The sequence below is a fragment of the Maylandia zebra genome, linkage group LG15, assembly GCF_041146795.1.
Source record: "Maylandia zebra isolate NMK-2024a linkage group LG15, Mzebra_GT3a, whole genome shotgun sequence".
Lineage (NCBI taxonomy): Eukaryota > Metazoa > Chordata > Actinopteri > Cichliformes > Cichlidae > Maylandia > Maylandia zebra.
The window spans coordinates 5,099,900-5,244,078 of NC_135181.1; the positions used below are offsets into that span (position 1 = coordinate 5,099,900).

The 144,179-nt window shown below is 41.3% G+C and overlaps 6 protein-coding genes and 2 long non-coding RNA genes across 10 annotated transcripts in view; 2 read left to right on the top strand and 6 right to left on the bottom strand.

Annotated features, from left to right (window-relative positions):
* Nucleotides 1–1,145: 1,145 nt before the first annotated feature.
* LOC143412580 (uncharacterized) lies at nt 1,146–3,452 on the bottom strand. The gene is made up of 3 exons (XR_013093095.1): nt 3,321–3,452; nt 1,373–1,423; nt 1,146–1,218 (listed from the first exon to the last, which is right to left on the bottom strand). It is a non-coding gene; the product is annotated as an uncharacterized LOC143412580 (long non-coding RNA).
* A 1,116-nt stretch (nt 3,453–4,568) lies between these two features.
* LOC101478731 (E3 ubiquitin-protein ligase pellino homolog 2) lies at nt 4,569–18,827 on the bottom strand. The gene is made up of 7 exons (XM_004542102.3): nt 18,471–18,827; nt 13,055–13,184; nt 10,384–10,485; nt 9,766–9,960; nt 8,978–9,163; nt 8,665–8,870; nt 4,569–8,495 (listed from the first exon to the last, which is right to left on the bottom strand). The coding sequence occupies exons 1-7, from the start codon at nt 18,548–18,550 to the stop codon at nt 8,111–8,113; spliced, it is 1,284 nt and encodes a 427-aa protein (XP_004542159.1). The 5' UTR covers nt 18,551–18,827; the 3' UTR covers nt 4,569–8,110.
* Nucleotides 18,828–28,445: 9,618 nt separating this feature from the next.
* arf6a (ADP-ribosylation factor 6a) lies at nt 28,446–31,284 on the bottom strand. The gene is made up of 2 exons (XM_004542101.5): nt 31,134–31,284; nt 28,446–30,998 (listed from the first exon to the last, which is right to left on the bottom strand). Exon 2 carries the CDS (start codon nt 30,307–30,309, stop codon nt 29,782–29,784), a length of 528 nt encoding a protein of 175 aa, XP_004542158.1. The 5' UTR covers nt 30,310–30,998; nt 31,134–31,284; the 3' UTR covers nt 28,446–29,781.
* Nucleotides 31,285–33,354: 2,070 nt separating this feature from the next.
* prpf39 (PRP39 pre-mRNA processing factor 39 homolog (yeast)) lies at nt 33,355–40,575 on the top strand. Of its 2 annotated transcripts, none has more exons than XM_012916639.2 (15): nt 33,355–33,477; nt 34,752–35,192; nt 35,492–35,685; nt 35,821–35,946; nt 36,148–36,266; nt 36,400–36,567; nt 36,951–37,131; nt 37,553–37,660; nt 37,751–37,915; nt 38,388–38,514; nt 38,654–38,922; nt 39,065–39,249; nt 39,352–39,435; nt 39,725–39,836; nt 39,948–40,575. In XM_012916639.2, the coding sequence occupies exons 2-15, from the start codon at nt 34,784–34,786 to the stop codon at nt 40,035–40,037; spliced, it is 2,337 nt and encodes a 778-aa protein (XP_012772093.1). In that variant the 5' UTR covers nt 33,355–33,477; nt 34,752–34,783; the 3' UTR covers nt 40,038–40,575. The 2 variants fall into 2 exon arrangements, with proteins under 2 accessions (XP_012772093.1, XP_012772094.1); XM_012916640.2 differs by having other exon boundaries at nt 39,352–39,426.
* A 1,434-nt stretch (nt 40,576–42,009) lies between these two features.
* faua (FAU ubiquitin like and ribosomal protein S30 fusion a) lies at nt 42,010–43,703 on the top strand. Its single transcript, XM_004542099.4, has 5 exons — nt 42,010–42,149; nt 42,826–42,907; nt 42,996–43,140; nt 43,295–43,350; nt 43,481–43,703. Exons 2-5 carry the CDS (start codon nt 42,833–42,835, stop codon nt 43,604–43,606), a joined length of 402 nt encoding a protein of 133 aa, XP_004542156.2. The 5' UTR covers nt 42,010–42,149; nt 42,826–42,832; the 3' UTR covers nt 43,607–43,703.
* A 452-nt stretch (nt 43,704–44,155) lies between these two features.
* Nucleotides 44,156–46,293, bottom strand: fkbp3 (FKBP prolyl isomerase 3). The gene is made up of 7 exons (XM_004542098.4): nt 46,153–46,293; nt 45,784–45,885; nt 45,606–45,707; nt 45,103–45,238; nt 44,879–44,946; nt 44,708–44,805; nt 44,156–44,479 (listed from the first exon to the last, which is right to left on the bottom strand). Exons 1-7 carry the CDS (start codon nt 46,255–46,257, stop codon nt 44,425–44,427), a joined length of 666 nt encoding a protein of 221 aa, XP_004542155.1. The 5' UTR covers nt 46,258–46,293; the 3' UTR covers nt 44,156–44,424.
* Nucleotides 46,294–54,217: 7,924 nt separating this feature from the next.
* Nucleotides 54,218–98,075, bottom strand: LOC143412765 (uncharacterized). 2 transcript variants are annotated; one of them, XR_013093303.1, is made up of 4 exons: nt 97,708–98,075; nt 97,455–97,623; nt 55,139–55,318; nt 54,218–54,958 (listed from the first exon to the last, which is right to left on the bottom strand). It is a non-coding gene; the product is annotated as an uncharacterized LOC143412765 (long non-coding RNA). The 2 variants fall into 2 exon arrangements; XR_013093304.1 differs by lacking the exons at nt 97,455–97,623; nt 97,708–98,075 and adding an exon at nt 70,482–70,621.
* Nucleotides 98,076–129,611: 31,536 nt separating this feature from the next.
* The window catches only part of LOC101476673 (MAM domain-containing glycosylphosphatidylinositol anchor protein 2), a 243,514-nt gene continuing 228,946 nt past the window's right edge, over nt 129,612–144,179 (bottom strand). The window contains exons 17-19 of the mRNA XM_004542097.4: nt 139,518–139,648; nt 138,922–139,018; nt 129,612–136,464 (exon numbers count right to left, since the gene is read on the bottom strand). Of these exons, the coding sequence (XP_004542154.1) occupies nt 136,376–136,464; nt 138,922–139,018; nt 139,518–139,648 (317 nt within the window). The 3' untranslated portion in view covers nt 129,612–136,375. The remainder of the gene's footprint in view (nt 136,465–138,921; nt 139,019–139,517; nt 139,649–144,179) is intronic.

The window sequence follows — 144,179 nt, forward strand, 5'->3', positions numbered from 1 at the left end:
CACTGTCCTGCCAAGCTGACAGCTCCAAGCTCCGTGGAAAATGAGTCTCACTCGCATTACAATCGCGCGGGACAGATTCCATTAGCACTATCTGAAATTGAGCACGGGGAGCAGGGAGCGGGCGGCAGCGGCGCACGCCCCTTATCAGAGGGAGAGGGTGAGCTCCTCTGACGTCACTAATCCACTGGGTGGGATTGAGCAGACACACACACACGCACATACACAGCGTGGGGAAGACAGGATTCTCACACACACATTTTTTTATATACTAAAAGACACCAGGCACAAACAGGTAGAGGAACAAATCCACACACATGCATGCACAAACACTAAAAAACCCACACACGTGCAGGCGTGTGGCAAACAAAAGGAAAAACAGACATTAAAACATTTGTGCTGCAAATGCAACACCAGAGGAGCTTCAGTGAGTCTCTGCACTCACTTTACACGTCCCTGGAACTTATATTTAACGGGGTAATGAAAAGCTGACGTACATGATGAAACTGGAAGAAAACAAGCAACACATCAGTTCTCCGCCTCTGCGTGTGTTTGTGTGTGTGTGTGTGTGTGTGTGTGTGTGTGTGTGTGTGTGTGTGTGTGTGTCAGTGGTTTCCTGAGGAGTGCTGGCAGGTCTGTTTGGTGGTGCTACTGGTGGGATTTGTAGCACGTCAGTCTCTTGGTCTAAGATGAAACTGAGCCTCTCTCGCACTCACTGTGCGATCCCCACCTCTGCTGCCCGCTTCTTGTCCCGTCTCCCCCGCTCCAATAATTCATACAAATGCAGATTCCACATATAAGTGAACACACACGTGCATCTGCAGGAACGCCCCACACATACCCCCCAGTGTCCTCATCCCCGTAGTTATTAACCCTTGACACATAAATCCAAGGGTATGTGGGTGTGAGATATTAGCCCCGTGTGTGTGTGTGTGGGAGGGAGGATGGGGTTAATCTTTATGTAGTGGGGATCTTTCACACAAGATCACTCAATTTAAATAGAGTGGGAACACTTTGATGTCTCCAGCCCTCCCTTCTTCCTTCGTTCTCCAACTCTCATTCACCCCTCTAATTTGCTTCATGTTGCCCCCCTCTGTGCCCCTGCGATAAGGTGTAATGAGAAATGTTTTCGAAATGGCTCTCACCTACCATGCGACGCTAATTGAGCATGTGCTTGATACAGCCAAAAAGGAGAGCGCTCGTCTCTGACCGCTGACGTCGCTGAGGAGAAGAAAATGAGAAAAGGAGCATTTAGTTTTCCCCATTTTCCCCAGCCATGAGGCGACTGAATAAAACAAAACTGATGCATATGTTTGCATTAACTGAACCGAACAACCCTTCCCCCTCAAAGACACAAAGCAATGAGAGTACGTACCATCTTCATTAGTTGTCATTTACAGGGAATTACGGAGATGCCTCCTCAGGGCTGTATCAGGGAGGAAGAGAAGGAACTTTGGGAATATTTGAAAACAGAAATGTTTGGCCTATATTCATTTAGCATCAGAGGGAAGGCGCTACACATAAAAAAAAACAACATAACATAAAATACAAAAAAGATTCAACAGCAAACTGAGCAGAACAGAAACTAAAAGATGAAAAAAGCTAGTGTCACGACACATTTCGTTTAGGTTCCTTTCTCTGTCATATGTCAACACGTTCATCCACCCACATCCAGTCTGGGCCTCCCTCTCTCAAACTGGGATGTGTGAGGATTGCGTCCGTGGTGGTAGAGCGGGAGACCGCTTGGTGAGACTAAAACTGTGTGGATTACCAATCCACTGCCACAGCGTCACCTCCCTAACAGGATAACACCGCATAATAAACTCCATAAAATAATCAAACTTATTACAACTCTTAACCCCTGTTTAATACAGTCAGCTCAGCTTACGTGTGTTGGTATTCACCACTAGTCGAGCCACAAAAGAGAATAGTCTTATAAGACCAGAGAACACAGGACAGCATATTGTGATGCCTTAATATTGGCTTTAATTGGATTTGTAAATTATGTGGCTAAATTAGCACTTTTTGCTGCTTGGGGATTTAGTGAAATGTGTAGCAGGAAAGGAAAAAAAAGGGGAAAGTCTTAAAGTTAATTAATCATCTGTGGCTCCAGATTAATTAAAGTTTCCCAGTGTTTGTAGTTAATGGGGAGATTGATGGAACAATGGCTTGAACGCCCCCTGCCTCCTCGAGAGCAGAGAGCTGAGTCCACAGAGACGTACTTCAGAGCCTTTGATTATCACACATCCTCCACACACACATATGTACACATGCATGAAAACACACACACACACACACACACACACACACACACACACACACACACACACACACACACACACACACATATATATATATAAATACACAGAGACCGGAGAGTCCCCTTCAAACTTCCTAGTCACAGATATCATTACTCCCATTGAGGGATTCACATTAATTAGCTGGGATCAAAACCTACAAATCCCCCCACTGAGAATTCCTCTGTTCGCCTAAACTATACCTCCATCATTTATGCCACATCCCCTGACACACAACCACATACAGAATACAGCCAGATATCCCTGTTAGTGGGCCAGGGGTAAAAACAAGCTGTTGGGCACCCTTTCGCTGTCCCTATCCTTCCTTGTTCAGCTGTTTTAAACTTATTCAAATCCATTACAAGTTTAACCTGTACCATACACATTACCAGCAAACAGCTTTCTCCACCTAATAGCCAGCTCAGTACGCATTTAATGTATTCAAAGGTTGTAGTTGAGCAAAAATAAGGGACAGTAGACTTAACTATGGAGAGAAAAGCATTATGGGAATTCTGCAGAGGCTTAGGAGGATGCATGTGAGTGCATTCTAGGAAGCCATCAGTGCACTGCCCAGTGATAACGATGCTATGTTTAGGATACTTGCTGGTTGAAAAGTTAGCTACATGAAAGGATCTGCAAGCTATATGTATGCATACTGACAGACTGTATGTTTGTGTATCTTTTATATAAAATCTGTAGCTGTTTCACATATTTTTGATAGTGCCCCCAAAGTGGTACTAGACAGCTAGATAACATATTAGCACCTACATGCAGAACATACATACTACCATGCAGTAGTATGCTGGGACCTTCACAGTGATCAGGTCACAAATTCAGGTCCCAACTTTCCAATATGAAATATTTTGCTTACTATTTGTTAAGCACTAAGTTATGGTTAATCAAAAAAAATTAAAAAAAATGAAAGGATAAATAAATCTTGGCTACATTTATAGGATCATGTTTGGTTTAAAAGGCGCCGTTTGACAACTTGAAGCACATGTTATGTAGCTCCTTTTTACAGCTTACCACATTTACCAGTCATAGTGCAAAAGATAGATGCAGCTCCTGTGATGTCACCCATTGGTTTGTGAAGTTCTGGTCTCAGACGAGAGTTGAGCATTTTCACCATCACCATCTTGATGTTTTTGAAGCCATATATGATAGTGGCGGGTCAGAGGGCAGTTTCTATATGCGTTACAGTCTTTTTGCAACCACGTGTATCGCCCCCTGGTGGTTGCAAAAAAGAATCCAGGTTACAGGTTCTTATGCACAGATCACTTTTCAGACCCAAAGGTAACGTCCATCGTTTAATGATTTTATATGCTTTTTGTCACATGACCACCAGAGGTCTTACACATAGTTTGGCTTGTTTTCTTTTCATCGGTGGTTACTGTTTGGATAAAAACTTCCAAATGAGGCTGTAGAGTGGATTACTTACTGGTTATACAGTAATAGCAGCAACCAGCCTGCTGAATGGGTCATCTGATGTGTCTTAGGCTGGGATATCATCTAGATGCCAGATCCCTCAAGCACATCTCTTACTTTGACTATTTTTTATGTCATTACAGTGCATCTGGTGCAAGCATCGAACATTAAATGCATCACATTGATGTTCTAAAGTGAACTGCACTCAAACCAATGGACAAAGAGAACTGGTAGTGAATTTTCTCTTTCTGCAAAGTTGGCGTTTTTGAGTGTACGGAAATTTTCTTCTAAAAAATGTGCCTATGATTAAAATTAAGAACATATTGCCGCTCATGAGATGAAAATTGTAGTGCATGCACCCAAATTAAAACTGTGCATACCGTCTCTCGAGTTTTAGCAGTCTTTGGGTTTTCTCTTTTCCTGCTTTGAAAGACTTTAAATGTAGCGTGTCGGCACGACACCCGTGAAAAACTTTTATTCAAAAGCAGAAAGCCTCCTCCTCATGGTTGAAGTGACATAATTTCTGTACAAACTCCTGAATAACACCACTCCACGCAGGGCTTCGGGAGCCTTTCACCAGGCACCCTGAATTCTTTGCAAAGTCTTTTATATTTCTGCTTGAAATCAAGCCGCCTGTAATTTTGCCGGCATTTGCAGCTCGTTATCACATTTGCGCGGTGATGTACCGTACTCGACTGCCAAAAGTGCTCATAAAACAGATGATTATTTAAAACAGGTGATGCAACTCAAAGCAACCCTGCTCATGGTGTGGAAACCTCGGAGCTGGTAGAGGGCGCCCTCTGCTGGAGCCTTCTTGTTTCCCTTGTTAAACAGAAAGGACAGCACGGCAAACTTTGAACTGGTTTATTGACATGTGTATAGCGATTGTCTGTGCACCGGACGATTACAGAAGAATATGTTATAAAATAATACAAAATAGCTGTACACAACACAGATTATAGTTAAAGGAATGCATTGTTAACTGTGAGGTTTTATGCTGTATTATACATATCAGCTACTCACTCGCCTATGATGAGACGAGCTCATAAGTTGAGGAAGTTGAGGTTTGGCCATCTGGTTATGAAGGTCAATTAATAGATATGATAACAAACGAAGTTAGGGAAGAGCTGATGATGTTACTGGTGGTATCAAACAACCTGATGCTGAGCTAAAATACTTAGTCTCTAATTTTTTAACTAATACTAAAATCTAAAACTCAAAAAAAGTTACATATGGATGTCCATAACCCAAAGTGAGTCATAGAATAAAACAAAAAGAAAACTCAAACAAATATTGTACGTTAGCTCATAAACTAGAACCCAGTGGGGGTGCTGCAACTGTTCTCCATCCACATGCCAATGGTGTTACATGTTGTACTGTATATATGCATATCTCTCTCTCTATATATATTTTGTCAAAAGCAAGATTCACTGGATTTGGTGTGATTTGCGAAGGCCAGCTAATACACATGATTTCATTGCCTGTTTCATGAGACCCGTAAGTGGTTGACCTGTGGTGATCTACCCGACTGTTTGCCCTCTAGAATTTGGACATAAGATGTGGCTGCTCTCACATCGAACGCCTTAATCTGGAACTTTTTTTCACTCAAAGTGCCTTTTATCAGGCATCTTTCAGCTGTGACTCTAAAATCCTTAATCCTGAGCAACAGTAACACAACCCTCATCCACCACACTACAAATCTTATATTTAGACTTTAAAGGAGACCTATTATGCCTTTCCTCTTGTTCTGTCATACACATGCTTATACAAAAGTGGATGTTGATATTAAAAATGGTCGACCTTTCAAATAACGAGGTAAAGCTTCAAACGACCCAAAAGGCTCTGTTTTCTTCTACATCTGCGCCCATATGATTACGGTCATCTCAGGAATTCAGCTCTAACAATGAGACCAGGAGCCCCACCCACCCTCTGTTTAAACAGTCTTTGAGTGAGGGGCAGCCAATCAGAATAAAGTTAAAAGCGTGGGCGGGGAGCCAAAATGGCTTTTATTCACACAATAAATGAACTGAGTGGGCTGTCAAGGTAAATAAGGATTATTCTGAACTGTGAACCATGCAAAGCTACTGAAGAAGCATAAGGGGTCCCCTTCAAATGGAAAACATGCTGTCTTTCATTAGCTTTAAATGCTCCATGACGGGTCCAAATACAAAATGTAAACAAGTATCGATGTGAATGTCTTTCTGTGATGAATTGGTTTGGTGGAAAATATTAGCATAGTAGTACAAAGTGGGATTCAAGAGGTCTCATTCACAAAGATCGTGGATCTATCAAGTATGAGGATCTATTTAGGCGCTCGTTCTTTTTTCCTCTTGCTTTAAAGCCCACCTCCCCCAAAAAACAACAAAAACAAAACAGAAATGCTGCAGTTTTTAACCAACGAAGGACTCGGAAGACAGCTCAAACGTTCTCAGCATGAATTGCAAGTTGGCGCTCCACCGTGCAAAGTTTTCGAGTACGTGTACGTGTAGTGTACATACTGTATGTGTACGTTCAGCACATGCAAGCTAGACACAATTTTTTCACGTGAGTGTATTTCTTTCTTTTTTTTCTGTTTTTTAAATCAGTTATGTCTTTCATACTTGAGGCTATTATTGAATTTACTTGTTGAGCTAGTTCACCAAGCTACACCTAATATTCAGTTACAAAAATAGTATCACAATATAGACCATTCAATATGAGCACCAGGGAAGGCTAAATATAGCCCAAAGTATTTTGGCTACATTCATTGTCTGGGCAATGTTTTACGGTAGCAGAGTGTGTGTGAAAGTGTGTGTGTTCGTTAGACACAGTGTTGGCAATGTTTTCTCACTCACAAGCTCCCCTACATCTACCGCACGATTATATCTCGTAACATACACAACTTGCGTACGTACACTGAGTAACAACAGTTAACTAAAACCAATTGTCAGATAGAAAAATAGTTGCTGTATAATTTTTTTAAACACTGAACATCTAAAAGAATTCCTCCCACTTCCCCAAATAAAACCCTCCCCGTTTCCTAACAAAATAGTTTTCTTTGAAACAATAACCCAAAAAAAATGTTTTGAGGTTACACAAGGTCAAGCCTACTGACACTCCATCACACTACCATACACCCTGTTTAACATAATTCAGAAACCAGAAGTGTGTTCAAATTAACAAAGAACAAGCTGGATAGTTTTGCAGCATTACCAGCACAGTAAAGAAATGATAGAATTAGTAATTAAATATGGATCAGGCATTAAGTCTTTCAAATCTGCAGCTTGTGGTATCACTCATATTCTCTGGTCTATGACCCCCAATTTGGAAATAAGTCACGGGATTGAACACGCCTCTGGTTGAGCCCTTTACCTGGAAACCATTTCAGCCACATTTGAATTGGACTGCTGACCTAACACTTGGCTAAACATAGCATAACATCTAGCTTATCTATGGGAGTGCTATTATTGCTTCAGAGTTGGGAAGTGGAGTTCATACCCGGTTTTCATTCCAAGCCTTTGTTTATCCTTACCCTGCTTCATAATTAGGAAAAGATCTGCTGTAAAAGTACTGCAGTGTTCCCTCTGGCCCTTCGGAGCTAATCAAACAATCTGCAGGTTACTGTCCAAAGAATTACAACACATAGGGGTCTGTCATTAATGGGCAGTCTGTGCATAGATCTTACTCTACAGTGATATGTAAAGGACTCCAACAACATATGCTTCTAATTCCTTAACTTCAGAAATAGTTGTGAAGTTTTCCTTCATGGATCAGGAAGAGTGTTAAATGCTGTATGGAAGCACGAGCCACTGATCCCACATTATAATCATCAACCATCCGCAGTTAACAAAGCCCACTGAGAACACAGCTAGAAATATAAAACGGTTGCTAGTTGGTTACGCTTCATGTGAAAGGGTAGAAGATGAATAAGTGCAAAAGTTACTTGCATTTTATACAATGCATGGTGTTGAAGACTGACGAAAGTCATGTGGCTATCATTTGATAATATAGTTAAAATGCAGCATCATAGTTTAAGCTGTGAACGTGCAGCATCACTTCTGAGAGCTGTGTCTCGCTGAAAGACGAGTAATGACTGAAATCAACTGCCACTGTGTTCAGCTGGAATTAAAACCCTCTGACTCCTGCACGAGGGGGGCGGGAAATGGTTTAAAATTTAGAAAACACTTTGAATTGACAGCACTGATAATTCTGTCCTATTTTCTTGATCTTACACTAATCAGCAAGCCCTAAAGGATAAACAAAGGGAAGGATTTGTCAGCACTGAGCTACATTCAGTAACAGAGAGTGTTATTGTACAGAACACACACGCTTATCATACTGATCAACATTTGAACGCATGAACGCAGCTCAGGTAGCTTCCTGCTATTGTGGTTGTTGCTGAGAAGTGGTGATTAGTCGATGGGGCCCTGGAAGATGAGCCGTGTCCAGCCGGGGGAGCTCAGGGCAGTGGAGCAGAAGGGGCAGACAGGTCTGAAGGCATGCGTCCCATGGGGCAGAGGAGTCTCAGCCCAATACTTGGCTGTCCTCTCTGAGCAGACGTGGCCACATGGCACAAAACCGTGAGTGGGGGCTCCGGCATCCACATACACCGCAGGCTCACAGCCCAGCCACAGCGGCACGTAGGGACCCACGCTCCTGCACAGGGGACATTCTCGCCGGGTGGTGGAGCCTTCACCCTCTCCTGGATCTTCCTCTCTCTCCGATCTCTGGCCCCAATCGTGGCGTCCGTGGACGTGGCCACAGGCGAGGTAGACCCAGGGTTGACGCTCTTCAAGGCTGAAGTTAAATAAAGTGTACCGATATTTTAAAGAAAATTTTTTAATGCATGCGTGTGTAACAAAATAGAAAAACCTGTGAAGAATTTTCTCCTAAAATTAGTAATTGGAAATAATCCGTTTTTAAATAAATAACAAGACCTTAATTTAACCATCAGTGTGGCCCTGACCTATGACTGCGTGGAAGGCTGGGGAACGCCAGTGTGCTGAGGCCGACGGGACACTGGGGCCGGGATGCGTTAAGCTCCTGACGAAGCGCCTCCAGGTGACGCAGAGTGGGAGAGCGCATGAGCCCCTCACCGGTGCGCCACAGCAGAGTAGCACCACAGAGATCGACGAGCGACCCGTCACGTAGTGCGCTGCTCTCCCCCTCCGCCTGAAGTGACGCACAAACAGATATTTGTGTACAATAAAAGGCAAACACAGACCCCGAAAGTTCACTGAAGAAATGTAGATATGGTAACCAAACCTGCGGCAACTCACCAGCGTCCCCCTGCTGGGTCCAGACCGTGTCTCCCGCAGCGCATAAACATCTCCACAGACGGAGATCTCCCTCCACAGGCCTTGCTTGGGATCCTCTGGGAAGCCCTGTGGGTGCATCACTAGCACCCCATTAGTGGTGAGGCCATCCATATGCCCATCAGGATTTTTCCATTTGGTTGCTTTCTCCTGTGGCAGCAAAGACATTAAAACATAATATTGATATGTTTCAGAAAGTATTTTTATTGTGTCAATCATACTGTTATTCCCAGCATGAAGAGTGCTGCTCTCGTCTTACTTTCAAATACAGGCAGTCCAAAAACACAGGGAAAAAAGACTTTGCAGTTAGATCTTCAGTGCATCACTTTCTACAACAGAAGTCCCACAGCACTGTGCAAAAGTCTTTGGCCACCGCATCATTTTGCAAGGAAAATGGGTACAGCAATTTATTGAGATGTGCAAATACACATGGAAACACATGGACAACGCACCCATCCCTTGCAGGCAGGTGCTTTTCTATGCTTGAATGATTCATAGGTCAGTGTTAAGTGGCGTAACATACAAAGCAACACTCTCAAAATGGTCAGGTACAAGGAATGGACTGAAAATGAGTGAAAGCTAGTCAAACACTGCAATTTTTATCAGATCGTTTCATGGAAAGTTAAGCTCTCTTAAATCATCAGGATGTGTACAGTAGACAAGAAACTGGGACTCAGTTAGATTTTTCAATAACTTAAAATCTAAAATATTCTGTTATTAGAAACCTGTTGCTGGAGTATGAGTCTACTCACCCCTAAGAAAATATTTTTGGAGGAGTCAAAGCCTGCAGCATAGATGCGTGCAGTGTAAGGCGGGTTGCGCTCGCACACTATTCTGCAGGCAAAACGGGAAATGGTGCTGGGAGCAATGGAAGGATCTTCGCCTTCCTTTCCTCCAGAGGTGTCTGTTACCACAAAGTCAATAGGACTCTCTGTGGAGCGTCCAATCTGCAGGGGACAGCACAGAAAAATACTATTTATTAACTGAAACAAATGTCTCATTAAAATGTTATTGGTAAGCAGAGCTATTTCTTTTAAAGCATCAGTGCTCATAATTTTATGGCTTTGAGCTATCTGGGCAAGATGGTTCATTTTTATGTTTAAAAAGATCTGTAAGAGCAATAGAAAAGCACAAGCGTGTGCATAAAAATAGACTTTCTTGGAGCTATGACGTAAATCTCTTTATTTTTAACACTTAATGGTCCCAGTTCTGAACCAAAATAATCTACCCTCCTGTAGAAATGACTTTGATGGGATTACATAACAGTTGGAAACTTGCACATGATCGCACTTCTTGGAGTACATTTTGCTGTGAATCCTCTCATCACTCAAAAGAAAATAAAAGTTGACTTTGTTTGCTTGCTGTGTTACCTGGAACATGTCTGTGTTGTTGTCATGGCAGTACTCCACCACCACGGTCTGGTTTCGGGACAGGGTGAAAGAGATGCTGTGCTGCCCCCTGCTGTGCACCGCCTGCAACAACAACAACAGCAACAACTTGTGGTACAGCAGTCATTTTCTGGAAGCTTCTTTCTTTTCATTTAACCACCCATATTCTTAAGTAAAACACACAGTTATAAGCAAATAAAGTATATCTACATTTTTGTTTTTAAAGGCGCCTTTAAATTCAAACAGTTTGTGCAAAGGGACTGGCATTTATACAACACTTTTCCAGTCTTACCACTCCAAGCATTTTAAACCAACAGTCCCCAACCCCCGGGCCACGGACCGGTACTGGCCGTGAGTCATTGGAACCGGGCCGTGAGAGTTGTGAAATTGATCGGTTTTAGGGTTTTTATCGTCAACTCGGTTTTCCTGGGTCTTTTCCCCATGTGTTATGAATAAATCTTCTTTTTTTGCTACCGGTACTGGTTTTATTTTGTTGCGGCACCTTAAAGGCCGGTCAGTGAAAATATTGTTGGACATAAACCGGTCGTGGCACAAAAAAGGTTGGGGACTGCATTTTAGACTACAAGCCACATTTACCCATATAATCATACAACCTAACTTATGTCTTTGGATTGTGGGTAAAAGTCAGAGAACTCTCGCAGACCCAGGAAGAACACGCAAACTCCACCTCACCATGATTCGGGAACCTTGTTGTGAAGCCAAAGTGCTAACCACGGTACCATCATCCAACATTAAGAGCAGCATTTAGCAATGACGTGCTGGTCTTCTACTAAGCGCCAGACAAACAGATCAGCCGGTGGATGTTGATCTAATATAGATACTGGATGACGTGTCTGCTGATATAAAAGCCTTTCTTTGTTGTGTTGGAAATTGCTGAATAAGATGCTTGGAAGAGTCTAGACATGGTGTCATCACACAGATTCTCTTACAGAGTCAGCTCTCAGCACAGCACATGTAACAACACAGCAGAACAGATGGTGGTGTGGTGTGGGTTTCATGGTAAGTTGTTAACCAGTTTGTGTAATACAATCCCACAAATCTGATCACTCTCATGTTCAGCTTCATTAAGTACACCACTGAAATCAAATATAATACGACAGCTCTGACACAAATTTGACACTGTCAAAAATTCCCAGGTTTTGAGATAGTTCTATGTTTTTTCAGATCACATTAGGTGGTGGTGATGAACATGACAGCATTACTTTTAGGTGGTCCTGAATGTTTGCCTCGCTCCATGGGGATATTATTTAGTGTGGCTCTGCGGCTTATAGCAGACTTCCAAAAAACAGCAAGGAATACTGCTTTCAGTGGCAGTCTAAGACTGCTGGGCCAGGAACTTTCTGGTGGACAGCTGAATGGTGTCAAGGAGAGCCAAAAAACCAACTCTGCCAGTGAGCCAGGTTGGCCCTGCCACATGGTTTTGGCCCCAGTATACTCGCCACATTGGTGCACTGTTGGTAACATTATCACACAGCCTCTTCCATTTATGGTCCCTGTTACAGTGCAGATACCTGCTGCAATATTCTCCTGAACAACAGGTGTCAGATGTCACAAAACCTCATATAGGAGGAGAAGAAGTCAAAACAAGAACCAAGAACCAAAGAACAGCCAAGTTTTTCTCCACAAGGTCTCATCTTTTCGTGGCTCAAGAGTTGGGAGTTCGCCTTGTTCGAGCCCCGGCTTGGACAGTCTCGGTCGTTGTGTCTTTGGGCAAGACACTTTACCCGTTGCCTACTGGTGGTGGTCAGAGGGCCCGGTGGCGCCAGTGTCCGACAGCCTCGCCTCTGTCAGTGCGCCCCAGGGTGGCTGTGGCTACAATGTAGCTGCCATCACCAGTGTGTGAATGGATGGATGACTGGTTGTGTAAAGCGCTTTGGGGTCCTTAGGGACTAGTAAAGCACTATACAAATACAGGCCATTTACCATTTCAGATTGTTGCAACTTCTTCCTCTGTAAACTCTGTGAATCTCTGAGCTTCTGTGCTAATGTATGATAAAAATGGCGGTACAACCAACACAATCTTACACTTGTCTCTTCAATTAAGCTGCAGCAACTGCAGCTGCGAATCTGAAGTTTAATGTTAATAATTTGTCATACAGTGCTTTTTGTCAGGTACTGCACAGACGTTATAATGGGACCTTAACAGTGACTGAACTTTCAAAATAAAAGTAAGTGGCTTTTCAACTGGTATTCTGATCATAGGTGGTACTGTTATCTTAAATTAAATAAATAAATAAACAATACTGTTGGTTATTGTTCATATACTTGAAAGACCAGCCAAGCAAAGTCTCTGTGTGGGAAAAAAATATCCATCCAAAATAATATAAATGTTGGCCGATTTATTGATACCTGAATTTTGTACTAGCTAAAAACAGTATCCAAGCAGTAATCAGTATCAGTCATCTCCAGATTAAAATCTTAATTCAGCTCAAGTTTTTTACATGCAGCATCTTTCAGTACATCAAACAGCCTTATGTAGGATGACACACACACACACAGACAGACCACATAAACCTGTCTTCATGATTAGTCATCCTTCCTCTGGCACACAACAGGGGTTACAGGAAGGAAACTCATGTTACACAATGATGAAAACTATAGCACACACACACACATGCGCATGGACACGTACCTTGCTGTCCTGTGGTGTATTGAGGATGTGCACAGCACTGGGCTTGACACCGTTGGCCTTGGCCCTTCGGTACAGAGCAAAGCGGCTCTTTCTGCGCCCACGGTCTCCGTTTGGAAGGGAGCCATTGTAGCTGGAGGAAGATAAACAAACACAAGAACATGACGAAAAATATCTACTGAAACCAACAAATGATGTTTAAGTAATCTAATTTGGGCTGGAATACAGGCGACATCTAGCTTTATTGAGAAAGCCTAATTGTGTTAAAAACACAGTTATCTTGTTTGCATACTTATCATAAGTCATCACTTAAATGACACTGAAGCTGCCAAGATGTCAGGAAAATAACGGCAATTAAAGTGCAAGCTCAATTAATTATGTGCATCTTTACAGCAATACCGCTGCTCGCTCGTTTGAAATGAATTAGAGCAGCACATTCAGGCCACTCGTGATTCATGTTAAACTGCTGAACCTCAATGAGAAAGACAACCTGCACTTGATCTGACTCACTCGGCTTGTCCTTAAGGCCCACGTTCACTAAAGAAGAGCTCGCTCTTCATCTAACCTCTTACAATATAAAGCATCTTCAGCAAGACAGATTTATTTTCATCACACCATTGCCCAATTACATTAACCATAAAGAGTTGAGTAAGTGGTCTGGAGAGGATACTGAATAATACTTTGAAGCTTTGTGTTCATTAATAGCAAGCAGATATGATAGGTTCTTTCAGAGGGTGGTAAATAACATAGTCCAGCCCATTACTGTTTTATAACTCAATATAAGGCTTTTAAATGAAAATCCTTCTGACACCTTAACTAAGATATTGAATTTGTCCTCAATGTTTTCTGTAGCTGGGTCAATGTAATTTCTTTCACAGCTTGAGTTCACAAAAAAGGCAGTATGTAAGGCTTGTGACTAATGAGCAGGACATGTTTCTTATTAAAAGCATTCAGAGGAAGTCCTGCAGGCAAGACTCACAATTTTGACAATAACCATCTTCACTGCTCCCCACAGTTGATGGGATGAAAAGCCATCTGGTCTGGTTTTCTTCTGACTTTTGGTCTTGATTTGAGTACAAAAGGAAGCACTGCCTACTTTTTGAGTGTCAGTAAAGTGTAGCTCTGACACTGCGATGAATTTACAAAAGGAATGAAGAAAGATGATTTAAGTGACTTTGCAAGTGGCATGTTCTAGACGGGTGGTCTGAGTATTTCAGAAACTGTTGATCTGCTTGGATGTTCCCACACAGCCATCTCTAAGTTTAACTGAGAGTGGTCCAAAAAAGGGAAATATCTGATGAGGGGCAATTCTCTGGGATGAACAATGCCTTATTGATACCACTCACAGGAGTATGGCATAGATGCATTCAGATTGAGTCGGTAACAGTAATTCAAATAAGCACTCAATACAACCAAGGTATGCAGAAGAGCATCTCTGAATGCACAACATATTAAACTTGAAGCAGTTGGAAAACCACATTGGGTGCCACTCATGTGAGCTAAAGCTTTATTTAGACCTCTGCTAGAAATGTATGTCCTAACTTACGTAATAATTGGAAACTCATTTCACCCCTACACCACAACCTTTCACGCCATTTAAGTCTTTTGTATCCATCAACCCAATGTGTAGGCACATTTCTCAGAGGTACACATCAGGTCGGTGCGTAGGGTTATAACAAGGTTCCAGTTATGGCGTAAGTTACAACATAAATCTGACGTATAAGTATAATTAACACGTAAGAATGGAAAACTGAGTCTATAATGTCCACAAGCTCACTGAAAGTGGAAAACAGAAGACTGGAGTCTCAATTTTACAGCGACATTTAGATGATAGGGTCAGAATCTGCCATTAACATGTTGGTAATGGATCCATCCTGCCTTGTATCGATGGTTCAGGTTGGTGGTGGTATAATGATGTGAGGGATACGTTCTTGACCGATCAGTATCCCTGTTAAAATGCCACAATATACCAGAATATTGCAGCTGACCATGTCCATCCCTTTATAATACAGTGTACCTATTTTCTGATGGCTGCTTCCAGCAGGATAACACAAACTATGCTAGAAAGGTAAAATCATCTCAAACTGCTTCCTTGAAATCGGAATGCACCGATCCAATATTAAGATCCAATATTATTAGTCTGACAGCCCCCCCCCCCCCCCCAAAAAAAAACAAAGCAAACAAACAAAAAAACTGGTCTGGTTACTGGTCTGGATATTGGTTATACTGAACTGATCTGTGGTCTGATACATTCATTTCAGTTCACTATGGTTCTGTGTTTACTTCCTCAATAGACAGCAGCAGCTAGCAGCAGAGCTAATGTAGCATGGAGCGAGCAAACACCAGAATGTCAGCAGTTTGGAGGCATTGCAACAGCTTCGGTCTCTAAATTTGCAAAGTTGTTGTTTTTTTTTTTGCTGCAAACTGGGCTCAAGGTGACATGACTGACAACACCTGACAATGAAGATGCTTTCTGTCTCTTCCTTCACTAGTTTACTTTCACTCTCATTATATTCTGTCACCGACCATATCTAAGAAGCTAGAAGGACACTGGTTTAGTGTTACACCTGTTGGTAATCTTCTATTATACTTATGGTAACGTGACCTCTCCTGACAGCTCACAGCTGTGTGAGAGGATGAAAAGGGAAAACTGTTAATAACAGCAGTTTCCAGCAACCTAATGTCGCTCACTTGAATCACTCTAATATCACTTTGACATGAGCTCTCTGAAAATAAATTAGATGAACAACTTTAGCATATTTTTCATAGTTTTTCACTGCATTTACCCCAGGCCTGTTTTTATTTATTCTTTTACTATTTAATACTAACACTTCAATAAATTTGTATTCATGAAAAAATGTAAACTGTCTTTGATGGTTCAATCTGTGAGCTTGTCTAAGAGCAAGTTGATATTGTGCATTTCAATTCCATGAATCTCAGAACATAGATTTTCTGTGGTTGACAATCCTCAGGATAGAGCGGGAAAGGAAGGTGGGATGATGATGCTGAACAGATCAAGTATGTCACCTGGAAATACTACAAACAGGGCACATTCAACTTTGATTTTTTTTTTATGTGAAATCCAATTAAAGAGCATGACTCAATGCAAACCTGTACCCTTCCTGGCCTGCTCTGACAGTTCAAACTAAACTGTGACTAACAAGGAAAAGACTGGTGCAGGAATCACGGACACACAAGCACAGAGCTTTCAGGGCTTTGGCCAAAAGTCAGAGCACATAAAATAGGGCAAAGGATAAGAGGCTGCAGGAGATAGAGAAAAGGGTAGCAGGTTGGTCGAAATGGAGGCAGAAAAACAGTCAGAAGCTATCACAAGTTTTAGAGAAATAAGTGAATAAAATGAAGGATGGGAGATGGAGAACAGGGACTGAAAGATCACGCAAAGCAGAGGATTGAGGGGGAAAGGCCAGAAGGACAGCAGCTCTTTAAGATGCGTTTGTGGGCAGTTCAGCCTGCATCACAAATGTGCACACATCATAAGGCACTATATGAAATATTCACTCCTTCTGCCCCTCAACACGAGGTTTATTTTCGTTGAGGGCAAGTCACCAAGGAGGCCTGCCTCTGTGAAAGTCAGCACTCAGCAAAACACTGAATGGTCGGCTAGAGAAAGGGCTGGGTGATAGACAGAGGAATGAGACAGAGACCATATTGAGATAAGTTATGGAGGAGAATAGAAAGGTGTGAGAAGACAAGAGGGTGTTCGCATAGCGAATAGAGGGGGTTGCTGGACGGGACATGGTGGTGGTACATGGTGTCCAGAATAACTAAGGTGACGAGAGATAGCAGGCAAGCAGCCTCTGCAAAGATCACATGGCCAGCAGTGAAGTAGACATTGACCACAAGGGGCATGGGATCATCAAAGCTGACAGATGCAAAGCCAAACCACAGTTGCATAAAACATGGCCAGAAAATTATGAAATCTGACAGGAAGCAGTAAAAGATACAACCTGTTCTTACACTGCCTGCCTCCAGGCAAAATTACCTGCTGTATGTTTGAGAGCAATAAATTCCACAAATCCAAATGTAATATACCTGTGATCACCCATATAATAAAACAATTATTCACAATATTACTGTACCGTGTACTACTACAACCAGGCTGTGGCACTGGAAGATAGTTAATCAGCTTTATCTCTTTATCCTTGTCTGTCAGCTCTTTTTCAAAACCACAGACAGGTTACCAGTCTGGCAGGGCACAATCAAAACCGACTCTCAATCACCACAGCTTTGAAAGTGAGGTTGTACAAAATGCATTTTTTTAGCCATCGAGGAGGCGCATTTCGGCACACACTGCAGAGCACACTGGTGTTCAAGTTCCACAGCCAAAAAAAGGAAAAAAATTCTCAAAATAGGCATTCAGTTCTCACATCCTTACTCTGATGTGAGCGTGTAAAGGGCTGCTGTGTTCAAACGGACGTTAATCAGTATTCTAATGCAGGCGGGCTACAGCCTCCTCACTCTGTGTTCAGCTGGAGGGGAAGAGATAGGCCATTAGGTCAGTTATCTTTGGCATACACAGGAAGCTCTGCAGGGCAAAAGGGAGGCCTGTGTAAGGCTGTGTATATGATTGTGTATGTGTATATGTGTGTTGTAATTTCCTGGTCCTTGCAAACTGTGCATAGAGTGGAGCTGCAGGGCTGGAAGTGCTGTGGAAGCTGGTGGCTGTCATCAGCACATCCTGCCCACTCCTGTACTTGTGTGCGCTGGTGATGTAGAAGGGCTTTTCTCCTCCTCCGCCTCCTCCTCCTCCTTCCTCCCTCACTCCCTCCCTCCCGCCCTGGCATGGACGGTCATCTGGCTGAGACGTTTTATTAATTAGTAATACCAAACGAGAGCGCGACTATGACTATGAATATAAGCAAAACGCATTTTTCAGACGACGCTGTTTTCCTCCCTGCTACTTTTAGCGAGCACCGATCCAGCAAAGTATGACATCATTGGGATTTTCAGGTCTGAGCAATCCAGCGCTGCCACTACAACCATTGATGAAAAACCGGCTACATCCGTAGTAGCCTTATGTACTATGGCCAAGGCAGATGTTGCACCTTTACACTTAAACATGATGGAGAAACTATGCTGGGCTGTAGTTTGAGATAAAATGCCTTAAAAACTTACTTTTTAACATTACTACACAGCTACACCGGTGAGGGAAAACGACGACAATGTAACATAAATGAGAAATAAGCTAGAATCCCTTACTACGATTGATTTAATAACCCTAAAACAACCGTAAGCGCGATATATTTTGTAAGAGCAGTGGATTAAAGCTGAACTCGAACGTCATTTGCTGGGTTATTTGTGCTGGTGAAACCGCTACATATTTAAAGGTTAATTTGCCACTGGAGCTGTTCACCAAACGATATAATTTCACTCTAGCTTAAGGTTTTAAAAGACTTACCCCAAAATGACCAATTCGCCGTATTTTACCGGGTCTTTAACGGGCACATCATCATCTCCGTCTTTTTTCGGTGAATTCATCAGACTGGACTGGTCCAGATGGGGCAAAAAACGCGTCCAATTGCAATAGTGGTGAGATAAAACAATGCTAACACACTCGAAACTGTAGGGAAGTGGTTTTGGTTGTAGTCTACCAAAGTTTGGGCACTGTTGGGCAAAGTTTTTCCAGACTTCTAGGTGTTTTTTTCATTGTTTTGATCCGGTGAAGGAGCATCTTTTCGTGGCTTTAATGCCAGTGTGTAGCTAGTTTGTATCGCGACAAATCTGTTCAGTAGCAGGGGATACAACAACGGCTAACGGTAGGGAGTGGGCTGTACCATAAATTGGGGGAAGAGGATGCCATTCACAGCATATGTCGAAAAATTTGATAAAATTTACGCCCGTTGGGAAAAACGTGCAACTTCTCGATTGAAAATGCTGATAAAAACTTCACGTGCGATTATTAGATAAATAAATGCAGTTCAGCATTTAGAACGTAAAAGCGCCATGAACGTATCCACCCGCGGAATACGAATGGATGCATCCGTGATGTGAAGCTGGCTCCCCCCGATAGAATAAAATGAGCCATTTCGAAATCCACAGGAAGTACCCGCATCCCCCTGCCATACCGAGGGATTCTACTATATTTAAAGTAAAATACTACCTCACTGGATTTTTTTATTTATTTATTGGTATGGTCATAAGTGATGCTGATCTAACGGGCCATTATTCAGTCTGACGTAAGGAGGAGCTCCGGGGGGTGTGGTGGTGGAGCTAAGATGTGGGTCACCACTGCGCCCCAGACTACACCTTCCCCCCCGCTCCCTGGATTTCATGTGGGAGTCGGGAGACGGATATAGGACGGCTGGAACCCACGCGTGCATCCCTCTCTCGCTCTTTTCTCTCACACTGTAGTAAGGCATCATGTTGTGACCGCATGAGGGCAGTGCACTTGCTAAGTACAACTTTCCAGCCAGTAAAGTCTGAATGGTTTTTTTTGTGACTAATTTTCCAGTTTAAATATCACTTCTATTTACACGCACTGTCCAGTAATATAAACGAATGAACAGCTAAGCTTAGATATGACACCTCCACCCCACACCAACACATGAAAGCAAAACCTTTGCTGCAGGGGTTTTGAACAGAAGCCAGAGACACACTGATCAGCATCGTTGTCTTCATGTGGAGCAGTCCCCTTTTTCATGTTTGGCTTACTGGTGTAACATGTAGTAGCTTGCAGATAGAGTTGCAAGGCGAAACGGTATAGCACTCTGCATGACTCTGCAGTGTGTGGCAGTGTCGGGCCTCTTTTTACTGGATATATGGGACAGCAGTAAAACATTTGCATGTGCAAATTTACAGATGTTAACCTAATTGCTATGATAATAGTTTCAAAAGGTAATGACTGTGCCCTCAGTAACACATTTGCAGTGCTACAGAGCAGTGATGACACTGTATGTGGGTAATGACTCATGAATCAGCTTCAGAATTAACCAAAGCAAACAGCCACACCCTTATTTCATAATTGACAGCCCACAGCAGTCACAGAGTAACTGATCAACCAGCGTGAGCACTAAGTAATCTTTTGTATACTGGATATCAGAAGGTTAACCTCCAACATACTTTTCTTCTGAGATACAAAGTAGAAACTGGATGGACCAGATGTGCATGCTTCTCTGTGTGTTTGTGTTTGTGCATGTTTCAGTGTGAGTTTCTTCCTTTTCCACTGTGAGATTAAGGTCACACCCTCCTCAGTCTCTCCTGCCATCTCTCCCATATTCCCTGCTTTTTTCCTTCTGCTTCTTTATTTTTGTCTGCCTGTCCTTGTTCGGCTTCAGTTTCAGTATTAAACTAGAAAATATTTTTGTACTAATCCTCACTGTTCCTTTTAATTTACATAGTTTGTGGCCATAATAATCCATCAGCAGGACAAGGATCCAGTTTTCGCTGTCGGGATTATTTACCTGTCATGTCTAACCAGGAATTTAAGGAATGTTCTGAATGAATACAACCCCACTCCATGTCTGGTAATTGGCTGACTATGTTTAATGATCATGTAGTAATCCCCATCTGAGTGTTTTATCATTTTTACTGACGTCGCTGAACGATTGCAGCAACAGAACAGTAGGAGGGATTCATCTGCGTTTTAAAGGATACCGCAGAATAGATGTTTGTTGTCACGTAGAGAGCTGAAAAGGCACTCTATTAGTAAAGTGTCTCATTCACAGCATCATCCTGCTGCCACAAATAGAAGAGGAAACAGCAGAGGCCATGTTTCCATGACCTCATAGCCCCGTCATATTCGCCGAAGACAAACTGAACTCGTTTGACAGATTGGACGTGGCACTTTGATTGGCAGCCACTTTGCATTGTCAGTCAAACACATTGCCATGGGCTTATCACAGTATGCAGTCTTTTTTATATTCACAGCATAGAAAATGTACATTAGAAGTCAATATTACAAAATCGTTTGTGTCACCTACATTGGGGCTATTTATCTGTATCACGTGCGTAACAGGGTTAGTGGGCAAGTTATCCAGACACCATATTTGGTAAGCAAATTTCAGGTCAGCCTAATTGTGAACATGTGAAGTGCATTACTTCTGCTATCATTCTTCAGCTTTTGGCAGGCTGTATTTTCAAGTAAAGCAAAAAATAGAAATGGGGTGGTAGCTGAATATTTTAGAAGTGGATGTTTGAATAGAAGACACACCAGCATGAACCATTTTGGAATAGCTCTACGTTACTGTGTTCCAAATATCAGTGACTCTCCTGTTATACGCATATACCTCTAAAGTCAACAGAGCTCAATCCAATAGAACACCTGATACTGACACCGCTGTCGGTGTTTCGAATTAGGAGCCTAACTCTCATAGCTCAGAATGTGACTTATGTTTCCATGATTTATAGCCAGAGTCGTGTTCTGATTTCAACAATCTGCATTCAGTTTGTGCTGATCTAAAAAGTAAACATGTAAGTAGAAGAATGGTAAGTAAGAGATGGGATTCAAGACAATCAATTTGGACCACTTAGATGTGTTCCAGCCATCTGCTGCCAAGTCTTTGTCTATGTTGCCATAGTGATGTGAGCAAACAAAGAAAAGGTATTTCTGTCATTAAGCGACCCTGTCTTCGCTGTGTGTCGTAAGAACTTGTGAATTGGTGAAGCAGAGCCCTAAGCATTTGGGAATAATGCACACTAAACACAATGATCCTAATGTTTAATACAATTACAGTACATGATTTAGTTCGTAAGCTGTTAAATGCATTCATGTGTGCTGTGTGTCCTTTGGAACAGTCACCTACCTGTGATGCACAAGTGCACACATACCTGCTGGGTATGCGTGTATCTGTGTGTGTGAGAGAGAGAGACTGCACTCCCTTTACTTGATGAGGAGGCCATCTTCAGCACAGGGCTGACACGATATTGCAGATGGCTCAGCATATTCTTATTCTGTATGACAGGACAAATACACACCAGGCAGGGCTGGTGATTTTGTCCCCCCCCCCCGGAGCTGGACTAATTGCACACACAAGCAGGTTTGTTGCAAAATACTAAAAACTAACGTAATTATAAAGTGTGATATACTGTGTATGAAATAGCTTTAACAAGCTGTTATATAGTCGTACAGTTTGTTTACAAATGCTTTTTTTTTAGGCCAGCTGGTTCAAAGCAAGACAAAGAAAGATTATATAGGATCATGTGATTAACAAGAGATAAGGAAGTCACTGAAGATCTCACAGAAACAAATCATAGATGGACCAAATAAACCTGCTGTGCATGTGACAGGATTAACCTTTGAAATCAGTGGGTTAAGCAATCTGCACTTCAGCATTTTAGTCTGAGAACTGTATTAAATCCCAACGTGCAAAAGGGATTAAATAAATGCAACATTTTCGAGAAAAACCATAAGGTTAACCTAAGTGAACAGAGCAGTTGTACACATGCAAATTGCACAGTCAGCCACAACAATCAAACCACTGCCTAATATTGCGTGAGACCCCGTGTCCCTCACCGATCTGTTGTTTCTGGTTCAATTTGTGTCTAAACCGTCGACAGTAAAATATTTGCATAGCTCTTTTTAACTCTGAATTGTACTTCAGTTGCAACAAAACTATTTTGGGAAACCAACTGTATCAGGTGCTAATCCGACACCTGATGTGTCCTTCCAACTTCACCGCGATTGTCTTGTTGCACTTCCTCTCATTTGAGTATGTGGTCCAGATGTTTCATTTGACTAAAAAAGCAGAGATAACATCTGGTCACGTGTTGTGCCAACAGACACAGCGGGCATGTGAACAGGAATTTTGACACAAATGGAAGCTCACCTGCCAGTGTCGGACCTAAACCTTTGGAGTTACCTTGTGTTGCCTGTCTGTAGGACATTTGCAACAGTTCTTTGCAGGTTGTACGTCATGGCCTAGTGTGCACATTGCATGCATGGTTGATCTAGAAGGTTTAGATGCAAGAAGGTATATCTAAACCTGTGTAAAGCGCTTTCAGTGCTCAGTTAGAGTAAAAAAAAGTGCTATATAAGAATCAGTCCATTTACCATTTGCAGTGATATTGCTATGTGGGGTGCGCTTTGGCCACCACCTTGTTTAGATGCATGGTCATACCCATCTGACAGTGATCAATGGCGCTCACTTACCTGTAAGCGGTTTTAATGTCGTGGCTGATCAGTGTGCACACTCAGTGTGTCAAGGATCTATGACAATGCACTTGTGCTCCAGCTTAAACACTGACAGGTGAGCTGAGACAGCAGCCTTTCGCACAGCGTCTCACCAACACCTCTCAGCAACCTGCCATACATGTACATTAGGGCTGCCACGATTTGTCGACTAGTCACGATTACGTCGACTATCAAAATCGTCGACGACTGATTTAATAGTCGAGGCGTCGTTTGAAACTTTGTACGATCACAAAAGACGCAGGAATAAGTGGCAGGATTTAAGAGTGTAATAACGGACTGAAACAGAAGATGGCAGCATTGCATGTACAAGGATGTCAGCTACCGTTAAACCCCGAAGAAGAAGAAGAAGAAGCAGCTGTGTCCCAGAATTCATAGCGCGGCCCAGCGCAGTTTCCAACAATGGCGGCAGCTAGTTAGTTTTAATGTTACTCTTATTATTCTTTCTGGGTCACAAAATAAACGTTTAACATATTTTCAGGCGAGAATGTAGCTGTGTAAACCTCAAATATCTGCTCAGTTTATCAGGACACCACATATTTTCAAAAGCGCTCCGACGTTTTCGGAGACATCTGTTACCCACTAGCTCGTTAGCGAGCCGGGGGCTAGGCTCACTAGCGCCCTGAGAACACCGGACTCCCCGCAAATCGTTTTCAAACCCACCGCCGTCTTTCGCTACTCAGGTTAAATATATATGAGTCACTTAGATAACTTAAAATGTTATTGTTTGGCTTTTTTTTTTAGTATTTTATTTGTTCCTGAGTAAATCAGTTTGTCTGAGATTAAAGTTATAGTTTTTACACAGCTGAATAAACTTCAAGCAGACAGCTGATTATCAGAAGTGTGAGATGCTCCAGAATATACTCCAGTGTCCTGTTATATTTTAGATAGCAAGGAGTTTATTAAACTTCACCGAAACAATCTGCAAATTTCATTAAAATTTAATAAACTATCATCTTGTCTTTATTTTTAGTTAGCACAGACCTTAAACACTTAAAGCTGTAAGCTAATGATAGTTATATAAGAGCAGATGCTGCTGGTGCAATAAGCTGTAGTTTTACGTCTAATGGATGATGATCTGATTAGTCGACTAATCGCAAAAATAATCGGTGACTAGTCGACTATCAAAATAATCGTTTGTGGCAGCCCTAATGTACATGACCCGAGTACACAGACTAAACACACAGCTGCTGGTGTGTGAAGCTATATGCTCTGTGTCCTACATAAAAGAAGGTGGCTCGCCAAATTGGACATTAGTAAGAGCCAGTGGGGAGGCTGTGTGTGGTGAGTTTATTTTGGGATTTAGTGCTGTGTGTTATTTAGGGATGAACATTGTATTGGTGACTCTGCTTCTGTGTTTGTGTAAGTGGGAGGTTGACAACAGTCCCCAGAGAGAGAGAGGGGGACATTTAGCTTAATTGTCTCCCCCTTCAGAGTGCGACAGTGTAAATGGCAACCTGTAACCTATGATTATTATGTTTTATTAGCACAGTTTTTAGAGGACGTGTGAAGGCATAGTAACACTTGTTGACTGTTTTAGCAAAAAAAAAGCAGGGGAGATTTGAGTCAGAGGGAAACTAACATATGTTGGTTACGTTTCAGTGTCCAAACCCATATTCAAAACAATCAGGGTTTCACAATAGAAAACACAGCAGCAAGACAGTCAAGGTAATTACAGTGCTGTTTAGCAGACACATCATTTAGTCCATAATAACAATAATTTGACTCTGCTATTGTTATTGTCTCCACACTATTCTGCTAATCTTCTTTTGGTTATCTGAATTTGTCCATATGCTGCTGTGGTGTGCCATGTGTCACACAGGAAGGTTGCAGCATATGTCAGTTCCTGTCACAAACGAAAGTGCAACATTGCTTTTACCCATCAGTTTGTCTGTCTTAATCTATAAAGGAAACGTTTGTTCTCTCTCTCTCTCTGTAATTAGAAAATCGTCTCGCTTCCTGTTATGTATTTGATAAAGTTTCTTCTGCTGACAAAAGACAAGAGGTCATAATTCTCTTTGTGCTAATCGTTTAGTTATCAGATTTTCACTGACGTAGAAAAGACTTTGAGCACAATTCCAACAGTGACAGTTTTTTTCTTAAATTTATTTAAAAAAAAGACCTCAGAGTTGGTTAGTTAGGCTTTGGCATTTCATAGTTTTAGTAAAAAATAGTAGTAAAATTAAATTAAAGTAATTAAAATAATTTCATTAAGTAATTAAAAGTAAAATTTGTAAAAAACAATAATTTTTCTCTCGTTTACAGGCTTCAGTTAGAAAAAAAAAAGCCTCCATTAATTACATATTTGAGCCTGAATCTTTGCTGCAGCGTGGGGTTTGTAGCAGCTCACATCCCTCCCACTGCAAAGCTTCTTTGCCAAATGCAAACACAGGCCCTGGGCTCCCTATAATTATTAGCACATTGTCCAAGGAGGAGGGAAATGCAATGTGCAACAGACTCTGAAGAGCTTACAACTGCCTGGAAGCTGAATGTCACTCTGCATGCTGCTTTAACGGGGCTATTGAAACAGGCCCCATGACAACCAAGACGCTGTAACCTTCTGAGCTGGATCTCTGGCTGATGCAGCTTGGTGTGTCAGGAGTGTTCTGCTAAATAGAAGTGCAGGTAAGGATTCAATCAGAAGACAAAGAAGACAAGTATCCGAGCTTGATACTTATCCCTGACACGCTAACAATCACTGGGTGGTAAAGTCGAAGAGACATGGGGACATGACTGAATATAATGTCCTTGTTTAAGAGGGAAGCTTAAGGCTGAAAGCTCAAGCCTCAAAGGGTAGGACTGTTGCAGCAGTGAATTGAAAAGATGCATCATATTGTTTTTTAATGTAAAACCTGATTTTTATTTGTTTTGTTTACATACATTAAAGTATAATTACCTCCTTTACACCCTACTTTCAAATCTATTCCCACACCAGCAAAGCACCACCTAAACATATTTGTATGAACATGAGGAGAAAACGGTGGAGTTCTTTACTTGGCCTCTGACTCTTTCAGCAAAGTGAGCACACTCTGTGGAAACGGCTGTGGGAGGATTCAGACAGCAAGTGCCTGAGGTGTGAGAGGCAACGTGTCGGCTTGCGTAGCCGCTGAGTGTGTGTGTGTCACATGAAGTTAACTTAAACATAACCCCAGCCGGTGCTGCAGTTAGCAAGCAGAGCAAGGATTACAGCGGCACGTAAAACACAGAATGCCGAATCAGCGCTGAACAAGCAGGTGAATGCTTCTTAGAAAGCGCGAGACGCTTCGTTGATTGTGCAAGTTCACGAGCTACAGACCTGTTATTGATGACACGTGCACGAGAATGGTTTCCTGCCCTGCTGAATGAAGAACTGAAGACAGACTGAAATCAAAGAGGAACGCCTGAATAAACAAAACGAGGACGGAGGAACTGCCAATGAGCTCGGTTTTAAAGTATTGTTTGAAACCACCCCCTTCTCAGGCGTACAATGGTCTAAGTCAACCCCCACCCTGAGACATACAATGGCAGTGCTTCAGATGAAAAAAAAAAAAAAAATACTGAATGCATATAAAAATGAAACAGGGTTGAGTGTAGGAAGGCTGTGTGAGTGCAGCTGTTCTCACTGACACAGGTATTTCCTAATAAAAACATGAAATTATATAATCTATTAAAATAACAGTCTTAAATCCTGCCCTTTAAGTGAGGGCCACAGGTGAGCCTGACAGCATTTGACACCAGCCAATATGTGCAGTGCATCTGCTGCCGAACGCAGTGACAGCTGTACAAAAGGCCAACGACATGTGCAGCACAATGAACTGGCTCGGCGCTGATGTAACATCAGGAACGGTTTCAAAATGCTCTCCCTTGCCACATTTCCTCTCATTGAACCCTCTTGAGAAAGGCATTCTGTGGGTTTCACTTTGATTGCATCCACAATGAGAGTCATGAATGGAAAGTCATAAGCAAACAAGATCACGCCTGAGAGCGCCGGGGCACGGCCCCTCGGACGTTCTGTTAAAGTGGTTTCAGTACGAGAGAAAAATCCAGAGCACAGCGGCGGTTTCAGGAGAGATAGCCCGTCTCATTTGTGTGTCTATCTCAGTGTCCTTCGTCACATGTGTGCTTTCCACACAGCAACAGGTCAAACTTCAAACCGACACACACTCACAGAGCAAACAGCTCGCGAGCAAACGGAGCAAATGCAGAGATAAACAGCAAGAATTCCTGCGCAGGAATTCCTGGACTGACTCCTCTGAATATTTTTACATTAACATAGCTGGGGACACTGTCATACCTTCAGCTATGTCAGCTTTTAAGGAAGCTCTTTCCTCCTTAAATTTAGAAAGTGTCAAAAGCGCCAGGACTTCACCTGTCTGTTGATGTAGTTCAACCTGTTTTCATTCAGGCATTCACTCCTCAACCACCAATTTCCATGACAACTATCTTCTTCCTTCAAAGCATTTCCTGACTACACAGTGATGTCACTCCCCGCAATTCACACCCTCCTCTTTTTGGTACAGAGAGAGGAACCTGACCTTCCAAACGCAGCCATGTCCCTACTTTTGTTATGCAGTGGAAACACACACGAAGGTCTGTGCTGCTCTGCGCGGCGCGGAGGTGAAAGCATGGCTTTGAAACGGTGGCCTGATCTCAAATGTGTGCTTCGGGGCAGCTCGCTTACTCAGGGCAAAATGCCAGGGCGGTAAAGATCTTTTGTGATGCTGACTAACCTCAGATGTTGCGCAAAGGCAAAGAAAGGCACTGCCCAATTACTCAAAAGAGAATAAATTCATTGTACTTGTATTTTAGGCAGAATCTTCAGCAGAAAAATGTGTAATTTCCTCATTAAAGTTATGATTCAGGCTCAGTATTACTCACCATTACCAAGACAGTGAATTACGGTCCTGTTCCCTCTGGCTTTTAACCTACCATGGCTTACAGATTAGCAAAACTTGCTTTCTTTAAGAATCCGGCACTCTGATGACCAGAGTGAAACTTTAAGACTTGAGGCAAAGTAGTTTACCTGACAATCACTTCTCTGAAACTAGAGATCTCATCATTTATTCACAGCAAATGACTCAGACACACACACACACACTCAACAGCAGAAAGGAAACAGGCTGAGGCTCACTTCACTTCGTGTTCATTCGAGTTTCTTTCAGTCATTATAACGCCCTGAAGCTCTCGTTTCCTCTTTTGGGAACTTTTTGTGAAATATGACTTTTGCTACGGTAGCAGCTGCTCATTGAAAAGGCATCACTTCCGTACTGATCTGGATATATAATTTTTTTTATTATTTTATCAGCAATAGCAAAAGAAAAAAAAAGAAAAAGAGAAGAAATAAAACAGCGGCATCTATAAAGCGTTAACAGAATAGCCGGTTTGGTGTTTGCAGGACCATACAGGCTGATGATTTTAAAAATAATAATAATTAAAGAAAAGAGAAGGGGGTTGAAGTCACTGGAGCACCTGCATTGGAGGTGGAGGAGGTGGTGGTGGTGAATGGGGAGGGTTGGGTATTTGGTTAACATTTGCTGGGGTCCAAAAGTCAGTCACAGAGAGTAAAAATGTGCACAGCCACCTTGTTGCTAACCAACCCCTCTCCCTCCCTCCCTCGCTCTGTCCTGCAGTGCAAACTCAGTGACTAAGAATACCTTCTGCTGTCTTGATTTTGGGGAGGGGGGTGTGGGGACACCTGTAACTCAGGTCCCTCTTAAGGCAGCCGAAACTACAAACACTCAACAGTAACGGAAGCTCGAGAGGAAACGATAAGACTGGTTGTAACAGATTCAAACCCTGAAACAACAAAATGTATAGATATATCCATATCACAGTGTGTACGTGTGTGTGTCAGAATATCAAGCGTCCACATAGTGTCTTTCGAACAAACCGCCACAGTAGACATTATGGATGGAATCACTGCACATGAAATAACTAACACGTCCTCATTCATCCCAGTACAATCGAATACAAAAGGAAGGTCCTAACATATTCATAAACACGCATTCTAACAAATTACAGCGGCAACTTCGACCAGTGAAGGTGATATGCGGTTGTGCTAGGCAATGGGCTTTTTTTTTTTTCATTTGTTTTTTGTCTTTTTGGACTTTCCCCATCCTTTGGATATGTAGCTGGGTGATGACTGAGAATACTGAATGAGGGTTAAGCATGGGGTGGAAATATAAACGTGTCCCCCATAGTCCCCTGAAAAAAAAAATTACACAAAAAAACAAAAAACAGGGAGTTAAAAAAATAAAGAATTTGCTGTAAAAGAAAGCGTACTGTATATTTAAACAGTGCTGGTTATACAGAGTGTGAACCAAAGCAAGCTACAAAGAAAAAAAAAAGCCAAGAAATATGTTGGTTTTTTGCTTAAATGAAATCTGTGATTATAGTGATGTCAACATTATCCAAAAAAAGAGAAAGAAAGAAAACTAGAAGTAAATGCTACCCTCTTTGATACACACTCAGCAGAGGGGTCGTGGTATTAATTGCTTCAGATTGCATCTTTTTTTCTTTTTACTTATTATTTTTCATTCTCAGCTACTTCTTTTGCCTCCAAGTGTCCAGGCTGGTGAGAAAGGAGGAGGGAGGGAGGGAAACATTAAGACTTATAATTTGAGGTAAGCCAGGTCAGGCCCTCGTAGAGTCCGTCCCCTGTCGTCGCACACGAAGGCTGAACGTACCAATTCCTATCTCTGATCCGCGTCAGGCCCAGCTTCTCCTGGATCTCGTGTGGTTTCATGGCATCTGGGAGGTCCTGCTTGTTGGCGAAGATGAGGATGATGGCGTCCCGCATCTCCCGGTCGTTGATGATGCGGTGGAGCTCCTGCCTCGCCTCGTCGATCCTATCCCTGTCGGCACAGTCCACCACAAAAATGAGCCCCTGGGTGCCCGTGTAGTAATGTCTCCAGAGCGGCCTGATCTTATCTTGTCCCCCCACGTCCCACACATTGAACTTCACATTCTTATAGGTGACAGTCTCCACATTGAAACCAACAGTGGGGATGGTGGTGACTGACTGTCCCAGCTTCAGCTTGTACAGGATGGTAGTTTTCCCAGCAGCATCAAGTCCAAGCATCAATATTCTCATCTCCTTGTTGCCAAAGATCTTTGAAAGCATTTTCCCCATCTTGTTTTCTGTTCATAAATACTTCTTTAGAAGATATAATGAAGCTTCTCCAATGAGAAGAAAATAGGGGGAGATATATCACTGAGAAGTTACAGTTTCACTGTGTTGCTACTGAAAGTCCTCCACGTGATGGCAGCGGTGGGCTGACACAAGTGTCAATGTTCAAAAGGTGGTGGCTTGCAAGTTTGTACAGTACAGTTAGCTGGTCTGTGGTGATCTGACCTGAGCATTCAGTAGAAGCAGTGTGTATGGAGCCCTCACAGACTTGAGTGGGGGTCTGTTTTCATGATCCAATGGATTCCGAAGTAAGAAGAAGAAAAAAGCCCGATATGTTTCAAAGTCGCCTATGAGCACTGACTTCCGTCAAAAGCCACATTTCAAGTTTTTTTTCCGTTCGAAATCCTGTTGCTCTCAGCGGAGCTGGAAACTGACACAAAGTAGTGCCTTCTCACCAGAAGCGGACTATACAAAAATCAGGCCCAGTTCAAGCCCGGGGGTTCCCACTTCCTCCTTGGCTGCCGGGTATCCACAATTGGCCTTAGCTAATTCCAGTCGGTGAATTTTCAAAGCTCGGTAATTTTCTTGTTAAAAAGCCTAAATTAAACCTCTCCGGTCCGTTTCTGCGCCGGGACATCCAGAGGAAGAGCGCTCAAAAGGTCATTGATTCATCCGACTTTCTTCTCTTCCCCCTGTGACACAGGAGCGGTCCAGAGAAGGGAGGGGTGTTAGTACAGAGGACAACTTTGGATCCGAAAAAAATACTCTTTTCACACACAGAAAAGCAACACGGTACAGATAAAACGAAGACCGCGGTAAATACTTACGTCTGCGGCAATCATCCCCCTGTCCCCGGACCGTTTCTCCCCGCTCTTGCCGCTCTCTGTCTCTCTTCCTCCCTCTCTCTCTCTCTCCAGCCGTTCAGTCACAGCGGTGGCGGTGCTGTGTTACCGGAAAAGGTGCGGACCCAGATCAGCCGCCACTTCCTCTATACCGCTCACACACACTACTGATACATTCAGGGGCTACCTCGGAGCTCAGAAATTTGGCTACATTGAAAACAAAAGACTAGAAGGATGGTGCACAGAAACTCTCTACAAATCAATCTTCATGTCCGTATTCCTCCTTAAACATAACAGCTAGAGAATTAGTAAATTAGGTAATTAACACTCAAATAATCTTTAATTCGATTTATTAGACAGCCCAAAATCAAATCGTTCAACGAAATAAACAATCGTTTAAATCTGCACCAGATTATTGATTTAATAAAGTTATGCACTGACGTTGTAATTGTTTCAAAATCCACGCTCCGTAGAAACCACCGTGGACATTGGGAAAACACACCCTTCATTTAGATTTTAAAAAACGCGACTGCCCCTAAACGCACTGCACGCCATTTCGCATGCGCGCCCAGAAAAAAAGAACTGCAGACCGGTCCATTAGGCACTATTGCTGACGCCATTTGGGCGTTCATTATGGATGTAATCGCCTCTGGTTTAACGTACCGCAATGAAAACACACAAGACCGCACACATGAAACACATGCCATGATTTAGTTGGCCCGGTGGTCTCAGGAGACGGTTTACTTTCGGGTCTTTCTGGCATGTCTTATCATCCATTCAAACAGTTCCTGTATTATTAGTCTGTGACGTGGAGAATGTGAGTGAGTAGGGCGGGAGGAACTACAGTATTTCATTGGTGAAAGCATTACCTGACACCAGCTTATTAATTTAGGCTGCCTAAAGAAAGACACGGTCAGTATAAATATAAGTGAACTCGTGTTTATTGCCATAATAAATTATGAGAGGTGATTCTAATATCATAAAACAGTCATGCACTCATAAGCCTTATTCAAAATTAAGGCTATGAGAATAACCGTCCCAACTTTACTTTTGAAATGGGTTTAAATGTGAGATTTTACAAAGGGGCCTCACCCTGTTTTTCATTCTGTTGTGCCTGCCAGTTTAACATCTAACTATTATTACTGTTCTTAGAAGTTTCTTAAAATAAAAAAAGTTGTCAATGACTTTATAAAAGCAAAAAGACATAATTTTCATAGATTTAGTCAAATCTAGGATCTCAAATACCGCTCCACATTTTCAGGCACAAACATTCATGATAAGGATCTCTGAAATTGTTGTCTACTTGCAACTGAGGCGAGGCAGCTGAATAACAAACATGCCAGTGTGGTGCATAAACTTGCAACACATGTTGATCTGCCACAGTAATATAACCACTGAGATATTAAATTGGTAATATTGTATTGTAACAGTAGCACTCAACAAAGTGTGGAATATATTAGGAAGCAAGTAAACAAGTTCTTGAAGTCGATATGGTGGAGAAATGTCAGGATTGTGACGAAGTGATGCTGACTAGGGACAAAGTCTAAATGAAAATATAGTAATAAAACTAATAACACCTTTACTGGCACATAGCTGGGTTAGGTTAACTAGAAAGCTCCCACACAACAGTACCAGACCTACCTGACTTTACCTGCTTGCTGCAGCTTGCTGAGTCCCAAGTGATTAATTAGATCAATAGTGGTTTGTTTAATAAAACGAAATGCTTTAATAAATATAATAAAAGTGAAATACAAAATGTAATTCTATACCTAGAGAAGTTGTTTGGGGGATTTATTGTATGGAAGTATAAAGTGGTATAAAGCTTGGTTGATTGTAAATGTTTGTTTTTTTATTAATAAAAGTAAAGAGTGTTACTTTCAAAAAAATTCAATGCAGTGTAACGTATTGTACAAAAGCCACAGAAGATTTAGAGCTCACGTTTAATATTGCGTCATGCGGTTTAAAAGCGGTTGAATTCTTGTGTCAGTGTGTGTACACTAAAATATGTAGGGTTTATATGCAGCACTTTTAACAAACACTGCAACTGCAGGAAATGTATTTATTTATTTCATTACTTCTGGAGGAATTCACAAAAGCTATGGGCTAACTTCAAAATATTGTTTCTGCATTTTAATTTCATCATAAAATGTAAATTGGCAAGACATCAAGAACAACGAATAGCGCGCCGTCGCTGGTGGGTGGTAGTTCGACTGGGCATGCGTACACTGTCCCTCTCATCTTCCTCCAACTTAAGAATGGTATGCGAAACGCGGCCGGTCGCAATAGTGTAGATAAAGTGAATTCAAAAGCTGCACTCAAGTCCACGGGGGTAAGTAAATTGACGCAACAGATACGGATAAGATTCTTAAACGTATTTTTATTTGTTGATTTGGTTTTATCTGGTTAGTAACGAATTTAACAATCGCTAGTGGCGAAATGGGTAACATTAGCCTGTTAGCTAACGTGCTGCTGTTAGCTAACTGCTACCGACTATTTCCTGGAGGCCTAAGCAAAGGCTGTACATGTAAATATCCTAGTTACGATGTATGTAACAGTTTCCTATTCGCTATTCTGTAAACGTTGCTATCAACGTAAAGAATCGATGAAAAATGTAGATACTTAATTAAAGACGAATAGTTTGTGTTGGACCGTACTAAGCAAGCGCGTACACGAAACATGCCTCGACCTCTACTATTATACTTATTTGAGATAGACGGGCGCCAGGCCTAACTTCTGATTGAATTTTGATCATGGAAAAGACCTCCCGGCAACAACAAGGCCTCGAGGAGCAAACAAAGCTAAAGCTACTCGTTTTTTAAAGGAAATATTGCATTTAAAAAACAAAAAAAAAAATCCCCAAAGTAAAATTAAAAAAGAAAACAACTTTAGTATTAAGGTAGCTAAGCGAGAAGCTAAGAGTAAGCAACCGAGTACGCGGAATTATTTTTAGTAGTTAAATTAGGGCTGAAGCTTAAACTGGCACTGGTTTAATGTTAGAACAAGGAAGTATCCTGTTGCTTTAGCGGCTGTTTTTACTAGGGTTGACCCCTTTAGGCGTAAAGGAAGTAAAATAAAAAAAAATAGTTTGAAACGAAAAACATGCGTCGTGTTGCGTCAGATTTATAAGTATCATTTTAAGTAGTGAAGGTTCATGGCAAGTTTAAAATACAGCACGTTGTCAATAGTTGTGGAAAATTCTTTGTCAGAACTAAACTGGCTTAAATTGTGAGTTGAAAGTAATTTCTTGTTTGTAGATATTTTACCTATAACTGCAGTTCACACTTGGATATTTCTTACTTGTTTATTTTAGGCACCAAGTTCCTTATTATAATTGTACTTGACATTGTTTTTGTGCTGTCCTGACTAGTATCATTAAGTGCGTATTTTGAAAGAAATTATTGGAAACTCAGTGGATGTTTTTATTTATTGATTTATTTAAATGGTGGGAATACTTTAGCTTATTTCAGAGCTAGTTTTCTTAGTTTTTTTTTGTTAAGTTGTACAAACCATTAATATTTCAGTAAACTGTAATAGTATTCGGTGTGTGGAAAAATCTATTTTCTTTTTCCTGAGTTTGTCTTTACTTTTTTTCTGTCCCAACAGACCTGAAAATCTCAGAGGGTACATTTCCTGGAATGCTGGATACTGAGTCCCCTGCCATGGAGAGCAATGGGGATGCCTTTCTTCCAGACCTTCCTGTCGTAGGCCAAGCGACTGACTGGTCAGTAGACCAGGTTGCTCCAGAGCCTCTCTCCAATGTCTTGCCTGAGGATTCAGATGTGTCTCAGGATGCCATGGGACAAGAGCAACAACCGGGTCAGCAAATGAATTCCACAGATCTGGGATCTGTGGAGAAGGCTGTGGAACAATTTCAACTTGCCAATGCTCAGCTCTTCCAAGAACACCCACCTCCACCACCGCCACCTCCTCCCCCTCCACAGCCCACAGAAGATGCACAGCAAGCAACAGAACCTGTAGGGTCTGAGCCTTGCAGCCAGGACATGAATATTGAGTCTGAATCCATTGGACAGACTGACAGTCAAGGTAACTTAAAACTTGTTTTTCAGTTGGCTCAATTGATTTAATAATAAATGCTTAGTCATGAAGTTGACTCTGGTCCAATTGTTAGTGTAACGTCGTAAGATTTAGCTAGTTTTCAACAAGCAACCAAGAAAGGTACTGTGTAGAATCAGCATAGTGTCTCTCTCTATTTTTTTCTGTCGGTGCTTACAGTAACTAATTTATTGAAAAGAAAACTGTCAACAAATGACACATTATGCACAAATCATAAACTGTAATTTTGTAGTTAAACTCACTTGATGATTCCTTGTCAACTTCTCTAGATGGGACAGAGGCTACACAGGTGGCAGAGGATGGCATGGAGCTAGAAGACCCATCCAAAGAAACAACAGAAGAAGCAGCTGTTCCTACAGATCCTGAACTGCCCTCAGAGTTTGAAAAGCTTTTTAAGGGAGTTGAGGAAAACCCAGAAGATTTCAATGCGTGGGTCTATCTGCTGCAGTATGTAGAACAAGAGGTAAACAGAAGGCACACACATTTACAAAACTGAGTGAAAATATATTCTTGTCCAATAAATTTGAACAGAAATTACTTGTAATGCTAAAAAGAGGTGGTTAAATTGTTGCAATTTGGTCTTTCTGCTTCTTTACAGAATGTCCTTACAGCAGTGAGGAAGGCATTTGATGTGTTTTTCCTACGTTACCCCTACTGCTATGGCTACTGGAAGAAGTATGCAGATATTGAGAAAAAGCATGGCAATGTACAAGTTGCAGAAGAAGTAAGTATGCCTCTTGTACTTTTGTACACGTGTTGCTTTTTTTTTTTTTTTTTTTTTTTTTTTTTTTTTTTTAACTTGGTGTGCCTGCTTTTGTGTGTCATCAATAACTGACCAGCTAGAATAATCTGTTAAGAACCAAAATTTGGGGCATAAAAACTCAGACTTTTATGAACAAACTCATTTTATTTATTTTTTTCCAAGGTGTACAGAAGAGGTTTGCAGGTCATCCCTCTCAGTGTCGACCTGTGGATCCACTATTTGACCTTCATCAAAGAGAATTCTGATCCTAATGACCCAGAGACTGAGGGGCGCATTCGAGCGTGAGTAAAGTCTTTATTTATATATATATAGACACACACACACACACACTCTACTGTTTTACTTTCTTCTCAAATGTTAATGAGTTAATGAGACATTTCATGAATCTTTTTTCCTTTTTTGTTTTCCTATTAGCTCCTATGAGCATGCAGTGCTTGCAGCAGGCACTGACTTTCGCTCAGACCGTTTGTGGGAATCCTTCATAAACTGGGAGACAGAGCAGCAGAAGTTGGGTAACGTCACCGCCATCTATGACCGCATCTTGGGCATTCCAACCCAGCTGTATTCCCAGCACTTCCAGAGGTACAGTAAAAGAACAGTTTCCAGATTTGTTTGAAAGTTTGCATTCACTTGAGGAGTGTGTTATTAAAATCATCATAAAAGGCAAATATAAAGTTTTTAAAATTATAAAGTTTTTAAAATTACAAAGCCCCAAACCCAGTGATGGACATATCCTGTTCTGCAGTCTTGAAATGTTTGTTTTGGAACTGCACAAATAATAGTTTCTACCTCTGCCCATGGTCTGCTTGATTGGTTTTGCTTAATCTTCCATCTTGAACAGCTTAACTGAAAGTTGATTTCATGCTTTGGTAAAGGAATAAATAGTCATGGTGCAAATCATTTTGAAAATTATAACGTCATTGTATGAAAGAGCTGTGCACTGACATTTTCTTTTCTCTCTGCAGGTTCAAAGACCATGTGCAGACTAATCACCCCAGGCACTTCTTGTCAGAAGAGGAGTTTGTCCAGCTAAGGCTCGAGCTCTCTAAAGCCAGCCTGTCGGGAATGGTTGGTGACAGTGGAGAGTCACAAGTTGCTCAGGAGGAGCTTCCACCTGGTACAGAGGATCTTGCGGATCCTGCTAAGGTAAAACCTTCTCTGCCAATCCCGTAGGGGAAAAAAATTTATAAAATTGCTGCTGGCAGGGTTAGCAGGAGCTTGGATGTTATCCATGATGAAAGGGAAAAGATAATTTGCCTAGGTTTGAAGAGGTGTCTTTATGTCAGCAGCCAGGCCAATCAATGCCAGGTGGGATTCACGTTGGTATCCAGTCAGGGACTCGCCCTAAAACTTACAGGATCACCCGGGGCCCGTTGATCCCAGCACCTATACCCAGTGGCTGATATGCAGGGTGCATAAATACTTCTCCCCTCTGCAGGCTTCTTATCTCTGGTGATGTAAATCGTTGGCTGCAGGAATAGAAGTTTTTACATCAAGTGGAGAATGTGATACGGAGAAGCACAAATAAGGGTGCTAACCTTGTTTTTGTCTGTGTGTTTGTATGTAGAGAGTGACGGAGATTGAGAACATGCGCCACAAGGTGATTGAGGTGCGGCAGGAAGTTTTCAACCACAATGAACACGAAGTCAGCAAGCGCTGGGCCTTTGAAGAAGGGGTGGGTCTTGTTTTTTTTTCCCTTACTGATGTTTTATTCTTTCAGTCCCCCCCTCATTACTATCAAACTAATCAATTTGTGTTTCTTTAGATTAAGAGACCGTACTTCCACGTCAAAGCCTTGGAGAAGACTCAACTGAACAACTGGAAGGAGTACTTGGAGTTCGAAATTGAGAATGGGACTCCGGAGCGTGTGGTGGTTCTCTTCGAAAGATGCCTCATCGCCTGCGCTCTCTATGAGGAGTTTTGGATCAAGGTAAAGTGACCTTGAGCCTTTCCGACACTCCTGCTACCTCCCTGCACTTCCCCCATCAACGATGATATCACATCGACACAGTCCTGCACTCTTTGCGTGTAACGTTGATATGTGACTGTATCTGTTGTATTAGGGGATGGCCAGCTTGCCACACAAGATTTGACTGCAGCATATGCCAACTACTACGTTGCATCTTCTTCGTCTCCCACTACCTTACAGAAACTTATCTAATTGGTTCCATGAAGGTGCTGATGGGTTTACACAGAAAATTTCTAAAAACGATCTTGTCAATGAAGAAATTGCCTGTCTGTGAACTCAAAATGTAGTTTAAAAATGTCTTGTCTCTTTTGCCTTTCTTTCTTTTCTTTCTTTCTTTCTTTCTTTCTTTCTTTCTTTTTTTTTTTTTTTTTTTTTTTTTCCTCTGTCCTCTCCTGGCTTTCTTCCAACTTGCTTTCTCTTTTTCACTCTGAAGTATGCAAAATATCTAGAGGGATACAGCACTGAGGGTGTGAGACATGTCTACAAGAAGGCGTGTACCGTCCATCTGCCCAAGAAACCAGCCATCCACCTGCTGTGGGCAGCCTTTGAGGAGCAGCAGGGTGAGTACCTTAGTCAGTCAAAGCAGCATGCAAATTAAATGCAAAAGCAACATAAAGCATGGAGATCATGAATAAGAAACAAATGTGGAAAACTGCTCAGCTGACATTCCTCTTTCTTTTTTCTTCTTTTTTAACCCAGGCAGCATAGAGGAGGCTCAGAGCATCCTGAAGTCCCTGGAGGCATCGATCCCAGGTCTCGCCATGGTGCGCCTTCGGAGGGTCAGCCTGGAGCGTCGCCACGGAAACTTGGAGGAAGCTGAGGCGCTGTTGAGGGAGGCGATGGAGTCTGCGAAGAATGCTACTGAGACATCGTTCTATGCTGTGAAGCTGGCCAGGCAGCTGATGAAGGTGCAGAGGAGTCTGGGCAAGGCGAGGAAGGTGCTTCTGGATGCTATTGAAAAAGACCAGGTGAGAGAGGGTTGACTATATCAGATGGTCAACACATTATAGCATTGGTTGTGTTTCTCTTGCAATGAATTCTGTTCACATGATAAATATAACTGTGTTGCACTAGTTGTCAACTAAATTGTGTGTTTTGTGGTTTTTGTAGACGAGTCCAAAACTGTATCTAAACCTGCTTGAGCTGGAATACAATCGAGATGTGACCCAGAATGAGGCAGAGATCTTGGCTTGTTTTGACCGAGCCCTGAATAGCCCAATGCCTCTTGAATCACGACTCCTCTTTGCCCAGCGCAAAGTCGAGTTTCTTGAAGACTTTGGCAGCGATATTAATGCGTAAGTTGTTTTTAGTGGTAAAGGGAGAAATGAATACATTCATTCTTTGTTTTGTTTGTTTTTTTTTGTAAAGAGTCATGTTTATTCTTTTACATCTTTCAGCCTTGTTGCTGCCTATGAAGAACAACAGAAACTACAAAAAGAAAATGAATCGACAAAGAGGAAGGCCGAGAACGGGTATGACAGGTGGTTAATGAAACGCAGCGTCCATCACATCCCCACAAACACTTTCAGAAAATTTTCACACCCCCTTCTAACAAGGTGTTAGAAAGACACATGTGACGACTACTACTAGTCTATTTTCTAGAGTGTCTTGTATTTCTTGATATCTCAGTGAAGGGCAGATGCATATTCTACATATTGAAAATCTACAAATTGGTTAGAACAACAGTAAAAACAACAAACTTGGCTGTAACTGCTGTTTCATTTGTCAGCTATAAGCTGGATCTTACTAATTTAAACTTTACCTCTCCAGCTCTCAGGAACCTGATGCTAAGAGGCAGCGTGTGGATGACGGCTCTGGTGCTGTAGCAAACATGACTGACATGCAGGCAAATGCCTCTGCCTACAACTATAACTGGTACCAGGTGGGTTACAGATCAGTTACATTTACAGCACTTAGAAATTAGTTTGTTACAAGAAGTATGTGTGGTCAATTACAGCCCTTCTAACCCCCTCCCCCCCACTTTTCTCTTTAGCAACAGTACGGTGGTTGGGGACAAAACTCCTGGGGGCAATACAACCAGTATGCCCAGTATAACCAGTACTACCCCCCTCCTTCTACATGATGGACAACATAGTGGCCTGACCATCCATTTGACCTTCTTACATCTTGGGACGGGGCTTCTTACCAAGACGTCATGGAGATTTCAAAAAGCTTTGTTCTTTTGTTTTATTTCTTCCCCTTTTCTCTGGTTCACAGTGTGCTAATCAACTTTACCACATATTGTAGCTCTTGATAGAAGTATATTTGGCCCTCTTTAGCAGTTATCAGTTCTTTAATTGCTACAGTCATTCTCTCCAGCACTGGCTTCTTTTTGGGGTTCTTGAATGCATGTTATTTGTTAAGGCAGATTTATTTTTTCCCTGTGTGACAAAGGCTTTTTCTTTTTGAAATTTCTAGGCCAGATGACTTAGTTTGCTCTCTGTCTTTGTGTTAAAGAACTTGTAAGGGGAAGCTTTCATTAATGTATCTGTCATCATTCTTCCCCCCCCAATCACAAAGATTTGTAATAACTCATGGTTATGTTTCCCTAAAGAGCAACAAAGAGTTCCTTGTTTTTTATTTTGACTTGATTTCATAATAAAGAGATTGATATCCTTAAATGTTTTTTGTTTTGTTTTAAATAATTCACAAAGGGCTAGAATGAATATTGTCATTAGCTGTTTAGTTTACACTTTTACTGTCATTCAAAGTAAAACAACTTTTCCTTTCCAATATTCAATAGGCAGGAATGTAATTAAAATATGAAATATATTTGAATAATGGGTTTCCACAAAAGCTGAAATCCCTGACAAGCATTTCTAGATGCTGCACTGAGCCACGGTAACTGAATATAACAGTATACACGGTAACTGCCTTTAAAAACAACAAAAAAACCTTAATTTACATTTTGTTGTTCATTGGCAACTCATTTAATAATTACACTTTACGACAATAATTATGAGTACATTTTATATGAAAACATTTTCACCCACAACATACCCCAATAATGTGCAAAAAGCATTGCTAGTCAAGCTGAAGCTCGAGTGGTTTTTGAAGGATTGAAATTAAACTTTTTTTCCAGCTGTGTTTCAGGCAAAAACTGTCATAGAAGACAAAAATAAAGTTCAGGGGTTTTGAGGTTTGATATGAACATACAAAGTAAGCATAATAGATTTTCTCAAAGATAAATACACATTACATCTAGATATATGACAAAGTTAACATGTAGAACAGTTACAATGTAGTAGGATGAAGAATCTTTTGTGGTAAATATGAGCTCAAAGATAAATGAGATGTTCTCATGCCACTTTTGTGTTTCTGTAAAAATGAAGCTCTAATCTCAGCATCACATGAGCTCTGTACTGGTGCTGCTTCACAGCAAAAAACAAAAACCCCCAAAACCTTCTCAAAAAGTATATCACTGTTTAGCAGTTGGCTGAAATTATACAAATGAACTATCGTTTTGATCCTTATGTGAAAATGAGCCACACTTAAACCACTGAAATCATTGCTGAAGGTAACAGAATATTGTTATTGCCATGGGAGTCACATGCTGACATGCCACCCCAGGACTATTATCCACTCATATTCAAACAAACTTTTTAGTATTTTTTGTAAAGAAATAAACACAAGAATATGACGAGTATATAACCCTCTCCATGTGCAGTCAGTAATACTGAAGTGTAGGAGAAAAAAATAATTAAATGAAACATAATACATAAGACATAATTTGATGTTGGTTGTGGGACATTGGTATAAACCACAAGGACCAGGATTTCGTGAATAATTTAGTGTATATTAATTATATTAATGAGTCAAACAGTTTTAAAAACTTACCCCCCCCCTCTCCCCCATATTTGTTAATGTTAATTTCAAGAACAAAACTTAACAAAACCTTAACAAACAGGACACCGTGAGAATAAACAAACAAAATTTAATAAAATAAAATACAAATATCAGTAGAGCAGGCATTTCTGCAAAACATCAAAGAAAATAGATAAATACAACCTATGAAGATCACATGAACCCGTAAATATAACTGCTATACTAGAACAGATAAATCTGCGACACTACCAAAGTACAAGAGGCGTGGCCACCGCGTCCGACGAGCGTTACGTAAAATCCGCACATGCGCTGTGTAGACCCTTAAACAGTCCTTTTTATGCCTAGCGTTGCACGACTAGCATCAAACGAGGTGAGAGCTGTGCACTTTTAATAAAAATTTCCCAGTTTGGCTTTGTCGTCACATGTTTTATCTTGCGATTGATGCACATATGTCATCCGTAACCATAAGTTTGGCTTTTTATTGACGAGTGAAGGTGTATTTCATATGTTTTTACTGGACTTTTACCATACGCGTGCCCCATGTGGCTAGCTAAGTTAGCATAGCTTTGGCTAGGACCCGGGAGAAGCTTCAGTTCAGCTCCCGGCGGCTGGTAGTGCATTATTTCTCCACAGTTTTAATAAGTTTCAGGTTACCACCGGAGATATTTACTTTGAGGATCATATGTGGGTTTCATATTCTATGAAGTATGAAGGCAAAGTGAAGGTTTGGTAGTCGGGATTTGTTATAATAAATTTTAATGCCGCAAGTATGTTTCCGCAATGATCGTCACGGTAGACATTTTTACTTGTCACACCAAGTAAAGCACACAGCATTTTCAAGGGATGCCAGCGTTTTATCAGATGTCCTAATTAGCAGTTATTGTAATTGATGTCAAAGTCCTTGTTATATAGTCAAGTCCAGTAAACATAAAATAGCTATGTTGGTAGTTGGACGTTACAGTTATGCTTTTATATGAAAACTAATAAAAGTTTTATCCATGACTAAAGATGCTTGGCCCTACCTTTTTTTTCTTTTTTTCCCCCAGCATCAAGATGCAGCTTTTCTTACGTGGCCAGAACACTCACACCCTTGAGGTGACTGGAGAGGAGACTGTCGGCCAGATCAAGGTAAAACTTGTACCAGTGTAAAAATTGTACCTTATTAATGGCAATATTGAATAAAGGATTATTATGAGAAAACCTGTTTGTGTCCCAGGCTCATGTCCAGGCTCTGGAAGGTCTCCTGGTTGAGGATCAGGTGCTGCTGCTTGCTGGGTGCCCTCTGGAGAATGATGCCTCTCTGGTGTCTTGCGGTGTCTCCGAGCACTGCACCCTGGAGGTAGCTGGCAGACTTCTGGGAGGTATGTGTGCATGACATGTAGCTATTCACATATTTGAATGTTTGTTTTCTTCGGGACTTCAAAACTTGGCACACCGAGGATGGCACCAATATAGTTTGTCTTAACAAAACCACCTTGATAGCATGATCTTTGTTTCTCTCTTTCACTTTACCAGGTAAGGTTCACGGCTCTCTGGCCCGTGCCGGAAAAGTGCGGGGACAGACTCCCAAAGTAAGTGTAACCTCACCTCTTCTTCTTCTTCAAAAAAATTCTGGGGGGACTCTGCCTTCAGCTATACTACAGACTACATCTGCTTTTACTTCACTTTTACAATGATGCCAATCCACTTATTTTTCTTCAGGTTGATAAGCAGGAGAAGAAGAAGAAGAAGACTGGCCGTGCTAAGCGCCGCATCCAGTACAACAGGCGCTTTGTGAATGTCGTTCCCACCTTCGGAAAGAAGAAGGGACCCAATGCCAACTCTTAAGTGGTTCACTGCCCCAAAGGAGAAACCGCATCATCACCTGTCAGTTTTTACCAAGTTAAATGTCATCCTGTACAAAATAAAAACAATTTTGACTTGGTCTAGATGAGTGATTTGTCCTGCAATGTAAATCTAGATCTTTAGCAAATAATCTTTGCGGTTTCTTAATAAAGACAATTGTCCTGTATTTGAGCCAAAGTTCATCTGTCTCTAGGAATTAATGCTAGCTAAAATTGGCAAATTTAGCTTTGAAGCTAAACTTCAGACACTGGATGCTTAGACCCTAAAGACGTGCATCACTGTACATGGAATACCTTAGTTTACATATTTAGAATGGTCTCGCACCTTATGGGTGCGACACAAAGTCTTGTATTTACAACTTATTAAAATCTTCCAGGAACAACAATTAGTAGTTGGCATAAAACTACTGGGAGGTTTTAGTACTTCGTACACCACACAAACTAGTTCTCTTAATACAGTTGACTTCAGGCTAAAGAACACGATGTAGACAGGTGCAATCTGTACAGTGACCGGTTAACTGAAATGAACAAATTTGGGGAAAATGATTTATTTCTGACATTGTACATGCAAAAGAACAAAAAGATAACATTTCACAGTCTCTTATATGTACATTATTAACAAGCCATTCCATGTTGTCCAAATCAAACTTTTTTTTTAAAATCCAATTGGTATATGTGTAATGCTATGCTAAAGCACAGGCATCCCAGGAATATTGCAATCCAAGACGCATGCTGATATCCCCCTCTACCTCAAGGCCTTTAATTAGGTGGGAATTCTTGAAATGTAGTGCATGCTTTGGGCTAATCCACAGACACCAGCTCGACCTCGAAAATCAGCTTTGCGTTGGGTGGAATTCTGGGAGAGGTAGAGTTAAGGAAAATTGGCTTTCATTTAATTATGTTAGTGTAAAACAATAAAGGAGGACAGTTATAAGCAAGAATCAAGCCACATTACAAGCTGAGCTCTGACCTTACGTGCAGACAGCTCGTGTAGTTTCATCACATCCCTTTAGAAATATTTCGATATTTATGAAACATGCACGCAGGGTACAAAATACCAAAGAGGGGAGGGAAAAAAGGATACTTGGACTCAGGGACGCCCTTCTTTCCATAAGCCCATTCAGGGTCAATCTCCAATCGAGCAGTTTCACCCTTGCTCATTGTCAGTAGGGCCTCATCCCACTGTGATGATTACAGACATTAGACATAGAAATAAAAGTTCAGAAAACTAAATGACAACAGCAGAGCAACTTACTCCTCTGATGACTTTGCCCAAGCCGACTTTGAAGCTGAGTGGTTTGGCCTGTTTCTTCTTTTTCGCCCCTGCAGATCGAAGACAACAAGGACAGATTCTTCATCGCTACATAGAGATTTGATCTACATAACTAAAAAGTACAAATTACTTAGTTTAACATTTTCAATAATGCAAAAGCACGACTAGCGACAGAGCATCACCTTACGAGTGCGATGCGGTCATACCTGTGGGAACATTGGTGTCAAAGACAGTCCCATCCTCTAAGGTTCCGGTGTACCAGCAGCTCACAGTGTCGCCCTTCTTTGGGAAGTTTGTCTTGTCGCCTTTTTTCAGCACTGATTTGGTGTACTTTGGAGGACCCTGAGAGAAGTAATGAAGCAGTAGTCAATAAATGTGAATAATCGCTGAGTGCTCACCAGAATCGGCCTTTTGTACTTTAGCATACAATGAAAAAATATTTCCCAATTCACATTATTATTACAGCATTTTTGAGTCTTCATGAGTACACCTGAATTTTTCACTCCAGTAACCATAATCTACAGAACCAAAATCTGCACGCCCCCCCATTAACCAACATTGAGCATCAGTATCATGCACGTGGTTATAATACACTTATCCCCATGTGGGATATGCGAATGGACAAAAGAAATTACAACATATTATAGGTCTCCTTCTTTATATAAATGATGATATTAAAAAGTTGATATTTGATGGTGTGGATCAGTACCTCATCCACAACTTCTGTCTTGACATCTTTGGGTTTTTCTTCGACTTTCACAGCTTTAACCTTCTCCGTCACTTCTTCCACTGCTTCTGTGCCTTTAAACCTCTGCAAATCACACGTTTACACATTTTATGTTCGTTATCAAGGTTCATCATCGAGGCGGATGACAATCGTGACTTACTTTGCTCTCGAAGAGCTGATCGTAGGCGATAATCAGTTGCTCTTTCTTTGCAGTTTTGGCAACATTTTTGATGTTTCCGAGCAGCTTGTGCTCGTTGAGGAACTGAAATAACAACAAACGAACAGAAGGAGAAAGTTTAACTCGTTTGCGCTCAAGCCACGAGGAGCTGCGCAGGTCAAAGCCTAAGAGAAGCTGTTTGCATTCGTATTAATGTGCAGATAGTGCTGAACATTGTGCTCTGCTGTGCTGAAGCAAAGCATCCCATCGGAGCTAGCCGTGCTGCATGCTGCACTTCACAGTGAGAATTCAAACCGGTAACCTGCAGATATCCCAACCGGAATCCCGAGGAGACTAAAGGGAGAAACATACCGAGTGGGCCGCATTGTCCTGCAGGAACTTTATTATGTCTTTTTTGGACAAATCATCACTTTTGAGCTGCTCATCGCTCCATTCCCGTGTGGGCTCAGCCGCCATTTTGAGAGGCGAACTAGTGAACTTTGACCTCCGTGCGCAATATAAAACCGCGTTTTAACGTTTTCACACCAAATTACAATGAAAAAATTTTAATTCTATTTTTAAATGTATTTTTATTTTTTCCCGGATGACCTTTATTGCGAGTGCACGATAAGAAATGCGTTTCTGCACATTTTGCCGTGAAACGCGGAATAAAAGTTTAATGAAGAAATATAAGATACATTTGTATTGCTTATATTATCATCATATATATTAATATATATATTATATAGCCTCTCGCCCTGTGACAGCTGGGATAGGCTCCAGCGCCCCCCGCGACCCTGAAAAGGAGAAGCGGAAGCGAATGGATGGATGGATATATTATATAGCGCAATATTGAAATAACTGCCTGATGTGTATACCGCCGTCTAGTGGACAACTAACTGTCCAATAGATATGACAGCAGTTACACACGTGACTTCTATCAAGATAACTAAAGCACTTATCTAATATATCCAGTTACACCGAGAACAAACTGTGTCTCCTCCACACAATAACATTAACAAGAGAATGCACACAGATCACTTCCTGCATGCATAGTTGATTTGGGCGTGTTAAGCATTTCTTTTTTAAATCTTTTGACCGTCTGCAGGTCAAAAGATTGGAAGATGGAAGAGATGCAACACAGTCTACAGAGCAACACATCTATTGAATACCCCACTTAAACTTCCTGTGCATTGGGACTCTTCTTCCTCCGTATTTTTCAGGGGGATTGATGTCATTTGCTTCCATTTTCAAAGTAGCTCCCCCCGAATAGCCGGAGCCACTAAATGTAGGCTTGTGGGAAACAGGTTTCCTTTATCTGTTTATCTGTCTCCATATTGGCTACTTTAAAGACAACAACTGCTCTTCCTGCTGTCTCATTACAGTGTTATGCTCCTGGGAGCATTTTACCGGCATGGTTCAGGTCACCTGTCCCTGTAGAGAGAATGGCCACTACAAGTCAATGTAAAGTTGTTCTGAATGGTCCCTGTTATCCTCTAATGATGGAAGTGTTCTTTCATTTCAGGATGACCAGTTTGATAAGTATGAAAATGATGTATATTTCATACTGTGGTCATCCATGGTTGGACAGCACTCTGCTTCGCCATGAAAACATCAAAAGAGGAGTGTTCTGTTTTTTGGAAGACTGGTGCTCCTTATCTTATGTGTTCACGTTTCACAGGTTAAACCAATGTAATTAAGACGAGTGCAGCAATATAGACAAGTAGCCACAAGTAAAGAACATTTGATATGTTCTGGTTATGGTCTTTCTCTTGTAGGTGCTCTCAGTCTAACTACACACTTCCCAATCAGGCACAGGGTTATCCCACATAAGGACTTAGATGTGGATGACTTACAGCAAAGACCCCCCTCTCGCGTTTGTGATGTCTCTCTCAGAGCGAACACGCCGACCTCATCTATTACACCCTGTCCGTACGCCTCGAAATCACCTTCACCGACAGTGAGAGCGCAGCTTCAAAAGGCCTCACACGTGTCCCGTGACTGTCCTCGCTATCTCCTATTTATCAACAGCCTCGAAAAGCAGCGAGATGATAACGATTTTCCACCGCTACATTCAGCTGGAGAGCAGGGTTGCGAAGAGTCTTTACCCTGGTTGGTTTCCTGGCAACAAGAGGGACACTGGATGAAAAGCTCACAAGGAAGAGGAGAGGGATAATTATCTCTTTAGAGGAAATCTCTCAGGTCTCATTCCTTCTCCTTTATTGCCCGGGAGGGAAGGATTGTTACAATAGTGCAAACTGCAGAGATAAGTTGGCATAAAGAAAAAGAAAGGAAATCTGTAAAAAAGGGGGAAAATCCAGAATAAATTGAGCTTACTTGCCTCCTGATACTGTGTGTTTAAAAAATAAATACATTTTTATTTCCTTTTACAGGTGACATCCTGAATCTGTCATGTGCACGTCTCACTTGGCCACTCTCGGTTTTTCATCTTCAGATACGGTTTATTTTTTATTCAGTAATCTTTTCTCTAAGAGTTCAGAAGTGTGTGGATGAAACTTTTATTGCAGGAAGTTTGGGGAGAAAAAAAGAAAGAAAAAACACCTGAGGTTCACGTCTGGCGCGTTGCTTTGCGATAAAGTTTTTTAAATTATTTATTTATTTCATTTTTTTTGCACAAGCAAAGCCGAGAAGCTTAAATGAGCTCACATATCAAGTGAGGGAGGAATTTAATTTGATGCAGCTCCTGAGAGCTCTTCACATCTACAGGTTATAGAGACAAGCGATACACATTCTCTTAGCTGTGCCCCTCAGCACGGAGATTACAAACAATATAATCCTGCAGTAATATTTGCAGAAGTGTGTCCTTAGTTAAACTCCCTCTAACACTTGTTCTGTCAGATTTGGAACAGCTTTATCTTTGAATGTCGCCTCTTTTCTTTTCTATTTTCTTTTGTCTATTATGACATGAAATTGATTAGAAATGCTGCCAACAATGATTGATTAATTAATTATTTTCATGATTTTGAATGTAAGAGCTACATAAGCTTAAAGGCCCATTTTCAGGATCCACTACCATCCTGTAATGGCTACACAGCAGTGGCATGGTGTGCAATGCCAGTTAGTCACGTTACAAGGTGCACTACTCAGTGAAGCCTTTGTGAGCTCAGTTATATCCTAAAAAAACATGCTTTTTTTTCTGAACTTGTCAAGTGTTCTTGTTTTAAGAAATAAAAGCTTTTCGATGCTGGAAATTGCTGAAAAATGGAAGATGTCATTCAACTGTGCGTTATATTCCCTTACAGAACAGCGCAAACCGGCTCGTACAGGTGTTATTTAATAAAGGTGACAGCTGGGGACCTGTGAGATGTCTGTTTCCTAAGCTAGAGATTAATATATGCTTGTCCTCCTGCTCAGGTTTCGTTCCAGGGTCTAACATTTTCCGTTTGAGTCTGAACTGGAGCAAGTTTACACTTGTTCTCCTAGAGGGAGTAGAACACACTATTGCGTGAATTTCTTTCCCTTTTTTGACAGTTTCCTACAGAGAAAAGCCTTTGTTTCTGGGAACAAGTACATTCTGACGAGTTTTAGAAGGAAGTTCCTTTTTTGTTGGTTTTATTGAGAGTACAACCCAAACCATAAAGACTGCAGCAGAATTTTTGTTTCTTTCATCAGACCAGTTTTCAGCTCTCGTAATTTTTTTAAAAGGATGTCACATGGGATGCTTTCTTTCACATTAGTTAACACAAAAAATCTATTATGCCAACAGAGCACTTCACTCTAAGACTGCAGGCTTACTTGGAGTTGCAAGAGTTTCCAAAAGTGGAATGAGAGCCAGAGTGTTGAGTTATTAGTCAAACAATCCAAAACTGTACCTTTATTTTGCAAATAAAGGTACAGTTTTGGATTGTTTTGGGGGCAGCTGTGGGTCAGGAGGTGGAGCAGCCTGTCCGTCCATTATCTTCCACTCATATAATTCAGGGTCACTTGAGGGTTGGAGCCTGTCCTAGCTACTATAGGGGAAGAGAGAGGTACAGCGGGTCATCTGCTAATTAAAAGTTTGGTGGTTTGATCACTGGCTGCTCTAGTATGCACTCCCAAAACATCTTTGGTCATGGTGGTGAACCCTGAGTCGCTCCCTAAGCATTCACTGGAGTGTGAATGTTAGATAGAAAGCTTGTATAAAGTGCTTAGAGTGCTTGTTAGTTATTACTAATCCCTGGCTCTCTTTCACAGTGTATCCTCTGTCCTTCCCTCACCCCCAACTGCTTGTGGCAGATGGCCACCATTCCTTGAGCCTGGTTCTGCTGCAGGTTTCTTCCTATTAAAAAAGGGAGTTTTTCCTTCCCACTGTTGCCAAGTGCTTGCTTGAGGGTACTATTGATGTAATTTGGGACTATATGAATAAAACTGAACTAAATTGATTGAATTGCTCAAGCAGAGTAGTAAAGCTATATAAGAACCAGCCCATTTACCAAAATTATTACATATGACAGAGAGCCCAGGAGTTTGAAGGCATTTTAAAAAGTAAAGAGATTCAGACATATTGTAGGTTCAAATTTTAAATACAATTATAGCAGAGTTACGTTAACTCTTTGGCCACAGAGACACTTAAATGGATGGGTGACACATGTATCTTATCTGCTAGGACAAGATGCAAAACACCAAATCTGTCTAACGGTTCAGTCTGACTGTAGTTCCAGCATTGAACCTCAAGGGGTCACTATGGGCATAGTGTTGATATGGCGAGGCAGATTTATCTCCACATTTACAAAAAATAAATAAATAAAAAGGTAGTTTCTGGATATAAGGTTTATAATGAGTCTTGGCAGGAGGGAAAACGATTCAGCCAGTTGAAAAGCACAACAATAATAAGTGCCATAAAAAAGTGTAAATAAGTAACATAGTGAGGGGAAAACAGTGCAACAGAGTCAACAAATCACTGTCTGGCTGGATGGTGTTCATTCTCTGTTTGTGTTATAAATGCCTGATGTTGATGTTTTGCTTGTTTTTGTTTTATCACGGGGTCAGTTTAATATGTGGAATTTCTTTCAGTAATAATGCGATGAGAGAGAGACGAGAGGAATTAGGTCGAGCAGGGAGTCGTTTGTATCTACAGTGTAATAACTTACATAAGTGCGCTCAGATAATTAATCACACTTCACCTTCGCTGCCAGTCATCCATCCCTGCACGAGCCAAGCGGCCAGAGTGCAGCTCCTCTGCTAAAGTATTACTTTTCTCTCCCCCCCTTTTCTCCTACTTATACCAACAGAATTAAAGGCTTTCGTAATGGAAATCATCCCTAGGTGGCCTTGGTCCACTGTGGATAATGTGTTTTTTGCCTCAGAGCCTAATAAGCTCCCTCTAAGCCATATGGCGAGCTGAGTTCACCTGCCTCACTCAGGACTGCGAGAGCATGTCTTTAAGCTTCATATAGAACATGATTCATATGCTGCTCCTGCTGCTGCAGCTCGCAGTGCTTGTGAGGTCGGCGGTGCTCCTCTGGGGTGCTCTAGGTTAGCAGTCAAAACTTCCACCAACATCTGGTGGCGAGAAAGTTGAACCAGTAAAACAAACAAACAGAAAAAACCCCTCTAAAAACAATAACTGCATCTCTTGGGAGATGAGTAAAAAAGTATAAGGGCTTTCTCCTAGTCATGCTCCTGGTATCATCATGCAACAGAGAGCTCTCCATTCAACTGGCTGCTCCATGCTTTGGAACATTTCCAATCCAGAGCTTAGGCTGCAGATCTGTGGTCTCAGGACTAACCCACGCCTGCCCTGTCAGATCTAATCTCTTGGCCGCATGCCGTGAAATGGGTCTTATTAAGAGTTTAACTGAGATTAGCCCAACCCTGATCTGAGCCATGCAAAAAGAAAGGGAGGGGGTGGGGGGTGAGGATCACTCACCTAAAAACAATCCCCCCAAATCACAAGAACCGGGTGGCATAAGAGGTTGATAGCAGTCACCAGAAGCTTTGGTGCACGCCACAGCGCGTGCTCTCCCTTCTGTCTCCGGGATGCATCATCTGTTCTTCCGCTAATTAGAAACCAAAGAGAAAAGATGGATTTGAAGTTTTAGTTGGAACCCATCCCGGTATGATATCACACCGGGCTTAAAGGGACAGACTTCTGAGCCACATGGTCTCCCGACAACTGTTGTCTCCTCACATTACTCTCACGCTGTGCGTTTGCATCGAAACAAAGAGATTCATGACTGCATGCTCGGTGCAAATTTTGCCATTAAAAACACTGCGTTTCTGGGACAACACGAGGCTCATACTTTCCCTTTTTGCATCTCAAGAAATGGGGTTTATTATAACTGCTGTGTAAGTGGAAGGTTGGCCGTGACATTTTTTCCCCCCTCTTTTTGTCCAGCTTTAGACGAACACTTGCACGATGGAGCTATTAAACTCTACCCTCTACAAAATCACACTTTTATAGTTTTAGTTTGCAAAAAGGCAGCACAGGGGTTCTGTGGTTGGCAGTGTGGTCTCACAACCAGGAGGTTCTGGTTATTTGTGGCCTTTCTGTGTGGATTTCCGGAGTTGGTTTCCTCTGGGTACTCTGGCTGATATTCCAACAGCCCAAAGACATGCAGGTGGGGTTATTGACAATTCTAATCAGTTTTGTTGTTATTTCCAGAATCCCATCTTGCGTTGTTGGTACCTACAGCACTGATAAATGTTGTGTGGGCCAGATGTGGCCCACGACTGACTGATTAGGTGGACCTGTGGCCGAGCTGGAGCGGCAGGACTCACTTGGAGATGTAGTCGAGGAGAACTGCAGATGTGCACCAAACATTCGTTGCTCTGTGGGTCCACCATTCCTGCTTTCAAAATGCCTGCAGTAAAAATGCCTGCTGTGAAACAGGTCTGTGTTGTGCTCTTTGTGTATTTCCAGTCATTTTGCCAGTGTAGATAAACACTCGCTTGACAAAAGGAAAAGAAAAATACAGGGAATACCTGTACCTGCACATCCCAACATAATATAAGCGCACAAACTTACATTTGAAACTATGTTTCCATCCAATTCAAACAAGCCCCCTGCTCTCATGATAACAAATACACTGCTCGAAAAATTAAAGGAACACTTTGGAAATGCATCAGATCTTAATGGGGAAAAATTAGGCTGGATATTTATACTGATGTGGACTGGGTAATGTGTTAGGAAGGAAATGATGCCACAACGTTTAGGGGCTGAATCTTTGCCAACATTTCATGGCAGCAACTGAAAATGATTTTAGGCCAGGTGAGTGTCTTCAATCTTCATCTTCTATCCTGCCTGCAGACATTCATCACATGCAGCCGAGCTTTGTTGTACACTTGCAGGAGCCCAGAACTCACTGCACCAGTGCAGGGTCTGAGAATCCAAGGATTTCATCCAGATTCCTAATGGCAGACAGAGTGCAGTTGCCTAAGCTGCAGAGGCCTCTGTGTCCTGTGGTTTGATCCCTGGCTGCTCCAGTCTGCATGCCAAATACCCTTGGGTAAGATACTAACCCCAAGTTGTGGTCGGGTGCAGCTATTGGAGTATGAATGTGTGTGATCAGTAGACAGAAAGCACTTAAGCATAGAAGAAAGAACTTGTGTGAAAGGGTGAATGTGGGATGTTGTATAAAGCGCTTTGAGTGCTCTGGGGAAGGAGAAAAGCACTATATAAGAATCAGTCTATTTATCATCTAGTAGTATTCATTCTGCTCATCCTTGCACAAAGGAGGAGATACCGGTCCTGCTGATGAGCTAAGGACCTTCTATGACCCTGTCCAGCTCTCCTAGCACAACTGTCTCCTGGATCTCCTCCATGCTTTTGAGACTGTGCTGGAAGAAACAGCCAACCTTCTGGCAATGGCATGTACTGCTGTGCCGTCCTGAAGTGCTACCGGTAGTGATTTTGACCCTATCCAAATGCAAAACTAGCGAAAAAGCACAAAATATCACCTCCACCTGTAAAACCCTTCCTGTTTTGGGGCTTGTCTCATATTGCACCTGTTGTTAATTTCATTAACACCAAAGCAGCTAAAACGGATTAACAACCCCCTCTGATACTTAACTGACCAGATCAATATCTCAGAAGTAATACTCCACTATACTCTGATTAAAAAGTATCCCTTTAAGTTTTTTTTGAGCAGTGTACATTAAACACACCATCATCTTTATCACGGGGTTTTGCTTTTTCACTCAGCTGGGTGAAAAAGCCTGACATCAAGGACCTGTCTTATCCAGACACACATCATCCAGTCTCTCCGCCTTTGCCCTAAACACCCATCAATAAACAGAGCTTTAATATCTATTTACCAACCTTGAGATGAGGTATGTAGCCTGTGTGTGCGTTTCATGCTGAAATTCTCAATACAAATCCACACAGTGGAGACGTTCGATGGATCGTGATGGTGAAGGGAATGCTGATTGCAGAAGGATTTTGAGTCAGAAGCAGAACTAAGTGACAGTGAAAGGCATATGTCAAGACCGTGGGGTTTGCATGATAAGCTTTATTTTCCACAGCTTAATTCAATTTCAGTGTGACGTGTGCGCATCATGAAAGCGGCTGGTTTTTGTTTTGTTTTGTTTTTTCTGGCTTTTAATTTCAGGAAACATGAAATGAGGAGCACCATTCATCACAGTGAGTCACAACACTGAAATCATTGCCTGATTTTCAATAACAGTTATGTGGCTAACTATATTTTTAAAGATAGAGACCGACTCATTGGCAACACCCGGTTTGTTCTAGAGGTGTTTGTCCAAAAGTGATTCACTGCCTGTATCAGCCTCTATTAAATCCATGCGCGGGTACTCAGCTTGGCCTGGCGCTAACCTCCTGTTGCACTCATAAAACATTCAAACCTTGAGATAACGTTCGAACAAAATATATATTTTCCCACTCTCTGTTTTAAAAACAGATGGTATACCTTTCCTTATCACGACGTCGAGTAAAACACACAGCGATTTTACTTGACTTACTAAGTGGATTGTGCTCCCAAACTTGGGATGCAGCAACTTCTTTTTCTCATTTGTTCAAAGATTGGATTGCATTTTAGAACAATCCCTTTCTTTTAATGCGAACACACTTACAGACACACACAGACACACACTGAGGGTTTTTTTTGTGTAATTGAAAATGGGTTTGCGTTCAGTAGATGGAATTCCATCTTCCTCCTTTCAGCTCCATCACCAGGACGAAGCAGGTCTCACTGCGCCTGCCATGTAAAATGCATCATGCCTGTGGAGACGAGACGACTTACTGATAGAGAACACGTTTCCAGCGCTTAGTATGTATGAAACACCTCCTATGGGTTATTTTCCGAGGCTGATCTTTTCTCTTTTAGGACCGAGCATAAATAGGAAAGATGGGTGAACATGAGACAAAAGCTATTACAGTGTTTGCAAATAAAATCACTACCCTCCACGGGCGGCTCGGTCCTTCGAACATCACCTCTTCTTTCTGTTTTTTTTTTTAACCTCACGCTTCCATCCACGGGCTCCAGCACACTTGGAGGAAGATAAGACGATGTGGGGCAGAAAGGGCATGTGACATATGAAGTGCTGTATGCCAAATCCACCGCATGGTCAGGGTTTGCACCTGCAGCAGAAAAAAAAGGACATTAAAGCACAAAAGCAATAAAAGCGGTGACCAGTCTTTTTTTTATGTGCAGCTTTCCTGCTCTGTCCCTGCAGCCAGCTGAGCCACTCAGGCTCAGAGTTTGATCAGTATGTGGAGCCTGACATGGACAAGGCACCACGCAGTGAACATGAAAGGCTATGCAAACACCCAGGCACTCTCTCTGTCTCTCTCTCACACACGCACTCATTCACAATGCACTTGTTCTTTTATGTCTGTCTCTCATGTACGCTCCATTTTGTCCAAAAAAAGGGCTCGAAACACAAAAACTAACAATCCGCACGCCGCAGCTCCCTCCCACTCCGCACTCCTTCTCTGCTCTAAGAATTCAATTCATCTCAATAATGGAGAAGAGGAAAAGTGCCAGCACTAGGATTGTCTGTGGTACCTCTACCAACTCCTCCCCCCCCCCCTTCTTTTTTTTTTTTTTTTTGCTGAAGGTGCCAACCAGACTGCCTGTCTGACAAAATTCATGCAGGTACCACTTTTGAAGAGGAAGAGGAAGAAGAAAGGTCATGTTTGAATAATGAATCTGTGCTGGGAATGAACTTCAGTCTCGGTGTCTCTCTCGATCTTTTTTTTTTTTTTTTAAAGTAAGATTATTCTTTTTGCAGACAGTGACCATGGGATCAGCGCCTGTCAGGGATAGCTTAAAATGTCCATCTTAGAAAATACTTTGCTGAAACAAGGGCGAGGTAGAGTCCGAATCAAAAAACGAAACACAGCACAAACCTAAAAAACACACTATTTATGTCCTCCCGATGCTGATGTGATGCTAAATAAAGAGATGGGAGTAATGATAATGATGATGACGATGATGACTGTGATATTACAGCATTGTTCTCCTGCATGAGCAGAAGGTCAGATTCTGTTCTGACAAAAAAAAGCCATTATCGGGAAGGGTGAGGTGGTCCACTGGGGTTTTGGGCTCATAATTGTAAAGGACAGAGGGAGGCTGCAGACAGCAGATACAGTAGGCACAGCAAGGCAGCCAAGGATGGTAATAATAACCCATACAGGTGGAAATAAATGTCATTAGGAGCCGGGAGTGCTATCTGGCATCCTGTTTTCCGACACTGAGTGGGACCATACTATTAAATAAGTCCTGTCAGACGTTGGCCCTTAAAATCTTTGACTGAAGCAACAGCGAAGTGTGTTTAATGGTATATAACCCATTTGCAAACTTTAAGTAACTTTAAAAGTACTGAATTATACTTGTGCTTAGGAAAAATTCAGCCATTTTTTCTTCTTTGGTGTTTTCTTTCTTTCCAGAAAACACTACTGGGTAGTTACAAAATAAATAAATATAATAGTGACTCAGCAGAGCTCCTTTAAACCAGCTTCGCCCCTTTAAGTTTTCTTTCGGCGCTCTGTGCCTCTTGTTCGTGAGCCACACAGGTATGTTGGACTTTAATAAACAGCGAACGCTTGAGGGATATAAGTATGGAAATGGATTTAATCAGCAATCTGCAGAATTGAGTGCTGGCCTCCAGTGGACAAGAGCATCTGCCGATGAGTGAGCGATTCTCCGCAAAATGAATGAAAGAGGGAAGCGGAGGGAAGGTGAAAATGTGTATGTTATGACGCCTTCGGGCTTAAAACTGAACACGGTGACAGGTGTTATATATTGTGTGGATTTTCTGTGGTGTTGTGTTTGATCAAGATAATGGCTGAACGCCAATTTAGCTGGAAATGACTGCTTAATACAGTTTCCGTGAAGCAGAAGCAGGTTAAAAGCAGGTTTTTGACTTGAACTGCTTGTCTTCGCCTGCGCAGAGGTATCAGAGAAATAAAGTAGAGTGACACAATTGAATGCACGTACCCCCCACCACCACCACCACACTTAGGAATATAAAGTAAAAGCTGGTTGGAGTTCTGCTTTTAAGGCTTGACCCTGCTCGCTTGTAATACTGCATTCAGCAAGACAAGACTACAGCTCATCCTAATTATTTCTAACTGATGGGCTAATCCATCAAGAGAGACAGCCTGAAAGAGTGGAGGAGGAGGTGGAGAGAAAAAGGGAAGGACGGTAAGTACTCATGCTGAGTACTATTCCCATGTAGGATGTCTCCTTTGTGTGTGTGTGTGTGTGTGTGTGCGTGCATGCATAATTGTGTGTTTTTCCCTCTCGTTCTTCCGTTTTAAACCTTTCACATCTCTCATATCACTCCCTGCTCTTTCCTGCTTTGGCACAAGCAAAAAGCGCCCTTCCTTTATTTGGCAGACTTGGGTGCAGGGTAAGTCAATAACACAAGTACACGGGGCTGTCATAGTCATAGTTTATAATGCACAAGCAAACAATCTCCTGTCAGAATGAGTCAATGCGAATTCAGGGAACCTATTTAGCTTGATTCCTCATATGAGGAATGCATGACAAATGTCTGCAGTCCAGGCACATCAGGTCATTAAATTCAGATTTATAAGATTGATATCAATACTTATCAAAACACTAACCCCCCCTTCCCCCCCACCCCCTGACGCCATCAAAGGCCCCAGGCACCTATTCTGCACTCATGAAGAGAGGGAGATGGATAGGCAGAGAGAATGGGGCAAGAGAGCAAGAAACCGAGAGGGGAGAGATAGAGAGAAACATTTCCTCAGCCACAGCAGCAGCAGCAGCAGCGGCGCGATTCACCATCACAGCATTAGCTGACACCTCCTGATAACAATAGTAAGGGATTAATCAGTATTCTGTGCATAGCTTAGGGCTGCACTAGTCCTTTATCACAGCGGTAACTGCGGCCTTCCTCTAAAGGTAAGGTTAAAATGGAGATTACGCTTTGTTCCCGCGCACCTCCTCTAATGAACCTTATCTCCCTTCACTACCCATCTCTTCATTCTGTCTCACTCACACAGAATAACACACCTTCTGCCCTCTTTTCTCCTCTCTGGAGGAAATTGGTGGGAGAAAAAAAAAGAAGAAAAAGACGCTCTCTGTTTTCTGTCTCTTTTCAAGTGCAATGGGCCAGTCACCCTGTTGTCTACTTCATTTCTGCACTGAGTCATTCACGAGGTGGTGTTTATCCTCCCTGACTGCATGTCCACGGAAATAAGTCTGAATTCTGTTTAAGTACTCAATGGGGAAAAATGCAATGAAATGTGCATGTGCACAGCAATAAAAAAAGTTTTTTAAAAAAGTTTTTTTTTAAACCCAACATACTTATGCAATGTAGCAGTCATACCGCATGATATGAAAAAATCACACAGGAACGCTTGAAGGTGAGGATGTATTAAACTCAGGTCTAAAAAAAGAAATCTGATATTCCTCTGAGCTGATGTGGTTTTGACAAATATTGAGTGTGCACGTTTTACACATTAAAATGTACATATATTATTTTATTAGCGGCAGCTGAGCTGAAAGATGCATGAAAACTTATGTGAACTTCAGATGCTTGTGAGGTTTGAGGTCTGTTTTTGGTGTGCACCTCTACTGTTTTTCCTTTGTAGCTACATTTCCCAGTTAGCAGACGGCAGACGAGGAAGAAGACAGATTATTTTTAAGTGTAAATGACATTTGATAAACCAGAAGATGTTTAAAGCTTGCAGGCATCATATTATGTATTTTAAAAAAAAAGAAGAAGACATGGATTAGTACGTGACGTGTCTTTGAAGTTATATGAATAATTCATCATTTAAACTGTCTTTAACTGTGATAAAATAACCTTATTTTTTGTGCTAAACAGCTGGAAACATTTATAGAAGGTTGAAACAATTGCAGGCTATGGAGCAGGAAAGCTTGTGGTATTGGTCTGCCTCAAGGTTAGGGACAGCAGTCATCAGTCTGAGTTTAAGATCATGATTTTCAGTATACCAAATTTCACTTTCATAGCATACTGTGGCTCGATAGTTGGAAAGCTGTATATGATAGAGTGTGTGTCATGTGTTGTAGAACACAGCTGGAAAACTCCACTCAGAAGTAGCACAGGTCAGCTGATCACATGGCGTACGCACAAAGAAAACGGTCCCGGACCTCACTGTCTGAATCAATCCTTGGATGTATTTCAAAGTGAGTCTCCTCGGTGGTCTGTTTCTTTGGATTCGCTCCCCTGACAAATCCCATTTGAACTGCTGTTTTTGTTGTTGTCTTTAACATGTTTTTATTCAACTTAGCATCATGGCCGTTTAACCATTCGGTCATGGAACTTTACAGAAGTGTAACCGAGATAGAAATGGAAGCTGAGTCTGATGATTAGCATCATCTTAGGCCTGTACTATGAAGTGAGGTCAACATACCCATGGTATCTTTCAGTTATCTGGATTCACATACACTGACAATCTAGATAAGCGGTCACACAAACTTGAAAAGCTAACCCTTGTGTGTTGACACGAAAGGTGACGCACAGGAAGCATCAGACCAAATAGTGTGTAATGGCAACGGAGCGACTGATTTTACAAAAGAAGAAAAAGCTACTATGTTAATTAAGTCTACTTGAAACCGGAAAAAGGCTGACTGTGTAAGTTAAGAGGGTTATCAATATCATAACTTTATCATTAAGACAGAGGAGACTCTAAAAGATTATGATCGAGTATTTTATTAAATTAGTAATTAAAAGACAGTTTTAGCTTTTATTGGTTCAGCTGCAGACTTGGTGTTGAAGGGTCTGAGAGTCCGTAAAGACGAACCAAATGTGAACTCACAATTTAAACAAGGCTTTGACGTGATATAAGGTCAGCTGGTAGAAATGGGTGTATTTTTCAGTACGATATATTAATGCTTTGCTATTAATTCCTTGCAGCCAAGAGGGAAAAAAAATAAATCAATGAATAAAGTTGCATTTAAGAGCCTATATTTATCACTGATGTTCATCAGGTAATCACAAAGGCATTAGATGCTATATCTATGCTGTATCTATGCACAGAAGTCTGAGGGAAATTGAGTGCAGATTCAGTTTTTTTGAGAATTGTTTGGTCATTAGGTGGATAATCTATAATCTGGAAAATAACTTGTTCCAGAGCAGGTTAGGTCGGCAGCATAAGTTACTCTGGTGATTTCACTCACTAAGAAGCGGTCCTCTGCATAGTACAGAAAACCAAAGATTAACTCTGAAGTTACCTGGATAAGACAAAATCCTGCTTTGTAGTACGGGCCTTCTTATTGGGGTAAATCACCATGGTAACATACCTATCCTGGAGCAGGATAGGGTATGGATTAGAGATCAACAGGTATGAAATCAGCATGTATATATCAAGACTCTTGGAATATCCAAACAATTTGACAGCAATTTTATTTCATAAGCATTACTAGAATTAATCGTAAAAAAGGAGACGCCCAATTTGAAATGTGTACATACGCTAAGCCTTCGTTTGAAATCTACTTTTCTATTTGTTCCTTGCTCCCTCTCTTACCCTTAAACAACACCAGGGTTGCAGCTGAAAGAATAAAAACTGAAACTGTTCTTTGAACGTGAAATAAGCTAAACATTATTAATATACTTTTCTAGTCTTACTGACTAAAGCGTTTAAAGTGCACACACGTCCATACAGAGCTTTTAATACTGAACTGCTGTACAGTGCTTTTCCTCTCTCTCACACACACAGCGCTGCTTTATCTGCCGTAGCTGTTTTGCTTTCAGCCTGTAATATTTGTTTAACCGCTTCTTTTTTTTTTTACTAGTATAGTTTTCAATTCCTTTATATTTTATTTCTCCTCTGCTGCCAGTACACTTGCAAATATTTGTGATTGTTCGGATGCTGCCAAAGCCACCTCTTGCTGAATGAGCAGGGGAAACCCTGGGTTAGCTTTTCGAGTTGATGGGGGAGCTTTGTGCGATCGCTTTTCCTGATTGAAGACATTAAGGTAAGTGAATCGAGATAATGGAAAGATGCTGAACTTGCTAGTATAGGGCCCAGGCATGACGAGATCCTGAATAAGGGGAATATCATAATGTAAACATGTCAAGATTGAATGTGGAGATATTTTGTTTGGCAATGACAAAAATGTAAAATAAACAAGAATCTAAAAAAGAACCCACAGGAGACCATGGAGGATCACACATGGGGAAACATAACAGAACATTACCTTTACATTTACCTTTACAATAAAACAAGAAATAAACAAGAGATATTATAATATATTATTATTACTATGTTATAATTAGAATATGACTATAAATACCTTACATGAAGTCAAATTAGGGAAGCAACGTAAAGACACTGAAGCTCAATATGAATCAGGAATTCAAAACACTAGCCATCTTAACAGGAATGCAAAACTCCATAAAAAACAGAACTCAGACAACACAAGAAAAATAAAATGTAGCATACTCAGATAACAATAAAACCATACACCAGAACACAAGCTTATAAATATTACTAGAAGCTATGACCTCACAAAACCATTGCTAGTCAGTTACAGTCAAAGAATTGGAGCAACACTCATTGTGATGTTGTAGGAACAACATTAAGTAATATTAAATTGCCCGAACTGGAATATCCAAAGTTAATTTCCTGGGTTTGCTGGATACAATGATCTCTCTTTTTCATCATCTTAAATATCACTGCCTTTGACAACATTGTTCAAAAGAAATTTTAAATCACAGTGGCTATTAAAAGTGTTCCCTGTTGAACCACGTGCTGGAGAGACAGCGGCAGCTTCTACAAAACAGCAAGAGGTAGAAAAATGGTGAAGGCACATCATGTCATTCAACTAGAAGAGCTTCACAGCGCTGTTTGCACATAAAATTGGCAACATTCAGCACATCACCTCTGATCCTCTCTACCATTCACAGTCTGATGATCACTCTGAAGCTGTTTTTCAGGGTTCCCTTTGAGAGGAACAGTGACAAGCCGAGGCACCACCGAATATACAGACAAAATCCCATCTGTGTTAACAGGTTCCTCCTCTGAATTCTTTGCCATGTAAGTGCCCTCTTTCAGAATGCGCAAGTCATTTGAGTGACAGGTGCACTTATTGTAATTATTTGATTACCTTGTGTGCGTATCTCCCCACACAAACTGCCTATCTTGATGAGGCAGGCTTTAAACTGACAAAGTGAGAAGAAACAACCTGCAGCCCAATATTAGACAAATGTTGCAATTTCCCTAATTTCTGTCATTGGGCTCTACAAGACAAACCTCACCTTTTTCTTTTTTTCTCACAATGAGAGTGCTGGTGCTGACACTTAATGGCTGATTTGGCAGGCTGGGACAATTTCAGCTTTTACCTGTCTGCTTTTAAGAGGCAGTGATTTCTGGTACAAGAGCTCCATCCCCATGCATTCGCTGTTTCTCCTCATTTGAGGAGGAATTTTCTTCACTAGGCCCTAAAGTGCATAAATGTCGTTACTGGGTACCTGAGAGTCTAATTTTAGGGAATAACTGTAGTGTCTGTACATGTGATGTTAACAAGAAGAGCAAAGGAAAGATGGGAGTACTCTTTTCTTTATTACTAGCCTTTTGTATTATGTTTATTGAAATGTCTCTGCAGGACCAATTCTTCTGATGAGCTTTAAATCAGGGACACTTTCTGTGTGTTAATTACTTTGGTGTAACATTTGTAGGAACCTGTCACAGTGGCTGTTCCTACAAACACACAGAGAAGAGAGGACCCAAGCGCAGGTCTCATGGGTTTATTGAGGATGTGGATGGTGTTTATTATTAAGACTGAATGAACAGAATATGAAAAACTGACTTAATGAATGGCTGAATTGAACTGGACTGAAAACACTGGACTGATTTATGATGAGAAGACAAGGAACTGAGGGAAACTGAGGGTTTAAATACACTAGATAATGAAGATGTTAGAAACAAGTGAGAACACAGCTGAACTAAATCTAAATAATGAGACATGGGAAATAGAACTGAACATAATGCACAGAACCAAAAGTCTAACAAAATAAAACAGGAAACACAGGGAAAATAAACAGTGACACAGTAGAGACTGAAAACACTGTATGTTTTCTTGGGGCATTCTCTCAATGATCCAGAAAACCTGACAGAAACACATTAGACCTATGAAAAATCCAAATCTATGCCATCTTTCACATTTTCCAAAACTGTCCAGTGGGCTCGATTAGGGTCTTTGCTGGGCCAATTCTGGCCCCCAGGTCTTGTGTTTGACACCCCTGACCTACAGTATAAAAGCAGATATTACATGACCACTATGACTGTTCTCTGGTGTCTGACCAGTATAAAGCTGGTATGATGGTGAAAACTGGGTGAAAAAAAGCGTCACTCTCCATCACTCTAAGTGACATTTCCTTCTTGAAGCAAATCCTGTAACTCAGCAGTTACATGCTGAAACATATTTGGAAGACTTATATTAATAAATTATCTAAATAGTATACGTGTATAACATGATCAAATCTGCTGCAAATCACCAAAATTATTGCTCACAAATATCCATCCATCCATCCATTCGCTTCCGCTTATCCTTTTCAGGGTCGCGGGGGGCGCTGGAGCCTATCCCAGCTGTCATAGGGCGAAAGGCGGGGTACACCCTGGACAGGTCGCCAGTCTGTCGCAGGGCCAACACACAGGGACAGACAACCATTCACACTCACATTCACTCGCACATTCACACCTAGTGGCAATTTGGATTATCCAATTAACCTATCCCCACAAGCTGCATGTCTTTGGACGGTGGGAGGAAGCCGGAGTACCCGGAGAGAACCCACGCAAACACGGGGAGAACATGCAAACTCCACACAGAAAGACCCCGGCCTGATGGTGGAATTGAACTCAGGACCTTCTTGCTGTGCGGCAACAGTGCTAACCACCGTGCCTGCTCACAAATAAATAAAGTTTCAAAACTTTTTTTGCTCACAAATAAAGTTTCAAAAAGCTTTTGATTTTATTTTGTTGCTTTTTCTTTTTCCTCCTGGATGTTATTCCACTAGAACTCTATTTCTCAGATAAATTCCAACTCAGAATTCTTTGAGTGACTTGTCTCACTCTCATAATGTCTCTGCTGCCATCCAGGACATAAACTAGCAGTAACCGTGGATACCACAGTCTGTGCTGCATCGATGCAACACGGTCCTTTAGTGCAAAGCTGATTGTGGAGCTGTTTGAAACTTTAATAACACAAAATCACGATCATTATTCGCAATCTGAAGTCAGCACATCATGGACAGACTTATTTAAAAAAAGAAAAAAAAACTAACACGAATTAAGACATTATAGTTAAGCTTAAATCTCACTCAGCAGTCCTTACCTTTGAAAAATAATCATGAAATCTTCCTCTTCTGTCCTCTCAAACATCTTTCTCCATCTCTGAGTGAACTTGTCACATTAACATTTTTTTTTTGTTCACTGGGAAGTACTGCAGTGCTGTTTTTATCTAGGAGACAGATTGTGTATGCGGAGCTGTTTGAAACATTGCATCTGAAATTATCTGCCACTTCAGAAATGTTCCTTCAGCTTTTAGCACTAGCTAGATGGTGGAGTAACTCTAGCATATTATAAAGCCTTACCCAGAAAGTTGTTCAATTGGTGCAACCAAAATCAGCAATAACTGACATTTTGAGAATAGAAACACTGATTAATGGTGCATTAACTGATATTCAAGACATTTAACTTCTTATATCATCTATCTGTCCAGCTAGCAGTTGATATCTTAGATGAAGCATGTTACTTTAGTCACTCAGGCAAAGTAATGCTGCACTGAACCTGCTTCAAAGTTTCCTACATACTCATTTTGCAGATACTGAGAAGCACAATGAAGTTCCATATTCAGTAAATCCTAAAGTAAACATTTCTCTTTAGCAACTAAAAGCTAATCCATGTTCAGCAGCATATAAGCAGGATTATCAGAACTTTTACAATGAGAACAGCTGTCTTTTCTCAATGTAAGCTAAGCGACGTTAAGACACTTTGTCAGCCTGAAGGGAACTGCAGAGCTGGTGATAGCTCTCAGCTGGTTTGTCACTAAGAATGACCCCTTCACATTACACAAAGTCATTTGATCTAATATCATTATAAAAATAAATCAGTGCAGCTTTACAGAGTAGAGAAGGGTGGGAGAAGGACAATCAATTTAAAGGGGGATTGCACAGATTTTACACACCACAGTCTATTTAATAGCCTTTTTTGGCTCCAGAATCATCTGTGTGAAGCTGCTTCATGTGAGGGCACTCGGGTCAGTTCTAGCTGAGACTGAGGGTCTGACAATGAAAATGAAAAAAGGATCTGCAGAGTGTAGAAATAACTGAGATTACTAGAATTCTATATCTTTCTTCTTAGCTCTGTGTGAGGCTAGCAGCTTTAGTCAGTCATGAGTTCAGCAGTATTATTGGAGTTCAGTTCTAAATTAGCAATGCAGTTTGGAAATCTGCAGTGGAGGTGGTAGTAAATGGCTAAACTCTTTTCCCTCCAACTCCGTCTGTTCTGCTGTTGCGGTCACCATTTTCACTGCCAGACTGGTGTGCCATCATAAAACAGTTGAAATGTGGAGCTCAGCATGGCATTTGCATAAAAAAAACAGCACAAAAATTGTTGCTTCAGCTTCAAAGGACACATCTGTCATACATGCGCTATTGTTCATTTCGAATCTCTGCGATAAAAAAACGCTCGAGCCATTTCTCTGCATGACTGCCCTTTCTAAACCAACAGGCTTTATATGAATTCTAAATCACTTTATGTGCTCTATTTTTCACTTTCTCTCTGGCATGATAAATCTGTATGCACATTTGCCAAACCATCAGTGTCTCCCCTCCACCTCTCTCCCCATCCCCGTTCTAACCCAGCTCGCCCCCACCCGATCTCTCAGTCCCAGACTCATTTGATTTGGGGTGTAATCACGGGTGCAGATCTGTGGAAGGGTGTGGAGAGGAGCGATTGCCGCGCTCCACTGAGTACTGAGGATGAGATAGAAGAGAACAGTGCCCAAGAGACACCATACTGTTATAGATGGTTACCTAGAGTCGTACCTAGCTCCAAGTGCACAACGGTGCCAACGGGAAGCTGAGGTTGGCGTTAGCAGTTTAACTGTCTCCGTCTTTGCTTCTCTCTCTTGCTCCGTCTCTTCCACACTTGATTTTCACCCCACGGTAGCTTCTTTTTCTTATCTCTTGTCACATCTCTCTCATTGTCTCTTGCTTTCTATTTGACTACTGACTAACCAAATGGCTAAATCTGTTTGTATATGCCTATATAATATACAAATACACCATTCTCACTGTTTTTGTTCTTACACGTTTCGAGTTACTGATTACTGCGCCAGCTGCTTTCATGTTTTCGGTTTTACAATCACTTAGAAAGACAATTGACCCCAAATATGTGCGAATACACCCTGCAAACTAATGGCGGGATGATGCGTCTACCACGTGCCGCCATGTAGAGCCTTTGTGCGGCCATCGGGGAGCAGCGTGACCTCAAAACACAGGAACAAAGTTCACAGGTCCACTTGGCAAAGCTGACATGGTTTTTGAATGGCCAGATGTGCAGCTTGTTTGTATTACACAAGGTTTTGCCATCAACATTCGTGACAGGGTGTGAAATGATATTTGCTTTTACTAGCAGTGCTCAAAACTGTAACAGTCTCCGTGGTGCAAGGTAGTAATCAAGTCCCTCAAACTGCATAATTACACCAACAGCCGACTGTTAAAACCCATCAGCCTCCTGTGGATCCATGCCAATGTATTAAATAGAGGTATAATTATAGTGAAGGCACATAGACTAAAAAAAGAGGTGCCTATGGACAGAGGAAAATATAAAAACACTTCCCTTGTGTGCTTAGGCCTTAAAAATTAAATCCCAACACGCTACAGTACATAGCAATCAGATACACTACAAGGCTTAATTGCACGACATTGACATGCAACGCTTCCTTCAAATTGGCTCCCAGCAGAAAATAACTTGAGCTATGTGTGATAAATATTCGAGTGAATCTTTTGGCGAGGTGTCCCTGCTCCTCTGTCATGGCCTTGAGATGGAAAGATTCAGGAGGGAAAAGATTGGGAGTGGTTCCTCTGCAGGACACTCCAGCCCTTCACAGAAAATGATTTATTCAGGAAGTAAGTGTATAGCAGCAGGCCATCGGGGGCCTCCCCTCGCCATCATTTAGGTGCAAACGGTTGCTTCATTTATCCTCCTCCTTTTATTGATTAATTCATGGCCCTGATTAAAGTTTCACAAGTTGCCAATTGTCCTTCACAACGTCTGACTCCCCTGTTGATCCTGAGCCAGCAGGGATGGCTACCCTCCTGGTAATGGGAGAAAAAGACCCCACTGCTAAGGAACGATCACGCCCTCATCATAGATGGAGCTGGTCCAAGAGATCCCGTCTGTGAATATTTTACCAATTACAGCCCATTATATTCTTCCTTTTTTTGGTTACCCAGCATGAGGTTACTTAAATATAGATGATATGGTAATTCATCAATAATTGTGGGTTGCTGGGATAACAGACCACATATAGGCAAAGGGGAGTATCAATTAAGCAGTCAATCATTTCTCACTTAGGCTGTGCAATGATTCTACATTTGTCAAAGGGGGTTTTGCCTTAAGTTGGGCTTTGAACAAAGTGCTATATGGAAAAATGTCCAATCTCCACTGAACTGAGATTTATCTCATTATTCATAAGGCCTTGAAGAAACTCAAGGGGAGGAAAAATAATTTAAAGGTAGAAGCAAATGACAAGATTTCTTAAACTAATTATGCGGCTAGCAGCCAGACAGCAGCCTCGCGGCACAGAAACCTCCAAGAAAAGTTGGGGATTTAAGATGTAAATTACAACTGGATGGCAGTGGGAGTCGCCTTTATATGTTAAATGACCATATTCAAGACAGAAATATTGCAGAAAAATAAAAATGGAGCAGTGTGAGCTAACAAAACTCATCCAACAGCTGTTTGCTGAGCATTTCTCTTAAAGCTAATGCAAAAAGTCTCCCAGACTGTGAGGAATCACTTTAATTTCTTTGAAACAATAGAGACAAAATGTACAATTTATGTTTACTCTTTCATACCGGATTGTCTGATATGCACAATTACTTTGCTGTTGGGAAGGAATTTGTATCTCTAGAGTCACTTGGCAAACTCAAACAACTCTGAGCAGCAGTTTCTACCCACTCAGATTTGGATGTGCGTAAGGACGGTCACATAGATGTATGCGCATGTGTGTGTGTGGTTCACCAGTTTGTTTGGAGATTGGTCATGTTTTCGCTCAAGTCTCAAAACCAGTAGAGCAGCAACATGTATTATAGGATCTGTGTGACAGCTGGGTTTGTTGTGTTGTTGCTTTTTTTCCCACTGGATGCAAAGCAATTGGATGTCCACTACCGGAAACTGCACACAAGCACAAGCCTCACACATCAACTATGCAGTCAACGATGTCTGAGTGGACCAGTGGGCTGCTGTGCATTTACCCAAGCACAGACATAAATACTCTCATCAAAATGAGCAGCCATCAGATAGATAGCTTCTTATAGGGTGAATAGAGCTGTGAGTGTTATTCAGATCATGACAAACAGGCCTTAGATAATACACCAAATATATCTCGCAAAACTAAAAGAAGTCCCCATATTTTCTTGTGACAGAGACATTGCTAAAAATAGCCACAAAACTTCATCATGGCTATGAGGTAAATGCCCAGAGGTGATGCCTTTTCCACATTCAACAGTAGTCCAGTTTCCATAATGATCCTCATAATAAAAAAAGCAAATGCATATTTCTTTACATTTAAGTATAACAGCTGATTGGCTGTTTATTTAGATGGTTCTTGTGTATAATGTTATTAGGCATCCCGTTTTTAAATTTAAAACATATTTATACCATTTTTGTATATCTGCATTTACACTGTATTTCTACCACATTGTGTTTTGCATGCTGAGATTGTTTGCAAGGGCCTCATAAGGACTATGAGGACTTTGAATGTGCTTAACTTAATTGTCCCATTACACAGTACAAGCATACAAGTGAGTTATAAAGTGCAATGATGACACACACAGAAGTAGGACGGCACAGTTCCATTTGTTTTGTTTTGCTAACTGAGGAAGGGCTAACAGTACAATCACAACTTTTAAACCCTTTCCAACTTCACTACATCAGCATACATCATATCCTGTCACCTGCCAATCTGTTGGACACACCCAGGAGTACCACCTTGCATGTTAAAAAGACTGTTTAAACTTTAATTGACTGATTAGGATACAATGTAAAGGAATACTTCCTCATTTAAGTGTATATTTTGTGCTACACTTGATCCTTGTATTATTGTCTTTAAAGAAAATAGAAGTAATAAAATTGTGGACGCATTCGTGATCCTACAATAAGGATTATTCCAATTCATTGAATCCTTTCAGTACCACAACAGTACTGTGATTTACTTTGATTAATCTTTTTGTTTAGTTCTTATATATGGATGTATAGAAAGAAAATCATCCATCAATCCATCCATCCCCCCATTAAGTCTGCAAAATCATCAGTAACTGTCATTGTTAAAAACTTTGGGGCCTTCTGGATGTTTAAATGTGCACATGGCATCATATATATAGAAATTATAGTACAGACTCTCCAACAGTATTCAAACATTGTTTGAAACAAGTCAATCAATATTTACTGAAGGGCAGACATGAATGGCACAGGGTGGAGTTGTTGGTGAAACTTAGGACACTAAATACTTAAAGGATAGTGATTTGTAAATCACAACGTGAGCCTGAAGCCTGGTGAAAACTCATTAATCCTTCATTTTAATGTAACTGAGGCCATGATTTAAAAAATGAATGACTCACACTCATGTGCATCTTATACTAATAAAAATCAAGCTGATTCAAACTCATCAAGAATGTTTATAGGGCTCCAATCTGACTTATACTACAATCTGACTTTTGTTTGCAATCGAGGGAACTGGACCAAGAATCAAGGTTTAAAGTACTACTTTTAGTGTTACTTTTAGCTCTGTTTTGGTCTGTGGCTTGCTTTTAGCCAGCAAGTTCTATATTCACAAGTAAGCTGCTACTGCAGTCTTTCTACTTTGTGGTTGGTAGGTTGGTTGAGATTAGCTACCTGCCCATACTGCATACATGACCAAAGATTAGAGATGGACCGATCCGATATTACATATCGGTATCGGTCCGATACTGACCTAAATTACTGGATCGGATATCGGAGAAAAATAAAAAATGTAATCCGATCCATTAAATATCACGAAAGCACCTCACAAAACTTGCAACACGCCGTAAATCACCTCAGAACGTTAGCACGTCGGAGCAGTGTGGTCACGTGATAGAGCGGCTGTGGCATGCGGGACCTGTCGGTGGTCTGGATAGCATGTGGAGCTTCGCTAGCAACCCGGCATTTCATCTCCGACAAAGTTATCCCCGAGAGAAGTAAAGCAAGTGTGTAAGTCCATCTCTGAATGTTTGTAAAGCATTCCTGCGTTAATCTTAACAAGCGACTGCCTCTCGCTCTCCGGCTGCTACTTCAATCGTGAAACTGCTTAACGATCAGCTGATCGGCTTTTCTGTCGCGAGTCCGTGTCTCTGTTTTGCTTTTGGCCCACTTTGCACCAGAAAGAGGAAACCAGTGGCTGAACAACAGCAGCACGTTTAAGCTTGATCAGCTGTTGTTTGAATGTATTTAATATTACTTTCTACACCAGGATCTTTTTCTACGTAGCTGACGCTGGTAACTGTGCAGGGGCGGATCTAGCAAAGTTTAGCCAGGGGGGCCGATAGGGCATGAACAGGGAAAAGGGGGCACAAAGACATACTTTTCTTTCTTATTCTCATTTAAAATGTCTAGCTTTTAATAAATAATTATCTGACACCCAAAGTTTTAATTTGATGTAAAATGAATAGAAGTCCATTACTGTATATAGTGACTATTAAGTCTAATATATATACCCTAGTAAGCTATAGTACTTTTTACTTTGGGAAGGTACCATCTGTGCAGTCTGCAATTTTGTTGAAGAAAGATGTTGAATTTATTTAATATTTCTTGAAAAATAATTGATTTCTGTGCATTTTTTTTTCCACACTGCATCAAATTAAGGTTGATTACGTCGATTAAGCATCATAAGGTGGAGCGTGAGGGGTGGTTCCCTATTTTTTATTTATTTATTTTTGTTGTTGCTGGGAGTTGGAACCCTATTAGTTAGGTTGCTTAATATTTACGCTAAGTACTCTTTAAAATACCAGAATAGTGAGGATGGTGTAGGTTTAAGTTTATTAGATTGATCAGTATTGCTGAACTATGAAATATTTTTTTTGTATACAGGTATAACAGAATAGCTTTAGTGTAGTTGTTGTTTTAAACTTGAGTATGAACTTGCAGACTTGCAAAATGCAGCAAGATATTTTAAAAAACAGTTTTGTTGATTAAAAAACATTATATCGGATTCATATCGGTATCGGCAGATATCCAAATTTATGATATCGGTATCGGTATCGGACATAAAAAAGTGGTATCGTGCCATCTCTACCAAAGATAGCTGTGAATTATGAAAAAAAGTCCCCCCTTTAGAACAGCTCCACAGACCTAAGGAAAAGAGATGCATGGGCTTTCATCTTTCCCATTACACAACATCTTCCATATGAAAGATATAAGGAATTTTGATTTGTCCAGGTTTGTTGTTGTTGTTGTTGTCTAATGCATTTACATAAAAAAATCCCAGAACAAATGATGCGCTCGTGGTGAAAGAATTATGTCACAGTATGTCAAACAACCTCTTTCCTGTTCAGGAAAGGCACAGCACGGAAGCTGTCGGACGGGTATTTAATAACTGAAGTGTTATCCAAACCACAACCCTAAAATTAGTCACCACATGCAGTTGCCATGGAGAGTATCAGACGGGGCTTTGTCTGTGTGTCAGGGAGAAGCATAAATCTCACAGCCCACCGATAAAAGCTGCTAGATTAGTTACACGGGAATGTGCTGGATGCATCTTTCTGTCTCTATCTCTTCTTTGTTCTTTGCTTACGGTGTTGTTGGTTTTTCTTTTTTGTCCGTTCTCGCTCCTCTCATTCCTGCCTAAAGGGGTAAACGGACTCTTCATCATTTTTCTCTCCTGTGACACTGCATCCTCGAGTGTGAACATTATTTCCACACGCTTGTCTTTAACTCCGTTTCTCATCTCCTCTCCGTTTCATCGGCACTCTGTCCACACTTTCTTCCCTTTCTTTTTCTTCCCCTTTCTCTTCCAGTCCCTCTCAGACTAAGGGTTGAGCAGCTTTGCCCCTCCTGAAGGCACCATCCCACTGTAAACGAATGAGTCTGTCACACTGCAAACAATCTGCATTCATCATGTCTTATCTGCCCAGGCCTCCACAGCAGCAGTCATGATACGAGGGCAGAGCGAGTGTGTTTGGGCCTGTAGCATGCAGGGTCAAGGTCTACAGCTCAGGGAAATAGCACTCAGGCTCAAGGCTTACTTGGCGAGCTGGTGTTGGATTTAAGCATCAGGCTGTGTAGGAGGGGAACAGGCTGCTTGACTTAGCCTTGATCCAGGGTAACGGTCTTTCTCTCTCTCACTCTTTTTAAAAAAAATGTATCTGGGGATGGTTTGCTGACCATGCATGCTCTTTTTTCCAGCAGTGCCAGGCTCCAAACAGCATACATATCAACACAGAACAGGAAAACAGAATGGTCAAAGTCATAAGCATTAACAGATTCAGACACATCTTTGAGCGCTTATTAGGAAAGTGCTGCTTTATCATTTCCCAACCCTGAATTTCTCATCCATTTCATTCGCATCTACTGCAAAATCATCACTAAGAAGTTTGTTTGAATAGTATGGTCTCACCCTGAGAAACAGAATGTGTGTGGGGAAAAATATCTACCATTTTTAAGGTGAAACATTGCTCCAGTGAGGCATAATAAGTCCAAAAGTATTTATGTGTGGGCTCTTAGTTATCAAAGTAATTACATGAGATAGGAACATGCAAGCTATTCCGGTAAACAAAAACAACACCGTGGAGCTTGTACTGATGGATACTTTGATAAATATACATTTCAACTGTCAGAAATACTTGTCATTTTCAGTGGGGTAGCTGATGGAGTTAGAAGCAAAGTATATTGGGTTCAGTAAAGCTCTGGGACCTAATGTGACGTATCTCATGCCATGTTATAATGGTGCTCAGCGGCCCAAAGGGCAACAAAAGAGAAATATGTCGAAAAACGCTGAGCAGCAAAGACGTTTTTTCCTAATCTTTAATGACTCTGATAAAGTTTTGGGAGCTGCTAAGGCTCGAAAGTTTATATTTTTAGCATCTAACTAATCCTGAAACAGCACTGACAACATTAGAAGGTGTTTATGAGCCCAGTGGTTGGAAACAAGATTGAAGGATGGCGCAGGTTTGAAGGTCAGCGCTGCCGTGCTGACCGAGCAACAGAGCCACCGACTCCACCTGCTGCCTGACAGACCTGTGGGCTACCTATCACTCACCCAAGTGGCGGATGGTCACACCCAGGTTGACTGGACTACACCGCCCAACAAGCCACTCTATCACCAAAGACAGTGCTCACAGGAGCGTATGGAGAGGGCACGTTGGAGGTCGTACTAGAGTGCACGACCCAAATGTTCCATCTGGGGGCTGAAGCCGGGGGAAGCATTGAAGTCAAAGGTCATGTAGACATTGTGAATGACTGACTGCATGTGAGACGGGATCCTTTGGTGCTACCAAAGACGTAGCATGGTGGAGGAAATCATTCTTACATAGCACTTTTCTATTCTCCCGGAGCACTCAAAGCACTTCTGCCATGGATGTCCATGCAGAACACACACATGTACAAACACATATGTTTATATTTATCTCATACTATTAAACTGAGCAGACAACAGTTGGAGCTGCAAGCTGTCTAATTAAAATCCCATTCCAGTTTCCCTTCTTCACCCGGCCCGTCACTGAAACAAAGAAAAGGGCAGATGTGTTTTTGAGAGGAGATGATGAAAAAAGAAAAACCTTCTACTACAGTACACTCTGCAAATCAATTTTTCATTTTCCCCACTTCTGTTCTGAGTGTATTACATATAATATCCTTGGAACACTAAGCAGGAGTTGATATAAGTACACTGGATGCACTGTGATAAGTTTTTTTGTTGCATGTTTGTTTCTTTTCTCATTATTCAAATTGCTGAAAAGGAAGTTTGTCACTGCAGGGGTGAGGTGAGTCACGTGGCACCACACCACACCAGGAGACTGATCTTTCAGTTTGTGAGGACAGGCACAAGTTAATGAGCAGCTTGAACGATGTTCTTCTAAACAAATTGAGTTAACCTGCATTTTTTGTCTTTAATTCAATTTGGCCTTTGATTGAGCTGTTAGTGGCGGCTTTTTACTCGGCTGCTTATGCTTATCTGCGAAAGAGGTAGAGCTGGAAATGCCTAATTTTTGCCTCGTTTTGCTCCCCGTTGCAATAGAATCACTGATGGACCCAACATGAATAACAATTAGGACAGCTAATAGAGTTACTCGCTGCACTTACCGTGGCATTTGAATGTTTTTGTATCAGCTCACGAGCATTTGCATCTGTAATTAGGAAAAGCACTACGCTGGACAGTACCTAAAAGCAGTAGGTAAAACTCATTTTCATTTCAGCCCCCAAAACAAGCTCCTGTGATGCAGCTGTGGCTACTGACAGTGAAATACACTTCTCTTGACTGATAGGGATTCTGCTCTGCTAATGCATTCTTAATTGTGTAAGCCATTGCGATGCTGGAATATTTCAATTACATGCATTATACTTTCCTTGGAGGAACAGCCCCGTGTTTAATTTGATTCTGTATAATTACTGTAAAATGAATTCCAATTGTTATATCCAATCTTAAAATAAATTGGCATACATTTTCTGCTCCCCGCACTGAGGTGACTTTTCATTTGGAATCGAAGCATTGCAGTCAGACTATATCTGGCTAAATGAAGAAAACGGGAGTCCATCTAGATGATTTTGTTAAGGGAAATCAGGAAGACAGTAAGTGCTCTATTAACCCACTTTACAGAGGCAGAATCAAGCCCAGTGGAAATCTCATCAGAGGGGTGAAGTCACACTGTACAGCGTGTGGATGTGAATGTTAATATGAGGTTCTTAATCTTTTGTTACGGCAACATCAGCTAGCAGTTTTAGGGCAGCTCTAATTGGACAGGTTGTTTCTCACCATGTAGACCTTGCTGAGAATATTGTGGGTGTCACAGCAACCTGAACATGTGCCACACTCTTCTTTTCCTTTTTACAGCTGGCTGCCTGTTTCTGTTTTAAAATGACACTGGCACCTGGGTCTTGTTGCTCCGCATGACATTTTTTCCTGTTAGATGATGAAAAATGCATCACTCTGTCTGCATCTCTCACTCTGCTCCGTCTCTCCTGCTCCATTGAGCGGCGTCTGTTGTCCGAGTGGGATCCAGCAGGTTCTGCTTGGTAGAGATGAGCTTCCCCCCCTATTCTAAAATCAGGAGACAGAGCCGCCTCATAATTAGATTTGCTTTCTGTGTGGCACCAGTCCCTTCAATCTAATCTATTTATGCATTCCCTCTTTCAGGCCTCATTGAGATTCTATCGCCTCGTATTTGTACCCTGCCTGTCAAAACGGCCTTCTTTTCTTCACAATTTTGGGCTCATTTCACTGGTGGATATGGGCGATGATTGCCCGCTGGTCTCGTCGCAAATGCAATGTGCTGGAACTTAAGAGGCTTCTCTTCTGTCTTTAAAAGAGTGGGTTGTGTGTCTGTGTGCGTTTTTGTTTAGCAGGATAAGACATGTGCTCGTCTACGGGATGTGTTGGCGTCTTTTTTTCTGTGTGTGTGTGAGTACGTGTGCTCACGTCCGTCTGTCTCAATAGTATTGATGTGGACATCAATAAAAAGTCTGCTGAGTGTGTGAGTGGAAGAGGTGTAGGGTTGTGGTGCCAGTAGGGAGGGGAAGCAGGGGGTGGAGTGCTAAAGTAAGATTAACTTTATTGATTCCTGACAGGGAGAACTGGTTATTATAGGCACAAAGAATAGGCTATGGATGAAAATGCAATAAGCCAAACATGAGGATATGGGCCATCGTTCCAAAATAGATCTCTTCTTGGCTTAAATCAGTTCTCAAATTCACAGAGTTCTGTAGTTCTCAGAGTGGTGATGTGCAGTTGTCTCCTTCATTTTGTGAACCAAAGTATTCACAGTATTTTCACACTTTGCATGGTATTTAAAATTAAAGTTTGGCTATGTAATGTGCAAAACAGAGAGTAAAGATACAAGCTTAAAACGGCTGCCAGGATTCGTGAAGTCAGTAAACGGAAATGGTGATGTCTAAACTTTCACAATAAGAATTATAGTGGATTTACAACCACTGATTCCTGGTCATACCAGCTCATATACGTGCTTGTTTGTGTTTTCTATCCATTAGCATCAGGTACACAGAGCGAGATCATTTAAATGAAGCGTTAAATAAACTTGCAAACCTATGTATCTTAAGTTGTCAGTGCAAACCTTTTTGTGTGTCTGCTCAACTAGCTACGCACATGCTATTTGTTCATGTGAAAAGGAGAACGCCTCAAAGTAAATAGGATCTAGGTGACTTGACGCCGTTACGGGTGTCTCAAGTGTTTCAATCTGTCAGCAATGAGACCTGTCGCAGTTTGTTGCCAATCCTATCAGTGTGAATGGCAATGTCCCCAGAAGGGCAAGGCAAAGCTTCGGTACAGCCGAACAATAAATTACGGCGGTAACAACAGTGAGCGCTGTTTCTGACAAGTTGCTTTCTATTTTGTAACTGTCCAGCCGACCGACTCTGGTGCCAAGTTGACATTGGCAAATACTCAAACCAAATCAGTCTTCTTTTGTAGTAAAGCCGTCTGCATTGGAGGACAAAGAAAATGTGACTGAAGGTTGTGGAACAATAGCAACAAACAGGTTGCATAAATGCTTGTAATACAAAGGTGAGTGGAAGCTAATGACAGATTACTCTGAGAGAACGAATAGAAAAAAGAGACCAGTAACTGCTAATTGGTAAACAAAGTGATAAACAAAGTGACTAGCAGATATTTCAAAAATGACTGTGCATTTAAAGATATATAACTCTGATGACCCCTATTAGTTATCTCTGTAAATACTCTGTATATATGTCTGCCCTGGAGACAACTTAAACCCACTGAAAGCACTACAGAGACAAAGATATAAAGATAATCAGAATATAGTTTGAGCTGAAACATGCTAATCACACTAATCATCATGAAAACGGTACTGCTGACTGTGACAAAGACATACTGCTCATGCTAAATATGTTTGTGAGCCAAAAGTTTACTTAGACTTACACTGCTCTGTTGAAAAATAGATAGATCCTTTTAGAAATTTAAAATAACCAGAAATAGTCGTAATACACAGATTCAGTTGAACTATAAAGGTTAGTAGGTTAGTTTGTGAACTTAGACCATAGCAGAAATACTTACTTGCTATCTTAATGCTAAGCTAAATTAAGCTAACTACCTGGCGTCATGAGCGTAGCAGCTTACTTGTTATGCACTAGAATAGAATTACTTGGCTCATCTAACTCCTATAAGTCTATAGGCACCTCTACATGGACTTTGTCCCATTCCTTTAACACACATATGCATTAGCAAAAAAAACTAAACAAAATTTAGTTCATATCTATTTTTTATTGTTTTGCTACCTTGGATAAAACTGATGTATCAAAACTGTATGGCTGCATATGTTTCATGTTGCTTGGAAGAAATTATTGCAATATATCAAAAAATAAATATATACATAGATTAAATAAACTCTACACATTAAGACATATAATCTAAAACTAAAGTACAAGCACATGGTGGAAAACCAGCGGTGGAGTAGCGGTGTGGGTGCAAAAAATACTGTTAGAAGTAGAGTGATTGGATGTGCATGCCCTAATGCACATACTGTAGCTGCATTGCCAAAACTGTTCTGAAGCATTAAGAGTTCGTTTCACTGGAATGAAAAGGTTGAGCCCAACCCCTGAAAAACAACCCCACAACACATTCCTTCTGCCACCAAAGTTTACTTGACACAATGCAGTCAGAAAAGTACTGTTCTCCTGGTAACTGCCAAACCCAAACTCATCCATCAGATTACCAGATTGACAATAATGACTCGTTACTCCAGAGAATACATCACCACTGCTTTAAATTCCAGTGGCGGCATGCTTTCCACCACTGCATCCAGTGCTTTTCATTGTACTTGGTGATGTGATGATATACAGTCCTGATCAAAAGGTTAAGACCACTTAAAAAAGGGCAAAAAATCCTATTTTGCATGGTTGTCTCTTAACAAGGTTCCAAGTATAGCTTTAAGATACAACAAGAAGAAATGGGAGATTTTTTAAAGTGATTATTGTTGATCACTTTAAAAAATATGTTGCGGCATAGTTGATGCAAGTGAGTGGGAACATTTCTCCAAGTGAAGACGGATGCACGAAGTGCATCTACTGTCAGAAACTGTTGTCGATTTTTATAAACTTTCTTTGCCATCCACCCCCAAAGGTTCTCATGTGGATTTAGATCATGGGACAAGTCCCCTGTCCTGTACTGTAGTGTTGTCCTGTTGAAAAACCCAGTCGTTACCACACAGACAAGGTCCCTCAGTCATGATAGATTCTCTTGGCAAAATCTGGACACTGCCAGCGGCTGCACCTCCTGAAGCTCCATTGTTCCACTGAAGGAAAAAGTACCTCAGACCATCATGGCGCCTCTTCCACTGTGGTGTGTAGAAAACATCTCAAGTGGGATGTGCTTGTCATGACAGTAATGTTGGAAACCATCAGCACCATCAAAGCAAAATTTTTTCTCATCAGAGAATAAAACTTTCTTCTACCTTTTAGTGTCCCATGTTTGGTGCTCTCCTGCCAAACGGTCACTTCTGTGGTGTTCATGGAAACGAGGCCTTTGAAGACGTATTTTGTTTTTGAAGCCCTTCAGTATCAGATGCCGTCTGATGGTTATGGGGCTGCAGTGGGCACCAGGAAGGGCCTTAATTTGGGTCGAGGATTGTCCAGTGTCTTAACAGACAGCCAACTGGATCCTCCAGCTCAGTGCTGATTACATTTTTTTTGGGTCTTCCACTTGCCTTTTTTGTTCCATAACCGTCAGGACCATTTCAACAACAATGGCGCACTGCAAGAGATCCCGCTTATGCAGTTCAACGACCCGACCAACAAAAATGGAACGTTGTTTGGCCTTTGCCACCAGAACATCATGACAGTGACAGGACAGAAGATGAAAATGAATCCACATTTTTGCACAGATTTGGCCTTTTAAAGGCACGGGGTCCTAAACTTTGATCAGCTGTAAAACAGCCTGTTTCAGTTTAAGGTTTGTTTTCAATAAATTGCATGCTCCTGTTTTGCCTTACTCCCATTTCTTCTTGTTGCATGTTAAAGCTCTACTTGGAACCTTGTTAAGAGCCAACCGTGCAAAAAATGTTTTTCAAATGGTCTTAAACTTTTGATCAGGACTGTACTTGGATTGGATGCAGCTGCTTGGTTACGTAAATTCATTCCATGAAGCTGTCTACACATTGTTCTTGAGCTAAGACTACATTAAATTGGTCTGTAGGGATAAACTCTGCAGAAAATTAGTGACCTCTGCACACTATGAGCCTCAGCATCCTCTGACCCCACTCTATGATTTTGTGTGACCTAATAAAAATTTCACAACAGGACTTGATCCACAGGTGACATCCTGTCATGGTACCACACAGGAATTCACTGAGCTGCTGAGAGTGACTTATTCATTCACAAATGCTTGATTTTATACACCTATAGCCATGGAAGTTATTAGAACACCTGAATTCAATCATTTGAATAGGCAAGTGAATACTCTTCAAATATAATGTACCAACACTGATAATATAGAGATGTTTTCATGTTCCCCCTGCAGTTGTGTATATGTCTCCGCCAGGTACTCTAGTTTCCAGTCACAATCCAAGGATACACATGTTAGGTTAATTAGTGATTCAGTACTGGCCATGGAGTGAGGTAAAGTGTATAGAATACAGAGCTATATGAATATGACTTTGCTTTTAGTGGCCAGATTGTGCATATTCTCTCATGGATATATATTTAACAGCACAGCCATTCAGTTAACGGCCTGTGGCAACCACGCCCACATAAGAAAATGATTCTAATGAGTGACCAAATTAATATACAGTATATTAGTTTTATCATAGTGTAAGTACTAGTCTCAGCCTGGCGACCCCTATCAAAGATGTCAGACATTGGCTCTGTGGAGACAAACGCAGGACTGTTATGAAACTGCAAGCACCCCGAGTGCATAAAACCTAAAAAAAAGTCACATGTTGCTCTAAATGCTCACTCTGCCTTCCCAGGCAAATTCAAATGGTGGAGAAAACAGAGCATCCTATAGCAGTTATGCTAATCAACTGCACTGAGGAAAAGCAAGTCAGTATGACAGCCTGTGTCTGTGATGTTTGTTTCTTCTGTGCATTCAGATCTCTTGGGCATGTAATGCAGCTATGCTTCCTGAGAGCTCCAAACAGCAGCACTGTTCAGCTGGTGACACCATTACAGTGAGTGATGGTCTGTCTGACAGGGGCGTCTGTCACCACATGCAGGAGGAGTCAGCGAACTGAACAGTCTCTCAGCAACTGAGGAGTTCTGTCTGTTGCCAGAGGGATAAATACTGTCACTAGTGTTTTTTTTTAAATTTTACTCTGTCTATTGTAGCATTTGTCAGCTGAACCACTTGATTATAGTCCACTATTTCACAAGCACTCACTTGCTGTTATTGAACTGTTAGAGCGTCTGAAGTGATCTCTTGGTTGTTGTCTCTCACGCAAGTGTCATCTGGACTTTATGTAGAGTTTAGCTCTCCCGTTTTATAAAGACGTCCCACCTGGCAGAATGATTATGTTTGACATTGAATACAAGCTTGCATATGTGTAGATTGTGAGTGTGCATGTCTTACCACTGTGACAAGCCCGAAGCTCATGGGAGCACCTTGAACTTGCACCTTTCAATACCTTGCAAATAAGATTAGAGCAATTTAATTAGGCAGAAAGCCACAGTAATAAAGCCATTAAATTAGTCACTGGTGCAGGGCAACAGTAGCAAGGAATCCCACTAATTAACCTGTGTCTCTTAGACTGTTACAGCCCAGCTTGTCATAATGACGACTTGATTCTCCACTGACCCCAGTATCCTGACCTTGTCCAAAGCAGTTAAATCTCATCTAGTGGTAAAATTGGCAGAGTTCATTATTATAAACATGAAAAGTGTGCAATGCTTTTGTTTTTTCCCCACTTAATGGTTATTGTAAAGGGTTGTAAATGTGACGGCGTATCTACAACACAGGCTTAGATAGCTGATCAGAGCTGAACTCTTCAAAATCTGTTTAGGTTTAAATGTAAAGTGGCTTTAAAGTTATATTTAACCTTGCTTCAAATGATGACTGTTACAACATTTTTCTGCATAATGCACAATCTTGTCATGTGCTTTATGAACAAAATCTATATATAAAACACAAACAAACAAAACATCAAGCAGTTTGTTGGCGTTTGTTCCTGAACATAGGGATACATTCTTGTTTTCTATGCCGCTTTCACACTACTTGCGGATCAAGCACCCGCTCTTCTTCCAAATCTGCTTTTAGTTCTTGACCTTAGCCTTTCTCATAGCAGTGCACATTCATAAACAGGAAAGTATAAAAATAAATATCAGCTCAAAATCAAAGTTGAGCTTGATTGCAGAAATAACAGCACCTTCTGAGTCCTTGTTCTACCCAGTCAAAAATAATTTAACACCCAACTATCCTAGATGTGTTTTTGTAATTTCTAAGGCAAGAAACAAACAAACAAGACATTATATTAATTACTTAAACTGCTCACATTTTCCTAAGATTGCAGCTAGGGGGCAAGCTAGCATAGAAAACGATCTCACTGAATGCCTCCCTGGGATGAAGGTTAAAAAACTCGGCTTTCATTGGTGGTACTGAGGGCTGGCATGTTAATGTATGAACATCATACGTTATTAAAATGGCTGATGGTCAGCATGAAGATGCCCTGCACATTACTGTAGTGCAATAAAGGTACAGGATGACATTTTTCTCCTCTATTTTCTTATAATGAGCATGTGCAGCCTTCAGTTTATCCGAGCCCTCATGCTAATGTCTCATTGTCTGGCTTACATTCTCAGAAACCCACTGAGGATCAGTAAGACATAAAACATGACATCTTAAAGATTTAACATGAAGGTCTGAGCAGCTCTCATGTTTTCTGCTGGTCTTTGACGCCGTATCCGTTTTGGGTGGGTAGTGCTTTTGGCATGTGTCGGCTGACTGCGGCACCCATGGGACTGTGCCTAGCCCCTGGCATTGTCATTCTTCATTGATCAGAGGGGAGAGGCTAACAAGGTCTCCAGGCTACATGCTGCTTTTTGCCTGCTGTTAGAAACCTGCTTCTATTGCTCAATCTCGGCTGGGGTCCTGTACTTCAAACATGCTAAATAGACCATCTTGTTCAAGACTTAAAAATAACAAAATAACAGCTTATGGAAACTTTGGCCCTCTTCCCACAGTTAAGTGAGGCGTGTCTAGAAATGTGAATTTCTGCCTCAACTTTCAAACCTATGACCCTTGACCTGGAAAGTGACCAAATGGCCCCACTGAAAAACTTTGCAAAAAGTTGAGAAAGTAAAGAGGAGAACATAATGTTTGACTTTTCATTGTGCCTCGCCCCAGGAAGCATTACCGCAAGCTGTTAAGAATGGATCAGATCACAAGAGTTGTCATAGGGAGCCAGAAGTCTGAATCCTCATCAGTTTTACAGCCGTCTTCCTTACAAAGACATTACCCATATGCTCTGCCATACCACACAGAAATAAGACGATTAAGCCAAAGAGCCGTGCTGACGCATATTTTTGAGTTATGACAGTCGACTATCTTATTATTCCCCAAGACATCCTGAGTTGTGGGTGACGTGCTGGTGCAGTAGTTAGTTGCTGTCACTTCACAGCAAAAAGACTCTGCGTTCAAAGCTCCTGGTTGATTGGGGCCTTTGTGTGTGCAGTTCACATGTTCTCCCTGTGGCTGTGTGGAGTCATGCCTGTTAGGCTAATTGGCGATTGCTCCTAGGTGTCCATGTGTGTGTGATTGTGTGTTTGGCGACCTGTACAGGTTGTATCCTGCCTTGTGTCCTATGTTAGTTGGGGTAGGTTCTGGTGACTCTAAGTTAGGTAAGTCAGAAAATCTGAATCTCAGCTTGTCTGAATGTCAGGTTGTCCCATGAGAAAATACTGACCAATAGATTAAAAGCTCAAAGCACTGACTTTGATTAATGGATTGGTACACTGTATCACCTGCCAGCTATCTAAAAAAAATGTTGGTTGCTGTTTTTTTGACAACGCGCAATTGCACAAATGATTCCTGCAGAGATGAAAGAAAAATCAAATGTTAACCAAATGTTAACTACAAAGCTAATTATACTGACTGCTTGCCAGGTTGCAAAGGTCGTCAGGCTGTGTACCTTTCTTTTTAAAATCATCGGCAAGCTTTATGTCTGACAGTTACTGATTGGTTAAAGTTAGCCCGCTATAGGCAGTGATAGACAGATGGTTTATCCAATCACCTGGTAAGTATTTCTTTATTTTTTTAATGTGCTGGCCTTTTCCAAACACTTTACAGAGACAGCCTTCCAGATGGCCCTGTGTATCAAACCATCTGGCACCTCAGGTTAGGTAAGTTGGCAACAGTTCAGTAAATAATTATGTGTAAAAAGAGCAGCAAAAACAGCAACTAGGGGTAGTAAAAATTTGCAAAATTACAGATAAATCTCAAAGGACAAGGCTGACAATCAATATGTAATGGGCGTGTTCTTTAAGTTCTTAGGCAGGATTGTATTAGAAGAATAAACAACCCCCCCAAAAAGTGGTAAGCATGGCATGGGCTTCTGAAAACCATGACTAGTGAAGGTGTTTAGTGGCTGCATCTACAAATACAAGTAAAACTCTACCTTACAAAGAAATATAACCACCTTTCGGTCCTGTAGTCAGATGATTTAAAATTTGAAATTCCTTTTGGAAATAACTGACGCTGTTTTTAGCTTGTTGAAGCCACCAGTAATGCTGATTAATGCAAAAGGTTTGAGAACAACATAGGCCCCCATTAATACATGGTTATCTTTTTCATATAGGGTTTTTCTCATTTCAGCAAGATAATGACATTAGCACCGAGAAAACTGGAGTCCAAAATGTCCGCAAGCAACCAGCTGGCAGCTCCATAGTGATGCACAACGAGTGAATAACTGCCTGTGTGTACATTGCTTCAATATTGAAGCAGCTGTCAGCCTTCCATGTGCATTAGCTTCCCACTGTTTCTGAAAAACCCCAAAAAACATGAAGAAGAACCCCAAAGTGTAGCGCAGCAGAAGAGAAGAGAAAACATTTTGCTTTGAAACTACAGCAAAGTTCCCAAACACTCCAAAGGGATGGTAAGAATCACGCAATGCACCTCATTAGGAAACATGACCCTGTCCCAGCTTTTACAAAATTTGTTGTTGGCTTAAAATTCAAGATGATTACATATTTAAATAGCAAAAACAATTACACAAGCAGAAACAATATTATTTTAGGTTTTGATATCTTGCCTTTATGAAGTTGTCAATTAAATATCACGTTGAACTAATTTGCAAGGCACTGCATTCTGCTTTTATTTAAATGCTAAATAGTCTGACTTTCTTTGTAAAGGGTGTTGTATAAAACATGAATGGAGGTACTGGAGGTACTGAGTTGGAGTTAAAAGGAACTGTGTGTAAAATCTCACTGCTAGATGTTAGTAGATTACAGATTTTAGTCAACTAAATTCTGTTTTCTTACCTCTTTTGATTCAAGTGCATAGCCACCTAGCCTTGTTAGCTTTTGTAGGATAAATACTTTTTATTCAGTCAAGAGAGAGGAAATTGAATTTTAGACTATTACCATAATGACTGTAGCTGGCAGCAGTGCTACTACTGTCTGTGTATAAAATATTTTTTGTACACACTATATTTTAAGATATTTGAATAATATCAACACTTAGCATTAAAAAAGATGTTGTTTACCTCAGCTGTCAATATGCCAGGTGTCCATATCTCTTTACTTCAGAGGAGGCTTTAAAACTTTGCAAAAGGAGTCCAGTACAAGTTGATGAGTTAGTGAACCACATGTCTGATGACAGCGACACTGAGGTGTGGTGTTGAACATTTCTGGGCTCCTGTTAGCTGGCATTGGTGAAACTTTCTCTGAAGTGAGAATGCAATTAAACTGTTTTTAGCCATGTTTGTTGAGGTTTTCGTATGTTAGAACCCTGACTTTAGTTCAGGAAATGAGGCTTGAGGTGAGGAGGAAGAGGATAAAGTGGAAATCAGGGAGGAAAGAGAGCAGTGGTGGAGGACGAGAAAAATATCATGAGAAGGAGATGATGAAAATATACATGGACAAATTTTAAATGTTCATATATAGTTGGAAAGTTCTTTTTTGTGATCTTTAAATTTAAACTAAAAGTGCCCACTGCTGTGTACTTTTAATGGATTCCTTCTAAATTAATGCGAATGCATCAGTTTGTTGGAAGATGTAATTACACACTAATCGATATTTCTTTTTTCTATAAATATCCTAAAAAATGGCTGTATTTTTAAGGAAAAAATTATTTTTAAGGCCTCTTTACTTAATAATGACATAAAAATGTCATTTATCAATTATATTCCTTCCTTATATGGTTAGGAAGAGAACTGCTGCTCAGCCTGGTCATCTTGACCTCAGCTAAAATGAGAAAGCAGTATCAACATGTTGCACTGACTACTGAGAATGCATACTCAGGATAACATGATCTGAGGGAAATTCTACTGGACGTGGTTCATTTGGTCAAAACAGTCAGATCGGTTTGGGTATTTATGCCTCCAGTATGCCTCCAGTCTTCAGTTTTGTCTTCCTGATAGCTCATGCCTTGCTCCTCTGTAATAAAATCCTTTTGCTCAGAAGCTCACTCTTCTGCAGTGTCTTTCCGCTACAGTGTGCACTATCTGGATGTCAAGACAACAATAACTCTGAGGTGTATAATCAATGCAGAACATATTTTTCAGGGGCTACATTGCTTCTATGAAAAAGATGAAATCTGAGGGTGAACCGTATTAAAAACCCACCTTGTAGGCATAGTGATTACCACTAAAATCCTTGCGCCCATCCAGCTTTCCTCCTGTTTCCCCCTCTTGTTCCATCTTTGTCTTTATGCATGTAAAGTGATCCCTTCTACTAGAGTTCTCTGCCATCATGAATTTAAGTGAAATTATGTACAGAGCATAGCTAATTAGATTGCCTCCGAATCGTCAAATCCAGTGTGGTAATCCTGGCCCTCGTACCTGCAACCTGCATAGCAATCATCTCTGCCTGTGACCTACTCCGCCGACCCGCTGCTTGCCCTCTCTCTCCCTGCTTCCTCATTAGCGGCTGGTTCTCAATGAGGAAAATCCATTAGTAATCCTACTATCTTGCACAGCGTGAATCTGGATTTTTCCACTCTTCTGCATACGCTCAGTTACGCTCTGCAGTTTGCATGCACACGCAGGCGTAAGCGCACTTTTCAGGCTGACATATTTTAATTTTTGCTGTCACTATTCTTACTCCTGGCATTCTGCTCATGTCTCTCAGGGGCTTCACGCGCGTCACTCTCTCTCTTCCTCCACATGTCTGTGAAATACCCAGAGAGCAGCACATACACGCTCCCCTCCCACGCGCTCCTCCTCTGGCACACAGTGCATCTATGCTGGGTGAAACCGTGGTCAGAAGATGTCTCTGCTGCTTGGATCTAAATTGGCCAGCCCTGAACTCCACATGCTTCAGAGGATGGCCTGTGGTAACAAGTAGAAAGAGGTGAAGCCCCAACATTGCGCAATTCCAATTGCTCATTGAGTTTGTGGGGCGACTTTGCTGCTCACAGGGCGGCGGAGGCGGGGTTGGTACAATCAAACAAATCGTGAATATTTATCTGTACATATGTCTCACGTGAATATTTATGTCATCCGTCTACGAAGCTAGTGGAGTAATTGCAGTATCAGAGTACACAGATGCCTCAGAGGCATAACTCAGGGAGGCCTGAGTTAGAGCATTTTCAGTATGAGGAAAACAGACTCCTTAAATAAAATGCTACAAAAGTAAGAGAATAAAAGCAGTGGCAGCCTGAAGCCATTGTATACATTAAGCACTGGGTTATTAAACGTATAATAAAGTAATTCTGCCAACACACAGTATTGAAACCTGATGGGGTAATAACACAATTAATCTATTTTTTTTAAACTGTAAGCAATATGACACAAACTAGACTAAATGACACCCATTAGGTTGCTGTGATAAAGCCACGTTCTCTTCATCTTCATCCCCTAATGACTTATTTTTTGTGCTGTTTTTCTTCCTAATTGAAAATGTCAGGAAAACGTGTTTAGCACAAACAAAGCATAGCTAATTGTGGCTGAAACAATGGCAGGTGTGAGAAATCAATTACCCTGCGTGACATGCTTGTGTGACTACAGTGTCAGTGCATATATGATCGGGTCCATAAGTATTTGGACAATGACCCGGTTTTTGTATTTTGGCTTCTGTACGGCACTGCTGTGCATTTAAATCAATCAACGTGATTGAAGTGCAGACTTTCAGCCTCAATTCAAGGGGTTTAACAAACATTTACATTATCCGCACGTGAGACTTGCTCCTTCATCACTCAGTGACAATTTAAGCAAGCGCTGAAGATGCATTTGGCAGCTTTTCACTGGAAATCTCAATATGATGTTCAAAGAGATGTGGATGCAAGTGACTAAGGTTGAAAAACCTAAAAGAAATCCTATCAGAGAGACGGCAAAAACTTATATATATTATGTTCTTAAAAACCAAAGAAAACATCTAAATTGGATGATCTGAAATTCTGAATTATTTCAGCTGTTAAGAAAAACAATTTCACAACATCTGTTCAAAGTCAAGAGCACTCTTGAGAAGATCGGTGTACCACTGTGAGACTTGTTCATGACTGTAAATACAGCTACCAAGCCTTTACAACAAGGTGCAAGCCACTGGTTACACTCAAAGAACAAGAATGCCAGATCAGATTTAGTCAGAAAACATCTAAAAGAGCCACCACAGATCTGAAAAACAAATCTTTGGATCAACCCTGACTAGAATGATTGGAGGAGGAAAGTATGGAGAGAGAGAGAGAGAGAGAAATGGCTCGTTGCTCATGAGCAGGATGAATTGTGACGTGTACAGGGCCACACTATCTGCTCAGATTCATCCAAATTCTGCAAAACTAATTGGACAGTGTTTCATAATGAAAACAGATTTAAAGAATGATTGTAATTGTAACAGCTGTTAAACCCATTGAATAATTGAAGCTGAAAGTCTGTGCATCAATCAAAACATCATAATCTTATCCTAATCATGTTTTCCAAACCTGAACATGACTTCTACAGAGCATCCTTCTGTCACAGCTCAGCAGGGAAACTACTAGAGATGAATGTGAGCCTCAGCTGAAACTATGCACTGAACAGAGGTTCTGCATTTTCTTTCCCATTCATGTGTTGGTGAAAGTTCAAAAACATTGCATAGATCAAGACGTATATAGGCGCCTCAGTATCTGTCAGGTTTTGACTTTGGGGGTTGATTACTTGGCTTGGTTTGGTATTTATCTCTCTGTTACTTCTTAGTGGTTATCGGTTTATTTCAATATTTTAAATGAGTTCCTTTTGTTGTATTTCATGCCTTTGGTTCTCTGTTTTAGTTGACAACTTGTTAATCCCCTTTTCTATTTCCCATTGTGTTCCTCTCATCTCTATGTTTATATTCTCTCTCTCCATCAAGTTTGCATGTCCTGAGAGGGTCATTCAATACTTCCTGTTTTAGTTTGGTGGTCTTTGGTCTCTTGTGTGTCATGTCTAGCTCAGTTTCATCTGTCTTGTCATTAGTGTCAGCCTTGTTCCCACTTGTTCCGCCATCATCCTGAGTGTGTATACATAGGGTGTGTTCCAATAGTCTATTTTGTTTAGGAAGGATAGGAAGGTTCCCATCTGAAAGACATGACCCAGAAATATCTGTGTGGCGGCCGTAATAATTGCGGTTCCAATTCTCAGTGTGCAGCTCTTTTCTTTTCCTAAGTTTTTAGCAATCCTCCTACCCACTTTTCACACACCGATGATGTTTTCATCAAGGTCAAGGAATAGGACTAGGACATAGGAGGTACTTTTGAAATGCACCCATTGTCTTTCCTTCCCCTTTGCTGTGTTCTCCGTCAAACTGTGTGTCCCAGCTCCTCTTTCTCCCATAAAATACTGTTAATTGGAGTATTTTCTCCTGGCTTATATTACGTTATTTTGTATGTTCTCAGCAATAAAGCTGCTTTTGAGTCCTCCTCTGCCACACAGTCGGCCTTGTCACTATGAATTTAAGATAAATTGTCCTAAACAGATTTACAAAAAGACAGAATAAAAGCAATAATAGGCAATAATAGGCAATAGGCAAACTCTCCAGGTACCAAAATTAAATGATTTGAACAGTAACAGATTTAATTGCCAAATCCTATGTTGCTACGTCTATTTGTATTTAGACTTAGCCTTTTTGCTTATCTATGTAACCACTGCTGATTGAAATGCTTGTTTTGGACAGGGAACATTTGCAGATGAGATTTTTAGTCTAAAGAAAAATATTTTCCTGCTTAAATAAAGAATATCTGCCTTTGCTTTTCTAATTTCCTTTTCTAATGACGGTGGTTTTAAAAGCTTCCCAACCTTGGATTAAAGGAGTGTCCTTCAATGCACCACCAAGAAGAATGTTCCTAATTGCAACACATGAATATGATACACATGTGGAGCACACAGGAAAACTAAGGTCGCTCTAATGTTCTTTTTGATAAATAGCATATTTTTAGAACATTTCAAACCTCTGTTAGTTGGACTTCAAATTACCTTGAAATGAACCAAGACTTAAAGGCTTAGTTCTCCTGATTTTTCCAGTCTGTGCACTTAGAGATATAAAATGTCAGTATTTTAGTGGGAAATTAGCAGGAAGATATGAAATTCACCAAGGTTATAGTGAATTTGCTGCTGAATTAATGTATTTTTCTCATATGGGCAAAGGCCAAATGAGGCTAAATGGAAGTTCCAACCGGCACTTAAACATGCTAGCCCGCAGCCCTAACCTTGACCTAACCTTGACATTCCTTCATTGCACCCACCACAGTGGGCCCTTCTGCCATTTCAAGTGAGAATTGCATGTGGCCTTTATTCCGTCTAGCCCTTGATCATGCAGATAATGACTTTAGGCAGTTAGACTGATGGACTTGGGAAGCTTCTGCATGCATGTCAGCCAGCAGATGGGATAAAGAGATCATTTGCCTCGTCAGGATGAGAAGCTAATGCAGGAAGTGTTTTATGATGTAATGTAACAGGCTTCAATTAAAGGAGTACATATAGGTAGGGCAAGGTTATGCCTGGATGCATGGAGTTATACTTTGATATATACGTCACACATACTTGAGCTTTCAAACACAAGCTGCGTCAAGTATGCAAAGCAGGAAATGCATGTAGGCAGCAGGAAGAAAGTGGAGATCTGCTGATGTCTAACTGTGTAATGAGTCGTTTTTTCACATTCACAGCGACAGGCAGGGTCAGACCAGCTTTTATATGATAAAAAACACACAAACCTCAACATACTGTAAAGTACAGTATTGCTGCAGATGTCCCTGACTCTGCAAACTGTACTTGTGGAAGTAGATTTAGTCCATGAATAGTAGTGGAGGTCACCTCCTGTAAAGTCACAACGATGCAGAACTGTTCTGACACACGTTGTATTAACTCTAAAATGTCAGAGCAAATTATCCTCTTTTTGTCTCCCTATATTTCATGCCCTCTTTCTTTCCCGTGCTCTCTTTCTTGCTTGCACAGGAAATTTAGTGGGATGCTTACTCTCCGGAGGCGATTTCTCTTCTTCTCACACTCGAATCCTCCAGCACAACATGTCTCACGCTAGATCATAGCTGGGTTATGTTAGACTTCACTCATTTGCAATCATGGAGTGCGAAGACTGGCTAACATATAAAGTACCCAGGGAAGAAGTGTGCAATGCATAGAAATTCAGGCCTGATCTTCACCTGAAAGTCTAAACTAGAGCCTGGCTTTTTCCTAAGCATGAAATTAAGCATAAAGCCACGTGACCCATGTGAATAGGTGAATCAGTTCACATTAAGAACATATATTACATAACCCCCACCCCCTATTCAGCTTTGTTCTCAAAGATGAGTATATTTTAAGCACAAGGATAGAATGAAAATAATATGTAGTGAAGCACAATACAGCTCCAGCTATTGAAAAAATATACATCATATGCACCACTGTTACGCTTGCAGACATATTCTTTTATTACCAATGGACACGGGTATCTTTTTTCTTTATTTAACCACCTTACTGCTGTAGCTGAGATGTAACGCATTGAGTGAGTTGCAGTAAACTTTCTCAAAACTGCATTGCATTTATTTATTTATTTTTTCATTAACCTCCTAAGACCTGAACTCTTCCAATGGCATGCATTTTTAACTTCTCTTTGATATTTGGGCATATTGGGACCTGATGAATGTAAAAACAAAGAATTGCCAGATTTCTTTTTTTTTTCTTTTTTTTTTTTACCTGTTTTTTGTTTCTGACAGAAATGAGATCCACACATCCACAGTGGCAGTATATCAGGCCCCTGTAGAGCAAAATTTAGTATTTTGGTCTAGACAACCCAAAATGTGATGTCGACATATGTGGACGCCAGGTCCTAGGAGGTTAAATTGAATTTCTGTAATACTAAGGTCCTATATGTCACTGTTTTAGTGGAGCAATAATCAGTGGGACACCACTAGCGAGCATGTTGCATGGACTCCACACTAGTAAGGCCCATTCCTCTATAGCTCTTTTCCCTGTGCTGAATTATATGTTTTAATATATTATATTTTGCTTTGCTACGTATTCATTCATAAGGTTAAAGGTCCAAATCATGGTTTTGATTACTTTGAACAAGAAAAAGAGTAATTTAAGCTGCCTTTTTATCAGTTATACCACACATGAATGTATTTTCACTTGGTAAACAGGGATGGAAAATGCACTTTTGTAAGAATACGTGTTTTGTAATTGATAATTTATCTCTCGTAGTGGGGATTTAAATATTATAAGTGGTTATCAGTTCGGTTTATTTTTAAGCATACCTGGCTTCATACTCATCTCAGTTTTATCCCGCTGTTACATTTGATTTTGAAGTGGCAGTCGAGGGAAACCTCATCATTGTTTTTATACTTTTATGTTGTTATAAATTGTGAACGAGAGTTGCATGGACTCCGCACTAGGATGGAAGAGTGGCCCACTGCTGTGTGTGTTCACTGATTTTGCTGCTACATCTTACAGAAAATAAAGCCAGTTTTTGCAAGCAGTCCCACGACTGCGTTGTTGACACTACACAGTCTATCAATTCATAAAGGCTACACTGCCACAACTACAGACTAGTTTACCAAACAGTAACTGAAAATAGACCCCTTTAGTTTTTAGATTTACTCTTGCTTAAGCATGTTTTGCAGCAGACTTGGGTTTCCAGCTACTTTAGTACATATCTTTTTACAAAAAAAATACTGATACTGAAATATGTTTTGATTTATTGTTTCAGATACTGAAATGTAAGGTCAGAGGCAGAGGGGGTGTGAAAGGCACCACAGGTCCTTCACTGACATGGAATCAGAGGGTATTACGGCATGCGCTGCAGCCATTTGGCATCCAGCTCTCCAAGGTGACCTATATTTAGAGGTTAAGTGCATTCAAAATGGACTTGAGACAGAGATGAATTACCAAAGGATTGGATTTTACCTTTTTAAGGGTTTGTCTAAAATTAGAAAACTATAGACCCAAGTCAAGAGACCCTTAGCGCCCACTTGTGTTCCTAATCCAAGACACAAAATGCAGTCATGAATGATTGACACAGATATGTGACATCCCATATGTGGTTCGAGAGCACACTCTCTTGTTCCCAGAGAGAAGGCCAGTTCACCGTGCAGATGGCCTCAGCTGTGGCACATTGGCTTACGCTCTGTTCTGCTTTTGGTGACCCTGCTCTGTGCCGACTTGGGTAACCGCTGCAGCTGTGGTGAACCTCTGCCACACACTCCCGAGCAGTTTCCCTCAATATCCGACTCTCTTTCCCTCAAAAAAATACACACAAGCAAACAAGCTCTTAGTCTCCTGGGATTTTCATCGTCATCTGTGAATTCAAAGTGCCACTGGAAACATATGGCTCTCTTCTACTGGAACACCTCTCCGGGGTTTTAACCGGTACAGTAACACAAAGGACCCCTTGACTTCAGTGTTTAGCACCACCATTTGAGCTTTATTCATAAAAAATATGTATGATAATTTATTCCTGCACATTTTTATTTTTCAGTCATATTATTATTGTTTATTAATTTATTTTTTAACCAAGGATGATATGGTTCTTGTCTTTGCCAGCTTTGAATCCCAAGGACAACTGAAAGATTCCTTTGGCAGCATGGAGACTCACAAAAACTCAATTTGTTTATGCATGTAGGTCGATGAAAAAGAAACTCTTATTTACAAGCATAACCTTGGAGGAGAGAGATTTTTCTCTTGAGTGGGAATGGGAGGGGATAAAGAATAACGTTCACGCAGTAATGGGAAAAAAACAACACCACTCTGAGGGACCATATAAGACAGTGATAAATACAAGCATAAATATTCCCCCCAAAAAAGTGCAGAGTTGCAGCCCAACACGTTGTCAAAATAAAATGAAAGAAGGAGGAACAATGAAAATGGATTAGGCAATAAATAATAGAAAGCATGAAGTGAGGTGACACAACAGAACTGAAACAACAGAACAGCAGGATGGCAAAATCGAGAGAAGCTGGGAAAAACAGCCACAGTCATCAGACCAATAATATATATATATATATATAAATGTTTTTTTCTTGCAGTACACCCAGTAACTTATGCAAATAATGAGGCAGAGTAATATTAATAAATCTGCATTCAGCCTTAAAAAATTCAATAAACCTTAACAACAACAAAAAACCTCTCTCTTCTCCTCATGCAAAATACCACTGGTATAAAAACACTTAGAGCTGTGATAGACACAAAGCTTTGGATGCCAATGCCGCCTTTAGGCTTTTCACTACATCTGCTCCACACTCACAAAGTGATAAATCCAATTTCTGAATTTACAAACAAGAGAAGATTGTGTCATGACAGAGGGCTAAAGGCGCTATATCGCGCAGATAGGGTGTCTTGTAGGGCACACGCTGCAAACTCTCAATACTTGTTGACTACAGCAGTTTGTTTTGAACCCAGCAACGCTGACAAAAGTTACAATACAAGGTCCACTACCTTTATAAATACACTCTATGGCCAAATGTATGTAAACACATAAGATATTACATTCATATCATACTATTGACTCACCGTGGCCGCGTGCCCGCTGCTTTAAAAGCCTCCACTTTTCTGTGAGGGCTTTAATACAGGCAGTCAGAACTTGGCTGTATAGAGATTTGCCCTCTATACAAGACCATTTTTTCATTAATGGGGACGATGATGACAATAGTATTTTTCTCTATAGTATTTACAGCAATAATAGAAAAATGTACCTTAACAAAATAAAAAATTAAATAGGCTGATTTTTCCTTTTCTTTTGGCAAACCTTGCTATCAAGTAGAAACACAATGTTACCTTCAGAAACAACCTAATTCGTTCTTCAGGGGGTCTATTGTTGTGTGTGTTGCCTGTTTACAAAAGATGAACTTAGCTTTCCGCACTGACAAGTGAAACCAGCTGGGTAATTGCTTGAAGCGTTGAAAACAGAAATGTGGTTGCATAGACTATGAGAGGTTTTTTTATCTACCTATTCGGAACCATGATAACAGGGTTCTTGCTGATCGGAGCTGGCTTGGCCCTGGCTTATCGGAGAATTAAGAAAGTGGAACCGGCTGTTCAAACCCCCCCGAGGCTGCCCGCTGGGATTGAAACGATGGGACGAGGCGCGACTTCTTAGAATGGGCTCACTGAGTGCAGCATGGTTAAGACCTTGGAGAAGCTTACGGCTGCCGTGAATACTCAGAATAAGACCTCTGAGCGAAAGTTGGATTACATCGCGGAACAGCTCACTGCAGTCGTGAGTTCTCAGAATCGGCTCTCTGAACACAAGAATGACAAGACCACGGAGCGCAAGTTTGATACCATCAAAAAGAAGCTCGCGGCTCTCCAACGGGAGATTGAGAGACCAGTGTTGGAGTGTTAAAGAACAGTTTTGAAATTCTCATGAGCTGCTCGCATAAAAGAAAAATCAACATCAACATCATAATGCGGATATCCCCTCGGTGCCAGCTGTGGGCTCAAGGCTGGAGCCGAACAAAAACTCCCTGATAACTTAGCCTGATAGGGCGAAGGACACTGTCTCAGCTGAACTATGGACACGCACACACATACACTTACACTGATAAGCACTCACACATCCCCCCCTCCCCTTCCAATGCCTTCAATGCTTGTTGCCTCCTGGGAACACGAGGCGGGTCTGGGCCCACGCTGGAGAGACGGCACAGTGGCAGGATGGCTGCTGTGTTGCCTGGGATTACTCCTCACCCCCTACCCAACCCTGTTGCTGGTCACGTGCTCTATAATGTTGTGCTGTGGACATTTATGTGCTTTCTGTGCAGAGGAGTTTTTTTGTTTCCTGTTCTCATGCTGTCCTCCTATAGCCCAGCATGAGTAGAGGTCTCTTTTTTTCCTCTTGTACTTTCCCATTGTAGTGTACATTTCAGTGTTTTTTTCTGTAATGCAACCGTTCTCTGACTTGTATCCCCATGTGATGTCTGTGTTGTGTGTGTAAGGTCGGGGGGCGGGTTCATTCCACTGCAGGGCAACCTGCCACTGCATGTGGCGAATAAAATTTGAACTTGAACTTGATATGATGTGAAATGATATGCAGATACATAGATTTGCGTGATTTGTGTAGCAGCGAGATGGCAGGGACAGACTGGAAGCCTGGACCTCACGTACCAAAAGGGTGACAACACAGTGGCCATGTCTATCTTTTATTTACAGTCTATAGATGCTAATGGACATTTTTTTATCTTAGAGAAAATGTTCAGTTAGTGATATCTATCTATCTATCTATCTATCTATCTATCTATCTATCTAGTGAATGGACACTTTTGTTATGAGCATGCAACTTTTAAAAAACAATGTACCATACGTTTCTCTGTATAGTTATTTTGAATATCAAGAAATATCACAACCACTGAGACTACATGTACATGCATATATAATATATTACAGCCTACAAGTGCAGTTTTTAGGCTTTTAAAAATTATTTATGATGTTTTATATTCAAATTCTAATCTCATAATATTCTTTGAAGCTAAATGTTGGTTGCTTGTTTAAAATAGTCCACCTGAATTATTAATACAATTTAATCTTTAGTGTTACACGCTTGTATTACCTTTTAAGTAAGTCATACTGTAACTTTTTCTGGGCAGAAAGTCAACACACTTAAACCTGAAGAGATGTGGAGGGAAGGTAACAGTTCTGACTTATTGCTCCAGACTTTCAGACTGGAATTATGCAGCCATTGGGAAAAACACCTATTAGTCTACGGTAACACACTCGCCCAACTCCGGTCTCTCTGCTCATGGGTCCACTTAGTGAGTCCATGAGGACTTAAAGCTGTTTCACAATCATCAAGTGCGTTGCGATCTTTCACGGGCATCTTTTCTCTTTATTCACATATTTCTGGAGACTTTGCCATTGGGAATTACCCCTAGTTCATAGTGTTGTAACATTAATCATGGGGTTACGAAGGGAGGTCTTAGAATAAAAAGTTAACAAACAATCATAACTCTCTAAACACAGAGACAACAGCTGGTTTATTCTTTATGTTGCAGTTATTTTCAATTTGTTTTCACTTGTTGTGTAGTTTTGTAGAAAATCAAGGTTTGGATTAAAATATGCCAGGTCACAACATTAACCCTGAAAACATTAAGCTTAAGAGTATCCAGAGTGTCTGAACCGAAGTCTCATTATGGCTCCAATAACAATAATTATGGTTAAAAATAATAATTATTTTTAGGGTGGTAAGATAAAATTCTGGCGTGATTAAACGATGCCTAAAAATCACCTTTTGGATCTTGGCTCTGTGGAGGGCAGTGAGTTTAACATACCAAACTCATAAAAAGAAGGCCTGGTTCTTCTCCTTTTCTTTCCTTTTCACTCTCTCCCACTCGTCCTTCTTCTTTCTCTCGTCAGGTGGTGAGAAGGGCAGGCTTCAGTCACAGGAGGCACCTCGCTGTATACAAGGAACGGCTTGACACTCCATTCTCCACAAGATCGCTGTGACCAGTCGTGGTGGTAATCGGGCTCGTTAAAGTTTGCTCCTTGTACCTTCCTGTCAGCTTTTGACATTGCTTTTCTCACCTGGGAAACAACTAAAGGATCTTCTAACCTCCAGACGTTCCTGTTTGTGGATAAAACTCACCTGTTGCTCGTCGTCACCGTTACCTGCAAACTGATGGAAAGAATTCATTACTCGTTTTCTCCAGTCTGGCAGCGTTCCTGAAAAGAGACTTAACTGTTTCGCAGTCGCCTGCTCCTAAGCTCCAGCTCCTGAAAAACTTATTTTATATTATAAAAACAACTGGTCATTAGGGGTTAGGGTCTTTGCTATTATGGCAAATACCTTATATCACTCAGTAGTTTTATGAAAACATTCAAAAAGGCTTTTCCCAAACAGCTAAAAAGTTTAATAACAGCATTTCTCCAGAAACTTTGAGACTCATTATAGTTTAGCTTGAATGCCAGCATTCATTGTTAGGAATAAGCAATGTGCCCCTGTTTTCTAAGGTAGAAAGTAAGGATGGGTGTGTAGAACTTCTGACATCTAAACATAACTTTGGCATGAGCTGGAGGTTTGCATCCAATCACAGACCTGCAAGCATCACTGTTAGAATATATTTCTATCAACTATAATATAAAATCTATAGTTTATTTATTTGCCATTCAAATGATGTTTCATTTCAACAATTCTGTAGGTCAAACTTTCCAGTGTGGAGTAACAATGACTCTGTCCTTGCTTTTAAAGTTACTGTTTTAGTCTTTTTTCATAATTTCTACCCACGCAACACCGCCATCACTATTTGCTGCCAGTTACGGCTCTAAATCAATAACCTCAACTGCCTTTAAATGCCTCTCAATCTAAAGGACCGTGCAGAAAAGCTAAATAAAAGCCAAACAAAGAATGTTGGTTTATGTAACATCGAAATGTGAGAAAGGACGGCATCAAGGAACAAAAAAAAAAAAAAGAGGAGATTTTGCCATGGAAACAAGCTCATGTCAAGCAGTCTCATTTTTTTCCCCAAGTACAGACCTAGCATTACTGTTTTCAAAGTAATGCTGCTTCAATACTGTGGTATGTAGCCTACATACTGCGTTTCATCTGGTATAAAAAATTCAGAACATGCGTTATATCACCACCAGACCCACAGAGACATGAATATCAAAGCACATTCTCTTGGTTTTGTTTCATAACATCCATACAATTCTCTTTCTACCTCTCCTTTGCTACCCGGCCGCTCACTGACACAACATATGTCTGCAGATTCTGCACATGGACCCTGCACTCCCATAAAAAACAAACACTAGTCAGTGTTGAAACAATGGCGTCAGATGAGCACTCACTCCTCCTCTTTTCCCCTTCAACTCCTCCCAGCTTGCAAATGAACACAGTTGCCTCGTATGAGATGCTGCTAACTCAAAGACCATCGCTGCCGTAGCCAAGACAACACAGCATATGATATATTCCCTCCTGATATTAAAAACAAGTGGGATGAGCAGAGGGTTCGTCTGGGCTCTCTTATCTGACTTCTGAGAACCTTCCTCTTCCTCCCACCCTGCATCCCCGATGCTCCCTCTTGCCTCTCTTCTTCTTCCTGCTCTCGTGATCATCGCAGTGATAACGCCGAGTGATGAAGGGGGAGGTATGAATTCTGGAGGGATAACGATGTGTGCTAAAGTCACCCAACTCACCCATCCGTAGTCCCCCCCAGATGCTGTTCTTAGATCGACATATTTGATATACACAGTTATTTCTTTTTTCTTGGGCACAACAGGCAGTGAAAGATACATGATTATTATCTGACTATAGCCAGTTTATATCGTATTTTCTCATATACAATCAATACCTACATGTATATGTGTGGAATTTCTTTATTTACACTACATCTACAGTGCTATAAAAATGATTTCCTCCCTTCCTGACTTGTCACACTAACATGATTTAGGTCATCAAACAAATGTTAATACTGTCCAGAGATAACCTGTGTAAATACAAAATCTAGTTTTTAAATAATGATTTCAGGTTTTAAGACATAAAGCTATCCAAACCTATCCTGTGTGTAAAAGTAATTGTTCCCTGTGCCACCCTTGAAAGCAAGAACTGTGATAAAGTGTTTGAGATAACCGCAATGAGTCTTTTATATCACAGTGGAGGAATTTTGGCCGAAAGCGCTCTGCAGAATTTTTTTAATATAGCAGTACTGGAGGGTTTTCAGACATGAACAGCCTGTTTAAGGTCATGCCAAAGCATCTCAATCAGACGTTGACTAGGTCACTCCAAAACCTTCATTTTGGGTTTTTGTTCTTTTTTCTTTTTGAGCCATTCAGAGATGGATTGCTGTCGGGGTTTGATCACTATCTCTTGTCTGTTTACAAACTATTTTTCCAAAGGTCTTGGGAATGATCAAAATGTTTTTGGCAAATGTGAGATGTGCCTTGTGTGTTCTCTTTAGTCACAAATGGTTTTCCTCTGAACTCTCCCATGGAAGACATTTTTGCTCAGTCTTTTTCTTATTGCATGAACACTCACCTTAACTGTGACATGTGAGGCCTGCAGTTCTTTAGATGTTGTTCTTCTTGGTTCTTCTGCAGCCTCTTGGATGAGTCATTGTTCCAACCTTTCTGTGGAGGATTTGTGTATAATGGCTCTCTCTGTGGTTTGCTGGGAGAACCACACGGTCCCAAAGCCTTAGAAGTCCTGAAACCTCAGAGATACCTTTGTAACCCTTTCAAGACTGGCAGATTTCAATGACTTCTCAGCTATTCTTCCGATTGTGACATGATGTGTTGCTTTTTGAGATCTTTTAACCTGTCATGGTCCGTGGTCCTGTGTCTGTGGAATGCGTGATGCTCGGGTAGCCACACCCCCGGGCTGGGCCATCACCAGCACACCTGCTCTCCATCCCGGTGATTACACGGAGATCCACTTAATCCGGCGCTGACGGATGCTCCACGCCAGTCCGTAGTCATCCCCACAGTGGTAACCAGACTTCCACGAAAAGTGTGCATTCTCTTCTGCTTGGAACTTTGTTTAACCTGCCTACTTCTGTCCAGGTTTCTACTCGGCGTCTGCTACCTGCCTGTCCTCCGGCTCAACTGGATCTCGCGGTGCTCACCTGGCCCACTCGCCATTCCACGGACTTCCTGCCCCCACGGACTGCCACACTTCCCTCCCGAGCTCCCACGGTTCCGTTCTATCGTAAGCCCCTACTCTAACTCAGTCCTGATATGTTCTCCCCGCTTCCTGGCTCCCTAGTAATCATCTCCCCTTTCTATTGCAGCCCCCCGCCGTCCCGATCCCGGCTTCCTCGTGTCATTGTTTCCCCGGATTTTTAGTTTCTGTTTTGCTCTCTACTTTCCCCGGGTCGCCTTTCGTTGTTTTATTAAAGTGTCTTTTTGTTAGCTCGGAGTCTGCGCCTGGATCCTTTCGTGCCCGCGCACCACGGCGCATGACATTAACCGACTTCATTTTGTCAGGCAGGTCCGACTGAAGTGATTTCTTGATTCAACAGGTTTAAATCAGGCCTGGGCGTGACTGGTGAAACTGAACTCAGATAAAAAAAGAAAAAGAAAAAAAAAAAGGTTAATCACGGTTAATTTATGATTTTAAAAATGGGGCAGGTTACTTTTTCAAGTTGCTATTTCCTCTATAAATAAAATGTTTTTTCAAAAACCACATTTTTATTCATTCTGATTATCTTTGTCTAATATAATATAAAAACACCCCCCACAAAGAAAGAAAGGGGAAAAAAAACAACAACCACGAAATCAAGAAGAGGGCAAATACTTTTTCACTGCACTGTATTTACAAATGGTAAATTTGTAAATACAGTGGTAACGTTAAGGAAAGCTTGATGATCTCGGCCTACACTACAATTAAGTTAAAATACCTTAACTTAAAGGTAAGGTAAGAAAAACAAGAGTGACCTAATACAGAGAGTAGAAGTAGAAGACTTCCATCAGCTTGTGTGTTGGTCCTTTTAACATGTAGGTGAAAGTTTTCTTTAATTCCGTTAAGACACACCATAGACATGGACATGCGTACTCTGTCAAGATGCCAGATTTCTTTAGCTGTGCAACATGTTATCTGGCTGTAGATGGGAACGCTGTTGTGTCTAACAGCTCAGACTTATATCATCCTGACTTCCAAATGTTGTTTCATCAGTGACTGGTAATTTAATCAGTGAGGGTCACATTTTTCTAACCCCCTGAACCAGACAACGAGACAGCTCACTCTTTGCAGCAGTGTCTATTGCTGATAAACTTCCATCCTTATGATCTCGAGCAATCAATAGTCATTCCGTGTCTTCCGGTGACTGTTGTATATCTACTTTACATACGTAACTGCAAGCAGGAGGAGAAGCACGGCATCTAAAGGAAATCGTGAGGCTCAGAGGACCAAGATCATTTTGACATTGCAAGCCAAGTGACACAGATTTTATAAACTTGGGCATCTAGTTTGCATGTAGACTACTCGACTGAGTACCTGCTGAGTCCCTGATTTGTTCCCATGGTATGTCAGGGAATCATAGCCACCCTAAATTTGTGACTCTATCAGAATTTGGTTCGGCTGTCTTTGATTACAAAAATATGACAATGGCCAGCGGAACTTCTCTCACTTAATTTAGTTTAATAATACACACATAAAAAATACTGTATTGTTGCATCTTTCTTTGCTTCATCTGCTGCTTGCACCAGTAAAAGAGAGTTGCAGGACATATGCCAAAACAGTACAGCGAGTCCCACATAACGGAAAATGTCTCTTTAAAATTTGGTTAAATTGACTAACAGCCACAAAGCATGGTAGCAAATCGCTACCACCACCAGGTCAATCTGGGAATGAATGAGCTAGTATAATGACTCCTGTTGATAACAGGCAATTTTCAGACCACCTCATGCAGCTATCTGTACCAAAATCTGTCTTTTTTTTTTCCAAATGCATATTGATTTAAAAAGAAAATGTACAAAAAAAGCTTATTCACTGGGATACAATAGCTGATGTTTTTGTGACTGTATCTCAGCAAATGCAATTCCTTTTTCTTTTGCCACACAGGCTGTTTACATGCATGCAACAAACTGGAATCAGATGGCAATCAGGACGCTCATCTCTCAGCCTACAGATTCAAAGCTTAACCTAATTAATTGTCTAATTTAATAACTTTCAGTTTGAACTTTGGATTTATTCAAAATTGTCCATAAATCAAGCATTAGTTCAAGCAGGTCAAAGTAAACCTTAACACCAGTCAGATCAGCTGTTTGCAGCTTCTTCTTTTTCTTCCTCCAGCTGCTCCTTTTACGGCTCACCACACCAGATCAACGCAACCTATTCTCTGCATCCTCCTTTGCCACACCAATCCTCTTCATGTTCTTCTTCACTACATTCATGAATTTTCTCTGTCCTCTTTCTCTTTTCCACTTGCTTATCAGCTCAATCTTCATCATCCATTGTCCAATATATGCACCATAACCTCCTCTGCACATGTCCAAGCCATCTCAGCCTGGCCTGTCAACCCTTTTCTCCAAACTGCTCAACCTGAGCTGTCCGTCTGATAAACCCATTTCTAACCCTGTCCATCCTGGTTACTCCTAATGAGAATCTGAGCATCTTCATCTCCTCTACCTCCAGCTTGGCCTCCTGTGTTCTGTCAGTGCCACCATCTTCAGTCCGTACTTCATAGCAGGTCTCACTACCGTCTTGTAATCCTTCCCTTTCACTCTTACTGCTATCCTTCTGTCACATATCATGGGTATCTCTTATAAGGAAGCTGTTCTTTTTTCTTTTTTTACTGGTTTAGTACCTCACCTCACCCTGATCTGAGGGCCTTCTTTGTGCTGAATCTGGCTTGATCATTACTGCGGGCCTTGCTGCTTCTCTCTGACACCTGCATTCAAGGAAATCACATAAAAGTGTGGGGAGGTCCGGAAGAGAGTCATGCCACCAAATATAAACTACTCTAGATGGAAATAGAAGTCTTCTTCTGGCTATAATGGTTCTGACTGAAAGACAATTTTCTTACTCTTTATTATTAACAGCAAAAACAGTAAAAAAAAAAAAAAAGGTTTTAACATTATTTTTTATTGCATTTTATTTCATAAAATTTATGATGCAAAAACACTTCCATTTCCGTAGAGATGCAAAATTAGTTATTATACACCCAGGCTGTTGCAATCACACAGGAGCCTCACAAACACTAAAGAGACAAATTGGAAAATTATGTAATATTACGTTGTGTGAAAACACTCTGAAGCACCAAACAGAAATCTTAAATCAGGAAGTCACATGACTCCTGTGAGAAGTTTATCTCCGACTCGTTATTTTACTTTAATTTTAACATAACAGGACAAATCTTTACTCCATCTACAAATAACACACATTTGAATGAATCAAAGCCATAGACAGAAAGCCCTTCACTGCTTAACCCCAAACACACGTGCACAACGCCGCTCACACAAACACACTGATGCACATTCACTTCCCAGCAGCCAGTTGTTCCCTATTTTGCATAAACCAATATTGTAATGGATAGAAAGCAATTCCCTGATGAACATTGGTATGAATAATTTAAAATAATCTCGCTGAAAACGATCACAAACTTTTAAACTCGCTCCAATCACACACACGAAAAGTCCATAAAGAAATGTAATGGCAGTCAATAGATGTAATGTTGCGGAATCATTGTACAAATGAGATGAGTTGCTTGCATTTATATCCACTTGAATTCAACGAGACCTGAGACTGAGCTGGTTTGATTTTTGCTGTGATAGATGGCTGTGGAGCCTGCTAAGCTACTCAGTGAGCTCAGTACTCTACACTGTGGGTTGTAACAGTTGAAAGGTGCCTTTGTTTTGGAAAATAACTTCCTCTTATCCCTCAGGGCTGAGATAAGATAGACATGTATATGTATTGATAATGACTGTAGATAAAGATGTAGATAAATAGTTTAGCATGGGCCTTTCAAGCTCTGGTTGAAAGGAATACTACATACCTATATAGTCACTGTCAGGTTGTTGGTGGTTTTGTTTCTTACTACGGTGCCTAGCTGTAAATTATGATGCCATGCAATGCTGAATGGTAAACAGCGAGGAGATAACATTATCTCTTTAAAGATTTTCTCAATTTTTGGCAAATCACTGTATTAAAAGCACAGTTAGAAATGGCTGTTAGGTACATCTTGATAGTACCAGGCTAGACCACCTCTTGTCATCAGAACTGCCTTAATTCTTTGTGGCATAGATTCAACAGGGTGCTGGAAACATTCCTCAGAGAGAAAGAGAGGAGAGACTGCACATCCACCATGTGAATCTCCCAAAGCTGCTCTGTTGGATTGAGATGTGGTGATTGCCCATTGATCATTTGAGTATCTTGAACTCACTGTCATGTTCAAGAAACTAGAACTGTGTGACATGGACAGTCTTTTGCTGGAAGCAGCTGCCAGAGGATGAATACACTGTAGTATGAATATAAACGAATGGAAATTGTCAGCAACAATACTCAGGTAGGCTGTGGTGTTTAAACGATGCTCATTTTGTACTAATTGTAACACAATTACACCACCAACAGCAGCCTGAACCATTGAAAAGGTAGGATGGATCCATGTTTTCATGTTATTTACGCCAAATGTTGCCCCCCTTAACTGAATAGTGCAGCAGAAATTAAGTCAGCAGTTAATGTTGTTCTGATCTTCTATTGTCCAGTTGTGGTGAACTTGTGTAAAAATAGTCACATTTTCCTGCTATTAGCTGACAGGAGAGCCACTTGGTGTGGTCTTCTGTTGCTGATTCAACCCATCTGATTTGTTCAGAGTGATGTGAGTTCAGAGATGCTCTTCTGCATACTTTGGCTGTAACAAGCGGTTACTTTCCTATCAGACTGAAGCAGTCTGGACATTCTCCTCTGACTGCTCATATCAACAAGGCATTTTAACCCGGTGAACTGCTGCTCACTGGATATTTTATCTTTTTGGACCATTCTCTATAAACCCAAGATATGGTTGGGATGGAAAATCGCTAATACTCAGACAAGCCTGTCTGACCCTTCAACCATGCCACTATCAAAGTCAGTTAAAAATTGGACCAGTTCATTTGACCAGTAAAAGCATAATCATTAAAAATTACGCTTTTACTGGGGTTCAAATATCTCGAGGTCTTGTTCGAGAGTGATGGGAGAACGGAGCTGGAGATCGACAGACGGATTGGTGCTGCGGCTGCAGTGATGCGGACGTCCGTCAAGGTGAAGGGAGAGCTGAGTGTAAAAGCAAAGCTCTCAATTTACTGGTCGATCTACGCCCCTATCCTCACCCATGGCCATGAGCTGTGGGTAGTGACCGAAAGAACGAGATCGCGGATACAAGCGGCGGAAATGAGCTTCCTCCGAAGGAGGGGCTCAGAGTAGAGCCGCTGCTCCTCCACATCGAAAGGAGACAGCTGAGGTGGTTCGGGCATCTGATAAAGATGCCTCCTGGGGCCTCCTGGTTGAGGTGTATGTCCCACCTGGAGGAGGCCCCGGGGCAGACCCAGGACACGCTGGAGAGATTATATCTCTCGGCTGGCCTGGGAACATCTTGGTGTTCCCCTGGATAAGCTAGAGGAGGTGGCTGGGGATAGGAAGGTCTGGGCTTCTCTGCTTAGGCTGCTGCCCCCGCGACCCGGCCGCGGATAAAGCGGAAGAAGATGGATGTATGGATGGATTAAAAATCCAGTTTTCCACAAACCACTCCCTACAGTGTAAGGACCCCAGACCTGATTTCTTCTTCATAATAAAGAGCACTCTGATTGTTGAAGGGCTCTAAAAACACAAGCCGTATTATTACAATCTGGCCAACAAGAAATTATACATCCACCTCCAGAGGTGTGGACTCGAGTCACATGACTTGGACTCGAGTCAGACTCGAGTCATTAATTTTATGACTTTAGACTTGACTTGAAAAAATGTTCTAAGACTTATGACTTGACTTGGACTTTTACACCAATGACTTGGGACTTGAATTGGACTTGAACCGGTTTACTTGAAAAGACTTGATATTTTACCCCAAATATAAAATTTAACATGCATATTATATAGAGATTGAAAATGTGACGTCATTCACGGGTAGAACCGCAAAGGATTCTGGGAACTCGTGGCAAGCGGTACTAGCGCACGCAGGCTTTCAATTAAAATCAGTCACACAGCGATAAAAAGAAACACAAAAATGTCAAGAAGCTGTTGTATTATTAACTGCAATAGCCGGTCGCATGACAGCCACGGGAAGCCGACGGGTAAAGAGATCGGTTGTTATCGGATTACGTCGTTGAAGAGAAATTGTTCGAGCCATGTTTCCGAAGTAACAAAGAGGCGACTGGATTGCAGCCATTCAAAGATCAAATATAACGTCCCAGAACACTCCAGCTCACAGGTTAGTCTGCTCCAAGCATTTACACAAAGGTCAGTCTGCTGTTGTAGTTAATGCGTCATTTTTCTTAACATAATTGGTGATATAGGTTACAAGCAAGTCTGGCGCTGAACAGAAATTGTTGCGCTATGCTCCTTTATTTATTGTGCATAAATAGTGAATTGTCCTGACACAATATTGCGTTTCGCTTCTGTTATTATGGTACACTGACAAAAACACATACTTTTATTCACAGGATAAAACAGGTTTTTTGTATCACTAATTGCCCAGTACGACTACAGCATACAGTATTATTGTCACTGCTACATTTCTGTGATGCTACCAGAAATTATTTCCACTACTAATTAATTACCGTTGAGCTCAAAGGTTATATTAATAAACGGTTAACGAATGTGTATTTATGAAGACGATTTGTGAGACTGGTAAACTTATGATAGGTACGATGGTCTTTCGTTCTACACGGTGCATTTCAAGGTCCTGCACCCATCCGTCGGTAAACTGTACCTGGGCTTGTTGCAGTGACCTGAAGTTACTAAACTTCATGAGTGTATGCACTCACTCCAACAACCGTATGATTATAAATATGCATATAAATATGCTAAGATGAGATAGCTGACTTCATCTAACTAGCAAATGTTTTCCAGGCTACGTTGGTGATACAGTTTTTTTTAATGTGTATGATATTTTTATCATGCGATTTTAAAGCTGGTCCTACAACCGAAAATTATTCTTGGAGCTAAGTTTAATTGAGCTGCATTTTAAAGAGGTGCAATTTCACAATTTGTGTATATTTTCTAAGTTCACTATTTTGTATGTGTTGAGAAAAACACAGATTTTAAAATTACATGGTCTAATATTTACATTTAGCATATAACTGCAACATTATTTTTTCGTTTGTTTTTTTTAAAGACTCGAAAGGACTTGAAATTCAAAGTTTCAGACTTGTGACTTGACTCGGACTTTTACACCAGTGACTTGAGACTCGACTCTGACTTGCCTGACATTACTTGAGACTTGACTTGAGGATAAAGACTTGAGACTTACTTGAGACTTGCAAAACAATGACTTGGTCCCACCTCTGTCCACCTCTTTCAAAAGCATCATCCAGCCCTTTTTTTGACTGGCTGCCCTGCTGCACAGTGGGCTAGTCCCCTTGGACACAATGGAGGTCACATTTGGAAGAGGACAGTACATCAGCTGGACGCTAATCGGCTGACTCACCTTCACGATGCTCCCTTTTGGGATGGGCCAGAGGACTAACGAAGGGGAAAGGCAGAGGGAAATCAGACTGTGAGCGATTAGGTTAATGAAAGAGGAAAATAGAGTGAAAGGACAGGGAAAGGTGGCCCTAAGGCAAATAAGTTTAGAGGAGAGTTGAACCAATTGCACTGACAGCCTCAGAGCACTGCATCGAGACACTGAGTGGCAGCGAAGAAATAAGAGCAAAGATACACTGTCAGTGGGTGAAAGAAACACTTTAAACGTCCTATTTTAGAAACTTCCAGTTATATCAACGGCTGGAAGGTTAATGAAAGCAATGCTGTCACACAAAAGTTTTACAGCACTCTGCTTTAAAAGGTGTAATCTAACTAAAAATCTCCAACAAAGTCTTCTTTTGAAGCTGAGCTTGGAAGAATTTTATGTTGAAATGCAACTCTTGTTGCCAAAACCCTGAAACAGAGGCAAGCATTCAAACATGCTTTCTGATATTGACTGTAATCACCATGTGAAAATATTGAGCTATTCTCATCATCTCCTTTCAAATTCTCCATTAAGTATAAATATTATTAGCAAAATGTCCTTCAAATGACTCTGTGACTCGTTTTAATCAAGATAGTTTTTTAAATAAATGAATATGGAGGGCCTATGGAGGTCCAAAACTGGCAAAACAAACAAATCAGCAAAATACAAGAACAACAAAAAAACAATAGAAGTGCAGAAGCATAGAACACATAATTTTTTTTTTTTTTTAAAGTGCTTCATGAAAAGAATCTCAAGTGACATTGAAAGTAATTATAGTAAATACTGTAAGGTTTTAACAAAATAACATGATGCTGAATGAAAAAAACGACACTCAACTATGTAATACAGTATATAATAAAAAAATAAAAAAATTCCTTCAAACACTGCCATTAGAATAAAGTAGAGATCCAAGTACCACATCAATATACAGTAAATTAACCATTAATACTAATACTACTACTACTGATAAATAAATAAATAAATAAATAAATAAATAAATATAACCATGGCAGCCATCTATTTCTGTTACTGGCAGTTATAAAAATCAGCTGTTGATGTGATCTCTTCAGGTATTGATAATCACGTTGGCATTAACTGGCGACTACAGTAACTACTGATTATCTTGATGAAGGAACTGTGACACATACATGCATGTACGGTGGTCCCTTGTTTATCGCGGGAGTTACGTTCCAAAAATAACCTGTGATAGGTGAAATCCACAAAGTAGCTAACTTTTTATAATTATTATAGATGTTTTAAGGCTGTAAAACCCGTCACTACACACTTTATACACTTCTCTCAGACAAGCATGAACATTTTCACACTTTTCCCTCTTGTTTAAACGCTCTCAAAGTTCAAACCTTTGCAGACAAAAAAAAAATCAGTATTACAGAATGAAACCAAAGGCACCCGCAGATGCCTCTGACAGTGCAAAGCGTTTTGTCAACATTGTTGTGTTTGTTGGTGAGAAAACTTACAAACATACAGGACAGCATTTCAGAGTCACACTGCTAACGATCAAAGATTTATGCAAATTTGACAAGCTGAACGCATTCTGTACTGTACAGGAGATGCGGCACGAGATTGACTGACAATGGTCTAGAGCCAATCAGGAAGCAGAACACAATGCAAACTTGCACACACAAAAACAAATCTGCAAAACAGCGAGGCCCCGAAAAGTGAACCGCATTATAGCGAGGGGCCACTGTATAGGTTGTTTTGGTATGACTACATGTTCAGGTAATAGCAATTTCACTCTGACCTGTGTCTTTACCACAAAGGAGTGTAGCTTGATGGAAACTGAATTTTAAAAAGGTTCCAGACTCTCAGCGGCAATTTACATGTAATTTCAGGGCTAATGAGAAGTGACAGTAATCATTATCTAAATTTGCACCTTTGCATGATTGTGTGAGTTTGGCCTGAGGACATGCTAATGGACATTGCGGTCTCTGTGTATTTTTCTTTTTAATGTGTCTGTTTCAAGATCTTGCCTGTTTGTGGAAGTGAATGTTGAAGCGAAAGAATTGTACATGTGGATTTGGAGACTGTTTGTATTAAAGTGTTTCTTAGACACTAAAACAGAAAAAATCAATAAATGCTTAATATAAATCCTTGATCGTTTAACAAAAAAGATGTGTTAGCCTGTTTCTCGTAATTTTTTGTGTAGAATATGTAAAAGGTGAAGACAAAATCAAACACAGAAAAATTAAGAAAGCGACTACAAAGCAAACTTTCTGCTTAGCATGATCTGCATGAATGAATGACTGAATTCAACGCGTCAGTGGATGAAAGAAACACCCACTGACATGTATTGAAATCTCCAATTCACGCATGAAACAAACAAAAAAAAAAACAACCCAAACACAAAACGCTTTCTGAAAGTCTTTCAAAGTTATTTCTTTGTTCATTGGCTGTTCTTTCACTCAGTTTCATTCCAGTCCTTGTACCTGACCATTTTCATAGGAATACTTTTTGCGTCTTTATACTTATAACCATCAAGAGGCACCTAACTCAAGGAATGAACCAGCATTGTGTCTACATGTAAGAGAGAACTTTGGAAAGAAAACGTGAATACAAATTAAATTTGTATTCAATTTACAGCACTTTGCTACTTTGTCACAAAAACATCCTATTTATCTGTTTATTGTTGAGCTCACAAAAAATGCCAAAGATAACACAGTTTGACAGACATTAAATAGTAATTTTTTGCACCAACAAGGTGATTCTCAAAGAGCAACTAGCTGCATTTCAGCTGAGGGTGATGGAGATCTTGTCAAAATTGATGGAATTATGAACACAGAAAAGTACCATTGCATTTTAATGTACCATGCATACTGTCTGGAAAACACCTGATTGGCAGTGGCTTCATTTGTCAGCACGACAATGATCACAAACACACTGCTAATGCAGCAAAAGCATGCTTGGATAGAAAAAATCCCTCACAGGGGAACAGTCATGGATTGGCCTCGCCAAAGCCCGGGCTTCTGCGTTACTGAAGCAGTTTGGGATCACTTTGACAGACAATGAAATATCCAAAAAATAGGTTTAAATGTCCTTCAAGAAGCCTGGAGAACTATTCCTCATGACTGCTCAAAGAGTTCAGGCTGTGTTGAAGAATAAAGATGCTCATATCAAATATTGAAGTTCGAAATACTTTTTTTAATGCATTCACCTTGTCCAGTTGAAAAAATATAAGTACAGACCTCTGATGAGCACACCTGCACTATTTGAACGACTATCTTTCTCTCTGTTTTGTCTGTGTGCTTTATGTTTGTCGATTTCTATCGATTTCTTTCTCACTCTCAGCATAAAAACATTAGCTAGGAGATCTATACCCAACTTGTAATGTGGTAAACAGGTGGTGAAGTCTACAAATGTATTGAGTGCATATAATATTTATCTCTATGCCCTCTCTGTGCCTCTACCAGGGGTGCAACCATTTACCTGCCACTTAAATTTGCCATATTAATTTTAGGAATTTGGGAGCTTTTCTTTGAATATGTGATAGAATTTCTTGTTTCTGTCACATCCTGTTTGTTTTTACACAGTGGATAAAAGCTTCCCACTAGGTGTCCAGAAAAGGACAATTCAGTTTGAATCCTGTGTAGGTGATGGGGTGCGTTTGATTGCCACTCTTGTCACCTTTGCTGGAGGCTCAGAAGCACTGTTGGGATTGGGGCTGTCACTGTGCTGGAGAAGCATTTATTTTGGTGATACACTCCCAGCATTTATCCACATGCACCAATTTTTCTGAAGGGCTACTCCCCCAACACCACCACCCCTACACAGAATTATATTGGGCTCCTCAGGATATCCCAGAATTCAGCTGTGAGAGTAAACAACACAAAAGCATGGCTCAATTTTCCTCTGTGTGCTAATGTGTTCTGCAGAGAAACAAACAAGAAAATACCTCTGGAACAAGAGGAGCCATACACTGGCAGATGTGCTTATTGATTTTAAGAAATCTCTTCCTGTAGAATGTGCGGCACGTTTAAGAACCTGCAGGAACAAAACCTCTGAAATCCTCTCTCCACCCACCACCAGCATCTCCCTTCTCAGCAAGACCAAGAAAAACAAAAGGACAACTAAACAAGCGCTGCTGCAATAAATCCCAAAGGATGTGAAACCATTTGGACTGGAAAATGTGCACAAGCTGTAAACAAATGGCCTCAGTGAGCTCAAAAATTCACCTCACGCTTCAGAGCTGACCTGGCTCTGACCTAGGCTCCCCATCTCCTCATAACCCACTCGCAAACACTTCCCCCTGTTGTCCCGGAGATGGCAAATTGTCTCAGCAATGGCCTTTTGATCAGTGAAGAAAAACACAGGTGTTCACAAGCCAAACGGAACGTGCTTTGGTCGGGGTTAAAGGTGACGGCCAACGGCGAGGCGCTTGCTGGTTAATGTCAAAGATGTTGATTTGATCCCAGCTGTGGGTGCGTGGGCATTTGTGTATGATGAGAGAGAAAGAGAGTGAATTATGTTTTGATAGAGACAGAGAGAAAGAGAAAGAGTGGCAGGAAAATTGAAAGAGTAAAGAAGAGAGGAAGTTGAGTTTCACTCTTGCTTTTCCTTCTTAAATTCCCCTTTTCCTTATTTGTCTGCCACAGAGGGGCAGTAAAGTGAACCACTGCCAGTCACTCCCCCTCCAGCAGCCTCTCAGTGCACCTTCACAATAGTGTGAAATATAATTGGACACCTGCACTCACGGAGCAACCAAAAATAGCTCTCTGTGTTTGCACTAGAGCTCAGAGGAGAGTGCATAGTGCAGCCAGAGTATCATTGTTACCCTTTGTTAGACTGTTGGGGTGTTTCATTACTCTAGTCTGATTGCCCAGCCCCCCCCCCCCCCCCCCCCCATGTTTTGAAGGTAAAATTGGCATTTCAAGAGCTTTTCTGTGTCTTTGTAAATTCTCAAGCACATCAGACTGCTTGGCCTGAATCTGGTTTTAGCGCAGCTCATTCAGGAGGAATTTTCAGTACAATACAAGGATTAATGTGTTTTTTTTTAAGTGAGAGAGCCTGCCATGGTGTGCAGCCTTCCTCCCACTCACTTTAAAAACAAAAAAATATACCATTTCCCCCTTCTTCCATCCTTGATTTTAAATGATCCCTAGTTTTTTCTCGTGGTGAACCATGCCTTTCAATAATCAAAATCCATCTAAGCACTCTCAAAGGGAGGAGGAAAAGAGGAAGACTTTATCTTTTGAGAAGTCAGGCAGTGTGTGCTGAAGGCAGCAAAGTAAAGGGTTGCCGAATGTGTCCACACGCCCCACTATTTACAGTTCTATCCTGATCAATACGCACTCCAGGCACCGAAAACCTCACTGAACCAGATCTACATCTACACCTCTTACCCCGGGGACCTGGAGATGGCCCTCAGCACACAATTAAAATTTCACACTTGACTGCCTTCCACAGACTGTCAATATTAGGAAAATAAATAACAGCTAAGTTTAAAGCAAACATAAAGTTAAAGGGGACTAATAAATAAGTTGTAGAAGTAATGCATACAAGAAAAAGGTAGAAATGTTTGTAGAAATGCTATAAGTCTGCAGTGTGTTCTGTGAAGCCTGGTGTTGTTTCACCGCGTGTAGCAGAATTCCTTCACCCTCCTATGAATGCATGCACCAACTTAAAAAAAATAAAAATAAATCATTAGATTCTACTAAAATAGCATTTCATGATTCACAAAATTAAAAATAATCCCTTTTCATCTTAGCCTTGCTGCAGCCCTCTGACCATCTGTCTAAAACAAGTTGCATTAGCTCCCTTCTGCCATCTCTTTAAATCAACTTTCTTGTGATTGGCTGCCCTTTGCAAACAGCAGGTTTGACAGCGGGTGGGTCTTCTGTCCTCGAAGCCAAAGCTGTGTGTCTGAGATGATGACTCTTATCAACATCATACAGGGCCAAGAGCAGAAAAAGCTCTCTAATATTGAGTTTCTACAGCAGCCTGAAGCCTGAGCGTTTGCTAAGATTGCTCACATATAGACTGACTTCATGATTTGAAACTTTGCCCTTTGGTGACTTGATAATTCACCACAACTGCAAATAACAGCGCATCTATTAACTGAGTGTGAGCACTGCTATAAAAGCAGAGATTTTGGTAGGTTGCTGGCCTGGAGCTTTTAGGTGTTAATGCCATGCCACGCCACAATCTTATTCACATCTTCTCCTTTTTATTATTATTATTATTATTAATAGTATTATCTTTCATGTCTTCATTGTCAGTGTATCTGTTGTCTTCCCTTGTTCGCTCCTCACAGCCTCTTTGTATATATTCTGCATTTGCTGTTCACTTCCCAGTGGTCAGCCTTAGACCCCAGTTACACAGGCCTAGGTTGGCGACCACCTGGAGACCACCAGTCGTTCAAGGAAAATGAGTATTCCCAGATAAACTGTGAAATCAACTGCTAAAGCCCCAGGCATGCAGGATTAGAGACCAGTCGGTGACTCAGCTGAGTCCTTATCTCACAATTTATAACAAAACAAACTTCAAGGAAGGCAAAATAGAAGTTGGAGTAAGATGTGTCACGCTGAAGAGGCAAGTCGGCATGTTAAAGGTGAGGGAGAAAGAAGCCAAGAGGACTGACTGAGCTGCAGGAGTTGGAGTGTGGAGATCACGGTGATACCATCAACGTCTTTCTAGGATCCTGAAGTAATTGAAGTCAAATGCTGACTATAAATGTCAAAAAGAGAGGGGAGGTGAGCTGCTGGCCTGTTGCAGTTTCACAGTTTGCTGAATTTCTCTTGAAATTCCTCTCTTGGTACTTTTTACTGTCACTGATTGATTTTTCTTTCTATACTCTATCTATTTTTTAAATATCTTTTTTTTTCTGTACTAAAACTTATTTCTGTGAAATACTATTTTTAGCTGCCTCTCTCTGTGGCTGTCTCTCTGTTCCCTCTGGTTTGGAGTCGCTAGAATTTCACTTAAATGGCCTGAAACCAGAATGAAAACACATAGATGATAAGTCAAACACATCAGTTTTACTTTTCTCACATGAGGTATTTGTGTTCTTCTCTGTGTTGCTCTTAGTGGTTAAAAAGCTGTATATTTGATATTACATTCAAATACTTCTAGAAGTCATGTAAAAAGACTGTAGGAATTAAGAGGGCAAATAGTTCTCAATTAACTGATCATCAGCAAATAAAAGCAGCTGTTTTAACAGTTTTCAGGTTTGGGGCGTTCAGGTGTGTGTTAACAAAATGCCACAGTCCTCCCAGGAGTGGACATCCAAGCAAATTCACCCAAAGGTCAGACTGTGCAATACTCAGAGAAATTACAGCAAACCCAGCAGCTACATCTCAGTTAGCACATTAAATATTTAAGTTCATGATAGTACAATTAGAAAAAGACTGAACAAGTATGTCCTGTTTGGAAAACTTCACAGGAGAAAGCTTTTTATTTTTAAGAAGAACAGTACAGCACAGCTTAGGTTTGCAAAGTTTGATATGAACAAACCACAAAATTTCCAGAACAATATCTTTTGGACAGACAAGACCAAAGTGTAAATTTGCACTTCACAATGTTTGATGAGCAGCAAACACAGCACAAACACAAACTGTCAAGTACAGTGGCGAATGGGGTGAGCTGAAAGACCTGGGCACCTTGCAGTCACTGAGTCAGCCGTGAACTCCTCTTTATAGAATCGCATGTGAAGACACCTGTATGACAGTTAAAGCTCGACTAAATCTGGGTCATGCAACAGGACAATGATCCCAAGCATAGCAGCAAATCTACAACAGAATGGCTGGAAAAGAAAAAGTGTTCCAGACCTCAGCTCAATTTGAATCCTGCTGCTCTGCGTAAATAAATGGCCTGAAACCTTATTGAACTGAAGCAATGTTACAAAGAAGAGTTTGCTGTATAACTAACCAAGTGATACAGGAAACAATTTCTTCAAGTTATTGTTGCTAAAAGTGGTTCCACAAGCCACTGAATCACAGAATGTGCTTACTTTTTCACATGACTGTAACACTTTAAAAATGCATTACGAGCACTGATTTAAAAAATTCTGAACTGTGAATAGTATGAATTGACCAAATCTGTGCATCAGGATGACCAAAGGTATCACAGTTTATACTGATTATTATGTAAAAAAAAATTGGCAGCTCTTGGGATGTTTAATACTACAAATATGACTCTTATGGTGATGCTAGACTAGCATCAGTCTATGATCCGGTCTGTGACAGGGGTGGTCAACTCCAGGCCTCAACAGCTGGTGTCCTGCAGGTTTTGGATATCACCCTGGGTCAACACACTTGAATCAAATGATTACTTCATTACCAGGCCTCTGGAGAACTTCAAGAAATGTTGAGGAGGTAATTTAGCCATTCAAATCAGCTGTGATGGATCGAGGACACATCTGAAACCGGCAGGACACCGGCTCTTGAGGCATGGAGTTGGCCACCCCTGGTCTATGAGCTGTGAATGACTGCATCAGGTTTTACCATTGTATATTCAGCAGAAGCACCGTGGGAAAGTTCTATCTGCTGAGAAGTATCGTTCATGGCATTTCAATAAAAAACAAAAAAATTAGGAGGTTCAAAGTCACTTTATTTATTCATCTTTTGTGCAGCATACATTCACGAAAGTTCAACATAATCTATTCAAAACAGTGCACTGACCCACCAACAGACAGACAGGCATTGTCAGCGTTACATTCATACTTGCTTGTCAAAAAGAAAAAGAAAATCATGAGCACTGATACTTTATGACAACTCTGGATCAACATATTGTCAGTGTCTGTGTACCAAAGAAATGTCAGGCAGAGGTTTGACTACAGCACTGAATTCTGGGATACTCTACTCCAAGTTGTTTTCGCTTCACCCAGCAGAAGGTTCAGTCCTCTGGGAGAAAAGCTGGCACAGGATGGCTGCTTTGTTCTCTGTAAGACATGACAAAAGTAAAGGCGCTGCAGCTGCAGTGTGCTAATTTGTGACTTCCTGGCCAAACATCTCTACATTGTAAGATTTTAAAACCTATTTGACCGCCATGATAAATGCATCTTTTCAGCTAAGCCACTTCCCACGGAGTTAGAGCTCCAGCACAGTTCCACAGGAAACCATGACGGAAACAAACAGAATGAGACCGATTGAATTTGCAGTGTTGTCAGCTTTAGGTGAGGTAAAAAGTAGTTTTCTAAGGTGTGGGGTAAATTTAAGCGGAACTTGAAATCTGCAGAGCTTGTCAAAGACTTGGAAACAATCCATTTTTCAAATGATTTCCAGCCAACTGAAACACAGACGGGGCTCAGCTACACGACAGAAAAAGTAAATAAATAAAAAAAATGTGAGCAGTGGAAAGGTATCTTGTCTGTGATAGATGGGGGATTTTTCTCGTCTATCTTCCTCCCTGTCTGCCTGTTTTGGTAGAAGCAAAAACAGAAGGAGATAATTGCTTGGTCTAACTTGTCATCTTCATGCTGAGAGGTGCTCTGTGACTGTGTTGTGTCCTTCAAAGGACACTTGAGCGACATCAAAACTACAAGTGGTGAGTGCAGATGAAACACATACTGGAATTTATGGGTTGGAGTTTCAGCATTTGTCTTTTAGACCCACTTTGGAAAAAACATTTCAAAAAATATTTCAGTCATCCTTGAAATTAAAATCAACCTGCAGCACTGCCGCTACTGATGGTCATCAGATGTTTTTCTTTTGATGATTAAACTTAAAGCTGTTCTAATCTAGAGATTAAGCACAGTCATATGAAACTGCACACCCCATGATTTGCCTTGTAAAAGCAGCAATAACTTGAAGTAATCATTTGCTGTACGACTTTGTCAGTCTCTCGCATCACTGTGGAAACATTTTCACCCTCAGATTTGCTGATGATCAGTTCATCAAGTGCATTTGATTATCAGCACCTGGCTGCTACCTGCCTTCTTAATTTCTGGAGTTACTGTAATAGTGTACTTAGTTTTCACAGGACTCCACACATACCTGTGAAAAGCTTTTTTTTAATGTTTGAATTGTTAAAGTGAAGAGAGAAGAGAATTATTACCTTTAGCTGTTCTGCACAGTCGTGATGCAACATTATCACTAACTTGCACTGATATAACACACATGAAACGTAATCTTTTATCAAGGCTATTTGTGAGATAGCATTGCTTTTTTTCATGCCGACTCAAGAAGTGTAAACTGACGACTGTTTCCAGGCTCTGTTTCGTGTTTTATGACCTACATTTATTTAACAGGCATGTGACTGCAAAGTGAGTCTCTGCTCAGTATCTCCACGACTTTGGTTTTGCCTCTTTCAATTAAAGACTACAATTAAAGAAGACAAATATCTCAATTTTTTTATGTTTAAAAAAAGAAAAAATCTAATTTGCAACCACTTGATGCGGTTCACCACACAGGGCATTTGAATTTGTTCTAAATTATAATTATCGGGCTCATATTTAATGGCGTGACTGCTCGTGAGAGCAGCGAGATAAGAGAGCAGTGGGGGTGGATCCTCGTGGCATTGTGCAATCAGGACATGGTGATGAGAAAAGGTCATTTGTGCTAATGCAACATTGTTTTTTTTATTATGAGAAAGACGTCAGCGTTGATAGATGATCCAAAGGTCGCCGGTGTCGCCACGCCCCTTCTGTCCTGTAGGGTGATGCAGAACAGATCTGATGACTGCCCTCCACATTCCGCACTCCATCAGGGAACAAGCGAGGGAGCAGCTCATCCGGTGGGCGGATAAGGACCTGGGTGGAGCTCACTCACTTTGATGATGAACAACCTTGTCTGCAACCTAATGCAAACTCACCGACTTTAGCGCAGCGGCTTAAAGTTTTTCTTAATTTCTCTTTGGCACGAAGACATACGGGAGAAGATTTACGCTCTTCTGATCTGGATCAGCAACTTTAACAGGAATGAAAAGCCTGTTTCCTCACAACCGACACGCTGCTTGGATAAACACACAATTCATATTGAGCAAATGAATCACCTACTTGATATGCACAGGAGCAGTAATCATTATCTGGCTAGCTCATAAGCATTATACCCATAGCCTACCAGTAAACAAAGCTTATTAAATCACTTTTTGTCAATTAGCTCTTTGAAAAATGATCTAGGGTAAAAAATAAATAAATAAATAAATACTGTGAACATGATGGACGTGATGTGGGAATTGAAGAGTGGTATTGTCTTTGTTCTTATGCTTTACTTTGCCTTAGCTAGGAAACTATACACTGATAGCCAAGGAAATGACAAAGCAAGTGAGCTGCTAACAAGTGCTGAAGGGAATATTTACTCTTAGAAGCAGAATCAGATGTCTCATTTAAATGGACGCACTAGAATCAACAACACAGAAATGAGAATGAGTTAACTTTTTTTGTTTGTTAAATATTAGCTAAAGAAAAGTGCTCAGCAACTCTGAGAAACTTCCAGCTCTGTGGAAGCAGGTCATGCCGTACCCACGAGGAAATCGCACGCAAAACCACCCGGTGAGGTAATCCATATATGAGACAGTAATGTAATGCAACAAATATATCAGCTCTGTTATAGGGTGACACTCACTCCCATCATAATTGAATTAGGAACAAAGTGAGCTAAGATTAACCAGAGGTTCGGAATCTTCTCATCTACTGGTTAATCGCTTGGAAGGATGAGGCTGAAACAATGAAGTGGTGCAAAGCAGGAGCCAGGACTGCAGAAAGGCAGAGGTAAGCCATATAAAGCCGAAGCAAAAGAGCAGCGGCAGCGGCGGCATGTGGAAAAGGTGACTGCTGTTCTGCTTAGGCAGTGTTTGGTTGTCTTTTGTCTTTCTATCTAGTGGCCACAATTCAAAAAAAGATCTGATGTCTTCCTCCCGTGATGTGCGCTCTTATCACACCACACAGATGTCTGAGTGAATGCCAGCGGGCTCAGGTCTGTGATGGGAACTCCTAGTTATGTGCGGTGGCACCCGGTGCGAACGCCGGCTTCCAAAGGGCAGACAGATAAATTATTCAACCTGAAGTTTTGCATCAGCACGGCTCAGATGGCAGCACATGAGAGGGATTAATTCATGCAACATCCATGAGAGGACAAGGAGATGTCTCAAAGCCACGAGTTGAGTGAGGGGTGCTCATATGTGTGCGGAGAGGCAAATCGCTGCTCATTATGGAAGAATTGCTAATCGCATAATTACTAATGACTGTGATATCTTTGTTTTTGAGATGCAGGTGAGAGCGAAAACAACAAAGCGATGCCTCATGGAGTGTTTGCTCTGCTTCTGTCGTGCTGTTGGGTGGTTATAGTGTTTTCAAATGATTTTGTTTGTGTGTGAATTTTAAGATCAATAACTTTTGCTTATTATCTCGGGAAAAGATGCACCGAGAGTGTCTCGGTAATATTAAATGAAATCTAATCAAATCACAACAGTGTGGCTCTCTTAGGCCTGTAATCATTATCCTGTTCTTATTCCCGCAAACGTGCAACTTTAATCATCTCGGCTGACCACGAATAAGCACAGGCACGCCATATGTTGATGGCGACTACTGTAAAACAAGGTGTGCTTCTTATTGATAATGTGTCAACACCGCGCCGGTCACAGATGTGCTCACCCGCACGTTTGCCTGAATGACTTTGACAGCGCTGGCACAGCTGAATAGATATTGTTTGACTGACATGGGGAGGCCTGTCAGAGGAGAATTAGCAGACCATTAGCATTCCATGACATTTTCCCATCCGTCCAGAAAGCAGTGGTGGTCCTGTAAACAAAATGCTGTTGTGGTGCATGGCAAGGAGAAAAGGGAATAGAATGTAATGTAAAATGGCATTGTTCAGTGGCTGAGATACCAGGTGCGCATTCAAATGTGGCTCTACAGGGCAACCTCTGGCTGGCTGAAACAGAAGAGGGAGACGATAAGGGAGTGGACAAATGGGACATGCAGCAGGGTAATTGAAAGTGCTTTGGATTTTAAAGGCCAAATGCTACCAGGGGTTATCAGCAGCAGAAACAATCTGAATTTTTTATAGGAGTAACTTATTATCTGGACAAAAAGGAGGTTTGTCACGCTTCACAAAGGGTACCTGGATGGAAAAGAGATCATAAAGGCCACAAGCAAACTTAGAGTGCTTTTAAAACACTGTAAAATTGCTTTTAGCACTTTGTTTGGGGGGAAAATACCCCAAAAACGTTTGGATTTTGTGCTCAACAACCTTTTGAATAAATGCGCTCCACTCACCACCAGCCATTCCATTCACGGTAATTGTCTGTGTAATGCAACAAACAGTAATGCGGTGTTGATGTTTTTTTCCCCTCCATAAATCTGCATAAACTAAAAGAGATCACCTCTTGGATATCTGTAAAGAGGCTTACATCATCACTCATGCTGCAATTCAGAGCAAAACAAACATGAAAATCAAGGTAAGAGATGCTTTTCAGATTGCCCATAATACGCCTAGAAATTCACACACCAGTTGCCACATGGGAAAGACAACTTACTGTTTTGTCGTGTGGGGTGGTGCATACAAGTACAGTATGCCACAAATCCTACACAAATATGTAGAGTTGTGCCATTGTCTAAATTGCTGGGCAGTCCCCAGAAATCCTTGAGGCTGAAGACTCACAGTGAAATCTGCATCTCATAAAATAATATAAAAAGATCCTTTCTCCCCAGGGTCAGAGTGTGGGAAACAATACAGTTCCTTCCCTCAGGGGAAAAAATGTCTTTCAGGTACATGACACAGTGACTCCATTCCTGATATTGCTCCTACAGCAAGGCCTCTTTGTGCGGAAGAAGTAATTTGCTGCTTGGTCTTTAACTGACCTTTTAAAATGAGTGCCGTGTCACTTTATTAAGTACAGCTGGTCATCTGCTTGTTAATGGAAATATCTAATCAACTGATCCCGTGTCAGCATCCCAATGCGTTTAGGTCTGTGGACATGGTGAAGATGTTCTGCTGAAGTTCAAACCAAGCATAAGAAGACAGATGATTTAGGTGACTTTGACGGTGGCATGGGTGAGAGGTCAGATGTGGGATTTATCCACACAGACATCTTTAGGGCTGAAAGAGAATGGCCAAAAAAGAGACTGGAGATGAAAATACCTTGTTGATGTGAGAGGCCAAAGGACAGCGGTCAGACTTCTTTGAGCTGTCAATAGTAAATCAAATATCTATGTTTTACATCCAAGGTATACAGAAGAGCTTCCCTGAACCTACGTCACACTGAGCCTGACCTATAGCAGCAGAAGACCACACCAAGTGCCACTCCTGTCAACAAGAACGTGAGGGTAAAATTCACATGGGCTTACCAAAATTAGTGGAAGACTGGAAAAACGTCTTGATTTCTGCTGCAACATTCAGAGATTTGGTATGGCTAAGGTCAGAGGTGGGACCAAGTCATTGTTTTGCAAGTCTCAAGTAAGTCTCAAGTCTTTATCCTCAAGTCTCAAGTCAAGTCTCAAGTAATGTCAGGCAAGTCAGAGTCGAGTCTCAAGTCACTGGTGTAAAAGTCCGAGTCAAGTCACAAGTCTGAAACTTTGAATTTCAAGTCCTTTCGAGTCTTTAAAAAAAAAAAAAAAAAAAAAAAAAGCATGTTGCAGTTATATGCTAAATGTAAATATTAGACCATGTAATTTTAAAATCTGTGTTTTTCTCAACACATGACAAAATAGTGAACTTAGAAAATATACACAAATTGTGAAATTGCACCTCTTTAAAATGCAGCTCAATTAAACCTAGCTCCAAGAATAATTTTCACCGACAGTTCTGAGATAAGCTGCATGTTATTCTTGGATGCGGTTGTAGGACCGGCTTTAAAATCGCATGACAAAAATATCATACACATTAAAAAAAACTGTATCACCAACGTAGCCTGGACAACATTTGCTAGTTAGATGAAGTCAGCTATCTCATCTTAGCATATTTATATGCATATTTATAATTATACGGTTCTTGGAGTGAGTGCACACACTCATGAAGTTTAGTAACTTCAGGTCACTGCAACAAGCCCAGGTACAGTTTACCGACGGATGGGTACAGGACCTTGAAATGCACCGTGTAGAACGAAAGACCATCGTACGTATCATAAGTTTACCAGTCTCACAAATTGTCGTCATAAATATACATTCCTTAACCATTTATTAATAGGACCTTTGAGCTCAACGGTAATTAATTAGTAGTGGAAATAATTTCTGGTACCCATCACAGAAATGTAGCAGTGACAACAATATTGTATGCTGTAATCGTACTGGGCAATTAGTGATACAAAAAACCTGTTTTATCCTGTGAATAAAAGTATATGTTTTTGTCAATGTACCATAATAACAGAAGCGAAACGCAATATTGTGTCAGGACAATTCACTATTTATGCACAATAAATAAAGGAGCATAGCGCGACAATTTCTGTTCAGCGCCAGACTTGCTTGTAACCTATATCACTAATTATGTTATGAAAATGACGTATTAACTACTAAAAAACACTGACCTTCGTGTAAATGCTTGGAGCAGACTAACCTGTGAGCTGGAGTGTTCTGGGACGTTATATTTGATCTTTGAATGGCTGCAATCCAGGCCATTTTATATTTGGGGTAAAATATCAAGTCTTTTCAAGTAAACCGGTTCAAGTCCAATTCAAGTCCCAAGTCATTGGTGTAAAAGTCCAAGTCAAGTCACAAGTCTTAGAACATTTTTTCAAGTCAAGTCTAAAGTCATAAAATTAATGACTCGAGTCTGACTCGAGTCCAAGTCATGTGACTCGAGTCCACACCTCTGGCTAAGGTACACTACATTTTATGCATATTGATATTATGCTTATGCAAATGTAGAATGAAGTCTATTAAGCTAATCCAGCATGATTAGCTTAACCTGGAAACAGTTTTTACCTGGTAACCTCTGAGGCTTCTTTAGTGGCCGATTCAGCAGTGAATTAATCCAACAGCCCAACTTTACAGCTCACCATGTCTACAGCCTAGTCATGATTAAATAACATTCTTTTTGGTCTTTGTAATCCCATCTCTGCTAATTTTATTTACTAAATTGGACCTCTAGAACAATCTGTGATGTTCGTGTTTTTTCGAGTATTACTAAGTAAAAAATACATAACTTTCTGTGTGGTTGTTTGCACTAAAAGACCATCTAAGAAGTCTGTGCTCCAGGTTTGATCACTGAAAATCCTAATTTTATTTGCTAGCCTAGCCTGTTTACTTGATAACTCTGCATTCAAACATTTGACTCCAAAACCCCCCAATATGGCAGCGACCAAAGTGCTGCCTCTGTGGCATACAACGTACTTCACAATCTTTTTTTGGCCACATTGTCGTGACACACCAAAGTCACCTGTTGGTGAGAGGAAGAGGAATATGAAACTAATTGCCTCTTTGCTACTAGCCCCAACTCGGCTTGACCTGACCCTGTTTGGTTTTGTTCGTTTTCCATCACAAGTAGGGATTGTAGAGAACCAGTTCTCAGTAGTCTGCTTGCCTATTGATCCATTGCCTATTGATCTATTTGCACTTGCACGGAATTGCACTTGCACCTCCATTTGCAAGTGCAAATCCCCCCCCCCCCACCCAAAAGGACAGGATGTGTTGCCATCTGCTGCACCTGTATGAAAAAAACCCCACCTGGATAACAAAATTTAAAAAATGCCGAGTGTGAGTGTGTCTGTATGATGTACTTATAACGTACTTAAAGAGGTCCATGCCACTCTGGACCATCAAAGAACTGGGTCAACGATCAATCAGCTGAAAATACCGGCACAGTCTCCAGTGTGGATGTGGACAGTACTTTTATTTTTTATTGCACAAAAGGATGAGAGCGCGAAGGTAAAGTGCAAACTGCATCCTGAACAGATAAAACTGCGTTATGCTGTATCCAGAACTTTGGCTCTTTTCAAGCCTCTGCACAGACATCATGCTAACACTAAGCTAGTCAAGAAGCCAGAGTGTTATTCAAGCTGAATGGATGCTGACCCCAGCCCAGCAGTCAAACCCTGAACTTCAAAGAGGTGAGCACTCAGACTGCAACCTCTATTTTCATCTTTGCTTTGTGTTCTTGGCTTTGTATTGATACCTAAATACTAAATGTCACATGAGATAGATTACTTTTTTGAGTCCAACACTCATCACAACAAAGAGTGGAAATACTTATGAAGGAGTCGCTCTCATGACCCATCCAGTGACATCACTCTCTGGCCAATCAGTGGCATCCAGTCTGTTGACATCAGCTCAACAAACTGGATGTCTGTCGGCTCAGCTGGAGCCCAGGCTGAGTAGGTACTAAAAAAATACCTGGTAACTAGAGATGGGTATCGTTTAGGTTTTATCCGATACCAGTACCAAACCGTACAAAATACAAAAAACATTTCTAAAAGACAAACAAATATTCATATAACAGAAAATGAACAGTGGGTAACAACAGCGAGACCTGGAGGGGCGTGATTGGGAGGAACGGCCTCCCTGATCTGAACCCGAGCGGTGCTCTGTTATTGGACTTCTGTGCTAATCACAGTTTGGCCATAACGAACACCCTGTTCGAACATAAGAGTGTCCATAAGTGCACGTGGCACCAGGATGCTCTAGGCCGTAGGTCGATGATCGATTTTGTAATCGTATCAGCAGACCTGCGACCATATGTTCTGGACACTCGGGTAAAGAGAGGGGCTGAGCTGTCAACTGATCACCACCTGGTGGTGAGTTGGATCAGGTGGCGGGGGAAGACGCTGGACAGACCTGGTGCACCTAAACGCGTAGTGAGGGTGTGCTGGGAACGTCTAGCAGAGGCCCCAGTCCGCGAGATCTTCAACGCACACCTCCGGCAGAGCTTCAACAGCATTCCGAGGGAGACTGGGGACATTGAGTCCGAATGGACCATGTTCAGCGTCTCCATTGCCGAAGCTGCTGCATTGAGCTGCGGCCGCAAGGTGGTTGGTGCCTGCCGTGGTGGTAATCCCCGAACCAAATGGTGGACACCAGAGGTGAAGGGAGCCACCAGGCTGAAGAAGGAGTCCTATCGGGCTTGGTTAGCCTGTGGGACTCCGGAGGCAGCCGACAGGTATCGACAGGCCAAGCGGAATGCGGCTCGGGCAGTGGCTGAAGCAAAAACTCGGGTGTGGGAGGTGTTCGGAGAGGCCATGGAAAAAGACTTTCGGGCTGCCTCGAAGAGATTCTGGCAAACCGTCAGGCGTCTCAGGAGGGGAAAGCGGTGCTCTACCTGCACTGTGTATAGTGCTGGCGGAGCGCTGCTGACGTCGACTGAGAAAATTGTCAGGCGGTGGAAGGAATACTTCGAGGACCTCCTTAATCCCACTGACACATCTTCCGAGGAGGAAGCAGAGTCTGGGGATGAGGGGAATGACCCGCCAATTTCCGGGGGCGAGGTCACTGAGGCAGTTAAACAACTCCTTGGTGGCAGAGCCCCTGGTGTTGATGAGGTCCGCCCCGAGTTCCTGAAGGCTCTGGACGTTGTAGGGCTGTCCTGGTTGACACGCCTCTGCAATGTTGCGTGGAGATCAGGGGCAGTACCTGTGGACTGGCAGACCGGGGTGGTGGTCCCCATCTTCAAGAAAGGGGACCGGAGGGTGTGTTCCAACTACAGGGGGATCACACTCCTCAGCCTCCCTGGGAAAGTCTATGCCAGGGTGCTGGAAAGGAGAGTTCGTCCGTTAGTCGAACCTCGGATACAGGAGGAACAATGCGGTTTTCGTCCTGGTCGCGGAACACTGGACCAGCTCTTTATCCTCTCCAGGATACTTGAGGGTGCATGGGAGTTTGCCCAACCAGTCTACATGTGTTTTGTGGACTTGGAGAAGGCATTCGACCGTGTCCCTCGGGGTGTCCTGTGGGAGGTGTTGCGGGAATATGGGGTGTCTGGCCCATTGCTACGGGCCATTCGATCCCTATACAACCGTTGCAAGAGCTTGGTTCGCATTGCCGGCAATAAGTTGGACTCGTTCCCGGTGGGTGATGGGCTCCGCCAGGGCTGCCCTTTGTCTCCGGTTCTGTTCATAATTTTTATGGACAGGATTTCTAGGCGCAGCCAAGTGGCGGAGGCCTTTCGCTTTGGTGGCCTCAGAATCTCATCTCTGATTTTTGCAGATGATGTGGTTCTGTTGGCTTCATCGGGTGAGGGCCTCCAGCTCGCACTGGAGCGGTTCGCAGCCGAGTGTGAAGCAGCGGGAATGAGGATCAGCACCTCCAAATCTGAGGCCATGGTTCTCAGCCGGAAAAGGGTGGAGTGCCCACTCCGGGTCGGGGATGAGTTCCTGCCCCAAGTGGAGGAGTTCAAGTATCTCGGGGTCTTGTTCGCGAGTGATGGGAGAAGGGAGCCGGAGATCGACAGACGGATTGGGGCTGCAGCTGCAGTAATGCGGACGCTGCACCGGTCCGTCGTGGTGAAGAGGGAGCTGAGTGTAAAAGCGAAGCTCTCAATTTACCGGTCGATCTACGTCCCTACCCTCACCTATGGCCACGAGCTGTGGGTAGTGACCGAAAGAACGAGATCGCGGATACAAGCGGCAGAAATGAGCTTCCTCCAAAGGGTGGCTGGCCTCTCCCTTAGAGATAGGGTGAGAAGTTCGGCCATCCGGGAGGGGCTCAGAGTAGAGCAGCTGCTGCTCCACATCGAAAGGAGCCAGCTGAGGTGGTTCGGGCATCTGACAAGGATACCCCCTGGGCGCCTCCTGGGTGAGGTGTTCCAGGCATGTCCCACCGGGAGGAGGCCCCGGGGCAGACCCAGGACACGCTGGAGAGATTATATCTCTCGGCTGGCCTGGGAACACCTTGGTATTCCCCCGGATAAGCTGGAGGAGGTGGCTGGGGAGAGGGAGGTCTGGGCCTCTTTGCTTAGGCTGCTGCCCCCGCGACCCGGCCCCGGACAAAGCGGATGAAAAATGGATGGATGGATGGACAGTACCAAACCGGTACGTTTGAAACGGTGCCGGTGCTTAAACGGTGCTCAAACCGGTGCTTAAAGAATGGAGAACACAAAATTTGTCCAAAAACCTCTCATGTTCAGTTGTTTTTTTGTGAAAAGATAACAATGTTAGCCTTTTCTGCAGCTATAGGGCATATATGGTATCACTCTTGGCTGGAAGCAGTGCTTAAACAATGGAAAAAAACCCAACTTTGTCCAAAAACCTCTCATGTTTAGCTGTTTCCCAGTTTTTCTTTGGTCATTTCAGCCTTTTTGGCCAGGGTGAAGGGAGTATCTGCCATCAAACAAGAAGACAGCCGCATGTAACTACGACGGTGTTTGCTAGTTCACCTTATATGCTTTAATGTAATAACGTGGTTAGCCTACTCAACGTAAATTACACACAAACAACATTAAGCTACTCACGCAGAGAAGAACGGCTGCTGCTGCCATCGTCATCCGTCATCATTTCTGCTACACTGGCAGGGCTAGGGGCCAGGACTCTTCTCTTCGGGTTTTGGGGGGATGTTGCTAACTCCGGGCCCGATAACAGGCACCACACCTGCAGTAGATGTGGTCAGTGTGAGGTCTCACAGCAGTCTATCAAATACGGTGCATTTCTCGGCTTTTAAAAAAACGCTATGCGTCGCCATGTGTTTCATCGGATTTGAGGTGTTACCTCCTTTGCACACCTGGGCCTGCCTACTATCCTCGGAAATGTAAAATGATTGGCTAGAATCTAAAGTGTATCACATCTCAGGAAAAAAAAAGCACTGAAATGAAGCACCGAAATGTGCGCTGCTTTCCGGTCTGGTTACTACCGTTTATGTCAGAACCGGTGCCATCATGGCACCGGATACCGGTACCCATCCCTACTGGTAACAGGTATTATCACTGAGTGGAAACCCTAAAAGCTAGATGAGTTCAGCCCAGTAGATACTATTGGGGAAGAGGTTTGTTACCTGTGTTAATAGGAAACTTTTGAATTCCACACAGTGTTACAATAAAAAAAAGTTTTGTTGTTTTTCTCTTCAGTATTTCAAAGTCATTCCAGTCTGCGTTCAATACAGCAGCTTCTGCTCAGGCTGCCACTCTATAAGCTTTCCTCGCTCAGGAGGCCCCTGCTGACTAAACTTTGGATGACTTTCAAGTCCCCCCCCACACACCATTGTTACGCCTCTGTCTTTCCTTCAGATGTCCTTTTCTCGCCACAATCAACTTGCATGCTCTCAACTGTGAGAGGAAAACAAGCACAGAAGAACCACAAACTGGGAAGTACTGTCAAAGGAACAATTTGCACAACACAAAAGCTTTTGTTGAAAGTCCTTTGAGTGGGAGGCAGGTGGTCACTATGGGAATAACTTGGCTTTCTCTTTGAAAAACTATAGGGACAGGAGTGTCGAGTACTGACTAGACACGGGAACAAGAGGATTTGTGTTAAAGCATTCAGCACATAACACAGCACATTCTGTTCCTCGTCATTATATCCTTGTCTTGTAAATTCTCACAAAGCACATAAAATATTCCTTGTCTTTATTTTTTCATTAGTTGCAGGTATGGCACAAAAAAAAAAAGGATGATAAATCCAAAGAAATACAGTGGAGGAAAAAAAGTAAAAGAAGCCTGATCATATATAAATATAGAGCACAAAACAGAGAAGAGTGACAGGTCATCATTACAGGGTGTTGGCACAGAACAAGATAAATAACATCACTGAAACACAGCCTTCTCAACAACCTTGATATTACAGCATCAAATTTCATTATTTCCCGGGGTCTTTCCAAGAATGAAGTTGGGGGTGGGGGTGGCTTTCAGTGCTGGCAAACGTCTTCATTTTGTCACCTGCATGCAGTCAGCTTCACCGATGGTAAATAACCAGAGCCTGCGAGTGCTTTGCTTCAGCTTGGTTTGTGATTTCTGATCAGAACGGAAAGGAGAGGAAAGCCATCGACAGGCAGCCCGATTCACTCCAATAAAGGGGAAAGTTGGTGCCAAAAGGTGGCAGCTTTCCCGCTGGTAACGTTGACACACTGAGGAGCCGTGCCATCAAATAGTGACATCCCGCTTCTTTCCTGTAAGAGTAAAATGAAATCTTTGAAATGTGTCTGCCTTGTCCAGTTATTTAGCGAGGCTGCTGTTGAGAAATCACTCATGACTGCCAAAATCAGACAGCATGGAAGCTACTGCAGTAAGGTAGACATTTTACTATAAAAAAATACACACACAGAAAACTGGGTAGTACGTTTCAAGTTTAAGGTGACGGACATTTAGCTCCTCTTTGAGTCTGTTAAACTAATATTTATCTGAATGCCAAAAAACCTCTGCGTCTGCCAATTTTGCCAGTACTGGTTGAGCCTTACTGCAGTACCAACCCCCCCCCCCCCCCCCATTGGCACCCATTCTCTTTGCTGAATCAGTACCAAGAAAGCAGGGTTGTGTGTATAGTGATAATTAGGGCTAACAGCTGCAATTATATCGTGCTAGTGCAACTGAATAATTGTTTTTCTTTAGGGGAGCTAATAGCACAATGAATGGCACGATGTGACAAAGCCCTTCTTAGGTTGAACAGAAAATGAGAACATTTCCACTCAGAGAGAAATGTTGGCACTGTTCCTTTTAGAAACCCTCAAAGCACCAGGTGATAAGTGGTTAACTACAAGGTAAGATTAACAATTTTCTAGGCGTTTATAGCCACAATTTAGAAGGCAAAATTAAAAATTATACGCGAATGTCTAAAGTATTTAAAAAAGAAACTTTGGGATCAAATGAGAGTTGGAAACTAGTTTAGCTGCATAACTGAACAGGACTCCATTCTTTAACCTAGGATCTTTTCGCACAAGTAGTATATTGCGAGGTATGCACTTTCTGGGAATTAAGGCAATTCTTTGTTATAAATCACATATTGTCACATAGCAACGAGTCATGGTTCTATTCACATGGATAAACTTTAATCAAATTTAGCAAAGAACTGAGAAATTGTTTTAACATATTGCCAGCAATTGTGTTCAATCTGTGGCCTACACAATCTGTGACAGACCACAACCTTAAATGCTACAGTACCTCCATTTCAGTGGTATTAATGCTTACTGGGTACATTCATGCACAACTGCATTATTCATTCATGTATTCATCAATGCATAAATGATTTTCTTTGTAAGAACTCAAGATAGAACAGCATTGAAAACTTTGCTTTCTTAATACTGCGAGACACCACCCCAGCTGACATTAGGTCATTGACTGTCCAGTTGAATGAAAGACCGGTACGTATAATTTTTGTTACACAAGGCAAACCAAACGTGTCATCTAATCAGGGAGGAGGGTGAAACTGCAGTCTAAGACAACAAACAGCATCTCTGTAAGATGCACTGCAGCCTGCTCTCCTCTCCCAACAACCAAATGTTTATTGCCTTTTCCATGCAATAAAAACTGACTTGTGATGCTTATTTTACTAGTGTTACAAAAGTTAAAAAAAAGAGAGGCAATTTCTAATGTATGCTGTGACCAACACGACGTAATGCAATGCATTACAGCCGGCCCAAACACCTTATTGGTAACGAGCCGTATTTATCATGACTGCAGGCTTTAGTACTTCAGCTCTGAGCCTCCAACTCCGAGGCTGTTTTCTAGTGGGTTTGATTGCCGCATACTGAAAGGAAAACATAACGCAATCAAAAAACAAACAAAAAAAACCCCACATAACACCCAAGCTTCAAAAAAGGACCTTGGAGTGAAACTATGTTTCAGTGAGAGGAACGTGAAAATGACTATTTAGAGAAAAGGGGAGTAAAGATAGAAAATTAACTGCACGTTTTTCATAAAAATGCACCAATGTAGGATTAAGCAGCTGCTGCTGCACACAGAGGGAGATGAATCGGGTTATAAGGGCTTAACTGTAATGTAGGATATAACTACTGAGCAGACAATAAATATAGCAAGCATCACTTCCGGCATGTGGTATGCTTAAGTATTGCATGATTTTTGACTTTTATTATATTGCAGTACCTATGGTATTCCAATTATTGCACATCATGCTACAAAAAAAGATTTATGACAAAAGTCACTTAAAAACATATGGCACTAATACCGCAACTAATAAAACAGCTGGAACAAACAGCTAATGTCATGGGTCCGGATACAGCGATAAATAACAAAACACTTGGCAAATGCAGTCACGTTAAGCTGCAGCACCTAAACTAATCTTGAAACAACTCATTTCCCCTTCTTCCTTTAAGAATACTTCACACCTTCTGCCAACACAGACACTTCTTATCATCAAAATAAAGTCGGTAAACACTCTACACTAAGAAAGTGTCACACAACACTGTTTACATGTTCAAAACTGTTAATCCCCCCCCCTCAATTGTACTTGGAGGACTTTTATCAAGGAAGAGAGCACAGCTGAGTGTGAGCTACTCACTAGACTTACGTCCCTCAAAGGGCAGACACACGCACAAAGGGTGTGTGTGTCTGCACAGAAATGGAAATCAAAGGCACAGCGAGAACTGCGAGAGCATGGAAATAAACAATGATCCTTTTGGCAGTATAATTTCCGCCACTATTCGCCAGCCTTTTCTCAACCCGAGTGAATTTTTTTAATTTGCATGAATGTACCCAATATGCATAAAAAAATGAAATATATTTATATATATAATGCACCATGAAACAAAAACAGAAATGAGGTCTGCCACTCGTAAATCTAATATACACAAAGAAGATAAACAGGAGTTTTGCATACTTTTGGTTGTTATTTTAAAGCAATAATTTGACATTTTAGGAGGAAAACAAAAAAAACCAAAAACATTTTTTGACCAGAGGAGATTAAATTTTTTTTTCATTTACTATGAACAGAGCACCAGCCAGTTAGCAGAGCACAATGGCTGGACACAGGAGAAAAGAGGAAGCCTGGCTCTATCCAAAGATTACAAAACATGACTGCCAGCACTTCAGCTTGCTAATTACCTCATTAAATCTCTTGTTTAATGCTAAGTCTAAATACAACAGTTGGTGGTCTTACAGTGATGGGTTGGCCTATTTGGGAGCTTTGATGGCCAATGACTTCCTGTTGTTTCGACTCATTGTTTTAACATGATTTTTTTAGCAATTACGGAAACATGATATGCCATGATGAACTTCAGAGGTGCTGGTTGATTGCTTTAGTTACCCGTGCACAGATCCAGCTTACCTGATTTCCCTTATTAGGTCACACTCTGCAAGCCTGTTTCCCAAAATGCCAAATTGTTCCTTTAAACCTTTGAGTAATCTGTCAGTATATCGTATTCTTCTCATTTGCTGAGCTTTTGTTCTCACTGTGAATCGACCAGGTACTCCAGGATGTAAAAGGAACAGTCACCAGCACATCTTGAACTCATATCCATACTTAATAACAGTGACGACTTGAACGGGGCACTTTGGCACTTGTCATTACCTACTATATCACCGGAGGATATAGCAACTAGCTAATGGAGATTGTATCTGAAATTATATTATTTGGAAACTGTCAAAGTCTGTGTCAAAGTCAGACATACTTGATGTTCTTGATGTGTCCAAAACAACCTATAAAAGTCTGAAAGTTCTCATCATCAAAAGCACACAGAAAACATATGTTTTAGTAAGACAATACACCTAGTAAAGAACTCCCAAGAACTCCATTTACATTCAGTGTGATCCTAAACCTTGAAATGAAAATGTCTGAGATTAAAAAAAAAAAAACAAGAAGAAGAAGAAGAAAACAAAGAAAACAGGAATGGAGAGCAGATATTATCTGTGATCTCTGTAGTAACATCACACAGATTGTAACAATATTGTTAAGATGCCCTGAAATGCTCATCATTCTGCTCTGTTTTGATTAGCATATTTATCTTCTTTACATGTATCAGTTTCTTATCACACCTATTGTACACAGCTTGATGCTCACGCATGTACACTACCCACTCTGACTAACCCAGGCTTCCACTGAAGAGGCTACATATAGTGAACCACAACACCAAAATGAACCTTTACCTAGTTAATTTGCTTTCTCTGCCGGGTTTCCTTTTTTGTTCTTTAATGCTGTGGTTGCACTTTAAATAAGAAGATACCGAGTTTTTTAAAAAACCCCAAAACAAAGTTCAATTTTCAGTTTTGTTGCAGAGAGCGGAAAAGCCTGAATTTGTGGGAGTAGGTCACATATGTGCGAGAGAAATATAAAATGGATTTTAATATGCTGAACTGTATGTTGTGCTTCCTGTACTCCAACATAAACATATATCATAAACCTTTGAATAGAGCTTCTTTAACATTTACAAGTTATACATTTACCAAATTGGTTTGCTTCTTTTGCTTCCACCAGCTTTGATATTTCAGCAAATGCAAAGGGAGACAACAAGAAGTAAAAGGAAGTTAAGTCATCTTTAACAGAAAAAAATGAAAATAAATAAAATAAGAAACAAGACACAAGTCCTCAAAAACGTTTGTCATAACCAACAATGAACGGAATTTTTCATTTTCTTATTTTCTCTTTTTTACAATACATGTTTTTTTTTTTAAAAACCCCGCTGGTTAAGGTTATGGTCTCAGGTAGATCTTCCACAGTCAATCTTCACAGTTTGTGTAAAAGCAGAGAAACATTCTCGCTAGAGTAATAAAATATCATGACTATTATTATGGTCATTATTATCTTTTATTCTCGTATTGTTCCATAGAAATGGTGGAGGATAGGGGTGAGGCGTGTCACCCTAATGAAGCGCCTGCAGTCCCAAAGTTCCTGCTCTCCTCCCTGTACAACGCAATGTTTTATTCAGCAGTTGTTCTTTTGTTTTGTTAAAAAAAAACTTGCCCGCAGGGGAGGAGAACTGTGGGAATGGAGAGTGGGGTAGTCATTCGGTGAAGTGTCTTTATCCTCCTCTATGATCTTAAACTGTTTTCCTGCACAAGACAACCCCCCCCCCCACAAAAACAGAACAAACAAGGAAATAACAAAAAAGGATCCAGAGCCTCACTTTGACCGTTGCCACTCTTTTTTCTTTTTCGTAATCCAAATTGTTTCCAAACCTGTGCTCAGGGTCTGCCAGCACTGCCTGGTTGGCTGCCCTCACATGAAACTGTGCATAGGCATAGGCTTAAGTGCATGCACACACAAAAACGCGCGCTGATACTCGCGGGCGACTGCTCCGTCGGGAGTAAAATCCGGACGCGGCACAACCCCCTCTCTCGATCTTGAACGCGCCTTGCCCTCCCATCAGCACTTGTGGGGCAAAAGAAACATGTAGAAAATAGCCCATCAGAGGAAACATGAACAGAGACTTGTTTGATGTCGATTAACACCCAGGCTCACGATTCGGTTTGTAATCTGAAGGCACTTTGTTTCATGGCAGAAAGTAAAGTGGCTTCTGTTCCACAGGCAGACCGCTGACTGAATATTCGAGTGGGGCCTCGCTAATCGGACCTTCCTCTACTCTCTGCCTGTTTTTCCTCTCCCTCCTCTGCTTTGTCTCCTTCTCATTTTTAAGCTCGAACGTCTCTCTGCCTTCCAGTCCACCTGTCTACACCTCTGCTGAGCCTTCTGCTCTTATTGTTCTGCCACCATACCGTCAGTTGGCCACTTGGACTCGTGAGCACAGTGTTAAAAGATACGTAGGCAGCTACAGGGGAGTAAGCAGACAGAACTAAATGTTGTCGGAGTCCTTGTCTTTCTACAGTACAGCACCGAGCAGATAAAGAAATGCCAAAGAATGACACGAGGCTGGGCTAAAGTGAAAAACAAGTGTCGGGGATTGGCATCTGGTGCAAGAAAATGGAGATAAAGATACACAGAGAAAGGTCTGATTGAATGTATTGATAAGCAGGGAAATGTTACTTCATATTCAAAAAGTCAGCAGTGTCTGTATTTCCTTCCGTCGTCGAAGGAAGCTTTCCGGCGCCTCATGAAATGGTTCTTGTGCTTTACAAACTACCCTCCCACGATGCTTGTGATCTCCTCCGCCGGTCCGGGCTCATTCGTCGCCGACCTGCCTTTGTGCTCGTAAAGACGTCCAGAGTTCTGTGTCAGCGGGTGTTTTTCTGTAAAAGAGGACTCTTTAAAAAAAATGTAGCGCATCTTCTTTATTTACTTTTTGTGTAACTTTTTAATCACTTATTTTTTCTCTCTTGCTCATTTAATAACTGCGGCCTTTCTGTGGTCTGCAGTCCATGGGGGGACCCCGCTGCTTTCAGGATGCATGAATCTTTGGTGATTGGATGTTGAGGGTACAGCTCACAGACGGCGGCTCTGAATATTCGCCTCTGAGATGATGGAGAAATGGGTCACCTTTGACCTTCCAGGAGGGTCAGCACCAAGGTGACACATAGCAGCCATATATGGCAGGATGTGGACAGAGCCTTGGCGCTGAGATCTAAATGGGGGGGGGGGGGGGGGGGAGAAATAAGCAAACATTTCAATACAAACATGGGAAGATAAGTGGTGAAGGGAATACTGATTTTATTACTCATACTATTTAATATGGCTTTATCCATCTGTAGCATGCTGATTCACTTCAGAAATATGTTGAGTGTGTTGAATACTAAAGCTCTTCCATTTAGCCAAATACAAGACTATGCATACAGAAATATTACTAACTCAGCAGTCATGAAAGAGCTATAACATCATGATTATCCCTGTGGCTTTCACTATCTTTTAATGAGCGTTTAACTAGTAAATAATGGGCTGTTACCAGCAAAGAGCTCTGCTGCTTAAAGCTAATGAGTTGCTTGGTAACCACAACAATTGGTCAGTTCAGCTTAAAGATCTGAAGATTCGGTGTGCAGACGTAAAAGTCAAATTAATGCTCTTATCTAACATCTGTGCATGAGGCTGCAGTGCTCAGCATTGTGTTTGTGCGATGTTTTTGTTCTGTTTCTGTTCTGGGCTTTAGGTTAAATGGTGATATTAAATTCACTACATACAGCTGAGGTCAGAAGTTTAAATACACTCACCATGGGGATGAATGTCATGGTAATTATGGGCTTTTAATGATTTCTTTAAAATGATTAGACAGCATACATCTTTAATTACTGAAAAACAAGAACTGGATGCACAAGTTTTAAATGATTTTGAATTTTCTCTAATCTACACAGGGTCCAAATTATATATACACATACGTAGACCACCACTTTGGACTAGCAATTTGCACTTTGGTGAGACACTTCATTAGACAGCAACAAGCTTCCAGCGTGATTCTGGTTGGATATCTGAGCGTTCTTCTTGGCGGGATTTGCAAGATCCTTTTAAATTGTGTGGTTTCCTGGCACAGTCCTGGCTTTTAAGCATAATCTACATTCAAGAAGTTTAATGTTAGCCTGCTTTATCCATTCCAAAACCAATTTTGATATGTGTTTAGGACCATTTGGAGGTAGTTTATTATTTTATCAACTTAGTGCAGTTTCCACTTCATGGCGGGCTTGAGCATTGGTGGTTCCTGGGTTGTTCGTTAACATCCTAACCAATTTCCTATCATCTCAGAATCACACTTTGGGTCTTGTACTTATGTATAATTGTTCAAACTGATTATGCGCAGTTGTTTGGAAAGGGCCCATTAAGCTTCTGAAATAGCCTTTCCAAAACCCCGACCTCAACACTAGTCAAAATTTGAGGACTATGCTTAAAAGCGAGGTCTGTGCCCACAAACCAACTAATTTAAATGAACTCTACTAATTATGCTAAAATAGGTGGTCAAATATCCAAGCAGAATTATACCAGAAGCTTGTTGATGGCTTCTAAAAGTGTTTGGTCGAGGTGCAACGTGGCAAGGGACAAGAAGCCCCAAATTAAAAGCCCCAAATTAAAATTACATTCATGTGTATGTAAACTCCTAACCACAAATGAAGATGACTGTGAGGGATTCAGTACTATCACAGGTGTATCCCATGTCTTTCCTAAAGTAAGCTGGGTGGCTCCAGAACACCCTGCCCACAATAGCTGGATAAATGGTAAAGCTGGATCTCCTGCTGTGCAAGAAAGCAAATATACGTTTTCTCCCATATGTTTGCTACTAACTTCTTTGAACAAATCCTAAAAACAGACACAATGTAGCATTTTTCTTTCTGAGCTGGAAAATCAGTCAGAAGTCATCTCTCATCATTCCTCACGACATCTTGCTCAGTTTCCCCCTCTCACATCACGCCGAATCATGTAAGATTCATTGCGTGAGATTGAATTGCATAATTCATAACATTACTCTGTCCTCAGCCCGGGCGACTACTCCTTTACTTCCAAAATGAATTAATGCTGTCGCTTTGAATCATAATGCACCCAAATGAAAAATAACCTATACAATAACAAACTCGCAGCAACAAAAACAATGCATCTTGCGGACCGAGATCACTGTCTCTGATTGCCGTTAGATGGGCAGTTATTTTCCACCACGGACGTGAAAAATGAAAACAGATTATCTTGATTCATTTATGGCATGTTAAAGAGATGTCTAAGTCTGAACGGCTTTTGGAAATAATTCCTGCAGAATAAATAACGGGAATTAAATCAAGGAAACTGTATTTGTCTGCCAACCAATAATGCCCTGTCAATTGCAGGCCATTTTCCGTGTCCTGTTTTCTGTTTTTTACCTTCTGTTTGTTCCAGCAGCGCAATTACAGTACTCCACTCAGCCAGCTATCATTCATGTGATTACACACCCTGTTGCCATGGCAACCATGCTTTCCCCATGAGATGGTCGTTTTATGCTGCCAGCTGTCTAAGATTAGATCCTCTCTCATAAATCTGAACCTTGTCCGGTGAGGTAGAGAGAGAGTACCTGGGACTTAGATAAGAGGGACAGAGGAGAGGATGGAGGAGGCGGATGCGTGGTGCTACTCACTGGGCGGCGGGTCTCGACACTCCCCTTCCTCCAGCGTGATATCATCAATAGCAATGTCTCCTTCAATGCCTGGTCCCCGAATCCCTTGAAGTACGACCTACAGAGAGTAGCACAAGTCATTATATTGAATCTTGAGAGACCAAAAAACCAACAAAAATAAAGAACAGGAAAAAAAGGGAAATTTGAACTGCAGTAAGATAAAGACTGAGTCAGTGCACAGTGTAATTTAGCTAAATTACACCTGGGAAAAAAACCCTTAAAAAACACAACAGCAGGTGGCAAGTATTTGCTTATAATGTCACAAAATTTAAAACCAAGACTGTTGGAAGCTGCAACTAAAGTTACCTATTTTACAACTAAAGCTGTAAAAATGATGGAAGTTCTGCAGCTTTCCATCATCCACTCACAAAGTTCAGGCTTCCTGATGGAAATGAGCGTCATACCAGACATTTTGTGGGAATGCCGGCTACTTCTCACAGCTACATCAGTGTTTAGCCCTCAGGGAAACCAATACCACACAAACACAGGCAAAGAAGAAAATAGAGGGCACCGAGGGAAACGCTACTGCATATTGAATGAAAGTTTTTTAGGCTCACCTGGAAAGACGATGTTGGGTGGATGCTTACTTTGGCCTGCTTCCAGCGGTCACCTTGATTGCCACTTAGCGACCACACGAGGCCTTCTGAAGCCGTTTGACCCTTTTGCTTTAGGAATGCATTTAGCGTTCCTGCATTGAGGAGAGAGACAGTTGGACTGTTGCCAAAACATTTTCTAATGGCTCAAAAGAAAGTATTCATATCTTGGAATTACGACTTAATAATCATTATATGTTTTCATTTTATAGTGCTAACTCCTTTTGTCCTACATTTAAACTACTTCCTCTATATTATGCCCCAAATGACAACTCACTATTATTTAATTTAAGTAGGTCATTAGAAATTAAGGTAACTGGTCGATTGTAGCCACCTCTCAGCAGTACATGAAATCCATGTGAGGGGACAATTAGGGTGTGCAAGTGGAGGGTGAATCCCATATGTTTATGTTGGAGTAACAAATATATGTATGCTTTTGCAGAGACATTCGATAGGGTATACGTTCTGCAAAGTTTAAAATTTAAGGAGCAGCAGGCAGAAAAGAAATGGAAAAAAATAGAAAAATAGCAGAATTCCAAAAACAGAGAGCCGTCTTCCAAGAGCTGCCCTTCTTTAAGCCACAGTTACAGGTAAGTACATCTGCTTTAAATACCTTTTCAACTTTATATTGACTATTGAATTCTTCATTTTCACCAGGTGACAGTCCTTTGTTGGACATATTACCACACTTGGTTTTACCGTGCTATGCAGCCTTTTTTAAACCCAATATCACGGCAAAGCGTTGAATGGACACGGTGGACCGGCATGTCTATTACACGTTTTGCCAGGATACTGGGTTGCTTTTTCTGCTCCTTACAGTGCTTTATTGTTCTAAAGTGATCTGATATGAAAAGATCCGTTACAAGGCAAAGACTGCTGTCACAGGCTTGATTTTGTAAAGTCTGACACGCTGTCAGGGGTTCAAGAGTATAGTTCCTTGTAAGATCATTTGAATTACAATATGCCAAAATAGGAACATTTGTCAGCACCAACCACTGTTGTACTTCATGTACAATTCCTTCAAAAAGTAATCAGACATCTTAACGTTTTTATTCATTTTAAAAAGAATAAAATATGCAGTCCACCTGTGATGAACTGATTTGATTGGACATAAAACAATCAAAGGCTCCCAGAAGTCACACTGCATGTGAGAACTAAAACCAAGACATGAGGTCCATGAAGTCTCTGTTGACCTCACAAAGCTGACAATGTTTGGCTGGACAATCAGTTGGTTGACCAGCCAAACTGCAAAGGGTCTTAATCGGGGATGTTCCCAGGAACTGCAGCTAAGTGGTCAAAAGATCTGTGAAGAGATGAGAGAACCAGCCAGTAGGACAACTAACTCAGAAGCAGTGCACAGAGAAGAAGGGAAGAAGTCTTGATTAAAAAGTAAATGAAAGCACTCTTGGAAACTGTCAAATGGCATTTAAAAGACTGAGAATAAAGATGAAATACCCCGTTGCACAATGCTACCATGCAATACCATGGTTCACAGCAGCATCGTGCAATGACAAGCAGACTGCTCTGGGTCAAGGAAAGGATGAAAGCCAGATATCTCAATCAAAACTCTTAAAAAATCTATTTTACGACAAAAAAAAGCTGCTGCCTTTTTTCTAAGTGGGTCTATATTATACACCACCTGACCATGTACATTAAAGAACTCCGTAGTAATCTGTTCCAGATTAATCCCAAATAAAATTGGGCTTCTGATCTAATATTCACCTGTGTATCCCGCATTTCAGATTTATGTATTCTTCTGAATACGAAGCAGAGCCAAGCAGTAGCAAAGGTTAAACTCAGGTTATATGAATTGATACATCTATTAAGTGTCTGCATGCAAAGATAAATTATTCTCTCGCTCATGATGGTCCAAATTAATTATCACTAAAGGGCAACGTGTGATGAGAATTTCTCGATAAATGGAAATACTTTCCCTCTAGAGGGCAGTTCTTCTGAGTTTATCATTAGTTTCAAACTATTTCTGCCAAGTTTAGTTTTCTTTTTCAGCTCAGCTGGATTTCCACTAAAGCTACAGAAAATAATCCACTGAGTGTCACTGCCAGCTCTATATTACAAAACACAACATGACAGATCTATTTCAGCAGAATTCCTATATCAGTTAACAATAACACAGATGTACTGGGTCTTACTGAGACAGAACAGACTATATACCAAGTCTGCATTAAAGACTACCCTCAGTGAGGTCTCTTGTCTGGCCCCAGGCTTTGATATAAAGCTGTCAGATGATGACACTGAGTGCAACCACTTTTCCCTCCTTTACAAACATACCAATTGTGTGTGTGTGTGTGTGTGTGTGTGTGTGTGTGTGTGTGTGTGTGTGTGTTTGTGGTATTTCTAATTTGCCATGCTGGAACAGGGAGTGCATGTATGAGAGAGAACATCATCTTTTTTGCAGTGGGCTAACAGGAGCAGCATCCAAAGACTCAAATCAGGTTAGCACTGACACCACAGCAAAGCTCAGTGCGAGCAGTGCTCTGAAGTCAAGTGGATTTCACAAATATGGGAAGCAGCACCTTTGCGTTGACTCAACCAGTGAGGCAAACTTTCATTTGATGCATCTTTGCTTCAGCTAGATGCCTCATTACTGGTAAGCCCCCACCCTGGATAGGTAAAAAAAAAGAAGAAGAGGGAAAGCTACGCTGTTCACACTCTCTCATCAGCACGGTATACACTCCCCCCCCCCCGACAGCACAATCTCCATTGAGAGATGAGCTCTTGTACAGAACATGACCCGCGGTTTCATCTCCTGTGGAAGTGTTTAGGATGTAGGAGGATTCTTGCTGAGCTAACTGGCTTACATTTTCTTTGAACTCATAGCGATGTAGGTGGTTATGTCAGTGTCATCACATCCTGAGCAAAGGCATATGCTGTATATTCTTTGGAGTACTTTTTTTTTTTTTTTTAAAGGAATACCTTTGGCAGACACTTGTGAAATTTAAAAAGATCTGAGAAGAGAAAGGTGTGAGTCTGGTGAACAGTGAAGAACAGCTCCTGGAAATTTTTGCAATTATGCAGTGAGGATGGTAGAGAGGTGGATTGAGGTGCTGTACCACCCTCCTTGCTAATGAAAAGATGACTCAGTTGCTTCTCAGAAGGTCAGGCTTAACGCGCGCTTGGTTGGTGTGCTTTGCTCGAGACTTAATCCTATAAACAAATGCGACATGGCCTCCAAAGGCAAACTTTGATGTGCGCTTCAGTAATTAAGTGTGACCTTGTCTCAGGTATCCACCCGCTAGCTAACTATGGAGGAGTTTCTTTGAGCCTGAGCCACTGTTCACATCAGTGCGTAGGCATGACTCTTTATCGACTGATTCTGGCCTTCAGGGATACCGTGCCACAGCCTGACTGTGACTCACGTCAACGGCACCGTGCCAAACAGTACCGAAATCTTCAAATTTCAAGATGGAGCTTTGCCTCACCGGCTGGTTTTTTAAGCCACAGCTTTAAGTGCAAAAAAGAAAAAGAAGAAGAAGCTCTCAATTATTTAAAATGCCAAAATTCCCCCAGATAACAGAAAATATGAAATGCATATATTATTTAGGCAATTTGTCATAAGCATTTACTCCTCTGGGAAGAAAATATCACAAACCAACATTCCTGAGCTTGGGGCAAATGTTTCTCACGGACGGAGAGGCAGAATACCAAATGAAGCGCCGCCATGGAGGATCTGAGCTGGGTTTCAAGTCCTTGACATTTAGCCCATTCATCATAACACGCCACAGTCTGAGCATGGGCCTCACCACAGACGGGGAGGGCAGGAGAAGAGAGGGTCTGGCTGGCGATCAATTTGAGCAAATTGGAAATGTCACGGCCTACTCAACCTCAGCGGGGAGCCGGAGGAGCTCTCATCTCCCTGCTGAGTCGCCCTCCAACACCTCTACCCTTATATTCTCTCCACCTCCCTCGCCTCCTCCTCTCCAGATGTTTGGTCTGGCCCACCTGCCTAGACACTTCCACTCTAGCTCTCCCCTGAGGACACCCGGAATGGAGCCTAAATTTCAGAGCATATGCAAGCCATGTTATCAAGTCCAGTGTAATACTTAATGACTAACCTCTCTCAGCATGTTTTGCTTAATTAAAGATATTGTTCTCCATGTTTTAGAATTAGCATTTTACAGGCACGGTGCTCATGTTTACGCTTTGTTAGTATCTGCATTTCCTATTTCTGCCTTTCGTCCTGTTATCTCGGCTACCTGTTGCTAATTTATTTTCATGTAAGTCCATTACAGAAATTCCAATTGTTAGCTCCAAACACAAAATGGAAATAAGTTAATGGGATGGATATGCTCCTTAGTCAAAGGTGGATTTGTGGATGTAGATAAAAACTTAAGATTATACAAATAAATTATTTAGTCAGTATGTATAAACTAACCATGAACTAAATCACTCATATAAAGTGTCTCACAATATAATGTAAATAAAAACAGAATGCAATGATTTGCAAATCTAATAAACCCACATCTTTAACAAATCAGATGTTTGAACTGAGAAAATGTGATATTTTAAGAAAAATAATAACTCATTTTGGCAGGTTTTCATTGAAAAAGACATTGCAGCATATGCTACTCTAAAACCAGTGTATATCTTTGGGCATGGTGGCTTTCC

What these genes read in the sequence shown, in the direction of transcription:
- LOC101478731 (XM_004542102.3), bottom strand. Translation starts at nt 18,550, where the DNA reads ATGAATTCACCGAAAAAAGACGGAGATGATGATGTGCCCGTTAAAGAC. An exon ending in ACAACACAGACATGTTCCAG is followed by an intron (nt 9,961 to 10,383) that starts GTAACACAGCAA and finishes TGTCCCCTGCAG; the next exon opens with ATTGGACGCTCCACAGAGAG. An exon ending in AGCCTTCCACGCAGTCATAG is followed by an intron (nt 8,496 to 8,664) that starts GTCAGGGCCACA and finishes ATTTAACTTCAG; the next exon opens with CCTTGAAGAGCGTCAACCCT.
- arf6a (XM_004542101.5), bottom strand. Translation starts at nt 30,309, where the DNA reads ATGGGGAAAATGCTTTCAAAGATCTTTGGCAACAAGGAGATGAGAATA.
- prpf39 (XM_012916639.2), top strand. Translation starts at nt 34,784, where the DNA reads ATGCTGGATACTGAGTCCCCTGCCATGGAGAGCAATGGGGATGCCTTT. An exon ending in TATTCCCAGCACTTCCAGAG is followed by an intron (nt 36,568 to 36,950) that starts GTACAGTAAAAG and finishes TTCTCTCTGCAG; the next exon opens with GTTCAAAGACCATGTGCAGA. An exon ending in GCCGAGAACGGGTATGACAG is followed by an intron (nt 39,436 to 39,724) that starts GTGGTTAATGAA and finishes TTACCTCTCCAG; the next exon opens with CTCTCAGGAACCTGATGCTA.
- faua (XM_004542099.4), top strand. Translation starts at nt 42,833, where the DNA reads ATGCAGCTTTTCTTACGTGGCCAGAACACTCACACCCTTGAGGTGACT. An exon ending in AGACTGTCGGCCAGATCAAG is followed by an intron (nt 42,908 to 42,995) that starts GTAAAACTTGTA and finishes TTTGTGTCCCAG; the next exon opens with GCTCATGTCCAGGCTCTGGA. An exon ending in TGCGGGGACAGACTCCCAAA is followed by an intron (nt 43,351 to 43,480) that starts GTAAGTGTAACC and finishes ATTTTTCTTCAG; the next exon opens with GTTGATAAGCAGGAGAAGAA.
- fkbp3 (XM_004542098.4), bottom strand. Translation starts at nt 46,257, where the DNA reads ATGGCGGCTGAGCCCACACGGGAATGGAGCGATGAGCAGCTCAAAAGT. An exon ending in AGGACAATGCGGCCCACTCG is followed by an intron (nt 45,886 to 46,152) that starts GTATGTTTCTCC and finishes TTGTTATTTCAG; the next exon opens with TTCCTCAACGAGCACAAGCT. An exon ending in TGGGCAAAGTCATCAGAGGA is followed by an intron (nt 44,806 to 44,878) that starts GTAAGTTGCTCT and finishes TAATCATCACAG; the next exon opens with TGGGATGAGGCCCTACTGAC.